This window comes from Pelophylax lessonae (genome assembly GCF_965119305.1).
Source record: "Pelophylax lessonae genome assembly, chromosome: 4".
Lineage (NCBI taxonomy): Eukaryota > Metazoa > Chordata > Amphibia > Anura > Ranidae > Pelophylax > Pelophylax lessonae.
The window spans coordinates 565,729,877-565,846,415 of NC_138771.1; the positions used below are offsets into that span (position 1 = coordinate 565,729,877).

At 42.8% G+C, this 116,539-nt stretch overlaps 1 protein-coding gene across 1 annotated transcript; it reads left to right on the forward strand.

The window, feature by feature from the left end:
• The first annotated feature begins 41,982 nt into the window (after positions 1-41,982).
• On the forward strand, positions 41,983-98,508 carry DMTN (dematin actin binding protein). The gene is made up of 17 exons (XM_082255215.1): positions 41,983-42,352; positions 60,626-60,676; positions 72,404-72,462; positions 73,847-73,921; positions 77,570-77,725; positions 78,806-78,850; positions 79,345-79,456; positions 84,106-84,159; positions 84,312-84,452; positions 84,541-84,647; positions 85,551-85,656; positions 89,118-89,155; positions 89,274-89,322; positions 94,650-94,657; positions 94,748-94,813; positions 96,170-96,250; positions 97,649-98,508. The coding sequence occupies exons 3-17, from the start codon at positions 72,445-72,447 to the stop codon at positions 97,760-97,762; spliced, it is 1,170 nt and encodes a 389-aa protein (XP_082111341.1). The 5' UTR covers positions 41,983-42,352; positions 60,626-60,676; positions 72,404-72,444; the 3' UTR covers positions 97,763-98,508.
• The last annotated feature ends 18,031 nt before the right edge of the window (positions 98,509-116,539 follow it).

A 116,539-nucleotide genomic window follows, 5' to 3' on the forward strand; every position in this document is an offset into this window, starting at 1 on the left:
GGGCTTAATTGAACAAGTTGAAGTTAGAAGCTGATTGGCTACCATGCACAGCTTCACAACATTTTGTACTCTCTAGTGTTAATAAATCAACCCCATAGGCTTTTAGGCTCGTTCCTCACTGATGGGACATAGGATCTGAATTGTGAGACCCCAAGTCGGATGACATGTGAAATTCAATGTTTCCCTAGGAGCTGTCTTAACTGATACTAAACAAATCTGTCCAACATTAGAAAAGGTTCCTGCACTACTTTGGTCCGACTTTAATATGACCTTGAAGCGGAGTTCCCCTGGGAAAGTTTTTTCAATAAAAATACCCCCGGGACAGTCAGGGCTAGTGCATTCCACAATGGATAGCCTCTGATCTGTCCCGGGTTGCACTTACCTTTTAGAAGAAATGCTTACCTTGAAAATGTATTGTCCAGCGCTGCCATCTCAGGTGTGGGCAGCTTGAAGCCAGCGCGATCCTCTTCTGTGTCCATCTTCTTTGGTCCCACGATGCACTGCACCGGCCCCGCCGTCACTTCCGGTGCCACAGCGTCATCCCTGCACAGCTTCTGGGCATGCCCAGAAGCTGTTTAGCAAGGTATGACGGTGCCTGCACCGGAACTGACGTCGGGGCCTGTGCAGGCGCATTGATTCCTGGGAGCGATGATGTTCAGCTCCCAGGAATCATTGCAAGCCAGGAAGTGACGTGGCCGCCGAGGGGAGGAAGAGGAAGTAAGGTAAGTATATTTTCTTCTAAACGAGGTAAGTAAAAAAAAATAAATAAATTGCGATTATCCATTTGTTTTTCAGGTGACCCGGAGCAAGAAAATGGAGGTAAGTATAATTTTAGGGTGGAACTCCGCTTTAATGCCACAGAGTGTAAAAAGTCACATCAAAGTCGTATCAACGTTGGACTCCAAGTTGCACTGAAAGTCACGTGTATTTGGATTTTGGTTAGGGTGAACCAAGCCTTTAGGCCCCTTTCACACATGGGAGTCCGTCGGCAGACTCAGTTTTTTTCAGCGGGGGATCGATCCGCCGATCCTCCACTGAGTATGCAGGTGGCAGCTCCGTCTCCGCTCTGTGTGCGGAGACAGAGCTGTCAGGTCCCCGCTGTCTTCTATGGGGGAATTGGATGAGAACGGACCGCCTGTCCCTTCTCATCTGATCCGCTGGATGGATGAAAAATAGGGTTTCCATCCGTCCAGATTTGACTTATCGGATCGGATGTCAGCGGACATGTCTCCGCTGACATCCGATGCCCCATAGAGATGCATGGGGCATCCATTCAGATCCGCCTGAAAAACTGACAGGCAGATCTGAACGGTCCGCATGTGTGAAAGGGGCCTTATTGAGTTGAGTTCCGGATACAAACGTTTAAAGTGGAGTTCCGGCCTATTTTGCAACTTTAGTGATTCCTGGAGTGCTCGCTATACTGATCAACAATTGGGCATTTTCAATTTTTTTCGGGGATCCCTTACCTTATTTTCAGGCATTTTTTAATGGTACTTCCTCCTTCTCCCCCCTCTGTGGCCGCGGTCACCGACATCACTTCCGCCTTTGCATTGCATCCTGGGAGCTGTTTGTCGTCACTCCCAGGAGGCTGGAATCAGGAAGAACTCCCAGAACACTCCCTGGAATCAGGAAGAAGGACACAGCAGATTACACTGCGGCTTCAGATGCCCACATCCAAGATGGCCGTGCCCAGACAGCGTTTTTAAAAGTAAGATTTTGACTAAAATCCAATACTGTACACCTTGTAAGTATGAGAATAGCGGTTCTGTAAAGGGCGATGGATTAGTATTATAGGGGTATTTTTAGTTAAAAAAGGTATTTGAGGCTGGAACTCCGCTTTAAGTTACACAGGTGTGAACGGCCTTCAACCTATAACTAGGTGTGTCAGTGAGGATAAGGCAGGTGTAAGAGTTGTGGTAGAACAGAAAACACAACATATCAAAAGCGGCTCCTGCAGGGGTAAACGCTACATAAGTATTATAACAATTTAAGGGAATAAATATGGTTTTTAAAACATTTAATATGTACATGTTAACCGTCCCACTAAAATCTCAAATATGCTTTAACCTCCTTGGCGGTAATCCCGAGCGTGACTCGGGGTTGATTTTTCATATCAGGAGCGGTAACCCCGAGTCACGCTCGGGGTGGATTGCAGAGAGCGCAGAGGTGTCTCTTACCTTATCCTGGCGATCCAGCGATGATCTCTCATTGCTGAGATCGCCAGCAGAGAGTCCCGCCGCTCCTCCGTCCCTCCGTCGGTGTGATCACTTCCTAGTTCTGTTCCCTGCAGCAGCAATGCTGCATGGGAGCGGAACTAGGGAGGGAAATAAAAAAAAAAAAAATATATATATATATAATATATAACGCATGAATTATAATCTAATCAATAATATAATTTTATTATATATATTATATATTAAATAATAAAATAATATTATTGATTCCATTATAATTCACTTGTTTGTGTATCTAATTTATCACATCTGGGATGTCTACTAGAGTCTTGTTTTGGTCAGGCTTAAGTCAGTAATTACTAAGAATTGTAGGCCTATAATACATAACGCCAAATTTCCATGAAAACAATTGTACCGCTTTTGGTATGTAATTCCTGACATAATCATACCGCCAGGGAGGTTAAAGTGGTTCTAAAGGTAAAATGTATTTTTACTTTAATGCATTCCTGGCATTAAGGTAAAAAACAAAGTTTTCCTACTTGCTGTGCCCTTCCCTCCCCTCCATGATACTTACCTGTATTCTGTATTGATCCAGCGCTGTGCCTGTCTGCCAGTCTTCTCTCCTCTCTCCCTACTCTCACAAGCATGGCTGCTGTCAGTCAATTCCTATGAACATTGAGCGGAGAGCAGGGCCAGGCCATGATGAGTGTGTCAATATATGCACACAGCTTGGTTCAGAATTGAGCCTGCACATCTACCCCCATAGCAAGCGCTTGTTATGGGGGTAGACACAGAAGGGGAGGAGCCACGACCGCCAGCAGGGGACCCCAGAAAAGGAGGTTTAGGTTGCTCTGTGCAAGGAGGTGAATATAGCGTGTTTATTATTTTAATTAAGGAAATTGCCTTTAAAACCACTTTAACGTGTTATTGTAAATTCAAGAGGCATTTTCATTATTTTTAAAACTAAAGATTTTATTTAAAGAATATCGGATGTTTCTAACATAATGGCTCCAGCTATTCTTGCTCTAGGGTGACAATATTCTGTCCCTGTTTCTAAATTGTTCCCCTGCGTTGTCGCCCTGTCACGTGGGCTGCTGATGGAGACTACAAGTGGGCGATTCAACATGCATTATGTAGGCATGGTTCACTCTTGTCAGTAAACCTGCCTTGAGAAATGTCTTGCCGCCACCACCGAAACACACACTGCACCGGAAGTGTCTGAAAACAGACTTCAGGAGATCAGCCGTAAAGGTGAAAAAGGAGGTTATAATGGTATGGTATTTTTTTTTTAATTACAGTTGAGTATAATACATAGTTCTTTTAGCAGATTGTCATTTACTTAGGATTTACATCTTCTTACACTTTTCGGGATACGATTAATTGAAGCTCTTTTTTTTTTTTTTGTTATTTTTTTTTTAGAATTAAGGTTTATTAATTGCAAATAGTTAGAGAAGAGCATTCTATATTTCAGCACATTGTCAGGGGCTGGGCAAAGGCACCTATTGATATCTGGCAGTATATCTGAAGATTTTTTTCAACTTTGATAATATAGTGGAAGACTGGTCTCACCCATGAAGTCACAGAGCGAGGTTTTGCCATAATAGTGAAAAAGTACATGGCTGTGGTGGTTCGCTAAATTTGATCTCCAGTCAGGTACAGGATAGGCTGGCTATCTGGGTCCTTCTTGCAAGGATTTTTCTGTCACCCATGTGCAGTAACTGAAGAAAGAGAATAGAATATTAAAGAAGAAGTGGGTTGAGGAGGAGAGGGGAAAAAGGAGCCATGGGAACCAAGGAGAATGGGCAATGGGTCTGGTTACCATTTTATAGTCTTGTACTGCCTGTATGAAACACACTTAATGTATACAGATTGGCCAGACATGTCTCTGGCTGTTTCTTTGCATTCAGACTATGTGCACTATTGATATCTTATAGGCAACTAAGCAATACCTACTCCTTATATTTGTGTATTTTGCTCTGTTTTTTGTATTGTGCAACCTTAATAAAATATGATTATAAAAAAAAAAAAAAAAAGAAAGGGGGTTTGGGTAACAAATTGGGCAACCGGTTTAGGGAGGAGCACCCCCCATGTCCAAGTCTTGGTCAAGTTGGCCATAGATGGGTTGGCCATAGATTGGTAGAAATTTTAACAAACATTATTGGAAAAAGAAGGCTCTAAGTTTGTTTTTCTAACCATTAGTGAGTCAAATCGACATTGATTTTTGATTGCAGTAATGAGAAAGATCAAAGGGACAAGATGCAAAATTATTCTTGAATGAATACATTTCTAACACTGAATGTGGATTTATTTGCTAAACTCTTCTTTCTTTCTTTCTTTTTTATATTATTATAGAATATAGATTTTGATATTGCGATTATTCTTCTTTTTTATGTTTGTATGACTTGTTGGTTAAAAAAATGTAATAAAAAGAGATTTAAAAAAAAAAACTCCAATCACATAAAAATCTAGTATTATTTCAAACAAAATCTTTTGACCGACAAACAAATGTTTGGAAAATTTTCATACAAATTTTTCTAAGACTGTTCCTAAGAATTTTCATTTGAAATTCTTTCTATCTATGGCCAGCTTAATTGAGAGTCTCAGGAAATAATGGCTTTAAATTTTGCCGTCCTTAAGAAGACGATCCTGAAAGTCCAGATGGTGATATATATATACGCAGAGTATCCATCATAGTGTTGAGCCAATAATTCTTCGTTGGAAACAGGTCAATTCAGCACTCCATTCCTTCATAGGAGGGGTGGAAGTTGATTTCCAATGTCTCGGAATCATGTTCCTGGCAGCATAGAGAAAAAAAACAGAGCAAACCTTTTTTGGAAATGTCAAATTCCTGAAGTTGGGAAAAGTTTAAAATTTGGTAGGCAACATTTTCACTGCCAGGACAAGGTCCTTTAGCACCCAAGGTGAACTTTCATACATCTTATTCCCACCACCACCCCCATGAGCTGTGAACCACTACAGCAGGATAGGTTTCTGGTTTTGCCCCAATTACGCCCCCCCCTACTTGTGCTGAAGTATCCAAGTCTGACACTTCTTCTGCCTACCCCTCGGCCCAGGCTTGTTGAAAAAACATAGTTTTTGTAAAATTGCATTAATTTTATACTATACGCTCTCTGGTCTTTTATAGCTTGTTTCCACTGAGCTTTCTGGTACGGTTCGGTTTGGTACGGTACGCTATTTATGCCGTTTCCATTATGAATGGTACCCTAATTCCGAACCGTACCATACCACTTTTTGGTACCCTTTCATTGGGGTACCAAGCACATTAGTACCGTACCAACAGGGTGGAGCTACACTCTGCAGAAATTTGATTGGTTGACAGAGAATCGTCTATCACAGCTTTCCTGCTACACCACGCCTATCATGAAAGGGTGCTATTGGCAGTGGAAACGCAATGTGTACCGTTCCGAACCGTACCGTACTGAACCGAACCGTACCGTACCACTCAGTGGAAACGAGGCATTTGAGAGAGTTAAAGAAGCCCAATTAAAACATATACAAAAAACAACTTATAGTCCTAAGTAGTAAATATGACACAATGAGAATGTCCTAGGTTAGATATTGCGGTCCCTTGGAAAGAATTCCGTCAACAATGTTGGCTAAAAAACAATTTTTTTCCTTGTTCTTGCATTAAGCATTGTATAATGAGCTGTAGCCTGGTGTTAGCAGCTGCATCTTAATCTATCATTTAGGGCAATTTATTTCGGGAAGTCTAATGTCTATGTGGATGTGGGCGTCTGTGAATCACTGAAGCAATAATATTTACCTGTTTACATCCATTCTAATGTTCCCGCACACTGCGATGGTGCGCAGTCTTGGGCTGGGGGTTGGTACGGCACCATTAGAAAGATTTACTGAGATGAAAGGTCATTTTGTTGTGCCCTGCAATTAGGTTGTGAGAGGGGATGCAATACACTGCCAGCACCAGATTTGCAGCTGATTTGTACTCTAAGCGATTATTTTAATCTGGAACCGTATCTGCCCCCTTTTAGTACTACTGAGAGGATAATAGCCTACAGCCGGAGAGGGTGACTGTCAGCAGCAAGGTGAAACAATTGTTGTTGTGTAGAAATAAATGGTCTGGTGGCTGGGAGGAAGGGATAGAGATGTGCTGCAGGGAGGGGCTGCTGCTGCTCTGCAGGCAGGGAGGGGACCGGCCATCTCCCTGGTGATGCTGAGGATTAGCTGTTACCATAGTTACAGGAGTCAGGAGCAGCAGATGATGCTGACAGTGTCTGTACTGCACGGGAACCTACGGTAACGCCACGATGGGAGGGGAGGGGGGCTGACAAGTACAGGGGGGGTGGGCAGGGTGAACGGGGAGAGTTGAGGGTACGTAAAGGGGGTAACATGAAGAGGGTGGAGGAAATGTGACTGTGCATCTTCTGACTGCGTAACAGAGCTGGGCCTGGCCATTATGTAGGTATATATATATATTCTGTATATCCAGGTGTGTGTATACATCCTTGTGCATAGTATGTCTATTACTTATACATATGGATTATTTTTAGTGTGACTGTGTGATCAGATGAATCTGAATATATACTTAGATAGATGGGTGGTACCTCACTGCTGTCTGCATGTGCCATCATTCTAATACAAATACACCTCTGCAGCTATGGCACGAATGTGACTCCTAGAATCACAGCAACATAGCGTGCAATGAGAAATATTGTGGATATTTAAAAAGCCATGAGCAACTATGACCATCCAGCTGCCAGGGAGCTGCAAACCCCAATGGAGGCTGGCAGGGAATTCTGGCACTTGTAGTTCACCTATAGCAACTATAGTGAAAGGTGAATTATGTATTTTGTTCTGTATGTGTGGTACATAGGTTATTCATATAGGAGTGTTTTTTTTTTGTTTTTTTTTTATTTAATTCACAATTTTTGTGGCTAGGGTATTAAATGTACATGCTACTTTCAGCAGATTTAATATAGCAGTTCTAAAACAAAAAGGTCTTCACTGTGTGCGGTGTGATGAAGAGTAGACAATGGACAGAACTATAGAAGCAGACACGTGTGTCAGGGTATGGGGACATGTTCAGAAGTTATCCGTATATGAAAGTCCTAATGGAAATTCAAAGCAAGCAGAGAGGGAGGTGCATGCACAGAATCAGGGACAGATATGTGGTAGATGTAAATGTATTATATGAGATACTATATTCTATACTATATATATATATATATATATATAGATAGATAGATAGATAGATAGATAGATAGATAGATAGATAGATAGATAGATAGATAGATAGATAGATAGATGGATGGATGGATGGATGGATGGATGGATGGATGGATGGATGGATGGATGGATGGATGGATAGATGGATGGATAGATAGATAGATAGATAGATATGTATATAGATATAGATAGATAGATATGTATCTATATATATATATATAGAGAGAGAGAGAGATATTATATGTACAGGGTGCATCTTCTTTAATGCAAATAATGGAAACATATGGTTAGGCTTAAGCATCATGAAAAAGCATTTATTTATAAAAGTACATTATAGTGGTATTAAACCCAAAAGCAAACATTTAATATATCACAGCTTACCATTTCTAATGTGTGATGGCTGCATTTTTATTTTTTTTAAGGCTTTCATTCTTTAATTTTCATCTGGTGATTCAGTCAGTACGTTTGTTGTTTTTCAAAAAGAACAAGCTGTCCTGCAGATGTATCAGTTATAGAGATGACACAAACCATTTAACATTGACAGGGGTGCTTAAAATGATCAGCTTTTATTTATTTATGTAAAATCCTTATCCCAAAAGAAAAAAAAACTGTTGATGTAATTGCTTATAAATATTAGCTGGAGTTTGACTTCAGTGTGTTAGTGTATTTAAATCTGCTAGGACATCTAACACTCCCCTGCCCCCTGGCAATGCTGCTGTCAAACTTTTCCCCCTGTGCTCATTTATACAGAGTGGGGGCACTCTAATACAGGAGGAGTTTTACTGGCCAGATCACCAGGTGAAAGCACAGGGGAAAAGCCTTTTAAAAGAAAAGTAATGCAGCCACCGCATCTAATGATCTGTAAGCTGCAATATATTACATTTTTGGTTTTGGGTTTAATACCACTTTAACTTTCATAGGCTGCGGAAATTTGAGGATGCTGATGAGAGCACACTGTGATAACATCTGTATATATGTTCATGAGGAGCATTTGTGTGATTTTCCCATTCATGGGATGGTAACTATGACCCTGATTTACAGAGAGACTTATGCCTCGTACACACGCAACGATTGTTGGCCGACCGATCGGCCGTCTTTTGTCCAGTGTTGTTGTGTTGGTTGAAATGTGCTCTAGACTGCACACAAATTTTCTCGGCCAACAACAACCAACTTCAGAAGTGATGTCATGTGCTGGTTTACTTTCCGTGTGTTTTTTCTTCTCTAAACATGCCCAGTCTTGCTTATCTGATTTTTGTCTGCCGAAATATGCACTGACTAACGGAAAATCGGCCGTTCTGTTGACGGCCAACAAAAATTTTATAGCCTGCACACCAGATTTTGTTCGGCCGAAAAGTCGCAGTCGGCTGTCGGAAGCATCATATTAACAAGCCGACAATCGGCCGATCGGACGTTGGCCCAAAATTCACGGCCAACAATCGTTGCGTGTGTACGAGGCATTAGATCCCGCTCTGAGGAGCAAAGGAGTCACCACTTTAATGAAAGAAACATGTCAATCATACAATGAAGAGATTTGCATTCTAGGTCATGTGTGTGCCAAACTATTTATACTGCTTAAGCTGAGAAATGTTAACCATGATAAAAGTGATGCCATGATAAAATGTGAGTTGCACATGTGATCAGTTATGTCACCAGCCATTTGATAACTTTTGATGGCTTGACAGTCCTGTTGACAGCTCATAAAAAAGTGACAGCTATCATTCACAGCATGCTTTGAATGTAACTGTTTTGGAAAAGTTAAATTGATGGGTTTAGTTCTCCTTTGAATAGTTTGTCTCAACCTTCTAACTTCCACTTTTGCTGGACATCTGGATCTGTTACAGAAGGCTAAAAAATTAACAGACTTATTGGCAGAATCAACAAGTGACAATGGTTCACACTGATGCAATGCAGGAAACGCAGCGAATCCTGTGAGTTTCCTGCACTGCATTGAAATCGCACTCTGTTTATGCAATCTGCTGCGGGTGTCAATATTAAATTAATGTCACCCTAAAACAGCTCGCAAAATGCAGTACGATCCGATTCAGGTGCGGCATAAAGAGTCCTGCACCATTTTGGTACGGATGCAGTGCGATTTGAGCCATAAAAAATGAATGCCTCAAATAGCACTGCACAAACATCGCATGTGATATGCAACACAGTGTAAGAAAGTGTCAGGAAACTTAGGCTCCACTCACACTACCGCGACTTGTCAGGCGACTTGTCAACCTGACAAGTCGCGGTGCCTCGCGGTCCATTGACTGCTACAGGACCCGTTCTAATAGGAGCGACACAAGTTGCTCCGACTTAGAAAAAGGGTCCTGTACTACTTCGGGGCAACCTCGAAGCGACTTGCATAGACATTCATTATATGAAGTCCGTGCAAGTTGCGCCGAAGTCGCGGTGCACGAGACTTCACAGGTCGCCCCGAAGTCGTGCCGCTTCAGTGTGAATGCGGTCTTGCAAAACAAATGTTGTTACAAAGGCCAGAACAAATACAGCTACTTGTGATTCCCTGGAATTTTGGTTGTACCACCTCTCTTGTTAGAAGGCTGATTGTAGCTGTTACTTTAGGTAGTGGGGTCACAGGGATCCCCAGACAGGCTCCAAAAAGGTAAGACTGGAGGAGGGTTTGGTCTGGAGCTTCAGGTGGCTGAATATAACGTCACCCCATTGGAAGGGTAGTATTCTGGAGCTAGTCAGCACAGTAACTGGGGCTTAGGATAAGTTGCGTACTTTAGTGCTCACTGACAGCCTACATTTTGATTACAATGTTGGAAGTCCTGGTGCCTGGTGAAAACTCATGTGCCCAATTATGAAGGGGAGGTCTGCACTGATGGAGACAGGTCTGTATTGAGGGAGAGGGGTCTATAGTGCTGGAGGGGGGTCTTTACTTAGTGAGGGGGGTCTGTACTGAGGGAGGGGGGTCTGTACTGATGGAGAGGGGTCTTTACTGATGGAGGGGGGTCTGCACTTAGTGTAGGTGAGTCTGTACTGAGGGAGGGGGAATCTATACTGTGGGAGGGGGGTATGTACTGAGGGGGGTCTGCACTGAGGGAGGGGGAATCTATACTGTGGGAGGGGGGTCTGTACTGAGGGGGGTTTGTACTGAGGGAGGGGGAATCTATACTGTGGGAGGGGGGTCTGTACTGAGGGGGGGTCTGCACTGAGGGAGGGGGAATCTATACTGTGGGAGGGGGGTCTGCACTGAGGGGGGTCTGTACTGAGTGAGGGGGAATCTATACTGTGGGTGAAAGAAAACTGTTCCCCTTTAAACCCTCGGTGATTCTGAACACCACTGTGCTGTGGGTGCGGCGCAGTTTGAAAAGTCCAGCTTGTAGAATCTTTGGTGCAGTTTTAGGTCTGGTATGGATTTTGAGAGGAACCCCATGGCAAAAAAAATCGATGCCAGACCCTTATCCGAGCATACAGTCTAGCAGACCAGGAAAGGGAGGGGATGAGCGAGGCCCCCCTCTCCTGAACAATTCCAGACCACATGCCCTCAATATGGGGGGTGCTTTGGTGCAAGGGGGTCTCTGCCCCCCCAAAGCACATTGTCCCCATGTTGATGAGGCCAAGGGCCTCTTTCCCACAACTCTGGTCCGGTGGTTGTGGGGGTGTGGGGGGGGTGACTTATTGGACTCTGGAAGTACCTTATCACAAAGGGGCCCCCAGATCCTACCCCCCATGTAAATGAGTATGGGGTACATTGTGACGCTACCTTTTTACCAAAAAATCATCTAAAAGTATATAAAAAAAAACCACATAAAGTTTATAATAAGTTGCTCATTAAAAAAAAATTTCCCCCTTTGTAGGTCCATCGTCAATCATAAGGAAATTAATGCTGGCTGCCAACCCGGAAAAAAAAAAGGTCCAAACCCGCAATTTGACAGCTTTGCCACCTCTCGCCACTAAGCAAACTAAGGGGCAGGGCCACCCACTGACATCACCGGACGACGATGCCCCCTTGTGACATCATCGACTGGGGCTTGCTGGGTCTATGATGTCACAAGGGGCAGGGTTTGTTTAGCGGCAGGAAGTGCTAGGGCTGTGAAATGGTGGGTGCCTTTCATCTGGTGCAGACCTATTTTTTTTTTAACTTGTTGGGTCAGCAGCATGCGTTCATTGTGATTGACGATGGATCTACACCGGGGACATTGTTTTTGTTTTTTTTTTTTTTCTAAGAGACAGTGTGTTTGGGTGTTTTATTTACTTTTAGACACTTTTTTGGTGAATGAGTAGGGGTACAAACAATGTACCCCTTCTCATTCACACGGGAGTCAGGATCTGGGGACCCAGATTCCTATGTCACTCCCACACCCCCACAACTATCAGGCCAGGGTTGTGGGGAAGAGGCCCTTGTCCTCAGCAACATGAGGACAAGGTATTTTGGGGGCATGTGGCCTGGTATGGTTTGGGGGGGGGGGGGTGCTCACTCGCATAAGGGTCTAGTATGAATTTTGGGGGGACCCTACTCCATTTTCTTTGAAAATTTTGTCATGGTGATCCCCTCGAAATATATACCAGACCTAGGGGACTGATATGGATTTTGAGGGGGACCCCACGCCATTTTTTTTTATAAAAGACCCGAAAGGGCCAGGAACCCCCACACTGTTTATTCCTCTATTCCTTAGCGGAGAACCCCACTAACAGTTGATTAGTCATCCATTGTTAAGGACGTGGCGGCCGGCTTCCCAGCCCGCTCCTTAAAAATCAGCAATTCACTGGCTGTAAGGGCGGCGGTAGCGGCCCAAGTGTCTTTTCAGCGTTTTTTGAGTGTCCAGTGTGCATGGAGCCTTATAGTTGCTGCCCCTGCCTGACCTAAGATAAGCAGCACTGGCAGCTTCTGTTGGTGCCATTCATCTTCTCCCTTTCCCTCCCACTATCTTAGGACATCTTAGCTGCTCTGTACAATCCTGTTCACGGAGAACTCAAGCCTTGTGGTTGTCCTAAGGTGGATAGATGGTGTCTGCCACCTGCCCTCTTCTGTCTATAGAAGCCCCTGTAATCCATCCTTTGCTGGCCATACACATAATCAGTTAATAATAGATTTAAATGTTTCAAATTTACAAAATAAAATGAATTAAGGTGAGCTAGTGGTGGGCAAGTGTGCTAGACTTTGCAGGACTTTTGCACCAGCATATCTGCACTGTGAAGTCAGTGATGTTGCCCAATTCTGAATCTGGAGTTCACTACATTTTAACTTGCTATGCACACTGTTTAAATGATGACAGGGTCAACACATAGAGAAAACTAAATGCTCACCAAAATGACCTACCTGTACAGTCATTTTAGCATACCTCCCAACTTGCTGAGATGGGAATGAGGGACACCTATTAGCAAAAGTATGTAAGCATAGGACACACTCCCTGACATGCCCCCTTAACCACATTCTGTCTGTCCTATAGCAGAATGACAGTTAGGTGGTGGTTCCATTATCCTGACTGAATGTTATATGGTAGTGCGGTGTGTCGCTCTGACGCACCACCTCTTTGATCTCGGTAAAGGGCCTATGACGTAAGCTCTTTACCATGTAATCAGCTGTGTCAATCATAGCAAAACCAGGAAGTACCAGTTATCAGTTTTCTTCTAATTGCGCCGACAGGGCACAAGTACAGGAGAGCCGATCAGCAAGGGGGGGGGGGGGGGTTGGCGCTGATAATCAGCACATTGATTATCAGTGCAGACCCATCAGCGGTGTCCACAAGTGTCCACCTAGGATGCCAATTCATGGTGCCCACCTGGGATGCCAATCCGTACCCACCTGGGATGCCAATCAATGCCTATCAGTGCCCATCAGTAATGCCTGTCAGTGCCTCCTCATCAGTGCTGCCTATTAGTGCCATCTGTCAGTGCCCATAAGTGCCCATCATTGCTGCCTATCAGTGCTGCATATCAGTGCCACCTATCAGTGCCATCTCAACAGTGCCTATCAGTGTCGCCTCATTAGTTCCCGTTAGTGAAGGTAAGACCCTTTCACGTCTGTTACATGTGATCAGGGTGAACCTGCTCTCACCTGTGAAAAGAACAGGGCGTCTGTGACGGACCTGCTGATTCTGGTGTTCAATGGCAAATGCCAATCGAGCTCCACGGTGCCAGGCAGTGAGCACAGGGCCAACTAGAGGACGTCGGGCCCTCAGGCCACTGGCCACCCTCATGAAGTCTGTTTCTGATTGGAGAAGGGTATGCTGGTACAGGCAGCATACCATTCTCCACGGCTTCTCTAGACCCTTTTGTCTCTGTCCCATGTGATCGGGGTGAACCTGCTCTCACCTGTGAAAAGAACAGGGCGACAGTGACAGATCCGCTAGTTCTGGTGTTCAATGGCAAATGCCAATCGAGCTCCACGGTGCCAGGCAGTGAGCACAGGGCCCACTAGAGGACGTCTGGCCCTCAGGCCACCTTTATGAAGTCTGTTTCTGATTGTTTGGTCAGAGACATTCACACCAGTGGCCTGCTGTAGGTTATTTTGTAGGGCTCTGGCAGTGCTCATCCTGTTCCTCCTTGCACAAAGGAGCAGATACTGGTCCTGCTGATAGGTAAAGTACCTTCTACGGCCATGTCTGGCATTCCTAGAGTAACTGCGTGTCTCCTGGAATCTCCTCCATGCTCTTGAGACTGTGCTAGGAGACACAACAAACCTTCTGGCAATGGTACGTATTGATGTACCATCCTGGATGAGTTGGACTGCCTGTGCAACCTCTATAGGGTCCAGGTACTACCAGTAGTGACACTGACCCTAGCCAAATGCAAAACTAGTGAAAGTCAGGAAAGATGAGTAGGGGAAAAAAATGTCAGTGGCCTCCACCTGTAGAACCATTCCTGCTTTGGAGGTTGTCTCATTGTTGCCCATCTAGTGCACCTGTTGTTAATTTCATTAACACCAAAGCAGCAGAAACCGATAACAACCCCCCCTGCTACTTAACTAAAAAGGTCAATACCCCATGAGTTTAATTGACCTAATGCTATACTCTGATTAAAAAGTGTTCCTTTAATTTTTTTGAACAGTGTATATAGATCAGAACAAAATGACGGACAAATGAGGAAAGAGGGACAGTGGGACTTTGTTCTGAATGAGGGGCAGTCCCTCACAATCAGGGACAGTTGGGAGCTATGATTTTAGGCACTGCTGAGTTGCAGTGCTTAAAAAAATGACTTTATATAGAGTAGAATGTAAAGATAAATTTGATTAATTGGTTTTGCAAGTGGTATAGAGCAAATCATAGCTGAATTATACCACCAGTGTATTCAAAAACCTATGTAAAACCATCAAGCCTATTTTTTGGTCTTAACACTACTAGCCCTAATAATTTTCTACTCACCTTTGGTTTTTACTCTCCTTTTCGTGACTGCTAGTACTGGCCTCTAAGGTTTGATAGTATTGGACCTGCTAGAATAAGTTCTTGCACACCAGTATATTCCAGGTTGTCAAGTAAAAATTCTAAAAGGAATGTTATGCTGTAGGGCAGTGACTTATAGTTTTAAAGCATGTATTGTAATGAAATAGAGTTGCACTCAGAATGTAAACTAGTGATAAAAGAAACACAGCTCATACTGTTATAATGCCAGTGGAGCTGTGGAGGTTCCCCCTGCCCTGCCAATGACGTCAGGCGGGCGGGGGGAGCCGGAGAGGAGAGCGGGGGGGAGCCGGGGAGAAGAGCGAGCGGGCGGGCGGGGGGAGGAGACCGGGCGGGCGCAGTCCAGAGCGGGAAGGATCACATTTTGAATCAGAGGAGCGAGCAGCAGCAGATTCACAGTGCAAGAAGGACCAGTCCAGTCCCCGCCCCCGGCCAGATCCAGGAAGATAGAGAAGGAAGAAGAAGGAGAAGAAAGAGGACCTGTCCGACCACCTGTTGCCATTTTGAACAGTGAACACACATAACGTGAGTGAAATGTGTATATTTTAAATTGCTATATTCAGTGAGGTGAGGGAGGGGTAACATTACATTTATCCTTGGGATGGAGTATAATTGTTTTATTGTGGCTGTTTTAAAAAATCTCTACTTCTCTTGTCTTGTGCTCGGCTCGCTCCCTATTGTATTCTGCCTAAGGTCCGGTTCACACTTATGCGATGCGGGAAGGCTGCGAATTCGCAGCCTGTTCCCGCATCGCAAACGCACCCCTGGCAGTTCACACTGCCATATGTGATACACAGGGGGTGTCAATGAAATTTTAACGACACCCCCAGTTTGATGATCGCATATCGCAGTGCGATCTTTAGTGCCGGTTCACATATGTGCGGCTGTGGCGATCGCATGTAATATCGGAGCGCACTGCTCCTTCATTACATGCAATCGGCTGTGCGGTGCAAATTCAGCCATACACTTTGTATGGCTAAATTTGCACTGCACCCACAGCAAAGATGCACAGGACCCTTTTTTCAGCCGCATCAGGATCGGATCGCACAGTGGTTCACACTTGTGCGATCCGATCCTGTGCGAACTGTCAGATCGCACTGCGATATGCGATCAGACTGGGAGTGTCGTTAACATTTCATTGACACCCCCAGTGTATCGCATATGGCAGTGTGAACTGCCAGGGGTGCGTTTGCGATGCAGGAACAGGCTGCATATTCTCAGCCTTCCCGCATCACATAAGTGTGACCCGGACCTTACAGTTAGCACAGAATCGGATCGCACAAGTGTGAACCACTGTGCGATCCGATCCTGATGCGGCTGAAAAAAAAGGGTCCTGTGCGTGTTTGCTGCGGGTGCCGTGCGAATTTAGCCATACAAAGTGTATGGCTGAATTCGCACCGCACAGAGATCGCATGTAATGAAGGAGCAGTGCGCTCCGATATTACATGCGATCTCTGTGATCGCACTAATGTGAACCGGTCCTAAGTGCCGGTTCACATTATTGCGGCTGTGGTGATCGCATGTAATATCGGAGCGCACTGCTCCTTCATTACATGCGATCTCTGTGCGGTGCAAAATCAGCCATGCAGTTTGCACTGCGAGATGCGATCTGATCTGGGGGTGTCATTAACTTTTAATTGACACCCCCCCCGTGTATCGCATATGGCAGTGTGAACTGCCAGGGGTGCGGATGTGATGCGGGATCACGCTGCATATTCGCAGAATTCCCGCATCACACAAATGTGAACCGGGACTACAGGCGCTCACAGCTCATAGCTGCAGGTGAGCGACCGTCGTAGGTCTACGCCGTTTTGCGCTTGAGGGCCAGCCTGTCGCAGACCCGCAGTAAATATGTGGTGGGCAGTCCAGAACAGGTTAATAAGGCAGTGTAAAAGTTAAGAATAACGTGAATTGAAGACCCTGTTTACATCTACTTGGTGTCGTTTTTCCATGTTGCATCGATCTGCGTGTTTTACACACATTTTTAGGTGCGCTGCCATAAAACTCTATTAGAATGACCCTTTCATTAAAGTGCATCATTGCCCTGCATGCTGCATGTTTGATGCACTTTCATAAAACATGTGTTCTAATACAGATTAATGGCAGCGCACCTAAAAATGTGTGTATAACGCTCATAAAAATGTGACACAGAAAAACCACAGCACACAGATGTGAACCTAGCTGTACTGTAACCTGTAATAACGAATCAAATGTATCTGACTGTAAGTCATTTGTGCGATGCGGGAACGCTGCGAATATACAGCGTGTTCCCGCATCGCATCCTCACCCCTGGCAGTACACACTGCCATATGCGATACGCAGAGGGTGTCAATTAAAAGTTAATGACACCCCCAGTTTGATCGCATATGGCAGTGCGATCTGCAAGTTCGCACAGAATCGGATCACACTAGTGTGAACCACTGTGCGATCCAATTCTGCTGCGGATTAAAAAAATGGTACTGTGCGTGTTTAGTGCAATTGCAGTGCGAATTCAGCCACACAAACTGTATGACTGAAATTTGTACCGCACAGAGATCGCATGTAATTTAGGAGCAATGCGCTCCGAATCACATGCGATCTCTGTGATCGCACAAATATGAACCGGGACTAACAGACTGAAGTTTAATGCAATAAATGCAATATAGTAAAACGTTTTAGGCCCCAACACATTACCATCATGTTATGGAAGTGTATGTGTGGTGTACTACACTACATGGTCTGACTGTAACAGACTGAAGTTTAATGCAATTATGGGAGACACTTTGGTTGGGGGCCTGTGGAACCCAGCTTACCTTACAAAGGTTGGGAAATCCCTCTCTCAGCCCCCTAGGCCTCTCTTATGTGTAAGGGCTCTTTCACACAGTCCGCCTCCGTAGGCGGATCCGGATCCGTGCTGCTCAGCTGAGCTGGCGGATGACAGTTTCATCTCTGCTTGCAGTGCGGAGAGGGAGGTGTCACAGCCCCTGCTGCTCTCTATGGGGGATCGGATGAAAGCGGACCGCCTGTCCGCTCTCATCCGATCCCATCCGATCTAATCCCCTGGACGGATGGAAAATAGGGTTTCCATCCGCCCGGATTTCACGGATAGGATACGGATGTCAGTGGACATGTCTCCGCTGACACCCGCTGCCCCATAGGGATGCATGGGGCATCCGATCAGATCCACCAAAAAAACTGACAGGCGGATCTGATCGGAGCGCCTGTGTGAAAGGGGCCTAACTCTGTGTTTAGACTTGTAATAAATGTGTATTGTATTCTCTTTTATCATTGTTGCTGGCAGTCTGGTCTTCCAGTCTGGTTTAAGTGTGCCGAGTTAATTAGCATGTTAGTGAACACTTTTGCAAGGCACTATAGATGAGATTAGCTATGAGTCAGCTGCAACTCATTAGCTAACCATTGTGTGATGTTTTGGGTAAACATTCGGGTCATTGTTCATATAGTGACTGACATACTTCTCAAGTGTATAAAAGTTGCTTTCAGACACATATAAGCTAAGTTCAGGCTAGTTTTTGTATGTAGGGCGGCTGGAATATTTATATATGTTCAAGACTGGAAGAAGCCGTAGACTGACAGAAGCCCACAAGTACAGTGTGGGTCGGAGGTCCCGTCACATATGTGTGTACTAATGCGCATTGTGCCACACATTAACCCTAAGGTAGCCTGTTTGTTTTAAAGACCTGCATAAAACCCCCAAAAAATTTACATTCAGCATTTTAGGCAATGCAAAGCATGTTCGTGTTTTGCCACGCATTGTGTTGCACAGCAAGTGCAATGAGAAGGTGTGTTGGGGTGTCATATAAGAAATTGAAGGTTTAGTCTACAAGGTAGTGTACCTGACATTACTTGATTGTTTTCTTGCATAAAATTGCCTGAAAATCTGATATCACAGAGAAAGTATTCCTATGTTTTTAGGTTCAACAGACACGTGACGTGACTCCACTCTTTGAAGAAATTGAATGTTTATGATACAAGGTATTGTACCTGACATTACTGGATTGTTTTCTTGCAGATTTTTGTAAAGTAGTGAGTGTACAGCTTGTATAACAGTGTACATTTGCTGTTCCCTCAACACAGCCATTCATTTCTAAATTTCTTTGGCAACAAAAGTGAGTACACCCCTAAGTGAAAATGTTGAAATTGGGCCCAATTAGTAAATTTCCCTCCCCGGTGTCATGCGACTCGTTAGTGTTACAAGGTCTCAGGTGTGAATGGGGAGCAGGTGTGTTAAATTTGGTGTTATCGCTCTCACTCTCTCATACTGGTCACTGGAAGTTTAACATGGCACCTCATGGCAAAGAACTCTCTGAGGATCTGAAAAAAAGAATTGTTGCTCTACAAAAAAGATGGCCTAGGCTATAAGAAGACTGTCAAGACCCTGAAACTGAGCTGCAGCATAGTGGCCAAGACCATACAGTGGTTTACCAGGACAGGTTCAACTCAGAACAGGCCTCGCCATGGTCGACCAAAGAAGTCGAGTGCACATGCTCAGCATCATATCCAGAGGCTGTTTTCGATTGCTGCAGAGGTTGAAGGGGTCAGCCTGTCAGTGCTCAGGCCATACGCCGCACACTGCATCAAATTGGTCTACATGGCTGTCGTCCCAGAAGGAAGCCTCTTCTAAAAATGATGCACACCATTATGTTGGGACGGTGTATGATTGTGTGTCTGTGCACGGGGGGATGCGTGCTAGCTCTTAGTTGCCCTCTCCATTTTTAAGTCTTGATGTTTACATCAACTGCGTCTGCTCTCATACATACAAAACGTAGTCTTAGCCATAGTCTTACATACACATATTTTTTTGCGTCTTTCACACTCACACACGTGCGCACATATGTACTGTAGGTTTCTAAATGATTTTCAAGTATTATTGTGGTTTGGTGATCATCAAAGAGAATATTAATTAAATATTAATAATTTTTGATGTACATTTATTCTACAATAGTTATTTCTATAACTGAACAAGATGTCTGCACCACCAGCACGAAAGAAATTGTCTGGTGCTGCTTTCCGAAAGAAAAGAAGGCTCCAAGAAGAAGATACTTCTAAGATGGCTGGATCATTGAATAGGTTCTTTAAACCTGATCCAGTGCAAAAAGCTGTAAGCGAGATGGAGTGCAGAACTACAGAGAATCAAGAAGCTGTAGTAGATGTCGACCCACACCCTTCTACTTCAACTGTGGGCGAACATTCTTTGGGTATAGAAAGTGATACCAACACTGAGGAAGAGAGTTCACAGAAATCAGCATCATCAGAAGATGAAAATGGAAAAAGCACGCCGTTAGACTTCTTTGATCCAGCTGACTGGCCTGATACGCTTACTAGCTCACTAAAAGAAACTATCGTTCTGAAAGGTCCCGCAAAGCCAAAAGAGCACTTTGCATTTCCTAAAGATGCATCCAAGAGACGGTTTACATTAACCCACTATAGACGGCGCCTTGGAAATGGTGAAGTGCATGTTAGAAAGTGGCTGAGTTATTCTCCTAGACTGGACAAAATATTTTGCTTTTGTTGTAAACTCTTTACAACGACGAAAATGAGTCTGACAACGGGAGGCTACAACGATTGGAAAAATGTGTCCCAGTGTCTGGCTACACATGAAATGTCTCCATCTCACCTCACTGCTATGGGAGACTGGACAGAACTGCTAACAAGGCTTGGGTCAGGAAGTACTATTGACCATTCATACCAGAGATTATTGGCAACTGAAACGCAGCACTGGCAGAATGTTCTTCAGCGGCTTGTAGCCATTGTTCAATACCTTGGGAAGCAGTGCTTGGCTTTCAGGGGCAGTAGTGACACACTGTACTCTGAAAACAATGGAAATTACTTGCAACTTGTCGAAATGATTGCAACATTTGATAGTGTGATGCAAAGCCACTTGAAAAAGATACATAATGCAGAAATTCATCATCATTATTTAGGAAAAGACATCCAAAATGAACTAATTGGTTTAATTTCAAAAGAAATACAGAGGCGCATTCTGCGGTTGCTTAAGGATGCCAAGTACTATTCCATTATACTTGACTGCACCCCTGACATCACTCTTGTTGAACAGATGACTATGATTTTCAGGTTTGTATCTGTTAAGCAAGGAGACTCACCAACTGCAAATCCTGAAATACACATTGAGGAAAGATTCCTTGGTTTCCTGCCAGTTCACAACTCATCTGGAGAAGGATTAACAGGGGTAATTTTGAACGAGCTTGAAATGCTGAAGATACCTCTTAGTGATATGAGAGGTCAAGGGTATGACAATGGCTCCAACATGAAGGGCAAGCACTCAGGAGTACAAAAAAGAATCATGGACCTGAACTCACGAGCTTTCTATGTCCCCTGCAGTGCTCATTCCTTAAACCTGGTAGTAAATGATGCTGCTATGTGCTGTAGGGATGCCAGTACATTTTTTGGCATTCTTCAGAAAACATATGTTTTTTTATCAGGTTCAACAAATCGATGGGATGTTCTAAAAAAGCATGTGAGCAAGCTGACAGTTAAGCCGCTATCTGATACTAGATGGTCAAGCAGAATTGATGCTATTCGGCCATTTAGGTTCCATGTTGGAGAAGTGTATGACACCTTAATTGAAATCGGAGGTGATATGAATTTTGCTGCTCTTGCAAGAATCGAGGCTTCATCCTTGGCAAAAGAGCTAAACAAGTTTAAATTCTTGTGTCTTATCATCCTTTGGTTTAACATATTAAGTCGAATTAATTCTGTCAGCAAAGTTCTTCAAAGCCCGTCAATGTACTTGCCAGATGTTGTGGAACTTTTGGAATCAATCAAGACATTTTTTCAATCTTATCGGACAGATGAAGGTTTTGAGGATTTACTTAAAGAAGCAGGAGAGCTAGCAGTGGAAATGGAAATCGACCCAGTGTTTCCCCCTCAAGTGCACCAGCCGAGGAAAAAAAAAAGGTTGTTTTTGTATGAGGTTCCAGATGATCCTATCTTGGATCCTAAAAATAAATTTAAAGTGGAATGTTTCTTCACAATATTAGACACAACAATAAAATCTGTGCACGAAAGATATGAACAGCTGAAATTTCATTCCACACATTTTCAATTTTTGTATGACATCCACAAGCTAAAAGATGTTCAAAAAGAAGAACTTCTGAAGTTCTGCATGGAATTGCAGAATGTTTTAACCGATGCAAAATCAAAGGAGTCTGATGTAGATGGAAGGCAACTGTGTGAAGAACTTGCTGTCTTGGCTCCTGTTATAAAACCTCCAATGACACCTGTTGATATTTTGGCCTACGCAGTGAGGAATGGATTTGCTCCAAATGTGGCAATTGCACTTCGAATTATGTTAACCCTACCAATCACTGTTGCCACAGGTGAGCGAAGCTTTTCAAAGCTGAAAATTATAAAAAATTATCTGCGTTCTTCAATGTCCCAAGAACGGCTTGTGGGACTTGCCATGATTTCAATAGAGAATCGGACGGCACAGGAGATTGACTTTGAAACATTACTGAAGGACTTTGCAAATGCCAAAGCAAGAAAAGTAAAATTTATTTAGATTGAATAACTGTTTGAAAGTATTTATGTTATTTAAGCTGTTTATGAAGTTGTTGAAGCTGTTTACAAAGTTATTTAGCACTTAAATTGTATGGTGCATTTATATAGTTATTTTGCTACGTGTTTGGAGTTCTTTGAATGACCATAGGATTTCTATTGTTGCACTTATATTATGCAAGTATACCACTAGAATAAAAATGAGTGGCGTGTATTTTTCTCTTAACAACTATATGTTGTATTGCACTTTCAGAATGTTTTGTATTAAACTATTAAAATTTGCACTTTATTTTACATTATGGCTTTTTGTGCTTTTGGGGGGGGGGGGGCGGCAATTTTTATTTTGCCTAGGGCGCCAAAAATCCTTGCACCGGCCCTGATAATATGGAATGAATGTGTACAATGAATGTATGTGGCTCTATTAAAGAGCAGTGCACAGTTATGTGCACAGTGGTGGTGACCCCGGTTATACAAATAGTAGTGAAGGTGCAGCCTACAACCAACAGAGATACTGTACATAAACCCCCCTTATAAGACTTTTTGTCTTGTTTAATAATGAGTTCCTATTTTTAAGGGGAATGCAATTTGGTTTTGTACAGATTTTCTTTTTTATTTATCATAGTCAGGACTTAAAAAATAAACTATGGCCTCCCATTAAAAAATATGTGGCTTAGAACATAACTGTAAGTGCATATGCCCTTAATGTTTCCTGGAGTGGCAGCACTGCCTCTGTTGCTGATACCCTCCCACTGTGTCTGTAGTGTCCTCTTTCAACGGAGACACTAATTCTGGTGACACCCTGAGATTTCCCTCACTTTGTAGGGATTTCCTCTCTCTTCCTATTTTGGCTATGGGACAGGAAGTAAAGGGAAATCTCCCCAATGGGACACAGATGGCAAAAAAAAACTGAGAGGGGTTATAACCTCCCTTACTCTATCCAAAATGAAAAAAAAAACAAGTTTTGCCTTCAGTTACACTTTATTAGCCTCTCCACTTTCTTCTTTGATGAAAAAAACCTGTTTTATAGACCTTATTAAGTCAGGATGGGGACTCGACTCACCATTTATTAAGTCTGAAATTAAAGTCAGACAAATTGTGCCTCTAAGCAAATGGTGTCTGTTGTGATGTCTCTTTATATATATAGGAGGGAGGTAAAATGGTTGGACTTTTAAGGCACCCTATTATTGTAATATATTTTTTATAAAGCAATTTATTCTTAATTTGTACAATTAATGACCTTATCATGTTTTATAATGACTAAAGCTATACAAATTGGATAGAACCGATTTATTTGATCAGATTGTTAACTGTGTCAGACAGGCAATGCTAACCTCTCAGTACATTTCTCAGAACACCATTTCCAGCTTCTTCGGGAGTATATAGCGTGAGTACTCCCGGATGATGTAAAAAGCTATCTTTGCTCCACAGCCTGCATGGGGGTCAGGATGCAGGCCAACAACTCTCTATAACAGTGGTTCTTAACCGCTTGCCTACTGCCGCAAGTAGATTTACTGCGGCGGTCAGCCCCTCACAGGCAGAGTGACGTTAATTAACGTCACTAGCCCGGGAGGGTCTGGGGAGCGAGCGCGCGCCCGCGGAGGCGCGCTCCCGCGCGGTCACGGACCCCCCCGCGCGGTCACGGACCCCCCCCTGCGCGTGTGACTGGCGGACCCGATGTCCGCCGGTCACTTGGCGATCGTCGGGGGAGAAGGAGAAAGTCAGGCGGCTTGTGTAAACAAGCTGCCTGTCATTCTCCTCGGTGTAAAAACACTGATCACACGGATCTACTATGTAGATCCGTTGATCAGTGTCCTTACAGCTCAAGCCACAGCAAATCACAGTAAGAATCACGCCCCTAGGGACACACACAGCCCCTCCCTCCCAAATAAAGTTAACCCCTTCACTACCAGTGTATTTTTACAGTAACAGTGCATATATATAGCACTGATTACTGTAGAAATGTCACTGGTAACCCCAAAAGTGTCAAAAATGTCAGTCAAGGGTCCGATCTGTCCGCCGCAATGTCACAGTACCGCAAAAAAAATCTCAGATCGCCGCCATTACGCGTTAAAAAAAAACCAACAAAAATGACAAAAATCTTTCCCTTTGTTAGTAAACGCGATAACTTTTGCGCAAACCAATAAAAATACACTTTTTGCGATTTTTTTTACCAAACATAGGTAGGATAAAACAAATTGGCCGAAAATGTTAAAAAATTTTGATTTTTACATTTTTTTATTGGGGAATTTCATATAAAAAAATGTGAAAAATATTGTTATTTTTGCAAAATTTACGCTCTTTTTTTGTTTATAGCGCAAAAAGTAAAAAGCGCACAGGTGATCAAATACCACCAAAAGAAAGCTCTGTTTGTGGGAAAAAAAGGACATCAAATTCGTTTAGGTACAGCGTCGCACGACCGCGCAATTGTCCGTTAAAGTCACGCAGTGCCGAATCGCAAAATACCCCCTGGTCGTTTAGCAGCCAAATCCTCCGGGGCTTAAGTGGTTAACCTTGTTGGAGGTACTGAACCCCATCAGTTTCATATGCGCATTCACCGAACCCTTCTTAATTGGAAAAATAAAATATGATTTTTTCAAATTGAAAACATAGGTATATATTTATACATAGGTGCACAAAATGAACAAAACCATTAAAGAACAAAATCATTAAACACGATTTTCACACAAAAACAAATACATAATAATGAATTTGGGATAAATGAACTTCAGACGCTTTTCCCAGCATGATATTTGCCATCTTCAACACAGCTGGTTTTATGAGTGTTTCACCAATGGTGTGTGGTTTGCCCTGCTTTGCGATCAGGTAAGCAACTTCGTAAGATGCCATGAGGATCGGTTTGTTGATGGGTATAAAGCCGAGAACAGGCAGACTAGCCTTTTCATCGAATCTGGCTCTCCTCACCTTGAATTCAGCGAGCGTTGTGTTCTTGTATTTTCCATCTCCATGCAGCTTAAGGAAGTGTTCTCTTAGTTTTGCAGGTGCTAGACTAGAATTGCTCAACTTGGCATTGCAAATTATGCAGTTAGGATGCTGACTCCCATCACGTTTTGTTATACATGTGAATCCATATTGTACAATTCGACTACTGGGCACGCCGAATTCCCTGCAGCACAGATAGGCCAAGCGATGTTGCGTGATCACCTGCAGCCAATGAGCGGGGCGTGTCATCACGAATCATATGAGTCAGGTGTGTGTCTTGACCTCCGCCGAACCCACGAGACTGACTCACCGAACCCCTGGGGTTCGATCGAACCCAGGTTAAGAACCACTGCTCTATAAGGAGTAGGCAGATCACGGGTCACACGTTATATGTATACAGTGGCCAGGCTAATATCATAGCCGATCTATATTATGCGAGTTTGATTAGATGGAAGCAGCACATATTATTGGCAATAACAGTTGTAAATATCACTCCTTATTGACCACTCCAAGTTTAGTTATATGCTTGTACTTTATGTCCGAGTTGCATTGTTATCCACCATTCACATGCTGACATGGCCCGTGGATACCAAGGCGCCTGGCAGAACCAAAGCCCGAAACGTGGGACATGAAGTATCCCCTCAGTTTAGTCACCATTGACACCATTGCTGCAGCAGTCTTAATGTCATCAATGTAAAGGGCAGACTACCATCCACTGACTACCAACATAAGGGACGCATTCCACCTTATGACACCAATATAAAGGACAATCTTTTTCCCACTGACTCCAATGTAGGCATTCATTCTCGCTCTTACACCAATATAAGAGGTATTATTCTCTCACTGACCACCAATGCTGGGGCATTCTTCTTCTTATCCACCACCAATTCTGGCCCATTCTTCCTATCATTAACCACCAATGCTGTTATTTTCTACTGTTATCTTCTTCCTTCATTCTGGTCAGTTAGCGCTTTTAGAATTAGTACTTAATGCAACTAGTTCAAAGAAACAAAAGGATAGATGTCCCTGCAAAGAACTGTCCCACCTCTCTACAGAGGATCTTCACTCTTTAGGCCCCTTTCACACATACGGTCCGGATGAAAAACGGACATCAATGCATCTCTATGTAAAAATGGATGACAACGGATGATCAGTTAACATCCGTTTTCTTCCGCTTCCGTCAATGTCCGTTTTTTGGAACGGATGAATGCCCTATTTTTCATCCTTCAAAAAAACAGATCGGATGACAAACGGATGTAAACGGACAAACGGTCCGTTTTTCATACATTTTTGCATTTGTAGTGGATGTAAAAAAACGGATGAAAAACGGATGACAAATGAATGAAAAACTGATGAAAAATGGATGAAAAACTGATGGAAAATGGACGAAAAACGGATGAAAAAAGAATGAAAAACTGATACATTTTGACGTGACTGAACTGATGAACTGAAGTGACCGTATGTGTGAAAGGGGCCCTAAGGGCTCTTTCAAACAGTATGTCCGTCGGATGGACTCCGCCAATCCCCCGCTGAGCAGGAGAATGACAGCTGTTCTCCGAACTATGTGCGGAGACACAGCTGTCAGAGCCCCATACATCTCTATGGGGGAATCGGATGGGAACGGACCGTCAGTCTAATCTCATCCGATCCCATCCGATCCCATCCGCTGGACGGATGGAAAATAGGGTTTCCATCCATCCAGATTTGACGGATCAGATGTCAGCGGACATGTCTCTGCTGACATCCGATGCCCCATAGGGAGGCATGGGGGGACCGTTCAGATCTGCCATAAAAACTGACAGGCGGATCTGAACGGTCCTCCTGTGTGAAAGGGGCCTATGGGATAAACTTGCTGATGATTCCTCAACATGCAAGACATTTAGATGAGGCTTGATACACCTTTACTCTCTATGGTTTTCTCCATACCCCCCTCTCCAATTACTACAGGACACAGTAGCAATTCAGGAACTGGCAGAAGGACCCACATAACACAGTTGAAACACCAGGCACGCAACACTTCTAGAAGTTTGTTTGATGGTGAAGATTTTTCACCAAGCCTAGGTTTTCAGGAGAATGAAGTTTCACAGTGCGGGCAGCAGGACAGGTAAGTATAAATTATTTTGTCATTGTCATTTTTCTTACGGTTTTTATTCTAGCAATCTTTTGAGCTGTTTCAGGAATGAAAAAACTTTTAATTGAATAGGAACATTTGTGACCCTATCCCTAATGGATAATGTGAACTATGAATTTGCCATTTTTGTAATATCTTATTTATTACTGATATCTGAAATCAGTGATGGAATTTTTATTATACATCTTATATCTGTGTATATATACTGCATCATAAAATTTTAATAATAGCTTCATCCATTATTCACTAATTGTTGATTGACATTTTATTTATTTACGATTTTGTCCTTTTTAGTGGGTCACATCAGATTTCTATAATGACATTTATTGTTTATTTTTATAGCCATTGTAATATAGGAGGACGTAAAGGAACATATGAGCTGAGAATTACAGTTGAACACATATATACAGCATGTATGTGGACTAGTGGGCCATACTTTATTAATATTTTATTCTAATTTATTAAAGTGTTTAATTATTTATAGCAGGTATTTATATAGTGCCAACAATTTAAGCAGCGTGTTTCATATTGTGTATTCATATCACTCTCAAGGAACTTACAATCTAAGAGCAGCACATCGAATATATACAGTATTTCACAAAAGTGAGTACACCCCTCACATTTTTGTAAATATTTTATTATATCTTTTCATGTGACAACACTGAAGAAATGACACTTTGCTACAATGTAAAGTAGTGAGTGTACAGCTTGTATAACAGTGTAAATTTGCTGTCCCCTAAAAATAATTCAAAACACAGCCATTAACTTCCCTGGCGGTATTCCCGAGTGTGGCTCGGGGTTAATTTTCAGTATCAAAAGTGGTAACCCCGAGCCACACTCAAGATTACCCCGCAATGTTACTCACCTTCCCTGCGATCCCCCGCTGTCCTCCCCGGCATCCTCACTGTCTTTCCCCGCTCTGTGCATGGCCAATTGCCGGCACTTGCCTTCAGGTTCCCTCCCTGCGAGCGTTGCTACCCAGGGGGGTGGAACCGGCGGCAAATTCAAAAGTGTAAATACAAAAATGACATGATACAAAGCTGTGATCCTAACGGATTATACTGTATCATGCCATTTCAGCACAGGATTGCACCTGGATACTTTTCCAGTGCCCTGCCTGTGCTTTTCCAGTGCTTAGTCCCTTGAAATTTTGAACGACCATGGTGTCCAAAAAGCATTTTTTTTTTTTTCGCGAAAGCGCTTTTAGACAAACGGCGACAGCGAAACTGTTACTTGAAGAACTGAGCGATAGCGATTCATTGGAAAATTCGTCATCAGGTACGGAAAGTGATGACAGCGATGATTCTGATGTCTCGGAGCGATGTGCCAGAAAGAGACATCAGAATCGTCGCGGTCGTCACTTTCCGTACCTGATGATGAATTTTCCCACTAATTGCTATCGCTCAGTTCTTCAAGTAACTCCGCTGTTTTCCAGTTCATCTAAAAGCGCTTTTGCACAAAAAGAACGCCATGGTTGTTCTGAATTTTCCAGGCACAAAGAACTGGAAAAGCACAGGCAGGGCACTGGAAAAGTCACCAGGTGCAATCCTGTGGTGAAATGGCATGATACAGTGTAATCCGTTAGGATCACAGCTTTGTATCATGTAATTTGGTGTATTTACATTTTTGAAATTGCCGCCGGTTCCACCCCCCTGCGTTGCAACACTCATGGGAAAGGGAACCGGAAGACAGGTGCTGGCATCGGCCGAGCACACAGCAGGAGGACAGCGGGAGGACAGCAGGGGAGGACGGCGGGGGATTGCAGGGAAAGGTGAGTTTTAAAATGTAAGATTTCTGTGCAAAACAATGTACCGCTTTTAGCACAGAAATCTGGAAATAATCATACCGCCAGGGAGGTTAATGTCTAAACCGCTGGCAACAAAAGTGAGAACACCCCTAAATGAACATGTCCAAATTGGGCCCAATTAGCCATTTTCCCTCCCCAGTGTCATGTGATTCATTAGTATTACAAGGTCTCAGGTGTGAATGGGGAGCAGGTGCATTAAATTTGGTGTTATTGCTCTCACTCGCATACTGGTCACTGGAAGATCAATATGGCACCTCATGGCAAAGAACTCTCTGAGGATCTGAAAAAAAAGAATTGTTGCTCTAGATAAAGATGGCCTAGGCTATAAGAAGATTGCCAAGACCCTGAAACTGAGCTGCAGCACAGTGGTCAAGACCATACAGTGGTTTAACAGGACAGGTTCCACTCAAAACATGCAAATATTAAAGCCCTATAACCACAGGGTTCCCAGAACTTCTCCTCCAGCCCTGTGAGCACCTCCAGCGGCTGTGGTTTTCTATCACCATCAGGACGGGACACTATGCAGATTTGGATTTGAGCAGATATGTACCTTAATTACCTGAGATGCTGCAGGCACGGACCAACTGCTGGAGTGTTGATATCGCTTTGCTACTCTGAATTGCTGATTGCTCGGTTGATTTCGACTTGAAAGATACATTGTACACTTCCCATTATATTCTATTGTCTGGTAAGGAGATTGGAGTGTCTTACGGTGGTGCTGTGTGCTTTCATTTGCACGGAAGCTGGTGGAGGAATCTCATCTCTTCTTTTATATACATTCACACTGATATGTGTCAGCGCTGCAAATGAACCCACATTGACTATATCCACTCAAAACAGGCCTTGCCATGGTGGACCAAAGAAGTTGAGTGCACGTGCTCAGCGTCATATCCAGATGTTGTCTTTGGGAAATAGACATATGATGCTGCCACCATTGCTGCAGAGGTTGAAGGGATGGGGGGTCAGCCTGTCAGTGCTCAGACCATAAGCCACACACAGCATCAAATTGGTCTGCATGAGAAGAAGGTCTGCATGTCCCAGAAAGAAGCCTCTTCTAAAGAAATCCCGCAAACAGTTTGCTGAAGACAAGCAGACTAAGCTGACTGGATTACTGGAACCATGTCCTATGGTCTGATGAGACCAAGATAAACTTATTTGGTTCGGATGGTGTCAAGTGTGTGTGGCGCAACCAGGTGAGGAGTACAAAGACAAGTAAAGTCAAGCATGGTTGTGGGAGTGTCAAGGTCTGGGGCTGCATAAGTGCTGTCACCACTGGGGAGCTACAGTTCATTGAGGGAAACATGAATGCCAACTCGTACTGTGATTGGGCCGCAGTGCAGTATTCCAACATAACGACCCTGAACACACCTCCAAGACAACCACTGCCTTGCTAAAGAAGCTGAGGGTAAAGGTGATGGACTGGCCAAGCATGTCTCCAGACCTAAACCCTATTGAGAATCTGTGGGGCATCCTCAAACGGAAGGTGGAGGAGCGCAGGGTCTCTAACATCCCCCAGCTCGGTGATGTTGTCATGGAGGAGTAGAAGAGGACTCCAGGGGCCTAAGAGGGTTAAGGGAGTGCTGGAAAATAATGGTTGCCACACAAATTATTGACACCTTGGGCCCAATTTGGATATTTTCACTTAGGGGTGTACTCACTTTTGTTGCCAGCGGTTTAGACATTATAGGCTGCGTGTGGAGTTATTTTGACGGGACAGCAAATTTGCACTTCTTTACAAGCTGTACATACACTACTTTACATTGTAGCAAAGTGTAATTTCTTCAGTGTTGTCGCATGAAAAGATATAATAAAATATTTACAAAAATGTGAGGGGTGTACTCACTTTATTGAGATACTGTACATATTAGGATCAATTTAGACAGGAACCAGTATGTGAGTGTGGAAAGAAACCAACACAAGTATGAGGAAATCATGCAAACTCCACACAGGTAGTGTCCTGGTTGGGGTTTAACCTTAGCCACTGTGCTGCCCCATGTTAATAAAAAATAAAGGTGGCGCGGTTCAGTTATGATCAGAAGGAAGTGCCAAGTGCTTTAATCACTATAAATTAGTGGGCTTATTTTTATTTATATATATATTTTTTAAACATGATGTCTATAAAATAGTTGGTATAGCTTGCTACACCTGGACCTCACTGCGAGGTTATGAGCCAGGGCCTCTAAATGTCAATTCTGTTCCCATTGTCAGAGACTTAACATCCATGGGCATCCGCAGGTAGGGGCAAATGCCTCCCCTTGGAATCTCAACTTCCCCTTTTAAGTGGTTGTTAAGCCACTTTATACCATCCTGTCTGTTCTGTTTAATAATCATGTGTGCCTGTGTGTCTGTGTTTTAAAAAAATAAGCTGTTCTTTACCAGTTTTCAGAGGGCCGAGCGCCGCTCACGTGACCCGTCGGCTCTCTCCTCTCTCCGGCTGACAGCTGCCAGCAGCGGGCGGGGCCAAAGATTCCTCACTGATGTCAGTTGGGAGTGGAGGAGGAGGGGAAGAGGAGAGGAGGAGAGAGGTGGCGGGTCACGTGAGCGGCGAGTGGCACTCTATAATTGTAAAGAATGGCTTATTTTTATAAAAAACAAACAGACACAGGGGCACACAGGATTATTAAACAGACTGTAGACAGGATATGAAACTTTAAATGAAACTACAGCAGCAGGAGAGGAGGGGGTGGCCACTGACACAGGAGCAGACAGGCAGGGAGGAGGGAGGGGAGAGAGGACAGAGGAGGACAGGAGGGCTGCGGATGATGGAGGCACGTAAACTGACCACGGTGTCAGGGCTCAGCAGCCATGGTATACCGTGGTCAGTTTACAGAGGGGAGGGCATAGCCAGGCAGGATCAGCCAGGTATTTTAGGTGATAGAAGGGGCCAAATTACACAGCAAAGCACTGTTCTGTATAACATGCTTTAAGGGAATATACTTAAATAAGTATAATGACTAAGCCCCTCCCCTTCATGACGTTGAAAAGGGGCGGAGCATGGGTGACCTTAAAATCATGCCCCCCCCTGAAAAAAGTTCTGCGGACGCCCATGTTAACATCCCCAACCCCTAGAACTCATTCCATAGCTAACACGCCCACCTTGTACCCTCTTATACCTAATACCTCATATCTCCTCTATAGTCTCTTCATGTAAGCCCCCAAGCCTCCTGTAATCCCCTCCATATTATTTCTCCAGTTCTCTAAGTAAATCATTTAATTCTAAACTTAGATGTGGCTAATTAGATGTCTTTTGGTTCATAGCTGCAGCAGCTTTAGAAATACATGGGTATGCTCCCCCAAATTTTCTGCCTGTTTATTATGTATTCGGTCTGACCAGACTATCGAGGTTGAGCAACCCTCCCCACCCCCCCACACACACCTGTACTCATTCAGTGTCCACCATCAAGTGGATATAGGAGGAGTCCCCTGTAGTGCATTTGCACATCTTTCCCAGCAAGGAGTGTTATCTCCAAGGGTTAGAAAGGCTGGATTCATCTCTTTTTCATGGATAGTGTAGGACCCACTGATAATGGGGTACTTTGACGCAGTAGTGGGCTTGAGCACGATATGGCCATATGGTGGGACCAAATCCCCATTTTTATTTATGGATTGTCTTCAGATTTGGTAGTAATTTCTTTTGCATTTGCGTGCTATTCTTTTTTAAATAATTAGCCCCTGTGGGCCCCCAGTAGCAGAGGCCAGGTTGAAACCACAACCTCTGCTACTGTTGTTCCTACACCACTGTGTATACCCCCTTGTCCTGCAAAACTTTCATTCTCCAACTGTCAATTTTAAGTGCAGTGTAAGGCAGCACAGACAGTTGTTGTAAAGGATACTTTGATACCTAAGACCAAATATGCACAAGAGCCACTGCAATATATACACATAATCAACTTTCCTGCAGAATGTTTTTAGGTGTACATACAACTCCATCCGACCTAGGTGGAAGATTCTGACCCACTGAGCTGACGATCTCTGTGCTGGGCAAGGCAGCAAATCCTCACCCAGTGTAGGAATTTGCTGCTCCCCATTCCAGGCTGCTACTAAACAGAGGAAAATATCACACGTCTGAAATCACATATCCTGTATTCTGTAGGTGTGGGTCTCATGACATTTATATCAACCACGTCCTTGTAATTTTCAAAGGTCACTATTTTATAAATTGCTTCATGGACCTATATTATTTATACAGCTCTTTCAAAGAATGCTTACAAATTCACTCTTCACCCTAGGCAATGGAGCTTACAGTCCAATGATGGCTGTAGACAGGCAACCCTCAGATTAAAAGTGAGGAAAAGTGAAATATCACTCCCTGCTATTACAAGCCATTTTAGTCTTCTCTCCAATTTAATTGAGATGCAGATGTAGTGCACATGATGTGAAAGCTTCTAAAATGACTGAAGTTCTATCAGACAGTCTGTCACAAACAATGTTTTAATCTGTGCTTTTTAAGCTTGTATGGTGACTGGTGCTGGATTTATAAGGGGGCCCGGGGCAACTGCCCTGGGCCCCCTGACAGAAGGGGCCTCCCTCTATACAAAAAAAATATAAAACAATATAAAACATTATATAAAACAATAACTAATAAGCAATAATAAAATAATATAAAATATATATTAATACCATTTAAAATATATAATAATAAAAGATACTTTTATTAAATGTATCTTGGGAAGTAATAATTTGCTGGCAATCATCTGTAAAAGTTTTTACTCTGGACTGGTATATTGTATCATTTTGAAAAACACATTTTGGTAGCTCAAGCAAAGCACCCAGCTCTGTGACTGTGTGTATGTGCATGCATGCCCTTAGATATTGTATAATGCATTTTGTGTAATGTTCATTGAGAATGTAAACCAACTCTGTGTATAGGCCCCCCCCAAACCTGACGTGCCTCTCTCAGGTCTAAATCTGGCCCTAATGATGACCCCAACCCTTCTGTAAAGTAGATTAGAGATATATTCCATCCATGCAAGAATAAGTAACTTTTGTTAATTGGCAAAAATCCACACAAACACAAAAAATGTAGAAATTCCGAGTGGATTACAAAATCCCTGTCTGGTATTACATCTAAGCTTTGGTATCATGAAGGTATAATTGTACAGGTATGAACACATAACACAGCATGGTAGTAGTTACAGTTCTTGCTTTGCAGCGCTAAAATCAATAAATATTTTCCCACGCAAAGTGAATGGAGTTTGTATCGTTCTCTTTGTGCCTGTGTCTGCTTCCAACCATAGTACAAAAAAAGCATACTTGGTGGTAACCTTTCCCAAGTCACTTTCCTACACTATTATGTCCAGTGTCAGGTCTGTGCTGGGAAAGGAGGATTGGGTGCCAAACCAGCATCTTGGCCACATAAAAATTAGGAGCCATTGCTTCATGTGCTCAGTAATATGAAAAGAAACTTGCACATATAGAAATACAGTAAAACCTTGGATTGAGAGTAACTTGGTTTGAGAGCGTTTTGCAGGACAAGCAAAAAACTTTTGACTTCATAAGCAAGCGATGTCTTGATATACAAGTGGTGTCACAACTGAGCATAAAAGAGAAGAGAGGCGCCTCTAAGTGTAGCAATGTGGTTACATTTAATGAAGGTTCAACATTTAGCAACTCACATGGTTGATGATTAAAACAGGCACATCTAAGGATGCAGGCATCTGGGGGTAGGGATGCACTGAAATGAAATTCTTGGCCGAAGCCGAATAATAATGAAATGCTTGGCCGAAGGCCGAAGGCCAAATACCGAACGCGGTGTTTCGCATTTTTTCCATTTATTTTGCCAATTTTTAGGGGGCACGCTGATGGGCACATTTTATGTTAGGGGGCACGCTGATGGGCACATTTTATGTTAGGGGGCACTCTGATGGGCAAAACAAAACATTTAAATCAGCGTTGCTCTTAACATAAAATATGCTCATTAGCGTGCCCCTTAAAATAAAATATGCCCATCAGAGTGTCCCTTAACATAAAATATGCTCATCAGAGTGCACCTCAACATAAAATATGCTCATCAGCATGTCCCTTAGCATAAAATAAGGGGCACGCTGATGGCCACATTTTATGTCAAGGGAGCACTCTGTTGGGCACATTTTTTTTCTTTTTTTTTTTTTTAAGGGGCACTTTATAGGGCACTCTAATGTAATGAGCATGGCAAGTGGCAACAACATATGGCAGTCTGCACACTAATGCTTGTGCAGCTGCCAGCTACCGTATTCTCCCCCAAATGTGCTCAGCTCCACATCACATACCTGAACTGCAGCCAGAGCCAAAAGCCGCGAACAGGGGGGCGGGGCGTGGACCTAGTGTGAAGGAGCCGCAGTCAGGAGCAGGGGGCGGGACGCGCGCGTGACGTCACACCCCCTACTCGCGGCCGGACAGGACACCGGCTGCGTGTGAGAAGGGAGCCGCGAGCCGCAATGAGGAAGGTGAGCGGTCAGGGCGGAAGCTGACATTGTTCGGCTCAAAATTATTCGGCCTTTTGACTTATTCGGCCGAACGCCGAAAGTGCTATTTTCTCTATTTTCGGCCGAATAATGTTCGGCCGCCGAATATTCGGTGCATCCCTAATCTGGGGTAAAGCTGTTCACATAGACCAGTGATGGTGAACCTTGGCACCCCAGATGTTTTGGAACTACATTTCCCATGATGTTCATGCACTCTGCAGTGTAGTTGAGCATCATGGGAAATGTAGTTCCAAAACATCTGGGGTGCCAAGGTTCACCATCACTGACATAGACCATCCTCTGTACCGCCATCAACGTCATCCCTTCCACACTGCGCTTCGAGGCTCGCTTTCAGATCGCTCTAGCACAGGGTAGTCTTCCCGGTCACGACTGCAGACTGACGGTGGTGAGTACCTCTGGTGCAGAGGATGGTCTATGTGGACAGCTTTACCCCTGATGCCTGCATACTTAGGTGTGCCTCTTTTAATCATCAACCATGTGAGTTGCTAAATGTTGTACCTTCATTAATTGTAACCAAATTGGTATACTTAGAGGTACCTCTCTTCTCTTTTATAGACTGTAGTTTCTGCTGGATTTTGCTTCTATTCCCCTTGTGGAGGCGCCATTTGTGGATGGACATTTTATGATTACACAACCTATCACACTGCTAGGACTTATGAATAAATGGTTGTGGAACGAGTTTCCATTATTTCTTATGGGGAAATTCGCTTTGATATACGAGTGCTTTGGGTTTCAAGCATGTTTCCGGAACGAATTATGCTCCCAATCCAAGGTTTTACTGTATTCCCTTGTCAGTGATAGCGATATAATGGAGAAAATGTAGCATTCTAGGTCTTGAATCTGTTTTAGAAACCATGGAAAGCTGGCTAATTCTGGCAGGGGCAGTCTGGGAGTTGCGTGTTTATTATAAATGAGGATTATGAGGAATGAAGTGTATGGCTACACGAATGAGATGTAGCCAGAATAGTTCAGCAATTTATTCACCTATAGGCTATTCATGGTTATAACTTTTTCATCTCACAAAAACTGTACAGTAAACCCCCGCTCCATCGCGGTTCAGTTTTTGCGGTCCCGGTATATTGCGTTTTTTTTTGTAATGTTATTTTACTATATAAATCATTAAAAATGAAATATTTTTGTGTTTTCCATAGCTCTTGCTATGTCTCTCAGTATCTTTTATGTGTTTAAATGAGTTTCTATTGTTTTAAAAGTGTGTTTAAAGACCTTAAAATGCTTTTACATGTACAGTGACAGTAAAAAAAACATGCCTACAATGCATTTTAATAGGGTTTTTCTATTTCGCAGATTTTCACTTTTCACGGCTGGGTCCGGAACGTAACCCCCGCAATGGAGGGGGGTTTACTGTAGTGACATTGGTAAAATAACATTTACTCTATATGGGACAATCACTGCATTATAAACTATACAGCATATACAGCATATTCAGTGATGCAATATACTGTATGTTATTTTTTTTTTGCGAAGTTACTGTACTGTATATGCCCTACAGATAAAGGCTCAGCCAATCATCTACAGAGCAGCTCTGAGTCATGAACAAATAATGGTCCCAAGTGATTTGCTCCCCTTTGCCAGTCTTGCCAAGATTAGTCTTTCACAAACAAGATCCTGTCAATTGTAAAAGCGTTACTACATTTATTTTTGTTTCTACAGTATGTCAAGGTATCAGACATGTTATAAGATGGATTGAAGAGAACCCATCAGAAATAGGCATTTGTAGCAATCTGTAATCAACTCTACAGTAATAAAAAGAAATAAGTATGTGTCCTTCTATAGGCCCTCTGTAGAGACTGGTTCATCTCCGGCCTGGGCTCAGGACTAATAAACTGGCACCCTCTCTGATTTGCTGGAAAAGGCTAAAGCTGCCAATTAGGAAAACCTTTCATTTTCTTTCATGTAATCCTGATAGTACCTTTGTAATATGCCATTTTTAGTGTCTGTTATTACCACTGAGATGGGTTGAAAGATTATAGGTTCTTATTGCCTGACACTCAGGCTGTCATCTTCTGCTCTAACAGAGAGAGAATACAAGTAAATGTCTTAGAGTTAAGAATGATCATTAGTCATTCTACATTTACAAAATGACCTGTAATGTTTAAACATGGTCACATAGTTACATAATTCGGATGAAAAAAGATTCAAGTCCAAATGGTTCAACCAATAGAAGACTAAACTTGACACCCTAGAATGATTTTATCATGTATTGTGTTGTGTCTGTATTGGCTTCATACCATGGCCGGCATGATTGGACTGTAGAAGTTTTACCACTGGCCCTTGGTTTACACCTATGCGTTTTGCAGATGATCCATTTAACATGGCTTCCTGTGGATCTAGTTCACATGTGCATTTTGAGCTAGTGCATGTTTTTTGGGAAGGGTCAGGGGCTTTTTTTCCACAGCAGATTGCATTTTGCGTGTAATAAACTTCAATGGATCAGCACCAAGAACGCAAGTGTTGTGGATTTTTTTTGGCTAATAGCAAAGTATGACAGTTCTGTTCATGGAGTGCAACATTGACACTATTTTACACTCTCTTGCACAATAGAAGCATCAAAGTCTCATCAAAGTAGTGCAGAAACCTTGGTGTGCCCAAAGTCACATGTTAGGTTTAGGGTTAAGGTTTGGGGTTAAGGGTTAGAGTTAGGGTTAGCGATAATTGCTAGGTTTAGAATGCTAACCCTAACAATTAGCGCTAACCTTAACCCTAATGATTACAGCTAACCCTAATTCTAACCCTAACACTCAGTTCACACCTGGACGTGGGTAGGATCGCCACAAACCCAAAACGCTCTGCAAAACTGACAAATCCCACCACACTTGTTCAGGTGCCATTTTAATGGCACCAACACCCTGGTGTATTTCTGCATTGTGCGTAGCTTGTCACCATAAATAAGTTCCTGCTCCTTTTCGAGCAACAAGCTTTGCGCAATGCGGTGTGTCACGATTGCAGTGTGATTTATCTCACAATGTGGACCTCAGTGTGACGACAGATTGCCCCCTCCCCTACGAAATAGGCCACAGGGTCATGTGGTTTATATCCCCCTGAGGATGCCACGTAACCCTGTGGCGTAATGTGTAGGGGAGGGGCCAATCGGTCGTCACGCTATGGTGCGCATTGTGAGCATACCGTGGTAATACTGTCTGATTGTCTTATACCCTCACTGTGAGGACTGAATGCTTTTTACAGTTTGGTGCAGGAAAATTTTAGCATTTTTATATTTAGTGTCTAAAAAACTGGTTGTTTTAAAAGATAAAGCTTTTATATATAAAATACTATGTCAAGCTTTCTGTTTTTATGATTTGGGTGTATGGAGATAAGTGTAAGAGAAGGTGGATTCTAAACTCAAGATTGCCACCAAAGGAGTAAAACAGCATAAAACATCCCCAGAGAGGGACAAAAGCGCATATAGACCATTGGTTGGTCTTATCCCCCAGGTGAGAGCACATCGGATGAGGGGATTATCTCTAATGTATGTGGAAGGTTTGAGCACATAGTGGTAAACGCTAATTAAGGAAGCAGTCATTTGGATATGTGAAGACAAGCCTGTTTTTTTATGAAAGATTGAGCATATGCAAGCAAATTCATGCCATAAGACACTTTATGGACTGATGCATTGTTTGTTTTGTTAATGTTATAAATGGTTTGATATGATATGCTAAATCTAAAAATTGCTATGCAAACAGATTTAAAGAGATACTAGCACATTAGCATCTGGGAGTGCAGCACCACTTTTGAATATGTGGAAAAAATACATGTATCATTTTGGCCATAGGTGTGGGCAGCCCATTGCATTGGGGTTTGCACCCAAAACTCATACTCTCTAGGTTTTGAGAAAGGGACTGAGGACAGAGATTCCCCAGTTTCTTTCTCTGTAGCCTCAGCTGCACTGGACAGTGAATGAATGGGAAGTGCTCTGTGCTGAGCAGCTTCCTATTCATTCACAAACTGAAGCATAGTAAACTATGTTATGTATAAACACAGTGATTGATCACTCATTGTGTTAATGTGTAAATTAGGTATTTACTGGCCCCTTCCTGCTCTCCATCCTAAAACGGGGGGCCCAGGCAGCAAGGGGATTCTGCATCGCACATAGGGATTAGGGTGTGCCCACACGTATGATTTTAGCCCATCTGCAGCTTAGGTTTCTGCAAATGGGCCAAAAGACCTAGCCCGTTTTTTGGGGGGGTTTTTTGAAAATTATTTTGATTAGTTTTTAAAAAGAAAGGTAAGACAAAACAGAGCCTCTGGGCATTCCCACAAAACAACTCCTTTTAAACCTCCCCTTAGCGCCAATTAAAGGAGTAATACTCAAAAAAATAAAAATTGGAATGAAAGATACTGAGAAGGCTTTAGCATTATCCCCAACAACCATGTGTTGAGCCTCTTTGGAATTTATAAAGGATATTGCGTCTATCTCCCTAGGTGACTGCTAGGGTTTCTTCATCCGCCACCATGCTAGAGTCATGGGAAGAACAAAGTCCTAGTTGATTACCAATTACACTTAGAGTAGCATCACATAGAGGAATAATCCAAACATATATCCCACACTTTAGAGGGCACCCACAAGAAACATACATTGCCTTGTAAAGGGGTATCACCTTTTTTATCAGAAAAATTATAGAGTGGGAGCTTCTTCGGACTTCCATTTCAGGGTAATAGCACTACGGGCATAAAACAGTAATAGGCCAACAAGAGTCATTAGTGCCCGATGGATTGCCAACATGCCCACCAGTCTGAGCAAACAGACATCCACACTCAGATGGAGTTACCTAGCCCATGTTTAAGGTTGAATATATTTTTATTTATTACGAAAATGAGAACATAAAATAACAAGGGAATTATACAATAACCAGGTTACCCAAGGCAACCATTCCCATGTAAAGAGTAATTCTCTGTAGGAAATCCCTGAGCAGAGGGAACAAGGATATATAGTTTCAGTATTGTCAGTAAAAACAACAAAAAAGAAGAAAGCAAAGAGTAAGGAAAAAGAGGGGGGAAAGGGGAGAGGGGAAAAGGGGTCATCTCCTATACAGTAATGTTGGGTCGTTGTCTCTCAGGGGACCTGACTGGCATGTGTCATGAACGCATAGTAGTACCCCTAAGGGAATCTATCCCATCCCCATCATCAGGTGCAGTAATGCTAGGGTAGGGTTGGGGGCTCACCTGGGTTGGGTGGCAGTGTGCTAAACGTTGGTGCAACTTATTAGAAGAGGAGTAGTGTATCAATGTATACCATAGCAATATATGTTTATCCCAAGCATCGCCCTCCATGGCTTGTTTTTCCTCCATTAACATGTAGTCATTCAAAACGTCTACCTACATAGTGAGTGAGGGGGAGTTCTCGGTTTTCCAAAGTCTCAGGATCAGTTGCCTAGCGTCTGATAAGAAGAAGCGGAGGAGCTTAGATTTCTGTGAAGTGACCGATGCCGGGAGAATGGAGAGGAGTGCCACTTTAGTTGAGGGGGAGATCGATTTGTCATATATTTCGTTATATATGGAAAAGAACTGCTGCCGAAAGGTTTGAATGCGGTCACAGCCCCACCAGATATGTCTGTACGTACTTCTCGCTTTGTGGCAACGCCAGCAGGTCTCTGAGGACTCAGGGAAGATTTTCCTCAACATGCATGGGTCCCGGTACCATCTGGACAATATTTTAAAATTCTTCTCTTGTGTAAAAGTAGATATAGAGGATTTATGAGTAAACAGAAAAGCGGTTTGCCATTCCTCAGTAGATATCACCATCTCCAGTTCCCTTTCCTACATCTTAGTATACGATGGCAAGGACACATGGGTGTGAGACATAATTCCAAGATAAATGTGGGAGATCGCATGGTAGGGGACCTGTGAAAGAGTACATGTGGTTTCGAAGGGACCTAGCCTGTTTTTAATAGTACAAAGGAGCCCCATGTGTGCTCAAATGGCCAGTGGTGGAAAAGGGAGTTTAGGGCCCATTTTACTGCTGATAACCCAAAGGTGTCGGAGAACAGCAAAGAGGTCTGATGTGGGTGACATCACAGGATGGTATCAGAGAGTCTTTTGGCTGGCAAAAAAAAAAAAAAGAAGAGGTCAGAGGTAGGATGTGGCTGCCAGCAAAAATAGTAAAATAAAATTTTCAGTGTGCATGCCAGTTCAGATTATACAGACGCAAGGGGGTATCCATATATACTGGACAGCACTGACATCAATAAGGGGGCCCAAACCATGTCTCTACACAACAGCAGTTTGCAATGTTACGCTCTGACATTTGCAGTTAATGGACTAGGAAGCTTCAAACCTTTTATTGTATCATAATATCAATGTCAGCCCACAGAGACGTAGTGCGTCCCATTAGTAAATATCTGTTTCATCATTCCCCTCCTGAAAACTGCCAAGGTTGTCTCCTCTGCCTGTTGTGTACTCCTCCCTTCTGCTATCTCTCTTATTTCCAATTCTGTGTGATGCTGACCTCTACTGCTTTCTCTTTCCCTTCATCCCTTCCTCTGACACTCTTGCATCTGTTGCACTTTCCCCCCCAAATACCTCTTGCCCGTGTCTGGCTCATTGTCTGCCTTTCCTACCCTCTAATCTGAAGAGACACCCTGCGCTCTCCTTGTACATCCCCTCCCTGGCTAGGACAGTTCTTTGCATAGTACTGCTCCTGAGTGCAGGGAGGGGCAGTGGGAGACCGCCTGGATATCTGCGAACACAGACGAGACCTCAGAAAGAGACTGCACCTGCAGGAGACATCCGACTATTCGAATAAGGTGCATTGTCCTGGATGTGGGGGCTAAGGGGTCTGATCAGAGAGCAGGAGACCACCTGGGTCAAGGCTCAGTGACAGGACTATGGGGGGGGGGGGGTGTGTGCAGCAGAGATGTTGTTCTGGATGGAGAACTGGAATAGGGGCTATGATGGGAGCTTGCAGAGCATTTATGGTCCTAAGATCAGGAGTTTAATAGCCAGATGGATTGTATATGGCAAGTTTATATTAGAATGTGTCAACAGGACACAATGCAAATGCATTATCATGTGCAGTTTAGAGGGGTTAGTATACGCTGTGTGTTATTGATGCTGTAGAGAAAACAATATGATCTATAAATTTACTGAATATTATTAGCACATACATACCAAGCGATCTATCTTCTCTGTGCATTTTTTTTTTTTGCTTATTAATGCTTTTATCTTAGGCTCCATTCACACCTATGCAGTTTGCTTTTGAGCGTTTCTGCAGTGCTTTTTGCATTTATTTAACCGCGATTTTGCCGAGTTTTTTTGCTGCGATTTGCATTTTTTTTTTTTTTTTAGAAAATGTTTTGTTGGGCAGATTAAAAAAGGCAAATCGTGGTAAAAACGCACTACATGCTTTTCTGCAGTTTCTCTGCAGCCATATTATCTTTCTTTTTTTTAAAAAGATAAAAGCAAAAAGCACTGTTTTTATTATTATTCAGGATTTCTATAGCGCCAGCAGTTTACGCAGCGCTTTACAATGTTAGAGGGAGATAATACAGTTACAATACAATAAAATACAAGAGGATTAAGACGGCCCTGCTCAGAAGAGCTTACAATCTAATGAGGTTTTGCATTTAAAAAAGTCCCTGACCCTTTCCAAAAAAACACAGAGGCACAAAAATGCATTGATGTGAACATGTACCATAGGAACCCATGTTAAAAATAATGTCCTGCGTTTCTGCAAAAAGCATGAAAAAACGCATTGGTGTGAATAGAACCTAAAACTGGACAGTTAGGTGGCATATAATTTGAATGTTCACTAAACTATGGTCAGGGCCATTGCTTTTAATTTAGCGCAGTGTTACATGCCAGGGTTGCAATTGATTATCCAGCATGCTGGAAATCTATTTCCACCACTTCATGTTTTGTGTTGATCGCATCCTAACTCATATGCTGCTATTTACCTATGTTGGCTAGCAAAAAGATATAACTGTTCTAAAGATGTCCAGGTTTATTCTAGTTATGGGAAAACTCAAATACTATATAGAAATAAAAAAACAAAATGACAGTAGGGTTTTAGCAGCTCTGTGTATAGTAATGCATAGTGGGATATTATATAATGGTAAAGTGTGATGGGGACCCCCAAGGGACACTTCAAGGCAGAGCTATGTGTGACAGCACATGGTCAGCAATAGGAAAAGGGAATTTATATATGTGTACACATGTCACAGCATCTCCTATGATCAATACTGTGTATGTATGCATTCCTGTTGTTCTTTTTTTGTTCATGGAAATCGTGACCTCATACTCTATTAATTATTAATACATGATTTCCGACAGCTATTATTAACCCCTTTATGACCACATTGATTGGTACATGTCTATGCCCATATGGGCATGCTGGGATTTGTATTAGAAATTTTTAGGTTTCTGTTCAGAAAATATATTACTATACACTTTTAGTCTCCATCACTGTTGCTTGTAACACCCAATCAGATTTTAGCTGTTACTCCCTGTCCCGCACAGATAATATGAAGCATTGAGACTGATTGGGTACAACAGCAACATGCCTGATATTCTTTATTCTAAAGATCATAAATCAAATATTTAAATCCATCCCTGACACATTAAGGCTCCATGTACACGGGACGCTGGAAATGGCCGTTTAGGAGCAGTTGGGCGTTTTTTTTAGAAGCCCCTGAATCCATCTACATTTTATCTTATCTGTCCATGTACACATGGTCATTTGCGGTCGTTTGCGGGCAGTTGCGTTCAGGGACTTTTTTTAGAATGCAATTATTTGCGTTCGAACGTGTGTTTCCCGGCGTTTCAAACGCAAAAACGCGTCCGAACGCGCCCGAACGCGATGACCCGCGTTTGACGTTCGCGTTTTTCCATTTTAAAGGGGAATCATTTTTTTGACCTCTAGGAACAGTTCTAAACTCAAACGCCCACAAACGCCCGCTAAACGCGGGTACAAACGCGACCGAACGGACGTTTCAAACGTCCTAAAAATTCCAGCATTCAAAGGGACTTTTAACAACGTCCCGTGTACATGGACCCTAATTCAGACTCACCCGACAGTTCTGAGAACCTGAATAGTCTTTGTTTTGGAAGACAGCCACATAAAACTCACACAAACAAGGCGAGATTGTGCAAATTCCATGTACACTTGTGTCCCTGGGGATTGAATCCAAGAACCCAGTGCTGCAAGGAAAGCGTTCTAACCATATGGGTATAGTATTCAGAGGGTTGCATACCTAACATAACAAGTGGACTTAAAAACAAGTGTGCATATTATCTTTATTGGAGTCTTTTCGTTCACATATACACACATGCATAAAATTGGCCATGCAATACAAAAAACAGAGCACCATGATCATGCCATCTTGCAGAGTTATCTCTATGGCTAGAATTATATTACTCCCTCCACTGTCCAGGTCTTGCAGAACACCACTTTATCATATTTCCATGTAAATAGCACACAGATGGGCTGGGCTGATAGTTTCCATGGACGTGTGATGTTCAGGGTGGGGTGCGCCATGCTGTGTTGGATGATAAGAGACAAGGATGTGTTATAGCCACGTGTGGGCCATGAACGTACATGTACACAAGCTAATATCTTGTATAGGTCTCTAGAAAAGGCTTCTTGTTTATACACCAGGATGTTTCTCTCTCTGCAAAAGTGATGATAGGTTGCCTCCTGTCCTCAGTGTATGGGGCTTATGGCTAGTACACGCAATCAGAAAATCGGACAAAAAAAGTACGTATTTGGAGTGATTGCTCGATAATCTATTCATTAGTACACAGCTTTCGAGAACCAATCATGACAGATCACACAAAAATAGGTAGGGGCATGCCATAGTTGCCAACATTTGAAAGAAATGTCCAGGGACACTTTGCAGCACAGCTATCAGTTACTTACCACATCCACTTCCCTGAAGCTCCGCCCACACAGCATAATTAATCTTCACCTACTTATCATCAGATTATAGGGTCTACTCAATAAAGAGAGAATTGCAGGAAATTGAAAAGGGAATTTCAAAGTAGCAGAGCTGGAATAATTCTCCCATTCAGCTGCACTAATTCTGCGTAAAGTTTAAAATTCTCATCACAATTCCCTTCAATTCTTAAGGGTCAAATGTGCTCCGGTGTGACCATACAAAAAATGTACTATGTAAATATAAATAAAGTGCAAGGTGTAAATAAGTATGATAAAATCGAATTATATTATCTGGTATAATTAGGTTTTAATGGCGCCAGGCGGTGCCATTACGTAACTGCGCATGCGCCCGCCCGGCCGAGCTTGTACGAGCTTTCCCGAGCCCAGCAGGCGTTGGAACGGCGCATGCGCAGTTACGATGTCGGCCCGCAACCATTTACAGGCAGCCCGATTAACGAGCGCTTGCTGGGACAATGTAAATTACCCGGGACAGGCTCCTATTTGCCGGGACTGTCCCTGCACAAACGGGACAGTTGGCAAGTATGACATGCTGGAAAATTTTTCTCGTTAGTTACCAGCACAAATGATTGCATGATATTAGTGTAGTAGTAATTCATTAAAACTCTAGTGATCAAGACCACCCATGATCGGAAACTAGAGAACAACCCAGAGGAAGAAAATGGCAAAAATAATTTTTGTATTCAATGAACTTACTTTTTAAACAGAAAAAAATAATCGTTGGCAGGACAGATATACAGTATATTGTCAAAAGTATTGAGAGACCTGCCTTTACACGCACATGAACTTTAATGGCATTCCAGTCTTAGTCTCTAGGGTTCAACATTAAGTTGCCCCCCCCCTTTGCAGCTATAACAGCTTCAATTCTTCTCGGAAGGCTGTCCACAAGATTTAGAAGTGTGTCTATGGGAATGTTTAATCATCCTTCCAGAAGTGCATTTGTGAGGTCAGGCACTGATGTGGATGAGATGGCCTGGCTCGCAGTCCCCACACTAATTCATCCCAAAGGTGTTCTATCAGGTTGAGGTCAGGACTCTGAGCAGGCCAGTCAAGTTCCTCCACCCCAAACTCACCCATGTGCACTGGTCCAAATCATTTGGTGGAGGGGGGGATTATGGTGTGGGTTGTTTTTCAGGGGTTGGGCTTGGCCCCTTAGTTCCAGTGAAGCAAACTCTTAAGGTGTCAGCATACCAAGACATTTTGGACAATTTCATTCTCCCAACTGTGTGGGAACAGTTTGGGGATGGCTCCTTCCTGTTCCAACATGACTGCGCAATAGCACACAAAGCAAGGTCCATAAAGACATTTATGAGTGAGTTTGGGGTGGAGGAACTTGACCTAAACCCGATAGAACACCTTTGGGATGAATTCAAGTGGAGACTGCGAGCCAGGCTTTCTCGTCAACATCAGTGCCTGACCTCACATATGCGCTTCTGGAAGACTGGCTAAACAGAAGAGTTGAAGCTGTTACAGGCTGCAAAAGGGTGGGCCAACTCAATATTGAACCCTATGGACTAAGACTGGGATGCCATTAAAATTCATGTGTGTGTAAAGGCAGGCGTCCCAATACTTTTGGTAATATAGTGTATATCCCTTTATGCATTGGCGGGCACTACTACCCACCGACCGCACACACTGCCATTAACAATTAATGGCACCCACATGCATCTCACAAGAGCACCATGGTTGCATGCAGTGCGGGAAATCCAGACAGAACGTGCCTTTCCTGCACTGTATTCCAGTGTGAACCAAGCCTGAGGGAGAGAGATTTGAGAGAGGGAAGGATCACTATCGTATATGGAAGAAAGGAAGGAAGGATCACTATAGTACATAGAAGGCAGGAAGAATCCCTATGGTGCGTGGAAGGCAGGATGGATCACTAAGATATATGGAAGGCAGGAAGGATCACTATGGTACATGAAAGGCAGGAAGGATCACTATGGTCATGGAAGGCATGAAGAAAGCATCACTATGGTACATGGAAGGCATGAAGAAAGCATCACTATGGTACATGGAAGGCAGGAAGTATAACTATGGTGCATGGAAGGCAGTAAGGATCACTATTGTACATGAAAGGCAGGAAGGATCACTATGCCAAAAGGAAAATGGACCGCACTCAGAAGTAAATGAAATTAGAAGTGTCTATTATTCCTCATGAAGAATCAATACAGACAGTGCATCACAGGGACACTGTATCTCAGTGTATGGGGCTCAGTCTTTCCTCTGTGTCTCAGTGTATGGGGCTCAGTCTTTCCTCTGTGTTTCAGTGTATGGGGCTCAGTCTTTCCTCTGTGTCTTACCATAAATGGCCCTTTAGTGTATTTATATGGTACGTGTTTTGTACTGTCCCTTTTTTATGCTGGTATTGACTGTTGTTAATGTCAGTAAATGCATGTAACTTTTGAAGCAAATTAAGTATTAATAGTCTGCCCATTTTTTCTGAAACAATCAGAGTGTGACCAGACATGTGGCAACAGTTTTTAAAATATTGGTAATAAAAAGTGTCTTTTTTTCCTGTGTCAGAAAATATTTACATGGCACATTGTAAACTTTTTATTTTCTGTACACCTTGTTTATATATTTATCTTCCCTCTTGTCAGTGATCTCCTGGACTGCATTGTCCTATACAGTGGGAGAGGAAGTAGAGGTTGTCCTGTAAAGTCTGGGCGATGAGAAGGGAAGTCAGTCTATTGGAGAGGAAAGCTTAGACATGGAAAGTGCACAATAGGTCAGACAGTGACACAGGTGCGGAGTTCTTCCATACTGGCTCCAACAGCTTACTATACATCCAGCACCTGTCACTCCTCACCATTACTTACTCACTTCTGTAATCATATTGTATGAGAGGGGCTTTCCTTACCATGTGAAAGCATGTTGAAAGAGAAGTTTTTTTTTTTTTTTTTTTTTTTACAGTTTTATACTAATTTAGATGTTCTCATGTGCAGTTACTGCCCTAATTATAAAGGCATACTCTTTCATTTTTAGCTGACATTTTATTTTGTTGCCTACCAACAATTGATAAACAACCTAATAAACATTTAATAAAACTTTTGCTTAAGTTTCATATTTAAATATTGCTCATTTTCTAATTCTAATTTCACTGAGCTTTAAATCCAGACGTTTACTTAACTAAATAATGTTGCTTCTTCCAAAATATACTCTCCTTGGTATCAGGACAATATCCCCCCAGACATAATCCCCCCTGGACAACATCCCCCGGGCAATATCCTTTCCTTACCCTTCTAACCCCCCCTGTTTTGGTCACGTGTAAAGAGCTCCACACGTGACTTAAAAAAATTGGAGGAAACCTGGCATAAACATGGATTTCCTCTGGTATAATTTAAAGCTATAGTTTTAACTGTACCCTTAGTCCCGGTTCACATTTGTGCGATGCGGGAACGCTGCAAATATGCATTCATGATCCCGCATCGCATCCGCACCCCTGGCAGTTCACACTGCCATATGCGATACGCAGGGGGTGTCAATTAAAAGTTAACGACAACCCCAGTTGTGATCTCATATCGCAGTGCAATCTGCAAGTTCGCACAGAATCGGATCGCACTAGTGTGAACCACTATGCGATCCGATTCTGCTGCGGATAAAAAAAAAGGGTCAGGTGCGTGTTTAGTGCGGATGGGTTCTGAGAATGGAGGAGGAGCAGTGGAATTGCAGTTGAATCACCCATTCACAGAATGCTATGCATTGTGTGGGAATGGTAATATTTGAAATATGAATGACGCAGAGGCCAGAAGAGGGTGTGTGTGTGGAGCAACTTTTCTCAGTAGCAGCTGCTGTTAATTTTCCCAGTGCTGGAAGACAGCCACTCATGGCAACATCTGACAGCTATGACAGAGACACTGAACAGAAGATTTTTACTAGAAGCAGCCACGTGCAGGTAATGGGATGAAACAATCTCGAAGAGTTTATGCTACACAATTTTTCTGCCCATAAGCCCACCCTATTTATCTGAAATGATCTTCTCCAATCCACTTTTAACCCCATAGCTGAAGCCACCTCTGTCCCTGTCATCATCTCCCTCCACTACCTGTATGGTCGGCCTAATCCGCTTCTACAACCTAAAGCTACACTGACTGAATTGTTCAATTTCACCCTTTAAATGTATACAGTGATGCATCCGATACTGAAGAAACTCTCTTCCTCTTTCTGTACTATCCTGATTTCACCCGGTTTCCTTTTCCCTTGCCATTCCAAACTGTTTGTAATGGTTTGTATATACTTTGCTGTTGTAGCAGGGTCATGCTGTCAGGGAAGGCAGGGGAGGCAGAGCCTCACCTGCCATGAACCTTAAAAAAAAAAGATTGAGCTTCAAGGGTCATAGCTTGGCAACCGAGGTGGTACCTAAAGTCCTGCCCCACCACTGGTCAAAATTTGGGGCTGCTAGCACCTATGGTTCCAGAGATACGGGGCTCCTTGCACAGCCTGTCAGAATCTGTTTGCAGCAGACTGAAAGGATGAGCTTACAGTGCCTCTGATTTCTTGTCAGAGGCACTGAGCTCAATGGACAACTTGGAGCCTTGCAGTGGCGTACCTAGAGCATTTGGCACCCGGGGCGGATCCCATATCTGGCACCCCCCCCCCCCCCTCCAACTTTAAAATGTAAAAACACCCACAGAAATTTGTAATGTTTTCAAGAATATTTATTGCACAAATTTCACAGCCCCCCATCACAGTGACCCTTGCCGTCTGCCCCCTCCCCCATCTCTCTAATCACAGTTCCCCCTTTTGCACTCTCTGCCTCCCCTGCACAGTCCTACCTTCAGTATAAATAGATAGAGACTGCAGACATGGTAGAGGAGATGCTCAGAGACTGCAGTCATGATACAGTAGATGGTCAGAGACTGCAGACATGATACAGGAGATGGTCAGAGACTGAGGACATGATACAGGAGATGGTCAGAGACTACGGACATGATACAAGAGATGGTCAGAGACTGCGGACATGATACAGGAGATGGTCAGAGACTGCAGACATGATACAGGAGATGCTCAGTCAGAGACTGCAGACATGATACAGTATATGGTCAGAGACTGAGGACATGATACAGGAGATGGTCAGAGACTGAGGACATGATACAGAAGATGGTCAGAGACTGAGGACATGATACAGAAGATGCTCAGAGACTGCAGACATGATACAAGAGATGGTCAGAGACTGCAGACATGATACAGGAGATGCTCAGAGACTGCAGACATGATACAGGAGATGGTCAGACTGCAGACATGATACAGGAGATGGTCAGAGACTGCAGACATGATACAGGAGATGGTCAGAGACTGCAGACATGATACAGGAGATGGTCAGAGACTGCAGACATGATACAGGAGATGGTCAGAGACTGCAGACATGATACAGGAGATGGTCAGAGACTGCAGACATGATACAGGAGATGGTCAGAGACTGAGGACATGATACAGAAGATGGTCAGAGACTGAGGACACGATACAGGAGATGCTCAGAGACTGCAGACATGATACAAGAGATGGTCAGAGACTGCAGTCATGATACAGGAGATGGTCAGAGACTGCAGACATGATACAGGAGATGGTCAGACTGCAGACATGATACAGGAGATGGTAAGAGACTGAGGACATGATACAGAAGATGCTCAGAGACTGCAGACATGATACAGGAGATGGTCAGACTGCAGACATGATACAGGAGATGGTAAGAGACTGAGGACATGATACAGAAGATGCTCAGAGACTGCAGACATGACACAGTAGATGGTCAGAGACTGCAGACATGATACAGGAGTTGGTCAGAGACTGAGGACATGATAGAAGATAGAAGAGCACTAGGGGGGCCGGAGAGCACAGGCGAAGCAGAGAGCACTGGAGGAGCTGAAGGGCACGGTGGGGGGGCTGGAGAGAATTAAGAGGGGGTTTGGAAAGCATTGCAGGGTTGGTTGGAAGGCACAGGGGGTGGAGAGCACTGGGGGGGGGGGACAGGGAGCACTTGGAGGCGGGCAGGGAAAACCAGGGAGGTGGAGAGCACTGGGGGGACAGGGAGCACTTGGGGGGTGGGCAGGGAAAACCAGGGGGGTGGAGAGCACTGGGGGGGGGACAGGGAGCACTTGGGGGGCGGGCAGGGAAAACCAGGGGGGTGGAGAGCACTGGGGGGGGCAGGGAGCATTTGGGGGACGGGCAGGGAAAACCAGGGGGGTGGAGAGCACTGGGGGGGGCAGGGAGCACTTGGGGGGTGGGCAGGGAAAACCAGGGGGGTGGAGAGCACTGGGGGGGGGACAGGTAGCACTTGGGGGGTGGGCAGGGAAAACCAGTGGGTGGAGAGCACTGGGGGGACAGGTAGCTCTTGGGGGGTGGGCAGGGAAAACCAGGGGGTGGAGAGCACTGGGGGGGGGACAGGTAGCACTTGGGGGGTGGGCAGGGAAAACCAGGGGGTGGAGAGCACTGGGGGGGGCAGGGAGCACTTGGGGGGTGGGCAGGGAAAACCAAGTGGTGGAGAGCACTGGGGGGGGGGGACAGGTAGCACTTGGGGGGCGGGCAGGGAAAACCAGGGGGGTGGAGAGCACTGTGGGGAGGACAGGTAGCACTTGGGGGGCGGGCAGAGAAAACCAGGGGGGTGGAGAGCACTGAAGGGGACAGGGAGCTAGGGAAAGATGAATTCCTCATATGCAGCTGCCCCATCCCCCTCCTATTCAGCACACACTTCGGCACTCACCTTCTTCCTGCCGAGGCTGAGACTCCGCCCCTTCTTCCCACCGAGGCCCCGCCCCCTTCTCCCGCAGCGGGTCCGCCCCTTATTCCCGCCGCGGCTCCGCCCCTTATTCCCGCCGCCGTTCCGCCCCCCCCCCCCCGCAGCGCTGACTGAAGGAGCTGCCTTCACAGCGATACGGAACACGCCGGGCAGGACACCGGCTGACACCCCCCAGTGACGCCCCCCCCCCCCTTGGTACGCCACTGGAGCCTTGGACAAATGGTAAAGCACCATTGGTCCAAGCTGTCCAATAAAAATGCTGCAGTGGAGGCTCTCCTCTCACCGCGGTGTCATAGAAGGGGGTATGTGTCTAAAAGACGCAGGCTCCTTTCCAGCCCAGCCCTCTTAACTACAAGGAGCAAACATGGGTTTATGGTTATAAGGTTTAATCAAGCAAAATTATATATTAGTATGCTATATATTATAACATAATAATTTATTATTTATCTATTTCCTTTGAAATTACTGGTTTGAAGTTATAACTTCAAACTTCAGTAATTTGTCCGTTAAGCCACCTGCTTGAGTACAGTTTTTTAAAATATAGTAAATTACCTTAAAAACAATATATAATAATTATTTGTATATTACTTACTTATGTTAATTAACCACTTGCCACCCAGGCCAATTCTGACACTTCTCTCCTACATGTAAAAATCATAATTTTTTTGCTAGAAAATTACTCAGAACCTCCAAACATTATATTTATATAAAAAAATTTCTAGCAGACACCCAAAGTAATCAAAAGGTGGTCGTTGCAACTTTTTATGTCACATGGTATTTGTGCAGCTATTTTTCAAACTCATTTTTTTTTTTTAAACTGTTTCATGAAAAAAAAAAACAAGTCCTTATGCTGGTTAAATTGGTAAACTATGAGAACTAATGAAGCTGCCATATACAGTATAATCTATATAATCAGAGAATGGTTCAGGTTCTATTCTTGTATTATATAGATTATATATGGCACTTTCATTAGTTCTCAAAGTTTACTGATTTAACCAGCATAAGGACTTGTTTTAACCACTTAAGCCCCGGAAGATTTTACCCCCTTCCTGACCAGGGGGTTTTTTGCGATTTTTTACTGCGTGACTTTAACGGACAATTGCGCAGTCGTGCGACGCTGTACCTAAATGAATTTCACGTCCTTTTTTTCCCACAAACAGAGCTTTCTTTTGGTGGTATTTGATCACCTGTGTGATTTTTTGATCATGCGCTATAAACAAAAAAAGAGCGTAATTTTTGCAAAAATAACAATATTTTTCACTTTTTTTTATATGAAATTCCCCCCCAAAAAAATGTAAAAATCAAAATTTTTTAACATTTTCGGCCAAATTGTTTTATGCTACATATGTTTGGTAAAAAAAATCGCAAAAAGCGTATTTTGATTGGTTTGCGCAAAAGTTATTGCGTTTACTAACAAAGGGAAAGATTTTTGTCATTTTTGGTGGTTTTTTTTTTAACGAGTAATGGCGGCGATCTGCGATTTTTTTTGCGGTACTGCAACATTGCGGCGGACAGATCCGACCCTTGACTGACATTTTTGACACTTTTGGGGGTACCGGTGACATTACTGCAGTAATCAGTGCTATACATATGCACTGTTACTGTAAAAATTACACTGGCAGGGAAGGGGTTAACTGTATTGGACAGGGAGGGGTTAAGTGTGTCCTAGGGGCGTGATTCTAACTTTAGTGGGACATGGCTACTAGCGTAAAAACAGAGATCAACGGTTCTACATAGTAGAACCGTCTGATCTCCATTTTTACACAGGGGAGAATGACAGGCGGCTTGTTTACATAAGCCGCTCTGCCTTTCTCCCGCTGTACCGACGATCGTAGTGTGACCGGCGGACATCGGGTCCGCCGGTCACACGCCCACACTCCTCCCTGAACGAGCCTCAGCGGGCGCGCGCCCTCGCCCGCTATTGGCTCAAATCCCAGTGACAGGCGATTGACGTAGATCTACGTCACTCTGCCTGGCCGGGGCTGACTGCCGCAGTAAATATACTGTGCGCAGTTGGCAACCGGTTAATAAAATCAGGACTGTTGGTAGCTATATGGAGCACAGTGTCATTTTTATTTTTTATTTCTGTACTTGACCATTGAAATCTCAGCATTTACAGGGCTGTTACAGAATGCAGGAATAAAAAACAAAAATCTGCTGTCCAATAGATTCCTTTCACCAGACGCTTATTTGTCTGGGGGAATCTGATTCACTGCCTGCGTCCTGACATGCAGGTTTTTAAGCGTAAGCCAATTGGCTGAAGATGAAGATGACATTTTCCATCTCACAGCTCTCGGCTACACTGTAGGGGTTTATTCACTTAGGCCCCTTTCACACATACGGTCCGTTTGTCTGTTTTTAATCCATCCGTTGACGGATGAAAAATGGACATCAGTGCATCTCTATGTAAAAAACGGATGACAACAGATGATCATCCGTTAACATCCGTTTTCATCTGCTTCCGTCAATGTCCGTTTTTTGGAACGGATGAATGCCCTATTTTTCATCCGTCAAAAAAAACGGATCGGACGAAAAACAGATGTAAACGGACAAACGGTCCGTTTTTTCATCCGTTTTTGCATTGGTAGTGGATGTAAAAAAAACGAATGAAAAATGGATGAAAAAAACGGATGAAAAATGGATAAAAAACGGATGAAAAACTGATACATTTTGACGTGACTGAACTGATGAACTGAACGGACCATATGTGTGAAAGGGGCCTAAATGTTTATGTAGGGGTTTATGCACTAAATATTGATGTGGGGGTTTATTCACTAAATGTTGATGTGGGGGTTTATTCACTAAATAATGTGGAGGCTGTATCTGGCTCTGATACTCGTGCTTCACCAGCCACTGACCTCCCCGCACGTCCCTGCTTTGCAGACTTTTTTTTTGGATGTCTGAGGCTCCATTCACACCTGAGCATATAGATTTCAGGGGTTTTTTGGGCATTTTTCATGGGTTTATTCAGGCATTTTTTGCAGGTGTTTGGAGGCAGGCATTGACATCTAACAAAAACGCTTGTAATCTGCCAAAAAAGAAGCTCATGTACTTTAAGCTTAAGCCGTTTTGCTTCAGGCGACAAAATGCTAATACAGTATGTAAACAGGGGCCATTGAAATGAATGGGATTTTGCTTGTTGGGCGTTTTGAGACTTTAGAGATGAGCGTTTTATGTGCTGAAAAACGCTCAGGTGTGAACAGGACCTGAAAGGTTCCTAAAATATAAACAATTCGAGAGTGAGATAATCACGTTTCCTTCTTCACCCTAAAGCACTTCTTACCTTGACATCTCCTAAATGTAAACAGTATTCTATTTAATATACAAGTTTCCTTCCTTGGCATCACCCTTGACTCAGAGCTCTCCTTCTTCCCCCACATTCAAAATATGTCTAAGACATGTCACTTCCACTTGCACATCTTCAAAGTGCTTCCCTTTCTAACTGTAGTGGTCACCAATCCCTTAGGCCTAGTACACACGATCAGAAAATCGAACGAAAAATACTGCTTTCAAAATCGATTGAACGATAATCTGATTGTTAGTTCACAGCTTTTGAGAGCCGATCACAACAGTTGATCCAAAATTATCTGATAGGACAAACATAAAAATGTTTCTTGAACGATACCAGATGGCATGCTTTTCGTTTACGCAGTACAGTTTTCGTCTGAAAAAATTCAGAAGAGCAAGACTACACATCCTTGGAAACTAAATAATACATTACTATACAATACATTACATCACTTCCGAAATTGTATTCTGTCGTATATAAGAATTTTCGTAAGTTGAGTGACCTCTTCAATTTCAATATGAGACTAACATACTAAAAAAAAAAGTGTGATCATTCGTCCTATATTCCCTTCGTGTGTACAAGACTTTAGTCCATGCCCTCATAATCAAATACTTTGACTACTACAATATACTTTTACCTTGGTGTTAATGACTCTTCGCTCTGAATGCTATTGCAAGCCTTGCATGTTCTTCTAACCTCTCTTCCTTTGCTGCTCCTCTCTGTTCCTGGCTTCACAGGGGCCTGAAGGTCAAACCTATTAAAATGTGTCTTTAAAGCTGTTCACAACTCATATTCTTTACCCAACACAAATATTTCCATCTTCTCTGCTCTACCAAAGACTTGCTTATGCTCACTCATAAGATCATCCCATGAACAACCGAGTTTTTAAAGAGTTTTATGATGTCAAATTTTATTCCCCATCCTAATAGGCTTGCTCCTATATTTGAACAGTCCTCCAGACTACCTTCTCCTCCTGGTCTAACCATTCCTTACTAAGTAACCACCTCCTGTTTCTTACCAAGTAACCACCTCTCCGTTATCTATTGTATCTAGTGTCCCCAGCTTCTTTGATTGTAAAGCCTTGTACATACGGACTAAATGTCGGGCGATATCGGCCGGTTCAATAAAGACCGGCTGACATTCGGCCCGTATGTTTGGCAACCGGTCTGACAGAAGATTCTGTCGGACATGCATGCTGGAAAATGAGAAGCCCACTGGCTCCCGATTAGCGCTCTCAGCCAATGGCTAAGAGCACTGACCAGAGTGCTCTAGCAAGTGGGCCGCCCCTTGTCAGAACATAACAGCCCAGTGGGGGAGATCACTGTACTAACCTCAGATTGTTAGTACAGTGGCTCTGACCAGAGCCGTCAATTTTTTTTTGTTCAACCTGCTGGGTTGAATGAAAAAAAAAAAAAAAACTGGCAGTGTGTATGAGGCTTTATGTAGGGTATGCTGTAAAAATGTACAATTGCCGCACTAACACAAGCAATGTTTCTGCAGCGATCTCCTTGCTGTACTATTGTGTTCTGACAGGGGGACTGCCTCCCTGGCAGAACACCCTGATCAGCGCTCGCAGCCATTGGCTGCCAGCACTGATCGGATGGTGGTTGGATGCTAGTTTTCCACCATGCATGTTTGACAGAAGCTGGTCTTAAGACATGCTTCTGTAGAACAGGGAGCTGTACCCACAGGCCGAAAGTCGGGCGGTTTCTCCTGAACCGACCATTTTCGGTCGATGTTTGGTGCATGTGTACCCAATGCTGGCTAAGACCATTCAAGCAATTACCTCTTTGCTACCTGTGTTATACTTTATACTTGGTTTGCTTTGAATCGATTTATTACACCATATTATATAATGTACAGTGCTACGCAATATGTTGGTATTGAATAAATAAAGGACAATAATAACAGACTTCCCCTTTTTAATAAAGACTGCAAGTCAGGGAAGCAAAATTAATAAATTTGTATAATAAGAGAAGGATGCTGCAACAGTGACAAAACAACTTCAGTTGACAGCATCCAAAACATAATCATGTATTTTGGGTCATTAAATGTATAAAAGATCTGTTATCTGGAACACTATCTACCATCTAAAGAGGAAAATCTAAAGAGGAAAATGGCAAATACTGCCCCATTTCTGTACACGTATGCTCAGATATAATCACAAGCATTTTGTTTTAAGTAATCATGTGAAGAGTAAAAACCAGGGACATTATGTACATGGGTAATCAAATTAACCCTGCAGTCACTTGCCCACTCACTTACAAAACAACCAGTGGGGCTTCATGGTCAATGAACCGTTATACACAAACATTGACTACTCTCTGGTCTTCTAATTTTTGTGTATATTCATGTGAAAAGCCATTAGTCAGTTATTACCAATAGCAGGAAAACTCAATGGTGTTGTTGGGAACTGAAAATGTTTCTTAAATCATGCAAGGTAATATATTTTAAACCCAATGCTCTACATTCAAATTTCTTAACATTACTATGTACGCTGTGTGATATAGGGGAAATGTCACCTAAACTGCATAGTGCTGTTACAGTGAGTCAAGTCTAGACATGAACTATGTTTGAGGTGGATTGGCCCACTTTTATTAAAAAATGAAAGACAGTTAAAAACGAAAATAGTTGCCCTCGAAGGAGATTATCAGTGTTGAATCAGTTTAACAAAAAAAATATTCAGCCTCTTAGCTAACAAAACGTTATCATCCCTGAGTTGGTCTCTGCCCAGACTCACCACACAGTAAACAAAAATGCCCACCTGGCTGTACAGGCTTCTGCTTTGAGACACCTCGTCTCATGAAACCCAGGCTCCATGCCTCCCTCAAAGCTTTCTTGGATTTTTTTGCTTGCAGCTCTGTGCCACAAAGGCCCAAGCTCTAAACTTTCAATCGGAGCCCACCTGACTCCTATGCTGAGACCTCCTGTTTCCCGGATGGAGAGCACCTTTTCTTTTCAATGGAGTACATCTGTCTTCCAGCTCGAGCAGTGAACTACTGACCTGTCCTTGGTTACAATGGCTGTGCACAGCTGCACACAAGCCCTCAGCCAGCAAGTCTTCAGTAAATCCTGGACACAAGACTAGAGGTTTCTTCCCACCCAATACCCTTTGAAGTCTATGGACACCTGAACCTGACCTGAGATTGAAAATCCTGGAGAACACTGAAATGTCTTCTCCACTCAGAAACAATACTCCGGAGCCCCTCAAACTGTATCTTATGCCTCGTTTCCACTGAGCGGATCGGTTCGGGTCGGTTCGGTACGGTACGCTATTTTGAGTGTTTCCATTATGAAAATGGCCCATACAACCGAACCAAACTGCACCATTCCTGATCCTCCTTCAGATGTAGGGCCATAGGAAATGGTACGGTACGGTTAGGGCGGAGCTACTGGTGTCACACGATACATTCCACTGATTGGTGGACACGAAAATGTCAATGCTCACGTCAAACGAAAGCACAAAACAAACACCACGTTTGATGTGAACCCTGCATGGCCCCTGGTGGTCTGACTTGCAGTGGAAACGCTCACCTGAATAGGCCAGACCATTCTAACCCTTCCAAACTGTACCGACCCGAACCGTTCCGCTCAGTGGAAACGAGGCATTAGAGAACCCTGTGTGCCTTTTGCCTATATTCACACAGTGGTAGGACTTAGCACTGTCACAGCTGTTTTATTTAAAGACCATGGCAGTGGAAGAGAAAACTCACCAGTAGGTGAAAACATTATCCATAGTAAATGTCGATGAGAGGAAAAATCCCTCCTCCCAGCATCTGTATCAGTGGGAGAAAGAAACCCTCCTCCCAAGGAACTGGTGGTCAGTGAATGAAACCCACTCCTCATCCTCTCAGAAATTTATGGTCAGTCAGGACCCATTCACTTTACAGAGTTGAGTGTTGGTGGTCAGTGTTATTTTCTTACCTTCCTCCTAAAAGCATTCATTGGTAGTCAGTGGTTCCCTCTTTCCAAAGACATTTTTGGTTAGTAGTGTTTTCTCCCTTCCTGAAAAACATTAGCGCTCAGTGGTGTTCCCCTCCCCAAAGAGCATTAGTGTTCAGTGGTCAGTGGCGTTCCCTCCACCCTTCCTGAAAAGCATTGGTGCTCAATGGTCAGTGGTGCACTCCATCCTTGAAAAGCAATAGGGTTGGTGCAAAATGCACTTATCTCTTTCCTGCACTGTGTTCCATACTGTTACCTATCTGGTGACATCACCACGAGAGCTATGCTCATACTATCGGTTAGCAGATCACTCCGCCTGCCAATATGTGCATGGGCAAGGAGCCGAGTGTTAGAACTAGCATTCAAGCACTGGGTTCTGGGTACCAGCCCTGATCTGCAGAATCCCAGGATTTGGTTGAAATCCCAGGGCAGTCCTGCAGAATCTGGGACGGTTGGGAGGAATGGGTGCACCCTAACTTCAATAGGAATTACCCTAGTGTTATTTGAAGGAAAAGATGCTTCAGCATATGTAGGAGGCAAGCACCTCCCTCTGTATCATTGGGAGGCAAAAATTACCCAGATAGGTGGCTAATAGCCCCCACATGATAGCATATTAAAAATGACAGGCTCTCTTTAGGAAGACATCCTATAATGTCACCTATGGACCCCAATTAATGGTGAAAAGGGGACAAGGATGGGAAATGTGTCTGGGACTGTCTTTTTCTGTTTTTTAATGCATGGTGATACTAAGTACCGTGTGGTGTTTGCAAGTACCTGTGCTACTCCTCATGGCAAACAATGTCCCTGTAGGCCCTGGAGTCCAGGCCCTGGTAATATACTAGGCCTTGACCTCTCTTTAGGTAAGCACTAAGCCCAACCCTGTCCTGGTACTAAGCCACACAGTCGAATTTCGGAACCTCAGTGCTCATTAGAGACTACGGCATTTGACTATTAAATGTCAGAGGTTGAGGCTTTGTGATGAAAGTGGCAGAGCATAGTGAGAGAAGTTGAAGCCCAGCATGAATCCTGGACTTGGAAACCTAAGGCTTCAGAGGGACACAGGGAGTGCTTTGCCAGCGTTCAGAATCTGACAGGGTCATTTAAATGTTTGACTGGAATCTGCATTATTTATTAATGCTCTGATTTTTTTATTCTTTCAGAGACAGAGCAGAAACTAGGGGGTCACGTGATGCAGAGAAACACACAGGCTGGTAAGAACTGCAAAACATTATATTTAAAAGTACTGTATGTATCCCTAGCCACAAAACCTACAGTGCTAAGTAAAGTATATTAGGCTTACTCCCCTGAGCATTGAGAAGCCAGGTCTTTAATGGATTTTGTAACTCATATTGATTGAAAAATATGAAATAATTAAGCACTGCAACTCTGAAAAGAACTCTTAGATCAGGTTAAAGACAAATGTTAATAGTTGTACAATTACTGTGTTCGTGTAGATTTTCTCTGGGTTCGGTTTCCTCCCACACTCCAAAGACATGCCAGTAGGTTAATTGGCTCCTGCCTAAGTTGGCCCTAGTACATGTTTACAAATTCAGCATGCATATGTGTTATCACATTCTGCATGCCAATCCCAAGCCAAGCAATTAGGATGGGCTGTAGTAAGACCTGGCAAAAATGACTTTCAAGTGTATCAGACATGGTGCCCAGGGAGCAGGCCCATAGAATTGCTGAGAGTCGAATAGATACAAACATCAGTAGCGCCACCCCCCTAGGGTCTGCTGGAAGATGGTTGCCCTGACCTTGCAAGCCTCCCAACACTACGGACACCCTGGTTTCTGACATAATTCAAAGAGAGAATACAAATGGAAAAGACACCAAAGACATAACAGAGAATGCAAATGGATATTTTACTGGATATCCTTGGGTTAACAAGGGAAAGAAGAATGTAAAATGTGGATATTTCCCAAATTACAAATTTAGCATGAACAGAATCACAAAGATATGCAATTAAATGGCAATAACAGTGATCCTGGTGGTAAAAGCCGATAGATCTTAAGGAAACCTATGACTCCAGGTACAGGAGGGGGGAGAAAATACTTTTTGTGAGTCAGCACTTTCTAAGCCCTGAAGCCACAGGTGAAAAGAAACAACAAACCACAATATGTAAAACCTAAATTAGAGTTTCCCTTAAAGATAAACAGGTGCTCTAGGTTGATTCCTTTGCATGGAGGAGTCTTTCAAATAAGAGTGTCTGAAATCTTCAGCTAGCTATGAAGGGACTCAAAGGTGTTGCTGTGCAATGGCAACCAACAAAGGTAAATAGAATAAGCAAGGTGTTTCCCAGCGAAAGGCCTCAGAAAAGGGTGGAGTAAAGGTGTTTGCATGCAGTGTCTCTGAACGTAATATTAAGGGTGGGCTTCTGTCCAATCCTGGAGTTACCAAGACTTGTGGAGATAGGATGTCCCAAAACAGGCTCTTGAAGAAATTGCAGTCAGATGAAGGATGCCTGACTGGCAACCTGATGACCCAAGGATTCAGCAATGTCTACGTTGGTGTAGGTGAACGTGACCCAGAATAGACACACTGCTGATGAGAGGCCGGTGACTGAGGGTCTGCCTCCAAGGATAAGGCTTATTCACAGAAAAGCCCTCGCGCGGTCCAGGCTGCGATGCTCATTTACACTGGCCAGGGGAGCATAGCCTCTCACTTCTGCTGCTGTAGATCCCGCGTCCCAAGAGATTGAGCCCCTCCTCGGACAGTTCTATTTATCTGCTCATTTAGAATTTCTTTCTTTCCTTCTTTCTTTCTTTCTTTCTTTCTTTCTTTCTTTCTTTCTTTCTTTCTTTCTTTCTTTCTTTCTTTCTTTCTTTCTTTCTTTCTTTCTTTCTTTTTCTCCAGTTACCTGGAACTTTTAGTTTGCAGCAGCTTTAGATCCATTGAAATCCCAGCTCTACGGACTACTTGTGCCACGATCCCCTGCTATCAGCAGTGGTCTCTCTCTCTCTCACTCTGCAATCAGGAAATTATGTCATAATCCCTACGCTGGGCACTAGAGGGAACAAAGCTCAATGCAATCTTAGTTAAGGAATGTCCCTGTCCCATGATGGCAAAAGCGATATAGCTAGCACTTGGCTACACACACATAAAGAGAATGCACACACTGACAGATGTCAATTACTTTAATACTTTATTTGACAATATTGCTACTTGACTTTTCTGCAAGGTCTCACTCTAGTACCAGGTATCAAATCGTGATAAAAACAGTCATATGATCTACTTCTTTCTTAGACACTGGGGTGGACAGTAGGTACACAGAGTTACTTTTCCTGTACTATTTTCTCAGCATTGGTAAGGGGTGAAGTAAGCCATTTCCTTTCATAGAAGATACTGCCATAGAGAAAATTTTCACCTTACCTGATGACAAGAATGGCTGCACACCTAAAAAAATATAATTTCAGCCTACTAGGCACCTTCAGAGCAGAGCAGTTATACAACTAAGAAAGTCAACACTTCAAAATTTCTATATTCAAAAAAATTCTTCTCTAATGATCTTTTTATTCTATTCCTATGACTTCAAATAGGAACATTGTGACAAAATAACACTCTATCATCGAGTACTATGTGTTTAGGTCAATGGCAAACACTTTTCAAGTACTGAATATCCCTAATTCAAGATCACAATACACCATATACCCATGACTACCAATAAGAGACAAGCGGGTGTGAAAGCACCATCAAGTTACGAGACCCACATGTAATGGACTTAAATTCCCTCAGTCCTACAGGTGGCACGACCAAACCCAGAGGAGTCCATAACCAGAAGCAAAATTGTTTGCCATTTTCCAAGGATGGTCTGTTGGGGAACTGGTTATCTAATGATATTTAATCATTTTTAATAGATACAGACATGCTAAATGACAAGGGCACTTTAGTAGCCCAAACCTGAATACAACAAAATTCTTCTGTCCAGAACAACACTGTTAATCCTTTCTACTATTCTGGGTCATATGCATGGTTTCTTCTCTACATCCAGAGTCCTATTTATACATCATCCTGCTCTAGGCTCACCTAAAAGATTACTCCTTTTTGTACAACCTTTTCCTCATGTCGTCATAGGATTATTTTAGTCAAAGCTATTGTCAGAATAAAATACTGAAGGAAGCAAGCTATTTATTTATTTATATGTGGAACTATTTTTCAGCTGGTTAAGCCACCGAACAAGAGAGACAAAATATGGTTTTAGGTGATCCCTGACCCCGCCCAACCCCTTTTTAACACTCCTTACAGAAGTACAGTACATTTTGAGGCCTGGTGCCAGTGCTGTATTTTGGCCTAGGCCAACAAGGCCCAGGCCTAGGGCAGCACTTTGCAGGGGGGCAGCAAAAAAGTCCCCCCCCCCTCCACCTGAGAATCTTTTTGGCCAGTGGTTGCTAGAGCTACCTCTCGCACCCCCTCCTCTATTTCTCACCCCCTTCCCTCTCTCTCATTCCCCCTCTCTCTCTCCCATCCCCTCTCTCTCTCTCATCCCCCCTTCTCTCTCCCTCTCTCTCATCCCCCTTCTCTCTCTCTCATCCCCCCTCTCTCTCTCTCATCCCCCCCTCTCTCTCTAATCCCTCCTCTCTCTCACCCCCTCTCTCTCTCTCTCACCCCCCTCTCTCTCTCACACCTCCCTCCCTCACCCACCCCCCTCTCTCTCCCACCCCCCCCCCCCCTCTTGTGAGATCTCAAGGGTTTTTGCTGGGACCTGTAGTCCTTAAATTTTGGAGGGAGTCATATCCATTAAAAAGGAAGGAGTGGGGCAAATTTACATAGGAGGGGGCCCCCAATTTTAGTCTTGCCTAGGGCAGCACAAAACCAAAATACACCACTGCCTGGTGCTGCTCCTATTATTCTACTGTCCAAGGCACTGGCCAATGATTATAGTAAATACAACCCTGCATGTGCCCTTCCCCCATACCTTCAACAGAATTCAGAACCTGCACCAAGCTGGAGATCAGGCAGGTGGGGTGTGCTAGATCTATAGCAGATTGATTATTATTCTCTATGGGATTGATTTACTATAATTGGAGAGTTCAAAATCTGGTGCAGTTGTGCATAGAAACCAATACGCTTTAGGCTCCATTCACACCAGCGCGACTTGTCAGGCGACTTGTCAGCCTGACAAGTCGCACGCCCTCGCAGTCCATTGACTGCTACAGGACCCGTTCTAATAGGAGTGACACAAGTTGCTCCGACTTAGAAAAAGGGTCCTGTACTACTTCGGGACGATCTACATAGACTTCCATTATGTGAAGTCCGTGCAAGTCGCTCCGAAGTCGTGGTGCATGGGAATGCACAAGTCGCCCCCCAAGTAGTACAATGTCGTGCCGCCCCAGTGTGAACCGAGCTTTAAGGTTTTTTTTTGTCAAAGCATATTTGAAAAAGCTGAAGTTAGAAGCTGATTGACTACCATGCACAGCTGCATCAGATTTTGCACTCCAGTCCAGTTTTAGTAAATCAACCCCTATGAGTCAGTGTGCCACGGAGTCTATCTTTCTAATATTCCGCTTGGTGCAGGCTCAGAGTTATGCAGTGCCACAGCTAGTAAACGTTGTGCCAGCCCCAGACCACACTGTGGTAATGAAGTTTTCTTTAGGACAATATTACCTTGTATGCAGTTGTGGGCTGAAGGGGCTGGGAGGGGTTAATAACCAGGTAAATCCCAAAAGGCGCTGAGACTTCAAGGCATATTGATACAGAGTAGTAAAGGAAGGCCTGACAATCATTTGAAAAGTTCACTGGCTCTGGTTAGGTGGCTCACGTGCAACAAGGGCTACCCTCCAATGGGCACCCAGGAACATCACCTAGGGCTTAAATCATAAAAAGGAATAGTAGACCAAATTCTTAAAGGGGTCCAAAACACCAAACCCTGCGTTTCTGGGGCAAAGCAAGTTCCCCCTTTATCAGGGCTCAGTAATGTTTGAAGATTATTGAATAGATGCAGGGAGGTAGTTGCCAGTAAAACTGCTTGCAAAGGATTCAGATGGGGCAGAATTATACCAGTTAAAGCTTCAACGAACCACTCTTTGTTGCCAGTGACAGCTTTATTAAATATGGGGTTGTCCCCCTTGTACAGATTTTTTTCAGTTCTCTATTGACCTGTTGATAAACAAAAAAAGGTGGCATTGCCTGAAGGATTTTGGGTTTCTATGGTACCAGGAAATAGTGGAACCGCACTCAGGTAGATGAAAGTAAAAGAAATACTTTTTATTCTTCAAATCATATATGAACAGACAGTGCAGGGAACAGGTAATCCAGGGTTAACGCGTTTCACGGCGCACACAGCCGCTTACTCATAACGGTTATGAGTAAGCGGCTGTGTGCGCCGTGAAACGCGTTAACCCTGGATTACCTGTTCCCTGCACTGTCTGTTCATATATGATTTGAAGAATAAAAAGTATTTCTTTTACTTTCATCTACCTGAGTGCGGTTCCACTATTTCCTTGCACTTCATCCGGATGACGGGTCTCACCAGCACCAGGTCGGACTGATACACCTGAGCGGCTCTGTTTCTTTTATTTCTATGGTACCACCCACTCTATGTGAGCTCCCCCTAAAATTTGCAACTTTTGCTTGTGTTTCTTCTGCCAGCACTTATCTGATAGTTTAAAGTTACTAATTCCAGGACCCTGCATTCACTATATTTGGTCTCCCACAGTACATGGAACATGAAAATTGAGGCTTTTTTTTAGTAAATATAAACGAATAAATACCTTTTTTCATCAGCAGTAAATCGTGTGATTTCTATCAGTGTCCAGCAGAGCACTGGCTAAAGCTTGTAGGAGGAGTTTTCATTCTCCTGTAGCACACCCCTTAAGGAGCTGCAAGTAGAATGGGATCCTCCACCTTTCACAGCCAGGCACACCGAATTTACAGTTAGAAAACAGTCCAGTACTTTGTTTTTTGTGTAGCACTGCCCCCTTGAGGACTGCTGCTGGAATAACACACCTTCGGGTCCCCCTTGGTTACCTTTAGCAACATTGGCATTCACAGATTAACACTTTACTTCTTTGGCTCAGTCAATGATCGGTCCAGGGGTATGTAGTTATTTTTGGTGTTTTATTTTAAATAGGGATGGGAGAAAGGAATAGTGGGATACTCAAAATTGAACTATTTACAATGGATGAGGACTCCTATCTGAAGATGCAGCCAGGTCTCTGTTCAGACGACTTAGATAGGTAGATTATCTTCGGGATACCTGCCTTGTATGCCCTTTCACTCCACAGACTGACACCTGTCCTCTGAATATCCTACACGGGGGTGGCCCCCCTCAGGTCAGGCCTCTAGACACGATCCTGTACTCACAATCCTGTTTTTCGAGGGTCTCCAGTGTCTCTACCCCTCCAGTCATTTCTCCTGGACCTCTGGGTTCAGTTCCTTTCCTCTGTCCCCAGGCCAACTGCCTGTGACCGTGTGTCACTGCTACAGAGGAGGAGGCAGCAGTCACCCTCCCTCTGGGACTCTGCTCACCAGCCAAAGACCCCGCAGCACATGTGCTCCTGGCTTTTATATAGTATCCCATAATGCATCGAGACAGCCAGTCTCTACCAATCACTGGGACTATATCAAGGCCTGTGTACTCATTTGTCAGGTTTCCTCCCACTGTCCAACATGCCTCCCTATTGGACCAGTGTGAAAACACTATCTAGACCCAATGAATCACACACTGAGCAGACCTAACTCACAGATCCTGCTCTCTGGTAGGCAGAAAGCAATATAGATTTCCATGCTGCTCCTCTGATAGGCAGACAGGGACAAAAACTATACTCTCTCACTAGCACCTACCTAGGAGAGTGCTACATTTGTTTTTTTAGAGATTAGAAGCCCCTTTGGTTGTGTAGCAAAGTGCAGTGTCCAACTTACATCCCCGTGGCTACTGATATCAGCACTACCTCTTCAAGCACTGCCCGCCTGGCTGCAGCTGCCCCTTTCACTAGCCCTCCTGGCTATTTCGCCTCAGTCCTTCCAGACACTGACAACACAGTCCTCTCAGACTGCTCGCTCACCAGCCCGCCTGGCTGACACTTCAGGAGATCTCTTGAACATGCTGACTCTCTTCTGCTGTCCTCCCCTTGCTTCCGTGCCTCCAGGAGGGATTTCCTCTATTTGCTGTAGAGGGTTCCTCCAGCACCCGAGCCTCGGTTAACCCCCCACATGTTAGAGGGAACCCTACAAGGGCCTCCAACAGCCTCCTAAACACTCCTCCATCTTCCACATGATCCATGAGTATTTATGAGGTCCTGTCCCCTTCCAGCCCACTTTGCTGCGGTCTGGCTGAGGCCCTCATCCATACTCCAAGTAGCTCCTCCTAGATTCCTCCCTACTGTACCTGGAAGCTTCTCCAAGGTTCTGGAAAGCAAGGGGAATCACCAGAGTTGCTCCTTGCTGAGTCATTCAGCCTCCCTGACCCAGATTCAACCCAGGCCTGGCTCTCAGCCAAATTTTCCTACACTAACAACTATGTACACTAGCACCTAGCTAGAGGTTGCTACACTCCTATGACTGTCCTTTGAGACCTCTGTCTTGACAATGCTGATTGGTCCTGTGCTGATCACATGTACTCTCCCAAGAAACAAAAAACAAAACTCTCTAGAAATACACACAAAACTGAGGATGTGCAACTTGCCCCAAAGGCTCTGTTCTAAAAGGAGATAGATTGGGGACTGTGGAAGAAGGGGGGAATCAGAGAAGACAAGATCAAACAGCCTTTTTACTCAATGAAGAGGATTAACCCCTTAGGTTCCACAGTGAGTATAACAAGAATACTTACTGCATATACAGACTGATTTTACTGTTGTGGGTTTAGTAACACTTTTTAAGCCTGGCATTTTATAAATAATGGTCCTGACTTTCCTCATTTCCCACCAGCCATTTTGGTGGTTCGATAGCAATGACTGCTGTTCAGCTATAAGATATCAGGACCTGGCAGAAAAGTGCCAGTAATATGCCCTCATTCTGGCAACATAATGATGTGTTCAGCCAGCAAGTGGGTTTAGCAGCTGCTAAGGCTAAAATAAATGTGCTGAAATTACACTACAGTGACAGAACAGCTACGATGTAATTAGTGTTCTTGGTCTTTAAGGGACGCTGTCACAAAGCAGAGTAGACTGTTAAGCTGCGTTGGAAGCAGCCTTACTCATGTGCTGCATAATAGTTATATGACAGTGAAACTAAACCACAAAATCTCTGCCCTAGAGCTGGAATGCAGTATATGGGTTGAGGAGCGGCTGCTTCTATCACAAGCTTTGCATGCAGGTGTTTTCTTTGTGATCTTGAGTCCCCTTATGGACTTTTTAAAAATGTTTTTGGGACTAATGGCATCTAGTTATGATCCTGGTGATACCCCTGTTTGTAAGCTTCAATTCACATTAAAAAATAAATGCAATATGAAACTGGTCTCATATATAATTTAATTCCTATAATTATTATGGACTAATATAAAACATACTGTATAGTTTTACAGGGTATTTAGAACCATTTAACAACACAAAAACAAAAGAATTCCAGATAAAATTGCAATCACTGTATGCCGAACTCGAACATATTGTGCATGATCCAAATGGTCCAAAAATGTACTATACAAGAAAACCAGGGCATAGACACCCCGAGTAAAGAGACCACCTTACTATGTTCCCATGCAGCTTTTACCCACGCCCCCTTTAAAGGACAATTATATACAAAAATAATTAGTTAAACCCACAAGCACTTTTTTTTAACCACTACTATTTCTTTATACTGGCTTTTGAAATTTACAAATGCAACAATTTAGAAATTGGAGGAAAGGTTTAGCACTGGGAAACACTTTTTGAAATATAAATAGTGCATTTTATATACAACTATATAGAACAGACCAAAAAGAGGGACAAATGAGGAGGAAAGAGGGACTGTTCCAACTCAGAGACAGTCCCCTGAAATCAGGGATAGTTGGGAGCTATGTTACAAATGTGACTCGAAAATAACTATCAAAAGTCAAAAAGCACACCTTTCACCTTCCCCAATAATTAAGACAACATTGTCTTCACTATTAAAAACTAAAGTCCCGTACACACGATCAGATTATCGAACGATCGGTCGTCCGTTTTTTGTGGCATGCTAGTTTGATGTGGAAAGTGAAGAGGTTATTTTCATAGGAATTTTCCCGTACAAAAGAATTCTACTTCAGAAGTGATGTCATGTGTTGGATTGCTTTGTATGTGTTCTTTCGTCTCTGATCATGCCTAGTCTTGCTCTTAAGATTTTTTGCCGTCGAAAACTGTACTAATGAGACGAAAATCGGACGTTGTGTTGACGGATGATAAAAATTTTATAGCCTGCACATCAGAATTTTTTCGGCCGAAAAGTCTGAGTCGGCTGTCGAAAGCACCATACTAACAATCCGAAAATCGTCAGATTGGTCGTCGGACGAAATTTCCCTTCAGATTTTCTTATCATGTGTACGGGCCTTAAGTCCAGAGTTGTATAAAGTACTCAAAACCCATACTTGAGTAAAACTACAAGTGCTCAATCAAAGAGTGACTTGAGTAGAAGAGGAAGTGCTCGATCAAAAAGTGACTTGAGTAGAAGTACTAAAGTATTCAACATTTTTTGTACTTATGTATTGCAAGTCATTTTTTTAAAAATTTTGCTACTCAAGTACTGAAAGTAAAAGTACCAGTAGTTTTGAAAAAAAAAATTGCTACTCAAGTACTGAAAGTAAAAGTACAAGTACTGTGTTATGTAGTTATTATAGAAAGAAGTCAAAAGTTTGAACATCATATTGTTTATTTTTATTTCAAATGCAGCTTTTATTTATACATACAGTAGCATTTATTTTGGTATGCGCTGATAATACACGTTTTGAGCTTCATGAAACCTGCCATCTACTGTTCTGGCAGTGGTAATTTTTATAATTGTAACAAGTAACTATGCAGCACAAAAAAAAATATCGGAGTAGAAGTATTGAAATCATCGAAAAAATGTAGTGAAGTAAAAGTGGAAGTAGGAGAAAAAAATTCTACTCTAGGAAAGTACAGATACCGCTTTTTGGTACTTAAGTACAGTAGTGAAGTATTTCTACTTAGTTACTATACATTTCTGCTTAAGTCCGGACCATACCTAGCCTACTATGCCTGAACACGGGTTACTCTTCAAAATGTGCACATGGCCTCAACAGTACAGGTATCCCCCTCCAGGCCTATGACACTATCACACATGAAAAACATTATGTTTAAATCCATAGCTCCAAGTAGCTATAGATACAATGTTGAGTGTCCACTGAGCACTTGTCCCCCAACGTTTGGGAGACAATAATTCCTACAGGTCTTGACCCCAAAAAAAATGTACAACTGCAGCTAGTATTGTATTACCCAATTTTACTCCTTCATAGATATCATCCATGTCTATGTAAACAAGCTCATGCAACAAACATTCAAAACCAGTCCACAGAGCAAGAATGTAACATGCAATTTAGCAGGGCAGTTTTTATTGCAGCAAGTCAAGTAGCTTAAAACGAAAACTAAGTGGACAAAAATCAGCTAAAGGCAATATTCTGAGGGATCTTCAGCTGGAGAACCGTGCAAGACAATCAAAGCAGGCCAAGGTTTGCAGCAAATCAGCCAGCACCTGGAACATAGACAGTGTTACAATGGAATAGAAAGAAAAGGGGTTTTATGAACCCCTTTTCTATATGGGACAGTGACAGGCAGTTAGCCATGACAGGAATATAGTTTGGCGGGCTTTGTGAAGAGGATTGAGTTACTAGGGGGATAAATAAAATTCCAATTGGTGATCGGTTGAAATAAGCCCCTATCATAGTTAGGTTTGCAGGTAGCTGGGGAGATTGTGTAAAGTACCTGTTTTTTCCAGATAGCTTCCCGCCTTCTGTGCTTCATCCCAGCCCTATTTAAGGGGGCTCACAGGTAGCGGGACCCTCAGACCACCTCAGAAGCCTGGAGCGAGCGGTTCCCCCCCCCTCCCCTTTTTTTTGTTTTGTCGCGGCCAGTTTTATTATTTTGGGTCACCTTTGTAAGCTGCAAAGGGGGACGATATGTTTAAGTTATATGATTGAGTTGATGTGGATATTTTTTATTGAATATTTATTATTATAAACCTGGATCGTAGTGTCGGTTTATTATTTATGAGTTGAAAGCTTTGATGAGTTTTAATGTTATTTAAATAAATAATAAATGGCCACGGCCTTTTCAATCCAACAGATTGTGTGAGTGTCATCCTTTTTATATAAGATAAGTATTAGATTAAAATAAGAAAGTCCTGTCTACTGTCCCATACGCTTTGTTTCCCACCTGCCAATGAGCTACTGTGGAGCAGCAATGCAGTGTTATGAGACAGTGTCTCGTTTGTTCTTCCTGCCAAAGTGAATTTCAGCTAGGAACCGAAGTTAACATGGAGATCAGACCACCACAAAGGCAACAATTTTATAGCTAAATAGCTTTAACCTAATGTCTCCAACAAGCTAATACATGCCCCCAGAAGCCTATGGCAGCAACAATGAAACTATACAGGTCCAGAGGGGAAATTCCTGCTTTTTTTTATTGAAAAGCCTACAAAGGTTAATGGACAAACAAAGCCATTATACAAGGATAATGGAAAAACAAATTGTTAGGATGGTCATAAACATCCCAATTATAAGAAGAGTTGTTTCCGATTTAGTGTAACGCTTGTGATAATTGGTCCATTTATGGACTCCTGAAGGGGAAATCTAGCAGACACACGTGCTTGACACTGCATGGAGAATCTCTCCCAGTACACTGGCTTAATTCTTAGCTGTGTAGAAAAACTTAATGATTATGCAAAGAATGCACTACTGTCAGTTACAGCTGAGAGCAGTGGCAGAACCAGATACACTGATGGATTGCTCAAGACTAGACCATTATTTTTATGCTCATCATTTTGGGATAAACTCAGTTTATCTTTTAAGCCTATCTTTAATATGTCTCTTGTAGATTTCCGGTATACGCACAGGACATTGACATACAAAAGCTGAATGGAAAAGCATCCAAAGGTAAGGCACATATGTGTCGTGCTCCATGAATTTATCACTTGTTCAAAAAAACAATGGCCATACAAGGTTAGTGTAACTAACTGATTCCTCCATCCACACAAACAAGGTGAATGAAGGAATCTCCCTGCCAGGGCATTGTATTCTGTCAGTCGGACCCTCCGCTGTCAGAATACACTGGTTAGTGGTTGCAGCTAATTGGCAATTTGCATGAAGTTGGTTTTTGGTGACATCTCAGTGAAGGTAGATCTCGGAGCAAGAGATGAAATAGTCCATGCTGAGAATTTTGGTGCCTCATGAGACAAATGCAAGTTAGTATTAACAGTTATACTGTGATTGAGGTTAAGGGTATGGTAAGGGTTAGAGGTTAGTTCAACTTAATTAAGGCAAGTCAAGGGACTACTTGTTATTTATTTATTTATTTATTTTTGTGTAGGGTTAAGAGTCCTTTCACACTAATCCGACTCGAAGTCGCCCGACTTCGGGCGACTAATGAAGTCTCCCGTGCAGGGCGACTAATGAAGTCGCCCGTGCAGGGCGACTTCAGCACGGCTTGCAACGACTTCTCATAATAGAAGTCAATGCAAGTCGCTCCGACTTTGCAAAAAAATAGTGCAGGAACCTTTTTCTAACTTGAGTCGCTCTAATTAGAACGGTTCCATTGCACAGCATTGGAAGCTACTTGTCAGGCGACCAAGTCACCTGACAAGTCGGATCAGTGTGAACCAGCAGTAAGGGTAATGTTAAAGTTAAAGTTTGGAGTTAAAGTTTGTTTTGGCCATGGTACATGTTAAAAAATACACTGTACGCCTAAACAATAAATTAAAGCTGTAGGTTGGTCACAGGCACCATACATTTTTCAGGGGGCTGGGGCAGCGAGGAATTACAGATAAGTTCAGAAGGGGCACCAACCTTACCATGTCTGCAGTCTCTCATTGTCCCAGCTCCCTGAAAAATCTGTCACTCCTGGATATGGAACGCAAGTGACAGTCCCCTCTGCTTCCAACTGAATTGTCAGTGATTAAGTAGTGCAGGGAAGGGATCCTTAAGATTCCTTCAGGCCAGTTTACCAAAGGGAAAACAGCAGCAATTAGCAAATAAACAAGGACTTGCAACCTATCCAATAACTGTTTCCACATTGAGCCTTGCCCTTCAATGTTTTCAGGTGCCCAGTGACATTAGTTAGTTGCTCAGTCTGGCTAAAAATGACCAGATCCTCAAAATGTCCTCAAATTTTCATTAGCACTGTGGATGACTAGGATGTGAATGCTTGCCACAGACACAATAATCAATTTCATTTGCATTCTATAAATGAATCCCATTGTGTTTAACAACTAGTGTATAATAATGCATATATGTATTTCAGTATTGTTCTCTGTATTTCTAGACCCCCCTTACATCTCCTGGCAGTGTCACTTCCTCCAGAGGGTCCAGTGTACCGGGCTCCCCCTCTACTATAACTGTGAGTCATATGTTGGCTTTGGTATTTGCACAACAAAAGATATTAGGAATTTAACCTTTACTTACAGTATGTTAAGAAAACATGTAAAACAGTGTTCACAACAGGCACCTCTGCAAAAATGACCACTGTGCTCTCTTATCTTGCAGAAATGATAGTCTATCTTCTAAAGTTTAAACTATATTGGAGGTTAATAACTTTAACTATAGACAAAAAAGTTTTCAAAATAAATTGAGAAAGGTAAAAACCTCCATCTGCTGTTACTATATCCCCTCACTTCCTGTCTCAGTGACAACATTATTAACAGAACAGGAAGTAAAGCAAAATCTCACGAATAGAGCACCATACAGCAATAAAAACCTGACAGGGGTTTTGATTCTTTCTCACTCCATCCATAACCAAAATAAAATGTTTTAGCTGGAAGTGGGTTTTATTTCCATATTATATACTTTTTGAAGACTTGAAAAAAGTATAAATAAAGCCAGAACTTTTTGTTTCAGTGTGTTTTTTTTTAACATCAGGTGATATAGAGGAAGTGAGATAAAATCCCTTCAAAGAAAGGGAATATCTGGTTGCCACGCCAGGGCCATTGGATTTAGTGTCTGCATTGCAAGATTTCCCCTCTATTCCAGTTCTGGTGACAACTCCAAATTTGAGATTTCCTTTAACTTCCACTCTCAGTGATAAGTCACCAGGACAAACTGAGAGGGTGAATCTCCCTAATGGGGGCACAGACAGCAATAAAACCCTGAAAAAAAATGGTGTTAAGCACCAAAAACACCTGCTCAAACGGAACTTAAGTGTATGTGAGATAAATTGTGCAAATACCGCAACCATTCGATGGAGTGTATTAATAATAATTGATAAAAATTAATAAATTATGAAATAAATTAATAACTGATGTATAGGTTAACAATTGTGAGCAGCAGGTAGCCGTGTAAAAACGTAAATGTGATAACCTTATATAGTGATACATGACCCCTGATGACGTTGGCTACGTGCTGACGAAACGCATCGGGGTGTGCTATCGAAATTACGCTACTTCCAGGGTCCCGTTGAACACATTTGGCACGCGGAAGCGGCGTTCCAAACTAGGGGAACAGCGGTTATTGCTACTGGTTTTTACAAACGACCTGAATGTAAGTGCAAAGTGGATTGTTTAATAAACACCAATTTTATGTACTGCGCCATGAGAGACCTTTTTTGTCTCCCCCATCTACCCCCGGTAACCCACCGGAGTGTGAGTGGATTGGTTTTGGGTTGGAGAAGGTAGAAGGAGGACGGTGCCTGTTTATTGGAGGACACACATCCCTGTGGCTTGATCAATACCGGTAGTATCTTGTGTCAGCGATCTGAGTTATCCAAGGCTGTTACCGACCCCCTGTGATTAAGGGGTCTGGTAAATCTGGTAAGGAGTTTGTGCACACTGGGTGGTCATTGTATGGTGGAGGAGTGAGGATATCCAGAGATCCAGTTTATTTGTGGATTTAAGATACTTTTTTCACTTTATTTAGTATTCAGCTCTTGCACATCTTCAATTTGAGTGGACTTATTTAATTACACAATTTAATATGGACTGAAGTGTGTCTTTATTTCTTGACTTTATTTATTGAACATTTATGTATATATTCACATTGTTTGAGCGCGGTATTATATATCACTATATAAGGTTATCACAGGAATAAAACCATGACAGGTGTTCTAGCCCCTCTCCACTCTTATCATGAAAACAAGTTTTGCCTTTAGTTATACTAATACATATACAACAACTTTACAAAAATGTAGAAATGACAAAAGGCAAAGAAGTCTATGTAGCCATAAGACAATAAGACATAAACCTTTGTTTTCATTACACAAAGCCAATCTGACAAAAAAAACCTTCAAAACAATGAAATAGTAAATCCCTAGAAGGTGCATTGCACTGGTAAGCACAAGCCTGATACCCTGACATTCAATAGAAGGGACTGCCCCACCAACATGTCCTCTTTAAGGGGCTTTTCTTCCACTAGAAAAATGCAAAGCTTGAACCTGTTCTGGAATAACTGGATTGATTCTTAGATCGGTCCTTCTCAGAAGGTTCTTTAACCACTTAAGCCCCGGAAGATTTTACCCCCTTCCTGACCAGGGCCTATTTTGCGATTCGGCACTGTGTGACTTTAACGGATAATTGCGCAGTCGTGCGACGCTGTACCCAAATGAAACTGACGTCCTTTTTTCCCCACAAACAGAGCTTTCTTTTGGTGGTATTTGATCACCTGTGCGATTTTTTGATCATGTGCTATAAACAAAAAAAGAGCGACAATTTTGCAAAAATAACAATATTTTTTACATTTTTTATATTGAAATTCCCCAAAAAAATGTAAAAAATCCAAATTTTTTAACATTTTAGGCCAATTTGTTTTCTGCTACATATGTTTGGTAAAAAAAAATCACAAAAAGCGTATTTTGATTAGTTTGCGCAAAAGTTATTGCGTTTACTAAGGGAAAGATTTTTGTCATTTTTATTGTTTTTTTTTAACGAGTAATGGCGGCGATCTGCGAGACTGCGACATTGCAGCGGACAGATCGGACCCTTGACTGACATTTTTGACACTTTTAGGGCTACCAGTGACATTACTACAGTAATCAGTGCTATACATATGCACTGTTACTGTAAAAATGACACTGGCAGGGAAGGGGTTAACTTTATTTGAGAAGGAGGGGTTAAGTGTGTCCCTAGGGACGTGATTCTAACTGTGATTGGATGTGGCTGTGTGTGTAACAGCAGAGATCAACGGTCCTACATAGCAGGACCGTATGATCTGTGCTGTTACACAGGGGAGAATGACAGGCGGCATTGTTTACATTAGCCACCTGCCTTTCTCCCAGTGTAACCGACGATCGCGAGTGACCGGCGGACATCGGGTCCGCCAGTCACTCGCGCGGGGGGGTCTGTGAGCGTCACAGGCTAGCGACGTAGACCTATGTCACTTTGCCTGTGACTTGTGAGGGGCTGACTGCTGATGTAAATCGTCGTTAGGCAGTCGGCAACTGGACTTCGGGGGGTTATACCTCGGATGATGCCTCGGTACAGTTTTTTAGAGCTGGCGGTCGGCTCTCTTGGTGCTTTGAATTCTTTTAAGGGCAGAGATGAGATTTGGGGTTTTATAGACCCCATATATCTCCATAAACAGTACCTGTCACATGCCTATTGCCTACAATAGTGTAAAAAAAAGCCGCTGCAGAAGAGGAGGCAGCCACCACCCTCCTTGCCCCTGGCTTTTTATACCCTGTCCCATAATGCACCACTGTCTGTGCCCACCCTCTGGGACAGTACTAAAAGCCTCCCCAAAAATACAAAGCCATATGTGTTCTCATTTGAATCTTGGTGTACTGGAAGCATGAAGCAATTTCTACCTCTGTGCAGAAGTGTCTTACAATACAGACTGGTCACTGTTGCACTCTCTCACCTTGTGCAGGGTGACTGGTTTTGTATCCACTTCTGCAGTTTTCTGGGGTATCATGGGCAGACATGCTGGGTCACTCTTCTGAGTTTGCATTTCCTGTGGATTTATATCCACTAGGGATACCTATTGAGCTATTGGCTGTTGAGGAACATATTGTGTTGTGCCCAGAATTCAGCTTTAACAACTTCTCCTGATCTCTATTCAGGCCCGTATGGACAGTCGTGTCATTGGTTATAAGGATCTGGCAGCCCTTCCTCGTGATAAGGCCATATTGGATATTGAGCGTCCTGATCTGATGATCTATGAACCACATTTCACATACACACTTCTGGAGAACACGGAGACACTCCGCAGCCGTGAGGTGAGTCCTCATCCAAAATATGAATTGTTTACGGGCTTGTTCACATTAGTGGTTAGGGGTGGTAAAACTCCGCAGGTCAGACATGTTTTTACTGCCCCCCCAACTACTCCCCCTTTGGCTGCAGCGTCCTGAGGTTTACACATGCTGTGGCTGCAGCAGGAATTATACCCCCTGTCAGTTTCAGCGGGTGCATTCAGGTGAATGCAACGCATGCAGTTGTGGCACAGTAGTGCAGTAGCGTGGCAATCAGTGGCGGACGGTCAATAAGGGGTGCCGCCCCACCTCCAAAGGTAGTTTGCCAAAGAAGAAAACTACTTTAACATGTTAAAAACTGTTAGTCATATTATCATTTATTAAAAAAAAAAAAAAATAAAAACTGTATTTCGTTCATATGTGTGTGCACTGTGCTGGACTAATGAGTGTCTATTTGGTCCGTAAACTTTTGAAAAGCATGCAATTGGAGGCTGAGCTCTAATTGGCTTGTTTCAGATTGTCTTCGGGGCGCAGAGCACTGCGCCCGGAACCCTCCCACTTTTGATTTTAGCGAATCAATATTCGTCATCGCCTCACTTCCAGTTTCTGGCTGCTTGTCCCTTGGAACGCAAGGCATCCTCTGGTGAGTGCGGACCTGGAGGGGGGAGCACGGCAAGTAATTTAACCATTCACCATTTTAATTTTTTAGTTTGTTTGAGCCCCCCCCCCCCAAATTTTTTTTAGCACCAGCTGCCACTAGTGTGAATGAATGGGTTTGTTTGCGCCCCCCCCCCCCCAAAATTTTTTTAGCACCAGCTGCCACTAGTGTCAATGAATGGGTTTAAAGCAAGAGGTGACGAGCCGATACAATGCCTCCTCGCCACCTGTCAAATGCTTTCTGGAGAGCAATCCAAAACGTAAATCCCTGTTCAGAGACCAAAACATTTGTGAACGAGATCCAAAAAAATGGTCATGATTTCTGAAACCAGCTTACACAAACATTCACTTTTTGTTCTTTTGGAATCATCAATCCAAAACCTGTAAACTGATGCAATATGTACAGCAGATTGCTAAATGTTGATTTGACACTTTTCTCTGCTTTTGCAGCGATCTCTGTCTCCTAAGTCAATATCCCCTCCTCCATCACCTGAGGTAAGTTCAGACAAATCTAATATAATAAAGTATGGCAGTAGAATCATCAATTATAGAATAGAATTCATCTTATTACATTGGGGTAATGCTTACCGAACTGTGATTCCACAATGCATGGCAACACACATATAGCAGTGTAGTGCCATTCATTGTATGTCATTTTGATACTTCTGAAGGTAGATGTGAAATGCACTCCGAACATACTGCTACATCCTCCTAATGAAATAAGTAATAGATGGATATCCCACATTTCTCCTTTTAATCCGCAGAGCTGAAATCATACCACAGTTTGAGAAAAGTTTAACTACACCAAACTTTGAAAAGCATCATACCTTTTAGTACCCAATCATTTGGGAATGTTGAAAGTGATGCTTATAATGTAAAATTAATTAGAAAGGTGGCATTGCATTTGGAAATTTATTATGGCACATAAGATTAAGCACATGTTTTGATGTTTCAGGGGATTAAATTGATATCATTTGATGTTTAAACAGGTTGCAGCACTTTGGGCCGATAACAAGTCTATAGTAAGCAGCTCTACTCTACAAGGCCCACGAGGAGGAAGTAACTCACCTAGATCTGGAGTGCAACACTTTCATTGCCCAGGTAAAAAATGTCACAGAGAGCTATGAAAGTAAACCTGCCTCAGCTATTAAAGGGAAACATACAGTGCCTTGTGAAAGTATTCAGCCCCTCTGAACTTTTCGACCTTTTGCCACATTTCAGACTTCAAACATAAAGATATAAAACTGTAATTTTTTGTGAAGAATCAACAACAAGTGGGACACAATCATAAAGTGGAACTAAATTTTTTTGGATATTTCAAATTTTTTTAACAAATAAAAAAATGGAAAAATTGGGCGTGTAAAATTATTCAGCCCCCTTAAGTTAATACTTTGTAGCGCCACCTTTTGCTGCGATTACAGCTGTAAGTCGCTTGGGGTATGTCTCTATCAGTTTTGCACATCGAGAGACTGAAATTTTTGCCCATTCCTCCTTGCAAAACAGCTCGAGCTCAGTGAGGTTGGATGGAGAGCGTTTGTGAACAGCAGTTTTCAGTTCTTTCCACAGATTCTCGATTGGATTCAGGTCTGGACTTTGACTTGGCCATTCTAACACCTGGATATGTTTATTTGTGAACCATTCCATTATAGATTTTGCTTTATGTTTTGGATCATTGTCTTGTTGGAAGACAAATCTCCGTCCCAGTCTCAGGTCTTTTGCAGACTCCATCAGGTTTTCTTCCAGAATGGTCCTGTATTTGGCTCCATCCATCTTCCCATCAATTTTAACCATCTTCCCTGTCCCTGCTGAAGAAAAGCAGGCCCAAACCATGATGCTGCCACCACCATATTTGACAGTGGGGATGGTGTGTTCAGGGTGATGAGCTGTGTTGCTTTTACGCGAAACATAACATTTTGCATTGTTGCCAAAAAGTTCGATTTTGGTTTCATCTGACCAGAGCACCTTCTTCCACATGTTTGGTGTGTCTCCCAGGTGGCTTGTGGCAAACTTTAAACAGCACTTTTTATGGATATCTTTAAGAAATGGCTTTCTTCTTGCCACTCTTCCATAAAGGCCAGATTTGTGCAGTATACGACTGATTGTTGTCCTATGGACAGAGTCTCCCACCTCAGCTGTAGATCTCTGCAGTTCATCCAGAGTGATCATGGGCCTCTTGGCTGCATCTCTGATCAGTCTTCTTCTTGTATGAGCTGAAAGTTTAGAGGGACGGCCAGGTCTTCGTAGATTTGCAGTGTGATACTCCTTCCATATTATCGCTTGCACAGTGCTCCTTGGGATGTTTAAAGCTTGGGAAATCTTTTTGTATCCAAATCCGGCTTTAAACTTCTCCACAACAGTATCTCGGACCTGCCTGGTGTGTTCCTTGTTTTCATGATGCTCTCTGCGCTTTAAAAACGGACCTCTGAGACTATCACAGTGCAGGTGCATTTATACGGAGACTTGATTACAAATAGGTGGATTCTATTTATCATCATTAGTCATTTAGGTCAACATTGGATCATTCAGAGATCCTCACTGAACTTCTGGAGAGAGTTTGCTGCACTGAAAGTAAAGAGGCTGAATAATTTTGCACGCCCAATTTTTCAGTTTTTTTATTTGTTAACAAAGTTTGAAATATCCAATAAATTTAGTTCCACTTCATGATTGTGTCCCACTTGTTGTTGATTCTTCACAAAAAATTACAGTTTTATATCAGTTTTATATCTTTATGTTTGAAGCCTGAAATGTGTCAAAAGGTCGAAAAGTTCAAGGGGGCCGAATACTTTCGCAAGCCACTGCAAATGAAATTCCAACTTAAACCCAACTAGCCGTAAAAAAAACTGCCCCCCCTTCCCTTAACACTTATGATGACTAACCTGATGTACAGTATATACTTTTCTCAGGCCACTCCAATCTGGTCACATGATCTCCTCTGTGTCAGCCAGTGGCAGCTGCATGGGAGAGGAGAGATCACTCTGACAACAGCTGGTAAAGTCCAGACTGGTGACCCATCACCCATAGGCTTCAATTGCCCCTCTGTTGTCAGCACTACCTCCTGTCCCTTGAAGCTGCACTAGCTGACACAGGGAGCCACAGAACCTCATCGGACTGGAGCGACCTAAAAATATATAAGTATATACATCTTTCTTACCCAGGGTAATTAGCATCGTTTTAGGAGGATGGAGGGGACAGTTTAAAGGGTAGTTAGGTGTAAGCTGGAATTCCACTTTAAATCATTTAAGGTTAATTTTATTATATGTATTACCATTTACAGCTTAAATGTATTTCCTAAATGGATGTTTTAAAACTATTTTCTATTTATATACTGTACAATATTTATTTTATAAATAAACATTTATTAAAAAAATAAAGGATTCCCAGAAAACTATGGGTTATCTAAGGAGAGAACACAACAGCAGTTGCCTCCTTTTATGCAGAATGTATCTAATTGCAATCTCCAATGAAGCTGTTAAAAGAGGGGAAGCAGTCATTGCTCTGACTTGTTCACTTGTATAACTTTCCATTTGAGCTGCTGAGCTCTGTAAACCCCAGGCTTTTTATGAACAGGAGGCAAGGAAAAACTGGAAAACATGAATGGAGCCTAAAGCTCTACCTGTTTGTAGAAAAGGAGACTGCTTAAAGCAGTATTAAGCAAACATTCATCATATTGCAGCTCACTAATTCTTAGATGTGATGACTGCATTTGTTTTCTTATTTAGGCTTTCTTCTATTTGCGGCTGGTGATCCTGCCAGTAAGTTTGTTTTTTTCAACAAAACAAGCTCTCTTTCAGTTGTATCAGTTTACAGGGATAAGAAAAAAACATTTGCCACTGACAGGTGTGCTTACAATGATCAGCTTTTATTTATTTATGTAAAACCTTTATCCCCAAATAAGAAAAAAAAAAACAGTTTACTGTAACTGATTATAAAGTGTTAGCTGGAATTTTGACTTCAATATGTTAGTGTATTTAAATCTGCTAGTACATCTAACACTCCCCTCCCCCCAGACTGACAATTCTGCTGTCTGCTGTGCCCCCTCCCCCTCCGTGTTCATTCCTCCAGGGTGGGGGCACCAGGAGAAAACAGAGGAAAAAAAGCCTAAAAAAAAAGAAAACTAATACACTGACCACATCTAATGATTGGTAAGCTGCAATATATTATATTTTTGGTTTTGGACTTAATACCACTTTAATATTTTAGTGTATGTAAAGCCAAAATAAAAAATGTTTTTAGTTTTGGATAGACTGGGGAAGGGTTAGAACCCATGTCGGATTTTATTGTTATCCAGATTTGTTTTACTGCTAATAAGGCAGCCATAGAAGGATTCATTTTCTTTCCTGCAATCACGGGTTTTAGGAAAGAAAATCGCTCAATTCCTCCATCAACACAGTCAGAATTCCTCCCGCTGAGCTATTGTGCTCTCGACGGGGGAAGCCGTCCCCGCCGGGGGAACACAGTGCTTACTTCTAGCAGCTAGCTAGCTCGCATGTAAAATTCAACAGGTTGGTTGGACCCAATGTATACTACAACATTATGTAAAACTTACCTTAGAACAGAGCCCTCCAGCAGCACGGTCACCGCTAAAGGTGCTTCCATCTTCACCCAGTCTTCCTTCCGGGTTTGCAGACTCTGGCTGTGTAAGTGGCTGAAGCCGCGATAACGTCACTCCCGCGCATGCGTGTGGGTGCCGCTGTTTATGGCACAGTACGCTGAAGGAACAGCACGGGTAGACCGTTCCTTCAGCATGCATGCGCCGGTGACGTATCTACAGTAAATATCTCCTAAACAGTGCACATTTAGGATATATTTACAGTACCTATACATACTATAGGTAAGCCTTATTATAGGCTTACCTATAAGTAAAAATCATGCATGGGAGTTTACTTCCACTTTAAGATTTGACGCCCTGTCCCGTTGACAAGATATTACTGGACAGAAAAAAAGAGGAACTCTCCGAAAGTAATACAATCAAAAACAAAACTGCCTAGATCCTCTGTCAAATTTTTATATCTGTCTGTGTCCTCTCTTCCTGTTGTCATTAGGTCAGGAATTGGGGGTAAATCTCTCCAAATGAAGCCCCAGGTAGAAGTAAACAGAAAGGGTTCTTATTCTTACCTTTTCTATCAATAATAAAAAACACACACAAATGTTTTGCCTTCCATTTCTATTTTAAACCAAATGGGTTGTTTTACAGGGTAAAGGTTCAAATTTAAAGCGGTAGTATACCGCTTTTTGCGACTTTTAACTACAGGTAAGCCTATAAAAAGGCTTACCTGTAGGTACAATTAATATCTCCTAAACCTGCATGGTTTTATAGATATTCGCACTGCATGAAGCCGCTCACGTGAGCGGCGCATGCGCTCTGAAGGTCCGGCGGACCTTCAGCGTTCCTTGCCGGGAACTTGCCGAAAAATGACTCCCGCGCATGCCAGAGCCGCCAAACCCGGAAGAGACGCCGAGGGATCATGTCAGCTCCCACAGCGGTGTCCGGGGGTCTGTGCCGGGGCTTCGCTCTAAGGTAAGTATTTCGTAATGAGCTAGTATGCAATGCATACTAGCTCATTATGCCTTTGTCTTGCAGGGTTTTTTTTTTTATTTTATTTTTTTTAAGTATACAACCGCTTTAAGCACTTAGCCACCTCTCTGTTCATTATGGTATTAAATAATTCAGGCAGTTTGGTGCTGTGCTGAATAGCTAGATTACCTTAAATATAAATGTATCCATTATTTATTCTGTTCATTCTTTACAGAAATTTCAAAGAAGGAGCCTAACTTGTACAAAAAGCCTCCAATCTACAACAGAGGTATGAAAAATACATACTGCCATTATGCTTTAACTGAAAGTCCCTTGACCCTATTACATTTTGGGCCTGTTTTATTTGTCAGTCACATAAGGTGCTGTTACAGCTGTTGGCTCTATGAACACCATCTAAAAACAGTATTTTATTGCCCCCAGAGTCAGCACTCTCCCACAGGCTATCTGATGACCCCATAGTTGAATCTTCTAAATTTCCTGCTGCAAAACCTCCTGATCCAAACCAGCCAGCAAAAATTGAGACAGATTATTGGCCATGTCCTCCTTCTTTGGCAGTTGTAGGTAAGAGTGTTTCTCAGCTATATGTTTGAGTAATGATGCATCATGCCCTATGTCAAGGTGGTGACCAAGAACCTTCTTAACACTACAGAGTCTGAGAGACGATATCGCAGAGAGTCTCAACGCGGGGAGGAAGCAAGTGAAAAAAGTGAAGATGTGAAAGAACTGAGTCATCGACAGATAAGGGAGCTGAACAAGGTGGCCGTCATTGTAGAGTGAAGATAAAAAAAATATGTGCTACCATTTGCATTATAGGCAGTTCCAGGTTACAAACAAGATAGGGTCTGTAGGTTTGTTCTTAAGTTAAATTTGTATGAAAGTCACAACAGGTACATTTTTTAAGTGTAGCTCCAGTCCAAAGAATAATTTGTATGTTTTTCTGGATGGCATTAGGAAGAGTTAACACCCCTGTAACATTTGTTTTGCTGTCTTTGTTCCTATTCAGATGATTTGACCTCACCTTCTGTCCCTATGACAATTGGATTTTAAAAATTTTGGGTTATGGAAACAAGGATTGGTGAAAAAGCTTCAGTGGAGACATCTTTTTCCCATGATAACTCCTATAGGGGTGAATTTTCCTTCCTATGGGTAGATTTCTTCACACTTACTGTTGTCTCCCTCTGTTTGTAAGTAGGAGTCGTTTGTAAGTCAGAACCCTGGGACCGCCTGTATCATTGTTAGAAGGTCCATGTTTAGGGGTTATCTTGTTCTAGGCACAGGTAAAATAAGACACCTTGACATAAAGCCAAAAACCTTATCTGTCTGCACCCAGGCTGTACGATTTTTGAAGTAAAATGAAAACAAAGGCACAACTTCGGCATCTTCCTATCTCTTGAGTCTTCACAGGAATGCATGGAAAGGGCAAGTTTTCATGACAAAGAAGATATTACTAATCCTTGCCATTAGTATTGACAGCTTGGTTTTTACAATGGAGATATGTATCATAATTACATGGAGCCAGAATGCAAAAAAGTAACACCAATGGGTCACTTGTGGGTTTGGTGGCTGTCCTAGGTACTTGTCCACAAGTAAATAGTGACCTTTAGGGTTGTCCTTCATTTCTGTTTTATATCCTTCACAAGTATTATCTTTTATATACAGATCCAATCTAATCTAGGAAAACTCATTCTAAAAGAGGAAATGATGAAAGGGGGTACTCCAAAAAGAAAAACCCGCTCCCTGCCTGACAGGACACCAATCTACACACGTAAGTCATTTCTTCTTTGTCTCTCCTGCTACCTCATTGCTATATCTTATAAATCTAACATGCTGTATTTAATACAACAAAGATGCAAACCATGAGTGCATTATAGACCTTGCCCCTTCACAATCTGACCTCAGTCCATTGCCTACAAATAACATATAACCTGAAAGCCAACATGGTAGTGAATGTTCAGCAGGAGAAGGCATTTGAGATGGAAAGGCATGAAACAGGTTTTTCATTTCTCCTACCTTTTCTAAAGATTACACTACCAAAAATTGTAGTTGCTTTCAACAGAATTCTTGCCTCCAAAGCGGAACTAATCCCTCCCATCCTTTACAGCCAAGGACACTTCCATCTTAGACTCTGTTTGAACTCTAAAACATAAAATTAATGAACATATAGTGCATATGATCAAAAATAATGAACTCAGTCCATAAAACTGCAAAAAAAAGTCCATATGGATAATCAGGGTCAGTGTAAACAAGGTCAATCCTCCACCAGTGGTCCTTCACCCAAAAACAGAAATGCGCACTCACCAGACCATGTTGCTGTCTTATTAGGACAGCTAATGCGTTTTTATATATTATACAGCAGGTCTTGAGCCAGAAAGCAAATCAGAAGAGAGGATGACACCGGAGAAAATTCCTTCAAGTACTCCAACCAGCAGGAAGTTATATCAATAGATATGCAAGAGAGAAAATGCTTTCCATAGTGTAGGATTTATTAAAAGACAACTAAAAACAAGAAAATGCCAAACACAAAGGTCTAATCTTCAGAACATCACTTACATGAAAAGCCACCAGAACCCACAATAGAACTGATGGCTAGGACCTCTGGCATGTAATACTGCTCTACGGCTGTTTCGCGTGAAACCGCTTTCTCAGGAGCCATGACACCAACCATTTGATGGTTTAACAGTTTGACTGGAATGTGGCTGTGACAGTTATTATTCACAGCTTGCCTTTAATATAACTTCTTTAGGAAACAATGTTGATGAGTTTAGTTCCTCTTTAAGCACCTAGTTATCCTAGCCTTATCCTTATGATAGACGAGACATCACTAAATGACGGACCATGGTCCGGATCCAGACCAAGTCACAGTCTCATTCGGACCCACCATTTAGGAGCCGGCTCTTCCGGCTCAGCTGCCATCACTCTGATTGAGCCAAATTCGGAGGCAGGACAGTTCTGGATAGACAGCGGGAGGCACATGATTCTAGAGCTGACATTGGAGGCAGGACAGCTCCAGGTGGAGGGCAGGTATTGCCAAGCAAACTTTTCCTGGTAACCAGCAGGTGATTGGGTGCTAGCAACCAGTCACAAGCTGGTTACCAGGAAACGTTGTGCAGCTCCCACCCTCCTTCCAGAGCTGTCCTGCCTCCGATGTCAGCTCTAGACTGATGTGCCTCCTGCCTTCCACCCTGTGTAGGTAGGACATTGAAGAGAGTTATATCACTGCTGTGAAGGATGTGGGGGGGAAGCCAAGGATGATGTGAAAGGGGGCCGAAGACAGGAATCTGGAGGAGGGGATGAGAACAGGAATGTAAAGAGGGGCAGTGAGGACAGAAATGTAAAAGGGTGAAGGAGGGGGTGAGGATAGGAATGTGAAGAGGGGGCTAAGGGCAGAAATGTGAAGAAGGGGAGTGATACTGTATAAGGGCAGGGGGGCTAAAGACAGGAATTTAAAGGGGGGGCTGAGGACAGGAATCTGAAGGAGGAGGGAGGTGATAAAAAGGGGGGATGAGGATAGGAATGTGAAGGAGGAGGGGGTGATACAAAGGGGGGGTGAGGACAGGTATGTGAAGGAGGAGGGGGGGTGACAATAGAGACATGAAGGGGGATGAAATGAAGGGGGGCTGAGGACAGTAATGTAAAAGAGGAGGGAGCCTATATAAAGGGGGGGATAAGGATAGGAATGTAAAGGGGGTGAGGACAGGAATATGCAGGAGGAGGAAAGGGTAATACAAAATGGGGGGGGGGGGGGTTGACGACAGGGATGTGCAGGGGGTCATATGAAGTGGGGCTGAGGACAGTAATGTAAAGGAGGAGGGAGCTGATATAAAGGGGGCAGAGGACAGGAATGTGAAGAGGAGGTGATATTAATGGGGGAGTGATGTGAAGGGGGGTTGAGGACACTGCTGTGAAAGGGAGGACTGTGATGTAATGGTTGATCTTGATGTAAAGGGGACTGAACTGTGAAGTGAAGGGGGGCTGTGATGTGCAGGGGGGACTGAGAACACTGTTGTAATGATGGGATTGTGATGTGAAGGATCTGAGGCTAAGTTTACATCTTTGCTACCTGTGTTCTGCATGTAGGTAGCCTATTCATTTCAATGGGCTGTCTTACATTCAGAAAAGCAGAAAAAGAAGTCCCTAACTTTTTTCTTTTTTTTTTTTAAATTGGTGCTCACAAAAGTATGCAGCATTTGCCAATGCTCCAGGGTGCCATTAAGAAACAAACATGCGATTCAAACCTTTGCTGGAAGAAATTGCTCAATATCCCTGTGGTAGACCATCAGATATATCCTTGCACTTCAGGGACTAAAAAAAGCTGTACAATCACAGGCATACAGCATACAGTCAATTGACAGCTGTATTTTGTGAACCCTCACAAATGTTTGAGTAGATATTAATTGGTGGGTGAGCATTGTTCACCTATACAAGTTAGCAAAGTCTTGCTTATGATTAGTTCCTGTATGGGAAACCTAAGACTTGGGGCAGGCCATACATGGTTCCGTTTTTTTTCAGTTTAAGCAGCGGGTTGAACTAAAAGAATGGGTCGACTTCCTCCTCCACACATTTGGGCCCCTTTCACACTTGTGTAACATAAAAGTCGCAAGATTTTGCTGTGATTTTGACTGGACTTGAAGCAATGCCTGTGTAATCTTGAGGTCTATGGACCTCAAAATGCATCAAAGTCAGACTAAAGTAGTGCAGGGACTACTTTGCATTAATTGCGACTTGAAGTCGCACAAATATGAACGTTACTCACTGGAAATCAAGAAGTACAACTTGTCATGTGACTTTGCAGTCCCAAATTACAGGACAAGTTGCACAAGTGTGAAAGAGGCCTTGATGTGAATGGGGGAATCCTTCCCACTAAGCTATTGTATTCTGCCATTAGGGAGCCTTCCCCATTGGCAGAATACAATGATCAGTGCTATAGTCGGCAGCACTTATCATTTAGGAAAAACCCACTGGCTGGCTGGTTGTTCACAAGTCGATTGACAGATTGACTCAGGTACAACCAACTAGCTCATGCTTGGATCGAAATACAGCTGGTCCCTGATGAATTGGCCAAATTTCAATCCATGTATGGCTGCCTTTAGACTTAGTTGATATGGTTTTGACAACATAGTCCATGTTTTACTGGTTCTTTCCAATTACTGGTTCATCGCACACCACAAAGTTTAGATATTTGGCTTTTGTATCAGGCTTATAGATGTTCAACGTCTCTTTTCACAGCTATACATTCTGGGTATGGAAGAAGTAGCTTATCAAGGGTGAGTCCAAATTAAGAAAATAAACATCTCCAATAATTTTTAATGTTACATCTGGTCCATAACACATTTGGACGATTTTATCCTTAAGCAGGATATGTAATTTTTTTCTCTTCTCCAGCTTCTATCTGCAGAGTTCCATGCTCCTGATCGACAGAGAGAGAGCACAGGTGAGCAGGGATGCATGCTAATTAGCTTTACGTTGGATAAGACCAGCATGGCCGATAGTCTTAGTAAAGGTTATGGTAAGGGGACATATCAGCTCGTTAACTTAAGGTAATGACTGGAGAGCCATGGTATAAAAAAAATACTATATAAATTTGTGGGTGAGCATTTTGTTCGGGCGCAGAAAGCATTTCTCATCACTGGAAAGATTAGTAGCAGAAGGAAGGAGGTCCCGATTTTCCTATATAGGTCTTTAGTTAGATCTCATTTAGAATACTGTGTTCAGTTATGAAGACCTCACTTAAAAAAAGATATTGATAAGACAGAAGGAGTCCAGAGACAGGCAACAGAAATAATGAACACATGAGTATAAAACATATTAGGAGAAAGAGAACTAACATGTACAGTCTTGAGGAATAAAGGGAAAGGGGGGGGGGGCATAACTGAAACCTATAAATACATTGAGGGTGTGAATAAGGTTTAGGAGGGGAGTATCTTCTTTGCATTTTCCACTGTGCCCATGGGCATCGTCACCATGGTGCCAATAATCTTCAGACACTGTGAGGCCTGGAGATGAGAGGAGGACATTGCCAGATGTACTCTGTCCCGAATCACCAGTATTTTCTCCAAGGGCAAAGAGATGGTGCTTCTGAGTGTATTGAATTGTGCCCCGAGGAATATCAGAGTCTGTGTGGGCTCTAGATGACGTTTCTCCATGTTCAATAGCCAGCCAAACACGAGAAGACTGGAGATGACCTGAGTTTTGTGCCCTAAGCCGATCGTCTAAATAATGGTACAGATGAATGCCTCTGATCATGGTCACGACAGCCAATAACAGTTTTGAAAAGACACGAGGCGATGTCGTAAGTCCAAACTGGTAAACTGAAGGTGGACCTGGTCTACAGCGAAGCAAAGAAACTTCTGGAAATCCTCTGCTATCAAGCCATGGAAGTAAGCGTCCTTCAGAGCTATGGACATGAGCCAGTCGCCTGACTGAACCGGTTGACGGATTGTAAACAGTGTCTCCATCTTGAATTTCTCTTTTTTGATGAAGGAATACAAGTGGGTAAGATCTATGACCAATCTCAAGGAGCCGTTCTTCGTTAGAACCAAGAAAAGGGGTGAGTACAAGCCTTGAAATCTTTCGCCGGCCGGAACTGGCACAGCAGCGCCCTGAGCCACCAGTGAATCCATGTAGGAAAGAAGAACCTGCTTTTTCTCTTCGGAGTATGGTAAGGTTGTGGGAACAAACCTGAACCTGGGTGGGCTGCTGAATTCCCAAGCATGAGGAGACCGTTTCGATGGTTCAGTAATCTTTGATTGAGACTGCCCAGACGTGCTGAAAGCGGAGTAAGCGAGCCGCGACTTGATCTGCCTAGGCAGGCTCAATATCACAAGGACTTAGTGGCTTCCCATCCATTGGAAAATGCTCTCTTTGAAAACCTCTGGCCTGATGACTGGTTTCTCTTCCAGGTCTTCCTGAACTCATGGTCAGGTCTATAGAGGTGAGCATCTCTTGCACATTCCGAACCCTGCCTGGGCTGAGTTCTCTTCTGGCCTAGCAAGTGATGATCCTGGGGTAGGAACCCTGACTTACCGCCCGTGGCCAAGGTGATGGCACTAGCCAGCTTGTTACCGAAGAGAAACTAACCCTCAAAAGGAATCCTACACCACGCCTGTTTAAAGGCAGGGTCAGCTAACCAAGGGCGCAGCCACAAGGAACGCTTAGCAGTGAAGGAAGAGGGCATGACCCATGCCACCAAGCAGATTATGTCGAGGGAAGTTTCCCCCAGAAAAGCTGATGCTAGCCTCAGCTTGTGCACAGCCGAGTTCCTGGCCACCTCTTCAGAGACACTTCTCAGGGTTACATCAATGTTATCTGTCCAGGCCTCCATTGCTTTGGACTGGACTGCAAGAGCCAGGGCTGGTTTACATACCTGCCATTATATAAATCCGCTTGAGGTCAGTATCGATTTGCCTCTCAAGGCCATCCGTGAAGAATACTTACTGTATATTTCAGTGGGAGAGTGACATGTTCCACCAACCTCATTAGGGGTGAGTCAACAAGAGGAGCCGACTCCAGATGTTTCACATCCTCACTCTTAAACTGATACATTTTTGCCACTTTGGTTAGCAAGGAATTCTTCCATTCTACTCCATTATCTGTAATGATCTTGCCAAGTTCGCCCAGGAAGGGGAAAATTGAGCATTTTTTCTTGAGGTGGTAGAAATATTTCCTCTGTTTGGAAGGCGACTTCACACTTCAAAGATTCCTTTACTGCTTTAACTAGCAGTGGTACCAAGGCAAAATCAAAACCTGCACCAGGGTTGTCTGCCTCCGCCTCCCTGTCTGAGGCTTCGATTAAAGAGTGGCTCAGCTTAGAAGGACCCGGAGCATCAAAATCGTCCCTCACAGGGGCGCATACCATGCCGACAGAAGGGCTGCAGGTAGGGACAGAGCCTAAATTTCATAGGGATTCCTGGACCACCCGTCTGACCAGTGACTCCACATGCTGGTCTCCACCCTCTCCCTCACTCACGGCCTGGGTATAGCTTGGCTCACAGAGTGATTTGCCTTTAGGGACTTGACACCTACATCCCCAGCAAGCTTTCCTCTCAGAGCGGCTGGAGTGGCGGTGAGGGTGGTGCCCGGAGGTGGTTTTGGAATCTTCTTTATGACGCCTAGACCTTGTGGGCGATCTATGGCATCTGGAGCTTGAAGAGGAATGATGGCGTTGTGACCTAGGAGGGTCCTTAATTTCACATTCCACATGTTGCTGTTCAGACCTAGAAGGACTGAGAGGAAAGGGAAGGGTTAAAAAGCTCCTGGTCAAAAGAACTGAACCAGACAGGAAGAAGGGAAAACCAATCTTACCTGCAGCGTAAGGGTTGCCCACAGGGGGGCGGTGACACATCCATAACAGATAATCTCAGACTAACTGTAAAGTAACCATCAAGTGAACAGTGAGAGAGAAAGAGAGAGAGAGAGCAACAACAGACTGTAGCCCAGAGAACCTGGAGCATAAGAACTCACCTCAGCTACAAGTTATAGTGCCTATTGAAGCCGCCGCACAATCTCGTAGTACATCTCGAGGACTGGCAGCTTTGACATCTGTTTAAATTTTCCACTCGTCGATGACGTCACCGCGTCCTGCAGTGCGCCTTGGCCCAGAACCTTAGCAGTAATCTTGCCGGGTCCACGTACGTGTGGACCAAGCCTCGGTTTTGCCTGAGGCCTGCAGCTGGGCAGACAGACGCCAGAAACCACCAAAGCGGCAGATTGGAGCACAGATGCGTTCCAGCCGCCATGGTCATACTTAGACACCAGGGACAGGAATAAAAGGAACAAGACAAACACATACAAACTGCTGCCATAAACTGGGAGTAGATTACCACCATCCGCATGACCACTACCAGACCTGGGACCAGAACCGAACCTGCTGCTGCTGCACGACCAGGGCATATTAAAGGCCTCCTGCTAATAGCTAGGACATTTGGCTACATTGCTGCTTGCCTGCAAATGGCCAGGCTTGTAAGCTCTTCGTGAAACTGCATTCATCGCCCATGTCCACCCCGCTAATAGCTGGGGGTTGCTGGACTCCAGAGGGAACAACGTCTGATTACATAACATCACATGCAAACCGCGAGGCTTGGATTGAGGATATCTTCATAAGAGGTAAGACCTCACCTTGGTCCTCAGGAGGAGGAGGACAAAAAAGGAATGTGGCCCCTAGCTCAGAGCAAAGATTTATGGGAGTGGGGTCCTATGAGGTAGGAGGAGTTGGGGCTAACCCATACGTATGCTGCCATGGAGTCTGTTAGGAAACTAAGATTAACAACATAAGGATATTACCTCCAAGAAGAGCAAATTCAAAACTATCCTTATAAAGTTTTACTTTACAGAAACAGCAGTTCATGCTTCGAACAGCCTTCTAGCAAAGGTAACTCAGTCAACATTAAGTGAATTTAACCATGCTTTGGACATAGATATATAATCAGACAAAGAGGTATAACATTAAAAAACTATACAACTCTTTGGTTCCTATGTAAAAATTTAGAAATGTTAATTGTACCTAAGCAGTATCTTGAAGCATGTACTTTTTGGGGTTGATTTACTAAAACTCAGGAGTGCACAATCTGGTTCAGCTGTGCATGTTAACCAATTAGCTTCTAACTTCAGCTTGTTAAGCTTTGACAATAAAACCTGGAATCGGATTGGTTTCTATGCAGAGCTGCACCAGATTTTGCACTCTCTAATTTTAGTAAATAAACCCCACTGTCTGGAATTCCTTCTGAAAACAGCAGTGCTTTCAGCCTCATAGCTGTGTATTTGTAGTGTGAGAACTTTTCTGTAGTTAAGGCTTTTCTGTCTCTGACTGATTGTCTCAAGAAATTTTGAGTGAGATTTAGTGATGTCACAATGTGTTGCTCACTGTTGTCCTTGCTGGAGGCTATGACATGAGGAGCAAAAGTCCTGCCTTGACCAAGATGGCCACCTCTATGCAGAACAAGGCATGGTAAATCAGTATGGGGGAAAGATCAGCTGCAGAAAGACCACAGTCAATGCTGGTGACTAGCTCTTTGAGTTTCCAGATTTCAGTTCTTTTTTTCTTCTTCTTTAAGAATTCTAGTCATATAACAAACAGGCACATTGGCTAGCTTTTTAATACAAGTCAGAAAACGAAAAACGGCTGCTTCGAGTTGCTACACTATATATCACATAGATTTAGATTATGAGCCTTAAAAGATGTACTTCACTTAAAATGGCAGGGAGCACAACTTCCATCCTCAAAAAACAATGGTCCTAAAGTTTTGTATGCTTAGTTGCAAGCTAAGTTTCATGCTGCATTCTTTTATCTAATGAGGACAGCAGACCCAAAACTGCCACACCAGAATCTTCAGTTACTCCAACCACCATGGCTGAAAAGTTATATTATGGTGTCACACTTTTCTTGGCAGAGTCTCCATAATGTAGAATAAACCAACAATTACAAACTCCAGCAGCGTTAGAGTAGTGTCTTCATTATGGAAATGGTAGAGCAAAAAACTTCTGTAGGAAATATAAAAAGTTGTCAGGGCTCCCAGCTTGCCAACCAAATTTTGAAATATCGGTTTTGAATTTCTTTTTGCCTAAAGCATTGTTTTCATAGCCAATTCATTTTTTGTCTCAAAATCTTGGCCTGTATGTTTGTTGAGGACTGGAGTTGTAATCCCTTATCCAAACTCCAATATTGATCCACCAATGACTGCTAATTGTCCTTGGGCATAAAGAGAACTGTAAAACAATTAAACTAACAGAAATTTTACTCCTATGATTTTTATGTTTCCGCAGGATTCCAGGTAAGCATCCACATAGAAGGGTTTAGAAGAAGAGACTGGGAGTTGAGCAGCAGGAATCACAACTGCTAGACATGTTTTTGTATCCCACAGAATGGAGAAGGACAAAGGTCCAGAATGGACAGAGGAAACTCTTTACCCAGCATGTTGGAGCATAAGGTGTGTACCCGAACATGAATTTTGAGTTTATAGTGTATATAAGCGGAAGAGGCCAGACAACAATCCTAGCTAGTGGTGTGGATCACATTTGTATCTACAAGCGAGTGGAGGACGCATCTAGATTAAAGCCCCGTACACACGCAACGATTATCGGCCGACCGATCGTCCGTCTTTTGTCCAGAGTGGTGTTTTGTTGGTTGGAATGTGCCTAGACTGCACACGAATTTTCTCGCCCAACAAAATTCTACATCAGAAGTGATGTCATGTGTTGGGTTGCTTTCTTTGTGTTCTTTCTTCACTGAGCATGCCTAGTCTTGCTCATCAGATTTTTCCCTGTCTAAATCTGTACTGACTGCACGAAAATCGGCCGTTATGTTGACGGCCAACAAAAATTGTATAGCCTGCACACCAGATTTTTTTCGGCCGAAAAGTCTGAGTTGGTTGTCGGAAGCATTATACTAACAAGCCGAAAATCGGCAGATCGGTCGTCGGACGAAAATTCCCTGCCAATTTTCGACGCGTGTGTACGGGGCTTAACACCTCTGCTATACCTTGTCATTGTTGTATAATGCCTCATAGCAGTGCAAGGACACGTTCCTGTGAGACCCATGGACAAGGATACCCCCCCATAATAAGCTTTTGTATTTAGTGCCACAAACATTTTTAAAAGTGTCTATACAAAAAAAAAAAGGGAAGGGTCGGAGGAGGGGATATAAACTAAAAACAGGGCTAAAAAAATGAAACTACAAATTTTAAACCTAATAAGATATAGTTATTTGCAATTTTCCCTTTCTTAAAGATACTAGTGATAATTATGTTTGTGGTACAAAGCATTTATTACACTTGGCCCTTTAAATCAAATGAATTCAAATTAAGCAAGTTAACATGCAAATAAAATAAGAGGGGGAGAAAGAGTAAATTAAAATGAAATAATAAGGGCCTAATAAGGGGAAATATTAATTAGTAATTTTATGAATGAACGCTACAGCAGTAGTTTCCATTCCAACATTAATGTTGAGCAGGACTGAGCTGTTAAACTGACAGCTCAGTTCTGTAGTTACACAGGGAGGACATCTCATCGGAACTCCATAACAGCCATTCTCTCTGCTCTGGTTATTCTGAATTAGATCAGGTAACCATCACTGACAGAAGAGTTCTGCTGTTTACACAGGAAGAGTCATTCTCCTTGTGTAATCTACAAGACTAACCTGTCAGTCTGACAGTTTGCTCCTGCACAGCGTAAGGACATAGCTGCCTGACAAGAAGGTCCCACGGCCACCAGTTGGACAGTTCTGATCTAGCCATTTTGTATATGACATTTTGTCTTTCAAGTGTATTGAAATGTTCTTTTCCCAGGTTCTCCCATATGAGACACTGATGATAGCAAACAGAGGACGTCAAAAACTGCCCCCTGGAGTAGACAGAACTCAACTGGAGGTAAGAAAGAATAATATAAAGCTTCATCAACTCATCCACATGTTGTGGGAGCTGGCCCGTCTTTTATCTCCGCACACTCTCTTTGTACTAAAAAAGGTTTATGAGAAATATTTTGAGTGCACATATACACTATATTACCAAAAGTATTGGGACCTCTGCCTTTACACGCACATAAACTATAATGGTATCCCAGTCTTAGTCCATAGGCTATAATATTGAGTTGGCCCAGCCTTTGCAGCTATAACAACTTCAGCTGTTCTGGGAAAGCTGTCCACAAGGCTTAGGAGTGTGTCTATGGGAATGTTTGACCATTCTTCCAGAAGCGCATTTGTGAGGTCAGGTACTGATGTTGGACAAGAAGGCCTGACTCCCAGTCTCAACTCTGATTCATCCCAAAGGTGTTCTATTGGGTTGAGGTCAGGACTCTGTGCAGGCCAGTCAAGTTCCTCCACCCCAAACTTGCTCATTAATGTCTTTATGGACCTTGCTTTGTGCACTGGTCCAAATCATTTGGTGGAGGGGGGATTATGTGCTTCTGGAAGAATGGTCAAACATTCCCATAGACACACTCCTAAACCTTGTGGACAGCCTTACCAGAAAATGTGAAGCCATTATAGCTGCAAAGGGTGGGTCAACTCAATATTGAATCCAATGGACTAAGGCTCCGTTCACATGTAGGCGTTTTGGGGCGTTTTGGGGGAGTTTTTCTGCTCTAGGATCAGCTCTCAAAACGCCCAACAAGACAAATCCTATTAATTTCAATGGCCCCTGTTCACATCTGAGCGTTTTGACGCTGTGAGCAAAACGCCCAATGCTCAAAAAAGTACATGAGCTTCTTTTTGGGCAGATTACAGGCGTTTTCCATTGGTCTCTATTCAATCTAAAAACGCCTGCACAAAAAACACCTGTAAAACGCGGTAAAAACCGCAATTAAAATCGCGGTAAAACCGCTGTAAAAATCGCGTTAAAACCGCTGTAAAAAAAAGCGTGAAAAAGCTACGCTCAGGTGTGAATGTAGCCTAAGACTGGGATGCCATTAAAGTTCATGTGCGTGTAAAGGCAGGCTTTCCAATACTCCTGGTAATATAGTGTATTTTCTCTATCACTTTTTTTGTTTATAATATTGGGTAAACATTCCACACAAATATACAAAGTGCCCAACTAAGGGATGTGTATTTATAAAATGCAATACTACATGAGTAAAGATTAATAGTAGCCAATATTTGACACTGTCAAATAAGTGAACTGGCATGGCAGACTGAAACATTGGGTTGGGGGCCTTGGAGCAGAAAATTAGGTATCTATGGATTCTATCTAGGCTGCTAGGCATATTGTAAAGTATTTTGGACAGGCTACTAGACCATTCCTTAAAGTGTTTTTCGTCCTTTTTTTCTCCAGCGATATCTCTCCACTGAAGAATTTCAGCGTCTTTTTGGTATGCCAATAGAAGAGTTTGTGAAGTTGCCATTGTGGAGGAGAAATGAGATGAAACGAAAACTGCTTCTTTTTTAACTCTTCTGGGGACAAATCTGCTTCTTTTAACCCACAGGAAGAGCGGAGTCAATGGGGTTATCTAATCAGAAGGACTCTTGTTACATGGCATTGTGATGGGAACTGGCATGTCTGATATGGGTGACGTCACAGGGCTAGAAATCAACCCAAACCTACATCAAACACCAATCATGGAGCCAAGATCAAGCACCAGGGAAAACCCCAAATTCTCATTTAGGACCAAATTATGTTTTAATATACACAATTTATCCTTTCATTATGTAAGTTAAGTCTTTAAAATACAAAACATAGTACAATAGAATGAGTCACTTATAAACACAAGATACTATATATAGAATTCTGTAACGACCAGATCACTATAACACAGCAGATACACTGTACACTACTCGGTGAGAAGAGCATTTATACACACCAGGTGCTTTACACTAATGTATATAACCCTCCTGTACATAGTAGATGACATGCACAGTTAATCACAGTGACATATCAAATCACCTATAGCCTTTAGGGGCTTTAATTTACACTCAAATTTCCATAAGGACAGCCTCAATCGCTCCAATGCTCCCCCAGATTAGAGATTTGACGCAGGCTTTGCACTCCCAACTGTACACTATCATTAATAAGTAGGGGCAGTACCCTTTTGTCATATGCTGCCAAGTGCTGTGTGTGTGTTTATGGGTGAGTGCTTTCAATTTTCTGCATCCCTGTCTTACAGTGAACAACATGGCAGAATCCCCCCCCCCCCCCCCCAAAAAAAAAAAATGGCAGCTTATTTCATGCTCACCTGCTGCGTGTGGTTTGTGACATGCTGGATTTTTTGGTACAAGTTTTTTTCCTTGCAACAGCTGTCCCAACTTATTGCCCACATACATGTTACAGGTCCTTCATATCTATGTTTCTGTGTACACTTGTACATGTACTGATGCCTTTCCCATTAAAGTGTACCTGTCATTTATACAAACCTAAGGCATCTTTGTTTGAACTAAGGCCACTGTGCTCTATGGAGCTGAGGGGAAAGATTTATCCCTGCTCTTCAGCTTATCACAACTTCCAGGCCCTAAGCCTGAATTTATATGGCATTGTTGGCTTTCAGTATACCTAGAAACGCAGCAGCTGATGGTCAAAGTAACGTGGAGGCTGCTGCGCTAGCCTCTTCTGTACCATTCCGGCTGTACTGGTGGGGAGGGGTTGGCTATTGACCAGTACGGGCGGTCCCCGGGTTACAAACAAGATAGGGACTGTAGGTTTGTTCTTAAAGTGGAGTTCCACCCATTTTAGTAACTTTAGATGTATGTAATCCCCTTTAAAACGACTTTTACCAATGGAAACTTTTTTTTTTGCTAGGAAATACCTTATTTTCTTCTTTATTCATCCTCTCCTCACTTCCGGGTCCGGCCGCCGTTCGCGATTACGTCATTCGGCGATTCGCAGGAGGTGCTGGGATGTATCTCATGGGATGAAATCCCGCATTATTACACAGGAGTCCTGAGTTGTACTGTATGTATTGGATTGAGGCCGTGCTCTGCCCAGCCTCCGCCCGCCTCCTCTCAGTGAGCGAGGACTGAAAGCATTATATCCTCACTGAGCTCACTGAGAGGAGGCGGGGCGGAGGTGGGGCGGAGGTGGGGCAGAGCACGGCCTCAATCCAATACATACACTACAGCTCAGGACACCTGTGTAATAATGCGAGATTTCATCCCATGAGATACATCCCAGCACCCCCTGCGAATCGCTGAATGACGTAATCGCCGATCGGCGTCCGGACCCAGAAGTGAGGAGAGGATGAATAAAGAAGAAAATAAGGTATTTCCTAGCAAAAAAAAAAGTTTCCATTGGTAAAAGTAGTTTTAAAGGGGATTACATACATCTATGTGATCCAAGTTATTAAAAATGGGTGGAACTCCACTTTAAGTCGAATTTGTTTGTAAGTCGGGACAGGTACATTTTTTAAGTTTAGTTCCAGCCAAAATAATAATTTTTAGGTTTTTTGGATAGCATAGGGGAGGGTTAACACCCCTGTACCATTTGTTTTGCTGTCTGTGCCCCTGTTCAGAAGATTTTACCTCACTTTCTGTACCTATGACAACTGGATTTTGAAAATTTTGGGTTGTTGTGGAGACAGGGATTAGTGATAAAGCTTCAGTGGAGACACCTTTTTCCCATGATAACTCTTACAGGAGTGAATATCCCTTCCTAGGGGGAGATTTCTCCTCACTTCCTGTTGTCTCCCTCCGTTTGTAAGTAGGAGTCGTTTGTAAGTCAGATGTTTGTAACCCGGGGATCGCCTGTAATTGACTGGTAATTAGTGACATAAATAAAACGCAAGGGTTTGCCGCTTATTCCGGTTAACTGTTAAGCTGAACGTTGTTTCTGCTCGCAAAATTGCTGCCTGTGGTGTGTATAACTTACTGGTCTATTTCATCCTCACCAAAGTTACATCATAATATGCATATCTCCATTTTTACTGCACTCTCCCTATATACCCCAACCTCCTCTTTTTCCCATTCCTTATTGTAACCACATACCCTATCCCTTGTGTTCTCCCATGTGTTCCATGTGTCTCCTGACTTGTCCTCATGAATATTCCATTCCTCTACCCTTATGTGGCACTCTATTATTTTATTTTCACTCATTCTTACATGTGTCCAGTGTCTACCTTTAATGTTTAAGCTTTTCTTCATTTTTTTATTTTTTGGCTTCTGATGTATAATTATTAATATTATTATAATTATTAAAGGTAACTGAATATTCTGATCTGCTGTGTATACTATTGTAATCATAAACCAGACTAAAGACAGGCCAAGTGAAATGGTGGGGATGTCCATTTGGAGTATTAAGAAGTAGTAGAGTAATGATCACTAGGAGAAGCCGTCATGAGGGACATTTATTTAATTTGTTCTTTTAGGGCTAACTAGCTTGATTGAAATAGGAAATAAGAACATTATTAATATCATTACTATAATATATAACTAAAAAAGGGAAAACAACTGCGCTAATCCAAATGAGAAGCAGCAACTTCAAGTGTGACCGACACCCCAAAAAGCAATAATATAGATAAGTTGCGCTAAAAAATGATCAACCATATAAATGAAATATGCCAAACAGTGAAAATTACCTTTGATAACGTAATCTCTGACGAAACACGTCGGGTCACGGCGTGCTGATGTCACCCTCACGAAGCGTCCACGAAGTACGGACGAGCGGAGCCTTCCGGCCGGCGGCTGCTACAATTTCCTTTGGCGTTCATACTCCTGTCTGTTTGTAAGTGCTATTCTTTTTACTTAATACATTTTTGTGGGATTTTATGCTATGGCGTCCCCTTTTGTATTTTATGGCTGACATCCTCCCACAACACCCCGAGTACTTAGAGGCTGTATAAGGAGATCTGGATATCGATCCTATACATCAGTATAACATCATCCCTGCTGATTTCTACCTCTATTTGGTAAGGGTATTTTGTGTTGCTTCTGATCACACATTGCTTGCATGGTTGGGACCCCCTGCAGATCTTATATGAGTTTTTCACATATCACTCTGGTAAGCTGCATTCCTATCGGGGGAGGTGCCTGGATCTTTTATTCAAGCTGTCAATTTTTCTTACTTCTGGTAAGAAGTACCTTGTAGGTCTGTTTCGGTGGTGGAGTTTTCATCTATTTCACACATATATATATTTTCACTCTTATATGAGCACTTTATCACCTGGAGTTTTGGTGCTTTAATTTTATATAGAGAGTTTTTTCTATATTTGTTGTTTTGGTTTTACGCTATGGCGATATATATATTTTTTTACTTCATATACAACCATCACATTGAGGGGATCGGTGCTGAGACTGTGAAGTCTACCGTGTCCAAGTCCCTGGAAACATCTGGATTCGTTGTTATCATTTGGCACAAATTTTACCTGTTTCTGGTAAGCGTTTCATCTACACGGTCACCCCCAATCACGTTGTCAATTTTTGGATTGATTTATGGACTTTTGTTTGGACTAATTATTTTTGCATAATTTTTCACATATATTTTTTCACTGTTTGGCATATTTCATTTATATGGGTGATCATTTTTTAGCGCAACTTATCTATATTATAATATATAACTATAGGTTAAAGGGGAGAAATAAAAAAAATGTTTACCCAAATTTTAATCTCTCCCATCCATGAAAAACCGTTAAAAAGTTACCTTTCTAAATCCATGGCTTCTCCCTGTAACTTCTAAATCTCATTGAATGATTACCTTTTCTGGTCTTTTTTTTATCTGATTTACTTTCTAATGTGGTACCTATATTTAAAAAGGGAACAAAGTCTATGCCAAGTAACTATAGACCTGTTAGTTTAAGTGCCGGTTCACACTAGCGCAATACCAGACATCGCATGTGATTTGCACCGCATTGTTGTGCAGATCACACGCGATGTCAGTGCGATGCAATTTCAGCAATACAAAATGTATGGTTGAAATCACATTGTATTCGCACCAAAATGGTGCAGGACCCTTTTTTTGGTTCACACTGGAATTGGATCACATGGGTGTTCACACCTATCCGATCCAATTCCTGCACCATTTCACAGTTCGCACTGCGATCTACGAACCTATCTAGGGGGGTCATTAACTTTACATTGACACCCCCAGTGATTTGCAGATCTCAGTGTGAACCACTGTGCGATTCTGGCGCAATGTGGGAACCGGCACTGATTCGCAGGGTTTCCCGCATCGCACCAGTGTGATCGCACCTTCTATAGTTGGGAAGATACTGGAGAGTTTATTAAAAGACCACATAGAGGAGTTCTTGCTGGAAAAAAAACATTTGGGCAACAGACAGCATGGATTCATGAAAGACAGAAGTTTGTCAAACAAACCTGATTTATTTTTATGAGTGGGTAAGTAAAACCTTGGACAGAGGAGTGGCTGTGGACGAAGAATACTTGGATTTTGCAGAAGCAAAAACCAAAAGTAGCTTCTGCTGGACGAAACTGCCCAAAAATAGGTGTGCCAAGCTTGTAGCATCATACTCAAAAAGACTTGAAACTGTAATTGGTGCCAACGGTGCTTCAACAAAGTATTGAGCAAAGGCTGTAAATACTTATATACAGTACATTTTCTTTTTTGTTTTTTATATATAACCACTTCAATACCGGACACTTTTCCCCCTTCCCGCCCAGGCCAATTTATAGCTTTTAGCGCTGTTGCATTTTTAATGACAATTGCGCAGTCATGTAACACTGTACCTAAACCAAATTTATGTAATTATTTTTCCACAAATAGAGCTTTCTTTTGGTGGTATTTGATCACCGCAAGTTTTTTCTTTTTTGCTAAACAATTAAAAAAAGTCCAAAAAGTTAAAAAAAAATATATATTTTTTTAATGATATAAAATGTTATAAATAGATACGTTTTTTCATGCACTCATGAGGCCGCACTGACAGGCACTGATGAGAAGGCACTGATCGGGTGGCACTAATATGCGGCAGTGACAGGCAGCACTGATATGCAGCACTGATGGGCACTGATATGTGAGATTGATAGGTAGCACTGATATGCAGCATTGGTGAGCACTGATAGGCAGCACTGATAAGCGGCACTGATGGGCACTGATAGGCAGCACTCGTGGGCAATAATGGGCACTGGTGGGCGGCACTGATAGGTGGCAATGATAGGCACTGGTGGGCAGCACTGATGGGGAGGGCACTGCAATGCTCTGATTACCAGTGCAGACCCCCCCCCCTGTCAGGAGAGCCGCAGATCGGCTCTCCTCTACTCGTGCCTGTCAGGCACGAATTAAGGAAAGCCGATCAACGGCACTTCCTATTTACTATGTGACCAGCTGTGATTGGACACAGCTGGTCACATGGTAAAGAGCTTACGTCAGTAGGCTCTTTACCGAGATCGGAGATGCGGTGTGTCAGAGTGACACGCCACATCACCGAACGCAGAGCGCATTATCCAGCCGCCGTCATATGACGTCTGGTCAGGATAATGTAACCACCATTCCACCATCATTTGCCTATAGGGCGGGCGGGAAGTGGTTAAATAATTTGCAAAGATTTCTTCTTTCACGTTGTCATTATGGGGTATTGTTTGTAGAATTTTAAAGGGAAGATAATGAATTTAATCCATTTTGGAATAAGGCTTGTAACATAATAAAATGTGGAAAAAGTGAAGCACTGTGAATACTTTCCAGGTGCACTGTAGCTATAAACTTGAACATCATTAAGTAACAAATTAAAAAGCGTATCTATATTTTGCTACATGATTAAAAGGGAGAAAAATAAACTTGTAATTGGAAAATACAAGGTTTTAGTAATAAACCATTTCATTTTTCCCCTTTGATTCCATGCACACTGGACGTTTAGCCCCAAGGCATGAGGCTCCAACGTTTAGGTGCGGGCATAGACACAGAGTTTGTTACGCTGCCGTCTTCCTGTCAAACTGTATGAGAGGCTAATACTTGCTGCAGCTTGATGGTGCACCTAGTGGTACTAACAATTAGAGCAGGGTGCTGTCAGGGACAATGCCCAGAATGCAGGCTGCCAGCAACGAGCTTTGCCCTCTGCTTGCATCTAAATGTTAGAGGAAAATTACGAAAAGGTGCGTCAAAAATGTTACGTTTTCTTGGAGCATCATGACAGGACACAATGGGATATAATGATCACACAAATGGGAGGGTGATTTATTCAATATTCTCCGAACTGGAAAGAATGATGCTTCTTATGAATTTCACTGTTGTAAGAGTTGCTAGATGGATTCTGTATGGTGAGAAAGGAGAAAAGACCAGGAGCAATTGGGAAACCCAAAGAGCAAGAGAGACAGCGAACTCACATAAATGTAAAGTGTAGTAAGGGGGGGATGATCACAATAATATCCTGCAGTTCAGAGAGAGATCCCTGACTGCCATTGGAGTACTACTTAAAAAACACAGCCGCCGTAACGCAGCACCCCATGTCACGACCGCCCACACATGCCAAGAAATGTTGGGGTCGCCTTCTTGGAATCTGGCACAAAGGAATTTGATGGCCTGCGCATGTGCAGAAGTGACTAGCGTGGTGGTCACTAGCTTTACAAAGGGCATTCCCTACCTGAAGAGGGAAGAATTCTGGGAAGGGGGCAGTACTGTAGCTGAGAAAGAAGGAGAGGACAAGACAGACAGTGGCCATCTAAAAAAACAATGTTTAAGCATTTATCTAAGAGAGACACAGAGAAGTAGACTCCCTCCCGTGCTCCTCATTTGGAGTCATAGTCAGGGACCTCAGACCAGAAGAGAATTAGACATAGCTGGCCACAGGAATATTAGCAGCTAAGCATCAAAAATGTAGATAGATCAAAAAGCAAATGAAGATACCTTAGCCATGGTGAGAACAAAAAAAAAAAAAGAATGAACAAGGGCGGTTATGGGAGCAAATTTTGAGATACCTATATCTTGTACTAACGGATAATGTCTATATTTTAGACAAGCAACAGACAAGCAAGGAACTTTTCTTTCTTTATTTTGTTGTTTTAAAGGTGTCTATTTTGGGAATATGAAAAATGAATAAGCCTATGCTAGTTAAAACTGAACTCCAGAACTTCAGCTACTTTGTAAAAACTGCAGGCATACCAAGAGTTAGGTCCATCACGGTGCCTGCTGCCTCATAGACTTATCCCTATTATTTACTGTACATCTGACAGGTTTTTTGTGCTTCGCTGCTCACTGTGGTTAGCTCCTTCAAGAGCAGAGTCGCTAGAACTATAGCCCCTCCCCTCCTTCTGCCCATTCACAGAAGCCTTTGTATATTGTGAACTCATTCACAAAATACAAAGGCATCTGTGAATGGCCAGCAGAAGGGAGGGGCGCGTTAGCATAGCTGCTTGGTGGCTTCTGTCCTCTCACAGCCAGAGTGTATCCTCCTGGAATGCAATGAACCTATGACTTAGAAGTAATAGAGTGTAAGAATATTTAATAATATCTCGCTGTGCCTCCATTATGTCAGAATATTTATACTGCTCTGAATATAACAGTGTCTATTTATGTCAATAAGCAAAGATCTGTGAGGAAGGAGAATCTCCACTTATTTCCACAAATCAATATGTAGTGAATTATTTTTAATTGATTAATTTCTTTTTAAAAGCATATACCAATCTTAGTGAGTACAGTCTACAGTATGGAATATATATATAAAATATTTATTCACAAGACATGTATTCACAATAAATGATCAAACAGGAAGTGACACAAAAAAATAACTCTACATAAAATACAAACTTCAAGCAATCAAAATGTGATGTTTAGCTCAATAATGAAAGTGAAAGTGAAAGCAAGATTACCATTTCTCCAGGTATAGCATAAGCCATAGGTAAGTGTTCTATATAAACAGACCACAATTGTCTGCGAATCGCATATCCGAAAGTCACGTCACTTCAGATGGAGCGAGAATAAGCCATGCAAAACGGAAGACTTAAAATTGCAAATAATGCACTAAATCTGATATTAATAAAAATGTATAAAAACAAAAATCAGCTTTTTAGAGAAAAATCTACCATGGTTTATACTGCTGGTATTGTAATCTTATTACCCTTAAATATGCAATATAAAACATATAAGGAAGGAAATAAACAATATTGAATAAAATCAAATAACACAGCAAGGCATATTTACCACACTTAAGATGGCTGCTAGCTTCAAATGGTCGTTACCAAAGTCCTAAGATGGATGCCTTTCTTAAGATGGTGGACAGTGAGGGAGGAGTTTCGTTTGGCGTCCCTCAAAGTTTCAGATGAATGATGGAGCAAGATGGAGTATGTCTGGATGAGTATATCAAGGGATGTAGTAGTGTGTGTGATGTATGTGTATTGTATGTTGGGCATGTAATGTGTCCCGTCTCTCATCTGGGTTCTTCCTTTTATATGGTATGAACAAAGGTCTATAAAAACTACCATAAGTTAAACCCAGAGGGATGAAACATTATCCCCATTGGTTGGGATATTCTATCCATTAACTGGTGAGGTCATAGTCACACCTCTCCTAATAACTCAATATTTTGTATAATAAAATTAAAGGATGAGTTCTCTATATTTAAGATTAACTATAAAACACAACATAAAAACTTGTCCATACTCTCAGTACATACATAAATGTCCATCTAATCTCCATCATTCATCTTGGCAAGTAATGCCATTTCAATAATTATATTTTTAATACAATATATATACTTATATTGGAAATATCTAAATTATCCCAAGACTGCATTTGGTATTTCGTCCAAAGAGGGCAGTATTGTACCGTTCATTAGATTTTGTATTTAAAAAAAAATTAGAACATATCCTAACTGATGATCTTTGACCTGTCTGGCCAGTGAAGATCCATTAATTATTTGACCATGCCATAGGCTGTCAGACATTTAGGCTAGGATTGGAAGATCTATAGTGTCTGGCTTGTAGGATTTATGATACCTTAAACACTTAAACACAAACTTACATAAAGTGAGGTAATTAGTTACACTTACACATGTCCTTACACTTAATAGAAAAGTATTCTAAGTAAGATTTCTACTATAAGAATATAAACCAAAATGTTATATACAGATAACTTCTAAATATGTATATGCCTTACATAATATGACATAATTATTGCTAATATCTTCTCACACATGATAATGTATCTTTAAAAACTTATAGTTATTTTAAATGTCTGATAGAGTATACTGGGGTATTGTCCATTGTTAAATACTTACAGACAGACTGGCATTACCATTATGTCTTATCTGAAGAGATGTCTATGTACACCTTATTTACGATCTTAAAAGAAATACAAAGACCTCTGTTGAAATTCTACTCTCTCTTGTAACAGACATTTTGCAAGAGATCATATATGAACTTTCCTTCACCTTCAAACAAGATGGAAGCTATGCTGTTCACAATCTATATATGCATAAGATGGAATATACATGGCTTTTTAAATCCATTTTTTTTTCTCTTAGTTAATCACCCCCAATACACCTGACAAGAGATAAGTCCCGGGGGTGACATGCACCTTATTGAATTTAACTCATGGTGTGCCTGCACTTTTTGCAAAGTTGCTGAATTCGTGGAATTCAGCTATAATACCACATGGATTTTGTTTGGTATGGGATACCATTTTGTTTTTAGGGCATCTAATAAAAAAAAAAACAATTCACGATGTTTGCATCAAGCTGTTCAAAATTACTCTTATGATACAACATAACAAACTAAGATATAACATTTATTCAAAGAAAATATACAGTAAACAGCCATATTGATTAAACTGGAAACTCTTTATTGCTGCCTCTCTAGAAAAACAATAAAAGGTCAGAGTAAATATGCACTCAGTGCACTATTTGTAGATATTTTTTTTTCCTCTTCTTAGAACTCTTGCACGTAGGCACCAAAAATTATGCCATTCCAGCATGTTGTTTTGTTACTGATCTGAGCTCAGCCCATTGCTTTCAATAGGCCTGTACACACAGGTGCGTAAATATCAGTAAACTTTCATAGTGTTTAGATCAGTAAAAAAAAAAAAAATACAAAAATTGGCATTTCTACTCAGTATTTTATGTGTGTAAATCACACCTCTTTTATGTTATTTAGCAGTGTGGAGCTAGAAATTTTACATGCAACCTACTTTTTTTTTTTTTTTGGGGGGGGGGGGGGGACTTAATGCCAGGAAGATCCAGTAGTCATACAGCAGTATCATGTGCAAGGACCATCAAACTTCAAATAATTATTTGTAACTAAAATGGGCCCCCAGGTGGAGTAAAAAAAAACATCTCAGGCTGCAATACTCACCTTCAATCTGCAGCTACCCACACACTAGTTTTGACCACAAGATGTTTTCAGTCCACACCCAGCATCATTCAACCTTGGAGGACTAAGGGCATACCATGAATGTAAAATAGGCATTTATTTCTGGATTCTGGCCTACACCAAAATGCTGTCAAACATCACCAGAGGTTTCAGGGGGTAGGGGCTTTCTCAGCTAAGCATACCCTCCTAGAGTAGAAACCACAAGAAAGAATGTCCTGTAAAAAGTGTGATATCCTGGTAAAAGATATTGAGAATGACTCCACGACACAGAGATATAGCCTCAAACCTTGCTGCCCTCTCGGACTGGGGACATCCAGACAGGGCCGCTATTAGAAATCATGGAGCTCCGTACAGCCTACCTGACAGACCCCCCCCCCCCCATCTGACCAGGCCCTCCGGAGAAATAAGGATGTGGCAAAACTGCAGGGTAGGTATCAAGTGTATGTCTCACCTTCCATTTGAGGATGCCCCACAGATGCTCAATAGTGTTTAGGTCTGGAAACATGCTTGGCCAGTCCATCACCTTTACCCTCAGCTTCTTTAGCAAGACAGTGGTCGTCTTGGAGGTGTGTTTGGGGTCGTTATGTTGAAAAACTACCCTGCGGCCCAGTCCCGAAAGGCAGGGGATAATGCTCTGCTTCAGTATGTCATAGTACAGGTTGGAATTCATGGTTCCCTCAATGAATTGTAGCTCCCCAGTGCTGGCAGCATTCATGCAGTCCAGACCACCACCATGCTTTCACTGTAGGCAAGACATTACTTGTCTTTGTACTCCTCACCTGGTTGCCGCCACACGCGTTTGAAACCATATGAACCAAATTCGTTTATCTTGGTCTCATCAGACCACAGGACATGGTTCCAGTAATCTATGTCCTTAGTCTACTTGTCTTCAGCAAACTGTTTGCGGGCTTTCTTGTGCATCGTCTTCAGAAGAGGCTTCCTTCTGGGATGACAACCATGCAGACCAATTTGATGCAGTGTGCGGCGTATGGTCTGAGCACTGACAGGCTGACCCCTTCAACCTCTGCAACAATGCTAGCAGCACTCGTACATCTATTTCCCAAAGGCAACCTCTGGATATGACGCTGAGCACGTGCACTCAACTACTTTGGTCGACCATGGCGAGGCCTGTTCTGAATGGAACCTGTCCTATTAAACCGCTGTATGGTCTTGCTACTGTGCTGCAGCTCAGTTTCAGGGTCTTGGCAATCTTTTTAAAGCCTAGGCTATCTTTATGAAGAGCAACAATTCTTTTTTTTCAGATCCTCAGAGAGTTCTTTGCCATGAGATGCCATGTTGAACTGCCAGTGACTAGTATGAGAGAGTGAGAGCGATAACACCAAATTTAACACACCTGCTCCCCATTCACACCTGAGACCTTGTAACACTAATGAGTCACATGACACCAGGGAGGGAAAATGGCTAATTGGACAACTCACTTTTGTTGCCAGCAGTTTAGACATTAATAGCTGTTTGTTGAGTTATTTTGAGGGGACAGCAAATTTATACTGTTATACAAGCTGTACACTCACTAGTTTATATTGTAGCAAAGTCATTTCTTCAGTGTTGTCACATGAAAAGATATAATAAAATATTTACAAAAATGTGAGGGGTGTACTCACTTTTGTGAGATACTGTATATGGACCTAACTGTAAGTGCAACATATCAACTAAAAAACAATTGGGAGTGCATTCCTTTTTTTATTTTAATGCCACTGAGGGCCACAGAGAAGGAACGAGAAGGTTGCATGTGGTCTGTAGGATACCAGCCTTCCCTACAGAAAAAAAACAACAACCTTGAGGTAGTCTGAAGTTGACCGACATGTATCAGTGTGGTCCATTATGCCATCTAAAGATCACCCACTTTGACTTCAAGATAAATAACATTACTGGTGTAAATAGGTTTACAAATCTTAAGCATGAAAAAGAGGGACATTAGTAGCAGTAGAGATTTGCAGTGAGAACAATGGGTATGTATAAATTGTACAAAGAATGGCAAGTAGAATGCCCGTGTGTCATTCATCATTGGGGGGAACTGCCCCAGCATCAGTTAACAGTAAAGGGAAGAATGCCATGATGTCAGTCATCTTGTGAGATGAAGAACTGACAAACATTGGATGTCAATGAGTGGAAGAATGTCCTGTTGTCGGTTGTTGGGGAGGTGCATTGGTCATCACTGAAGGGCAGGGTGCGCTAAGATAGGCCTTTAGTGAAGGGACGAGTGCCCCAATTTTGGCCATCAGGGAAGGGAAGAGTACCCTGACATAGGCCATTAGTAAAGGGATGAGCACCCTAACTATTACCAATAATAAAGGGAGGAGTGACCCTGTGTTGGCAACCGGTGTAGGGAAGGATGCCCCGGTGCTGGCCATCAATGTAGAGAAGAATTAGCCATCAGAGAAGGGAAGATGTCCCAAACCTGGCCATCAATGAGAGGAAGAGAGCCCTGATTTTGGCAATCAGTGAAGGACAGAGTGCCCTAACTTGGCCATTAGTGAAGTGAAGATTTCCATTCACTGACTATTGCCATCAGTGTATGGAAGAGTGCCCCAGCACTGCTCGCTGATGAGTGCCCCAGCACTGCTCATTGATGAAGGGAAAAGTGTCCTGATGGTGGCCAACAGTGAAGGGATGAGTGCCCTAATGTTGCCTATCATTGAGGGTAATGTAACCAACACTGACCACCAGTGAAAAGCAGCGGGCCTCGGCACAAGCCTACAAGGGAAACGTGCCTGGTGCTGATTATCAGTGAAGGGAAGCAAACCCTGATGTTAGCCATCAGTGAAGGGAAAAATGCCCTCATTTTGGCCATCAGCGAAGGGATGAGAACCCTAACTATTGCCATCAGTGAAGGGAGGATTGTTTCTGTGTTAGCCTATTGTTAAGAGAAGGGTGCCCTGCCCATCAGTGAACGGAAGAGTGCCCTGATTTTGGCCATCAGTGAAGGGAAGAGTGCCCTGATTTTGGCCATCAGTGAAGGACAGAATGCCCTAACTTGGCACTCAGTAAAAGGACGATCGCACCAACTATTGCCATTGGTGAAGGGAAAAGTGCTTGGCGTAGATCATCAGTGAATGGAAGAGTACCCTAAGGTTGCCTATCATTTTAGGGTAATGTAACCAACACTGGCCACCAGTGAAGAGAAGAGGGCCTCTGCACTGACCTACAATGATAGGAAAAGTGCCCGGTGCTGGTTGTCAGTGATGGGAAGCACATCCTGACGTTAGGCATCAGTGGAAGGAAAAGTGCCCTGATATTATCAAATATATTAATAGTAAAAATGTCAGATCTGAGCATGTAGGCCCTTTACAAAATAATCTAGAGTGGGTGACTGGGGACAAAGAGAAGGCAAATAATGAAATACTTTCTTCAGCTCTGTGTATACAAAGGAGCATGGGGGAGCTCATGTCCATAATGGGGATCTACAATGGCTCAAAAGTGATATGGTCCAGAAATATTTAGACAGATAAAAGTGGATAAACCACCTGGTCCATATGGCATCCATCCACGGATCCTAAAAAACTTGAGCTCTGTCATTTCAAAAGCCAATGTTTCTAATTTTTAGGGACTCATTAAGGACTGGAATAGTACCACAGGATTGGCGTAGGGCCAATGTGGTGCCTATATTTAAAAAGGGATCAAAGTTTATATCAAGTAATTAGTTAGTTTAACTTCCATAGTTGGGAAGATACTGGAGAGTTAATAAAAGACCACATAGATGAGTTCTTGCTGGAGAAAAATATTTTAAACAGACAGCATGGATTCATGAAATACAGAAACTGTTGAACAAACCTAATGAGGAGGTAAATAAAACCTTGGACAGAACGGTGGCTATACTTGGATTTTGCAAAAGTGTTTGACACAGTTCCCACACATGACTAATGTGTAAGGTAAAGTCTACATGCTTAGAAAGATCAGTTTGTAAATGGATAGAAAATTGGCTAAAAGATAGAATTCAGAGGGTAGTTGTTAATGATTCTTACTCTGAATGTTCCAAGGTTATCAGTGGTGTACCCCAAGGTTCAGTGTTGGGACCCTTACTTTTTAATATCTTTCTAAATTATATAGGATCTGTGATTAAAAGTACCATTTCAGTGTTTGAAGATGACACCAAACATTATGCAGTGGAATAACGTCCTTACAGGATTTCTCCAATTTACAAGCCGACCTCAATGCACTGTTTAATTGGGCAACTATGTGGCAAATGATGTTTAATGTTGATAAATGTAAATTTATACAATTGGGGGCTAAAAAGATGCATGCATCATATATATTATGGGAAGTAGGGGAGTCAATGGTGGAGAAGGATCTTGGTATTCTGGTAGATCCAAAGCTTAATAATAGCATGCAATGCCAAGTTGCGGTTTCCAAAGCAAGTAAAGTCCTTTCTTGTATTAGGAGAGGTATGGACTGCAGAGAGAGAGAGATAATTTTGCCCCTATGCAAATCATTAGTAAGACCTTATCTGGAATATGCAGTTCAGTTTTGGGCACCAGTTCTCAAAAAGGATATCAAGGAACTGGAGAAAGTGCAGAGACGGGCAACCAAACTGATAAGAGGCATGGAGGAGCTCAGCTATGAGGATAGATAGAGGAACTAAATGTATTTTCTCTTGAGAAGAGGAGATTAAGGGGGAGAAATATGATCATGTACATACGAATAAGGGGTCCATATAAGGGGCACTCTTTACGGCTAGAGGAAAAGACATTTCATACAGAAAGGTTTCTTCACCGTAAGAGCTGTGAAATAGACTACCTCTAGAGGTGGTTCTGGCCAGCTCAGTAGATTGCTTTAAAAAAAAAAAAAAGCCTGGATGTACATTGATGATTGCCTGCTTCCAGTAATGATCATTCACAGGTAATGGCTCCATTAGCTCTTATGCAAGTGGCTGCGATTAACTGTGGGAGCTGTTAGCTTCCCAATTGCTTTCAGGACAGGTTAACACCTGAATTGCACATAAATGCAGCTTCCAGTGTGCTACGATTTTCAGGTTGCATTTTAAACAGTGCAGGAAATGCGCACATAATGCGAGTTTCCATTAGTGAAGGAAAAAGTGCTCACCATTGACCATCAGTGAATAGAAGAGTGCCCTGATTTGGTTATCAGTGAATAGAAGAATGCCCTGATTTGGTCATCAGTGAATGGAAGAGTGCCCTGATGCTGGCCACCAGTGAAGGGAAGAGTGCACTGACATTGGCCACCAGTGGAGGGAAGAGTGCTCTGACGTTGGCCACCAGTGAAGGGAAGAGTGCTCTGATGTTGGCCACCAGTGAAGGGAAGAGTGCTCTGACGTTGGCCACCAGTGGAGGGAAGAGTGCTCTGACGTTGGCCACCAGTGGAGGGAAGAGTGCTCTGACGTTGGCCACCAGTGAAGGGAAGAGTGCTCTGATGTTGGCCACCAGTGGAGGGAAGAGTGCTCTGACATTGGCCACCAGTGAAGGGAAGAGTGCTCTGACGTTGGCCACCAGTGAAGGGAAGAGTGCTCTGACGTTGGCCACCAGTGAAGGGAAGAGTGCTCTGACGCTGGCCACCAGTGAAGGGAAGAGTGCTCTGACGTTGGCCACCAGTGAAGGGAAGAGTGCTCTGATGTTGGCCACCAGTGGAGGGAAGAGTGCTCTGACATTGGCCACCAGTGAAGGGAAGAGTGCTCTGACGTTGGCCACCAGTGAAGGGAAGAGTGCTCTGACGCTGGCCACCAGTGAAGGGAAGAGTGCTCTGATATTGGCCACCAGTGAAGGGAAGAGTGCTCTGACGTTGGCCACCAGTGAAGGGAAGAGTGCTCGGACGTTGGCCATCAGTAAAGAGATGAGCACCCCGACTATTGCCATCAGTGAATGGACAAGTGGCCCAACATTGGCTAGCAGTGAAAAGAGAGTGGAAAATATTGGCTGTCAGTAAGAGGAAAAAGTCCTGATGCCTGTAAAGGGAAGACTGCACAGCGTTAGTGGCCAGTAGACATGGGCTCAGGTGTGTTCGGGATCCTGGTCCCAACCCACCTGCCCGATCCTGCCAGGAAGCCAACACTGCCCACCACTAATCACAGACATTTCCCAGTCCGCAGCTGCCTGTGATTAGCGGTGTGCAGTGTCAGCTTCCTAGCAGGATCAGGCAGGTGGGTTGGGACTAGTATCCGAACACACCTGAGCCCACCTATAGTGTTCAGCAACAGGAACATTCAAAATCATTGCTGTAAAAGCTGGTGTACATGAATAATAAAAAAATATTTCCAGCTTTACTGTCCATAGACAAGACAAATAATGGCCCAACACTGGTGTCAGGACATGTTCTGGACCCTGGGACACTGAGGTAGCATAGTAAAGTTCTCCTGACAGGAAGTGAGGGGAATTCTACGGGGTAGGGGCACAGGCAGCATATACACCCGACTGACACTCTGGGCGCAATTCACTAAAGCTTATTGAATGCGTTATGACAGTCACGTGACCACTAAAGGCATGTGATAATGAAAATGGCAATTCACTATAACTCATATGCGATATTTAGCGGAAACACCAAAAACGTTTGTTACATACCGCATAAATCTAACCATTTCTGCTCCATCCAAAACTAACAGTTGTGTGGAGTTGGGGTGGAAGCCCCGTGTGAATTGTGTATGAGCACAGAAGGTAGATGATATATACATCCAATAATACACACATATACAGTGCCTTTGCGAAAGTATTCGGCCCCCTTGAACTTTGCAACCTTTTGCCACATTTCAGGCTTCAAACATAAAGATATAAAACTGTAATTTTTTGTGAAGAATCAACAACAAGTGGGACACAATCATGAAGTGGAACTAAATTTATTAGATATTTCAAACTTTGTTAACAAATAAAAAACTGAAAAATTGGACGTGCAAAATTATTCAGCCCCTTTACTTTCAGTGCAGCAAACTCTCTCCAGAAGTTCAGTGAGGATCTCTGAATGATCCAATGTTGACCTAAATGACTAATGATGATAAATAGAATCCACCTGTGTGTAATCAAGTCTCCGTATAAATGCACCTGCACTGTGATAGTCTCAGAGGTCCGTTTAAAGCGCAGAGAGCATCATGAAGAACAAGGGACACACCAGGCAGGTCCGAGATACTGTTGTGGAGAAGTTTAAAGCCGGATTTGGATACAAAAAGATTTCCCAAGCTTTAAACATCCCAAGGAGCACTGTGCAAGCGATAATATTGAAATGGAAGGAGTATCAGACCACTGCAAATCTACGAAGACCTGGCCGTCCCTCTAAACTTTCAGCTCATACAAGGAGAAGACTGATCAGAGATGCAGCCAAGAGGCCCATGATCACTTTGGATGAACTGCAGAGATCTACAGCTAAGGTGGGAGACTCTGTCCATAGGACAACAATCAGTCGTATACTGCACAAATCTGGCCTTTATGGAAGAGTGGCAAGAAGAAAGCCATTTCTTAAAGATATCCATAAAAAGTGCTGTTTAAAGTTTGCCACAAGCCACCTGGGAGACACACCAAACATGTGGAAGAAGGTGCTCTGGTCAGATGAAACCAAAATCGAACTTTTTGGCAACAATGCAAAACGTTATGTTTGGCGTAAAAGCAACACAGCTCATCACCCTGAACACACCATCCCCACTGTCAAACATGGTGGTGGCAGCATCATGGTTTGGGCCTGCTTTTCTTCAGCAGGGACAGGGAAGATGGTTAAAATTGATGGGAAGATGGATGGAGCCAAATACAGGACCATTCTGGAAGAAAACCTGATGGAGTCTGCAAAAGACCTGCGACTGGGACGGAGATTTGTCTTCCAACAAGACAATGATCCAAAACATAAAGCAAAATCTACAATAGAATGGTTCACAAATAAACATATCCAGGTGTTAGAATGGCCAAGTCAAAGTCCAGACCTGAATCCAATCGAGAATCTGTGGAAAGAACTGAAAACTGCTGTTCACAAACGCTCTCCATCCAACCTCACTGAGCTTGAGCTGTTTTGCAAGGAGGAATTAGCAAAAATTTCAGTCTCT

Coding starts and splice junctions, on each gene's coding strand:
- DMTN (XM_082255215.1), top strand. Junction 73,922..77,569: donor GCTCCCCCTCTACTATAACT/GTGAGTCATATG, acceptor ATCTCTATTCAG/GCCCGTATGGACAGTCGTGT. Junction 78,851..79,344: donor CCCCTCCTCCATCACCTGAG/GTAAGTTCAGAC, acceptor ATGTTTAAACAG/GTTGCAGCACTTTGGGCCGA.